Genomic DNA, 144179 nt, shown 5'->3' on the forward strand with positions numbered 1-144179 from the left:
ATTCATAAAGCATTTTGAAAATATTACTTTTGCTGCTGGGTACAACTAGGGCTGTGTTCCAACACGACACGAACTGTTCGAACAGTTTACGTCACAGTTCGGGAAAACTAGGGCTCTTTTCCATCTTTTCATCAGCCCACGACCTTGTGCCTATTCCAAGATGCTACTGCTAGCGGGTGTAAAAACTAATGTGCGCAAAGGAAAATACTGAACTCGAAAATGAAGATTTGGGCCTGTCTGACTACCCCCTGAAGCAGATCTCAGGATATCCTTATGGTGATATTATCTCCTCCTTCTTGCTCTTTCTTGGATGGGTGACCATCCAGGCCGTCATGCGCTGTTGCCATTTTTCGGGATGCACTCAGCCTCGTGATGCCAATTGAGGAGCTACTCGACCGAATAGTAGCGGCTCCGGTCAAAGAAAACCACCATAACGACTGGGAGAGCGGTGTGCTGACTACACGCCCCTTCCATCACATCCTCATTGAGGATGACACGGCGGTCGGATGGTCCCGATGGGCCACTTGTGGCCTGAAGACGGAGTGATTCTTGCTCTTTAACGTATAAATTACATAAATGAATGGTTAAGGGAACTAGTAACTACAAAATGACAAATGCTGTTTCTGCTTATACATTTCTTGTAGATTAAAAACCATTTATATATTACAAATGTTTATATATCAATGTCCAGTGGACATAAAGAGATACAAATAAAATTCCTAACTAATATTATTGATCAATTGCCCAAATCTGCCCCTTTTTATGGTCACGTGATCTAATATAAATAACGCGAGGTGACTGACATTTCAAAGATGATCTACAATGGTGTGCAACCACAGTGGAAAAAAAACTTACGTGATCACAGTTGTTTAGTCTTACAGCCCTAATAAGCCGAAGCAATTAACAGTATCATCTTATGTACTACATCTGATGTGTCGGAGTGATGGTTCTCATACACGTCTGCGACGATGGAAGAACTCGAGCCACAAAATAAACTCTTTCAAAGACTAGGACGGCAGAAGGTGGTCATCTGACTAGTATAATCTAATACTGTCTTGTCCTCTCTGTGTTCTACTGACAAGAAACGCGAACCCCCAGCCACAAGGACGGAATTCAGATAACGTCTCTTTGTGAGTATAGACAGAAGAAGTGCTCTCAATCACTGAATGCTGCATACTCAACGACGACCCCGTAACCGGAGGCGAACCCTAGAATCGTATAAGTTCGCAACAGTACAGTGCCTGACCGTTCTAACTACAAAATCTTCTGAGAGCAAAGACAGCAAGTCCGTCTGTACCAACAAAAGCTGATACTGAGCGATCGTCAGACACGGGCGCTCAGAATGGAAGACCTCATTCTCTCCACCGCTGGCTTCCCAGCAAAGCTCGGCTCCCCATCCTCGTAACTGCAGAAGGCGAATCATATTTTCGAAACCATGGAATATTCTCCCTCTCGACAGATTCTTCCGAACGCCGACCAACCATATTTTAGTCTTTTGTTGTCCGGCGCGGAAAGTTTGTTAGGAAATACCTATCTCAGTAAATTATGAATGCATACAATGGTACGCTTCTCAGAGTAAAAATCATAGGAAAAAACCCAGCCTGTGTGATTTCCGAGGTAACGGTTCCTTGTTCCTCTCTGCTGCGTCCATGATTTTCAGAGTTTTCGGTTATCCTTCCTGCCTAGCAACAACACCGGCCAGCCGCCACTCTATTGTACTTCAGCGCTCAGGTGCCCCGAACGTCCGGCAAGGGCTACTCCTCTCTTAAGCAGGACCATCACACCTGTGCGGACTTTTCGACCCAGGGCTTCAGTTACGCCTGCCGTTTCATTGCCACCATTTCATTACACCGTTTCGATAATAAAGATACACCATCATCTTTCATGCAATAAGCGTTAACAAATGTTTACAAGGTGTACGTGACAATGTCAGTCTTCTTTAAATATTCATATATACGATGTATAGACTATCAAATGATATCTAATTCCGGTTGTAAAGGGCACAGTATGTAGGTGAGTGCTTGTAAGGTGCGAGATTATAGCCACCTAACACTATTTTTGGCCACGACCAGTCTTAGCTTTCTAATGCATTGTGGGTTTTAATAGTAAAAATAACTGTGAAACACGGACTAAAATATCTAGGGTACAGATCATTCGTAACAACGGCAAATAATAAATAAATAAGAGCCAGCAATAACTATTCTGAAGCTAGTGACGTCTGCTGGATCCAAGAATGGTCTTGGCCTTGTAATTAATTCTCACGGTGTTGTCAAACTTATTAAAATGTTATAACGAATTTACCTGTTGCAATGGATCGCACAAGGTAAAGAACTTAAAAGAATCTGCGGCAAGTTATTAATGCCGAGAGTAGTATAAACTGCCTGCGAGAATTGGAAGTTCCGTGCTACGGACGCATCTCTCTGGAATAAGCAACCAAAGATGTATATTTGAGGACGTGTTGTATGTTGGAGAGATTTTGCTATTGTTGTGCGACGCCAGTAAACTCCATTTTGAATGTTTACTTAGTTGATAGCACAACAAACAAATTCAAGAAAATAATACGCATTCAAGGTGTGTATTTATCAATTTATAAAAGATTTGACAAACATTCTTCAGATATCACGAGACGTAGATCAACCGGAGGTGCAGTGTGGAATGGTGGTGCGAGCCTGCATCTTTTCACGGTCAATATTCTTCCAGAGAATATCTCAGAAGTAATAAACTTTTCGTTGATAAAAAAATTGGATACATCGTTCCATACGCATCATACAACATAGCACCTAGTTGTGCTGACCGATCCTCGTAACGAAATAAACATTTTAGAGATTTCAGGTGGAGCAGTTCCGACGAGAAGTACCAGCGAGATCGACGCTGCGGGACATATATCTAGCTCTCCTGTGGTATTTAAAACCAAAGACTTATATTCTTCAGCTTTTAAAAGACTGAAGCTAAAACCTAAATAAAACCACTGGAAATCATAACTAAAAATACCAAAAATAAATAAGAAGCAGAGAATTTTCTTAAACAAATTTCTTAAATAAATAAATTAATTAAAAAAATAATAAACTGTTACTATAATGTGTAAACAGGTATTGACATGCTACTTTGCAACCCACTTTGTAAAGCATTATTATATCATAACCTAATAAAACATTATACTAGGCGCTGTAAAATAATTTTTTTTTTTTGGAGCAAAGCATTTTCGCCTTTGCCTGTTACGTTTACTTAAATCAGCATAAATGTTGATGTATCAATACATACCGGCTCTGTATGAGCACTCTTATTACAAATGTGTTCGAATGCGGCAGCAGTTTGTGCAGTGGTAAGATTTCATGCTATTTCCTTTGGAGTTTCACGACTTTATCAGATTTTAATTAGAGCCGTAGCTCATTGCTGTGTCTGATTTATAGTTAGTTGCACATCTCTCTCACTCGAGCCACTAGGCGGATGTCACGTAAGTTTTCGAATAGGCTCGATACTGAGACGAACTTTGCGGTATATCGGGGGAAATCTCGAGCCGTTCGAATGCGACTATCGTTTGCCCAGCCCTAGACACAGCTAACCAGCTACTGCTGCATGACTAACGATATTCAGTATGCAGCAAAAGTATAGAATAAACTCATAAGATGTCAAACACAGTAAATAATATGACATGTGAGGCTTTTGGATTTTCAGCAGTTGACCTCTGCATAAGGAATCACACAGCCAACGGGTTCCAAATAACTGTATGGTACAATGACCTAGGTTTCGACACCTCCAAGGATGTCTTCATCAAAATGAAATTATAAGAAACCGTAAAATTACAATTCGAGAAGGCAATGGTCAAAGTTTAGAGCAGATATTCTCAAGTCAAACATTAAGATTAAACACTTTCCAGCCTTTTTGACTGGAGCGCATCTGCGCTGAACTTTGACCATTACTTTCTCGCAATGTAACTGTGATTCCTATGTTGAAAATTATTTACGGTTGTTGAAAGAGAACCATGATTAAAAGTGCATGTTGACCTTTGACCTGCTTTTTTTTTACATGGCGATAATCCGTATCCTAATTTTTCGTGGCTGAATTTTGAAGGAGGAGAGCGACTTATATTCGGGTCAGTACGGAATAATAAGGTGCGGGAATAAGTGGCGGTCCGCATCAAACCAGTCAGAATGCTGTTGACCTAAGGAAATAAAAGTCCACGAGAATCCTGGAATAGTATCGCTAGAACGAACTCACAACCTAGGGGTCCGCTGAGCGTGGAGAAGCGGACGGAACGGAAGAAACGTGGGAATCCACGTAGTTCTGGGGACGGGAGAATTTATGGAGTATGTCTGGATGCTGGGTGTGGGTTACAGAACAGGCCGCCCGAGCCAGCGGCCGCTGCCGGATTCTTCTAGCAGGACGTAGGCTGCGTTCCCACAGCTGTCCGTAAAAACGTGCGCCGGGGGAAGCGCTGTGAAGGAGGCAAGTACAGCTAAACTAGCAGCGCGACGTAAATGCATTTTTATATCAGCACCATAAAACGTTGTTGTCTAGGTTAAGTAGTAATGTTGATTGTTAATATGTAGGAGATAATGATATGAATATCTTGTTACTGAGGTAATGTGCTCGCCTGTATAGTGGGGGGGGGATAGACACTGGAAAACACTGACCAAACCTTATATCTCTGCTCTAAAAACTCTCAGTTTAAAAATTGATAAACTCTCTAGTCGAGATGTTGCTAGTTTGTTGAACCACTGGCTCCAGAGAAGTAACGGAAATGCAAAGACATACACTCATGCTGCATCTACGATGTGAGTCACCTCTGTGCTGCTGCAACAATATCTGTGTCTTGGATGGAGCATAAGACAATGGGGAATTTCTTCTTGCTACAATGTGATTAACAAGATAAGAAATTTAGTCTCTGACTTTTGCAACAGCGGGAAGTATTCCATACACATATGGATCGCGGGAAGAATGCCTCTTTAAATACCTCTGGCCGTCCCGTAATTAATCTGATCTTGTCCTCAACACCCCTCTGGGAGCGATACGTAGGGAGTAGTCGTATATTCCTCGATTCGTCATTCAAAATTTGTTCCCGAAACTTTGTAAGTAGCCTTTCTCGGGATAGTTTACGTCTATTTTCAAGAGTCTACCATTTCATTTCTTTCAATATCTCTGTGATACTCTCCCGCAGGTCAAACAAACATGTGACCATTCGTGCTGCCCTCCTCCATATACGTTCAATATCTCGTCAGTCCTATCTGGTACGGGTCCCAAACATTTGAGCAGTATTCTAAGACGGGTCTAACGAGTGGTTTGTAAGCAATCTCATTTATAGACTGATTGTATTTCGCTAGTATTTTACCAATAAATCTAAGTCTGCTACCTGCTTTACCCTAGACTGAGACTCTGTGATCGGTCCGTTTCTTGTCCCCACAAGTGTTACACCCAGATATTTGAGTGGGTTTATCGATTCTAGTCGTGAATCACTGATATAATTATAGGACTTTTTTTTTCATTTTGAGAAGTGCACATCTTAAATTTCTGAACACGTAAAGCGAGTTTCCGATTTTTGCATCACTTTGAATCTTATCAAGATCTGACTGAATATTTGTGCAGTTTCTTCATCGTGTTGCTACTGAACTGTGGGGCAAATATTGGAGTACCGTAAAACGAGTATATTTTCACCGCCTTGGTTACTTTGACCACCCATCCTACATGTGTTTTACAATTCTGTGCTAGCTCTCAGTTGGGTGTTTAGTATTACCGCTTTGTGGTAAAGTTCCATCAATATGCGCTAAAAAGCGACTTGTAGTGCCGCTTTTCTTGTGCAACAGTTTGCGAATCTGTTACAAGTTACAATTGTATACAGAAACACGTGTTAAAATCAGGTTGCAAAAAATGCACTGATATCGTTTCACTGCAAAGTGGTTGGTGTTTTCACAACATCATTTTTGTTACTCTATTAATTCTCAAAACAGACCACAGATCGGTTTTTTTTATTGCATTCTGTATCCTCTATATTAGGATTTCTGGGGTCATGTGCATGATTTCTCTGTTTCGAAGTGACTTTGAGCACTGCTCGTTTTCCCCAGGATTACAGATATACGATTTATTAAACAATATTGGTGTTAACGACAGTGTGGAACTGAAGAATACATACGTTAACCATCGGTATATAGACGAAGGCTCATTTGTAATTGTTAATGTGCCTACAACTAAGAAAAAGAAATGTCAATCATATATTCGTCAAATTGCAAGCTGTAATGCTTCAGGCAGTGATTCAGGTACAACAAATAATGCCAAATACCTCCGGAAACAAGGAGCGAAGTTTGTTTGGCCACAAATGCGAAAATTATTTCAATAACTGAAGACCAGATAACTTTAATTCGAACTGCAGTGAATGTTCTGAAATGAGATTTACGAGCATGTCTAAGGTGGATGAAATTGAGGGTATTACGCTCACCTAAATTTGGAGCTATCTGTGTGGTACTCCACCTCAGGACCTTTCTTTATATTTGAAAGTTTGATGATGGGTCACACTGATTTATGTGGCCTACTAGTTTTTTTTTCTTTTCTGAGGATTAATGGAGCACTTAAGAAAATTTTAGATCAATGTATTTATTTTCTGGATAGTCAACGTACCATTGCGTGTATGAAATATTGACCACAAATGGAACAGTAGCTGACAGTTATGGTAGAAGTACAGGCCGGTCAACGTATCCCCAAATCTATAGTAACTTTGACAACCTACATTTTTTTCCATTAAATCCGCAACATTTTAGGAAATAACATGTATTTACTAATTAGTATGTACACTTAGGTGACAAGTCATGGGATAGCGACATGCACGTATACAGTTGGCGATAGTATTCATAGCCCTGTGCCAGGCACTTGAATGTGATTTGTAGAGTATCCATGTAGATGTAGATGGCACAAGGTATAAAAGGGCATTGCATTGTCGGAGCTGTCAATAGTACACTGCTGATTCATGTGAAAAGGTTTCCGACGTGATTATGGCTGCACTGTGGGAATTAACAAAAAAAATGGTTCAAATGGCTCTGAGCACTATGGGACTCAACTGCTGAGGTCATTAGTCCCCTAGAACTTAGAACTAGTTAAACCTAACTAACCTAAGGACATCACACACATCCATGCCCGAGGCAGGATTCGAACCTGCGATCGTAGCGGTCTCGCGGTTCCAGACTGCAGCGCCAGAACCGCGCGGCCACTTCGGCCGGCTGGGAATTAACAGACCGTGAACGTGGAATGGTAGCTGGAGCTAGATGCAGAGATAATCTCAGTTCGGAAATCGTTAGGGAATTCAATATTTAGATATCCACAGCGTCAAGAGTGTGCCGAGAACACCACATTTCGGGCATTATCTCTCACCAAGGGCAACGCAGTGGCCGACAGCCTTAACTTAACGACCGAGAGCAATGGCGTATGGGTAAAGTTGTCAGTGCTAACAGACAAGCAACACTGCCTGAAATAACCGCAGAAATCAATGAGGGACGTACGACGAACGTATACGTTACGACAGTGTGGCGAAATTTGGTGTTAATGGGCTATGGCAGCAGGCGACCGATGCGAGTGCCGTTGCCAACACCGCGATATCGTCTGCAGCACCTCTACTGGGCTCGTGAGCATACCGGTTGGTCTAGAGCCCTGGACAATTGGAAAACCGTGCCTTGGTCAGATGCGTCCCGATTTCGTTGGTAACAGCTGATGCCAGAGTTCTAGTGCGACGCAGATCCTAAGACGAAATGGACCCAAGTTGTTAGCAACGCACTGTGGAAGCTGGTGTTGGCTTCATAATGGTGTGGACGGGGTGTTGTGTTATCCTCATCACTGGCGCGAAAGTCGCCCAATGTGGCGTCGACTTGGCGCCCGAACTTCCCCGGATGGGGCCTCCTGTCCAACGACGCCCTACGCTCATTTCATTTTATCGGTGGTAAACCTATTGTCGCCGAGCTCACTCGTATTGTGGTAATGGGTTTCGTGCTTTTGTGTCTACTTAGCTTTGTTGTAATGCTTGATTTGTTTATGAGACACAATGCAAAGGTTGCACGATAGCCTGGTAATTTTCTTACTAGCATTTTCCCACAAGAGAGACGACGTATCTGAAAACGAAAAACAATTTATATTTTACAGTATCCAGGTAAAGAAAAAGCCTACACTATGCATAAATAAGAAAGTAAGCAGTTAAACGTTTTTTCTAACGAAAGTTATTTCAATAGTGAAAAAGTCAGATCTGTTTAATGATAAAAATTATTTTCCATGCAGTCCGAAAGAACACAAGATACGACGTATGAAGGAAAAACGCCCTTTTTACTGTGCTCTAAATACTGTCTGATGTATTTGAAGTCCGGCCCCAGACAGCTGCCACGACCACAGATGGTGGACGAGCCGGGCGTGGACGTCCGTGGGAGCACCAGGGAAGGGCCAAAGCCTCAGGAGCAGCACCTGGCGGGCGCGGACCGCGAACGGAGCGCCCGACACAGGAAGGGCCTCAGAGAGCTGCCACAGATGGAGACTGTGGTGTCACCGCCAGACACCACACTTGCTAGGTGGTAGCCTTTAAATCGGCCGCGGTCCGTTAGTATACGTCGGACCCGCGTGTCGCCACTATCAGTGATTGCAGACCGAGCGCCGCCACACGGCAGGTTCTAGAGAGACGTCCTAGCACTCGCCCCAGTTGTACAGCCGACTTTGCTAGCGATGGTTCACTGACAAATTACGCTCTCATTTGCCGAGACGATAGTTAGCATTGCCTTCAGCTACGTCATTTGCTACGACCTAGCAAGGCGCCATTATCATTTGCTATTTATCTTGCGATGCATGTACCGTCAGACCGATGCTTACCAATTATGGATTAAAGTTAAGTATTCCAGAAGCTACGTACTTTTTTTACTAGACTCAACTCCTTTAACTGTTCCAGACCCCACGCCAGCCTGCGTAAGCTTAAACGCGTGCTTTCCAGCTATCTCATAGTGGCTTGGCTGTCTCGCCAAGTCACAACAGAGACCAAGTCGGGCGCGGACTAGAGAGCCTGTATACACAGAGAGTGGCCATGGGTGAAGTTGCCCGTGGTTGGTTGATTAGCTTTGGCAGAAAAATGGCGCCAAACGTCTCTCGCGCTTCTTATGTTCGCCGTGCTTTTGAGTTGAATTTCAGAGGACTTTTGGAAACGATTAAAAGGTGTTTGAATTATTGATAGACTTGTTAAGCGTTGTGCATGCATGTTAGATTTATTTGTATATCGTTTTTAGTACGTAATTAGCGTTTGCGATCTTAAATACGAGTTGAAATAATGAAGCGTTTTGTGATGAAGTCGGTAGGCCTACATGTTTGAAGTAAACACGTTAGTAATTGTACAGTATTGTTTTTCACATCTGTAATTCGTTCTGCAGACGATGCAAGGTTGTGCTGCATTTGGTTGTTCCAATAGAGGCGAGCTGGATTTCGCATGTTAACATTTCCACGCAGTGAAGAAAAACGAAAGCAGTGGGCAGTCGCAGTCAACAGGGCTGACATAAATCGAACAGGAGGCTTGTGGAAACCAAGCAAGTACTCTTATCTATGCGAAGGAAGTCGTTTTTGCTTTTTACTACGTATAAAACAACCTGCAATATACATAGTTAAATTTGAAAACAGACCTGTAAATTGTCTGTGTGAAAATTATTATAACACATTATTCTTATAAACATAGAATTAAAATGGGATTGTGTAACTAATGTGTAAGAAATTTGCTAAGCTGCAGACGTCATAATTACGTCCTTCGTGTTATAAGGTGTTTTTAACAGTACTGTATTGAAGATTTCCACGAGTGTCATTTGATTTCTAGGCCACTGTTAGAAATTCCAGGTAATCTGATTGTAGTTTCATAACTATTTCACTAATGCTGTTAGGGCAGGAAGTTTCCCAGATTTCTGTCTTCATTGTTGTCGTGGTTGGTGAAACATTATTCGTAGTAAATAATTGTAGGTACTCTTGAAGATAGTTTTTAATAGGCCTACTTACTGTGGGGTAGAAGGGATACGGTAGCTTTCTTGTTACATTTGGTCGTTATTACAGTAGCCTACATTTAACATTACCTGATTTTTGTAATCTTTTTCGTTCGTTATCTACGAGAGGTATATATATAAAGTCGTAAGCAGTTGTTTACGACTTTCATTCATCTGACGTAATACAGGTACGTTAAATCTTTAGCGTTATGCACTTCCGATACAAAACGAATGCTATACACTATATTTTTTTTATTTACGTTACTTTCATTGCAATATGTCTAGTAAACGACCTTTAAAGGAGATAAATGCAAGTAACGAATAATTTTTACAGTCACTGTATCAAATTTTCCTGTGTTGTACGTAGTACACTACTATGAGTATATTATAGCTGTAAAGAAAGGCATTTAACGAATGATTTCGCGATATTGTCTTATGCTTTTGGTTCGGTGAGTGTGTACTCCACTACTCTACTACTGGCCATTCAAAAGTCCCGCCCGCAGTTTGGCAGAAAAATGACCGCCGTATCGTCCGGTTGGCCACTCTCTCCCTATACAGGCTCTCTAGCACGGACGTCCGAGGGAGCACCGGGGAAGAGACAACAACTTACAAGCAGCGCCAGGCGGGCACGGACGGCAAACAGAGCGCCCAGCGCCCTCTCGGCATAAATACTGGACAAGATCCTCCAATACGGCAGACAACACGTAGACATGCAACTAGAAACCCTGATAAACGCCCCAACAACTGAAACTGAAGAACAGCAGGCCCTCACCAAAGACATCACAGACGTAGAAATAGAAGACGCAATCTTCTCAGGACGCAACTCCGCCTCCGGACAGAATGAAATCAGACGCATCCACCTACAAAAAGCCCCCCTCCACATCATAATCCCCGTCCTAACCCTTATCTTTAACTACTGCCTACACAATGAGACAATACCAACAAACTGGAAGACAAGCAAGACTATCATGATCCCCAAACCCGACAAACCTAGGACAGACCCAAAATCATACAGACCCATATCCCTACTGAACATGATAGGAAAAACATACGAACGAATAATAACTGACTGCATAAGGACTTACGTCGAGACCAAAAACCTACTTCCCCTCACACAAGCAGGATTCAGACACAACCACTTGACTAATGACCCCCTCCTCAAACTGACACACAGCATCACCAATGGGTTCAACCAGGGACACTGCACACTCACAGTGTTCTTGGACATAGAACGGGCCTACGACAAACTATGGTACCAGGGCCTGCTGTTCAAGCTAATCAGCATGGGCATCCCATCCAAAGTAGTAGGGCTAATCAAAACATATATCACCAACTGGACCTGCAGGGTGCACGTCGCCAATCAGGTGTCAGAAGCCTTTACCCCACAAGCTGGCGTCCCCCAAGGTGGCATCTTGTCCCCACTGCTGTACACACTTTACACTGCTGACACACCTACCGTAACGACTCCCCACGAAGAAATCGGACTATATGCAGACGACACGGCTTACTGGTGTACGGAATTACGCACAACGGCACTGCAACGAAAAACGTCCACATACCTCCACTGTCTAGAAACCTGGATGGCAAAATGGAGGATACGACCTAACCCAACCAAGACACAGACAGTCCTCTTCAGACACAGACACTTAACAAAAAAGAAACAACAGAACGAACATGACATCCGACTAACCCTCTGGAATAGCCCTCTACAACTAAACGACACAGCTAGATACCTCGGAGTATACCTAGACAAACATCTCAACTGGAAAACCCACCTGACGTACCTCCTTAACAAAACCCGACTCAGACAAAACCTAATACGACAAGTGGAAGGACGCTTCCATGGCTGCAACACCCAAACAGCAATACATACGTACAAAACCTTCATTCGTCCAGTCATGGAGTATGCAGCAACCCCCCTGGGAGGCATACATGCACCGATCGCAAAAAGACTGTTCAGCACGGAACGCAGACTCCTACGAAGTATCGCAAGGCTACCGTATATAACACCCAGCAATGAAGTATATGAGGCAACCAGAATGGAGCCACTACAAAATAGATTAGCCAAAATGAGAGCCAGATACGGAAATCACATCTTAAACAAAAGACCGGACATGGAGGACATAATCACAGTCAACCACAGAACAAACAGGAAACCTAAATTTAAATACACAACACCCTCCCACACAATCGCTCACAACACAGCAAAGACGTACCCCGATCTCGCCCCAATCCTATCACCACTAACAATAAATACCACCATCCTCCCACACCTAGGCGAAAGAACTCAAGAATAAAACACAAACACCACCAAGCACACAAGAACATGGCCCACAAAAGAACCATCAAAGCATACTTAACCCAACTCCCTCTACTCCTTCTCCCTCGGTCTGCACACTAAATAACAAATGTAAAATAAATGCATATGTATAGTAGCATAAGTAGTTACCCGTATTATAAAATATCTGTAATTATAAACTATTAATGGCAAAGAACAAATTGCATTGTAAAATTAATTGAAGGAAAAATGTTAAAATATCACTGAAACTGTTAAAATATCATTGTAATGGTTAAAATATCATTGTAATTGTTAATAACCAAAAGAAATCTTGCACTATGTAGCAAGAGAAATGTAAAAATTGTCTAAAAATAAAGTGTATAAACCCATGGCTGAAAAGGGCAAATAGCAGGCCCTAAAACAGCCCGCTCTGTCCCCTCAGGGGAAAAAAAAACTCCAATACGGCAGTCTCAGGTAGCACCTGAAGAAGGCAACGAGTTACATGGACGACATATTGTGCGAGAGCGACATAAACATCCGGCAGTAAACCCGATTATTCCACATGACAAGATCTCGCCCGAAATGCCTGAAAAGTTATTTGAAAGTATCTAGTTCCTCGAGAAAATAAAAATATAAATGAAAAGTTTCATATGGCGACCATATTCCGCAGTAGCTTTACTATATGCAAAACTGTAGTAGTTACAAGAAAAACATTTTTTGCATGCTACACATTAATTTGGTATTTTATTTATAAAGACACCTTTTGCATGCTACTTATTTAGTTTTTATTTTATTTATAAAAAATTAGTGGGCAGCATGCAAAAATTACTCATCGTGTAAGTTACGCAGTTTAAGTACAGATGTTTCGAAATGTTTGGAGGACACTCTTCGTCTTTTGTTAGTTGACAGGAGTGTGGAGAATTTGTGAAGAATTTCTACTAAGAATTTTTTGTTATTGAACTCTGTTATCGTTTCTTGTTGTTACATTTGGTATACCTCGATATTTTTTTGGAAAAGCGTTGACTCCTCATAACCTTACTTTCCTCGTTCAGGTATCAAACCACACAGTGTGCAGCTTTCATAACACGACCGTTCGTGACAGGCGACAGTAACGACGGGAATAAAACGTCAGGCCTGTTGCAGTTCCCACTTGTCAAAAGTAGTCTATTGAAAAAATAAAGTCGCTCGTGTAAAAGGGTGCTCTCCACGTAGGGTCACGTAGCCCCAACCAGTTGCTGCTGGGATGGCTTAGCAGAACCGGACAGTGAAACATGGGCACAACCATCGCGTCATGAGTAAATAGACATGTTGGGCAAGTCATCGAACTGACTCTGTGTATGCATAAACAGCTGCACCTATACACACACTAGGCTAGTCAACTGAAAAAAGAAAGTCGCTCATGTAAAAGGGTATTCACCGTGTAGGATCACGTAGCCCCAAACAAATGCTGCAGCGACGGCTTAAGCAGAACTGGACAATGAAACATGGGCACAACCATCGTGTCATGAGTAAATACACATGTCGCGCAAGTCATCGAATTTACACTGTATATGCGTAACCATGAACCATGGACTTTGCCGCTGGTGGGGAGGCTTGCGTGCCTCGGCGATACAGATTGCCGTACCGTAGGTGCAACCACAACGGAGAGTTATCTCTTGAGAGGCCAGACAAACGTGTGGTTCCTGAAGAGGGGCAGCAGCCTTTTCAGTGGTTGCAGGGGCAACAGTCTGGATGATTGACTGATCTGGCCTTGTAACACTAACCAAAACGGCCTTGCTGTGCTGGTACTGCGAACAGCTGAAAGCAAGAGGAAACTACAGCCGTAATTTTTACCGAGGGCATGCAGCCTTACTGAATGGTTAAATGATGATGGCGTCCTCTTGGGCAAAATATTCCGGTGGTAAAATAGTCCCCCATTCGCATCTCTGGGCGGGGACTACTCAAGAGGATGTCGTTATCAGGAGAAAGAAAACTGCCATTCAACGGATCGCAGCGTGGAATGTCGGATCCCTTAATCCGGCAGGTAGGTTAGAAAATTTAAAAAGGGAAAAGGATAGGTTAAATCTACATATAGTGGGAATTAGTGAAGTTCGGTGGCAGGAGGAACAAGCCTTTTGGTCAGGCGAATACAGGGTTATAAATACAAAGTCAAATAGGGGTAATGCAGGATTCGGTTTAATAATGAATAAAAGATAGGAGTGCCGGTAAGCTACTACAAACAGCATAGTGAACGCATTATTGTGGCCAAGATAGACACGAAGCCCACGCCTACTACAGTAGTACAAGTTTATATGCCTACTAGCTCTGCAGATGAGGAAGAAATTGAAGAAATGTATGATCAAATAAAAGAAATTATTCAGGTAGTGAAGGGAAACGAGAATTTAATAGTCATGGGCGACTGGAATTCGACAGTAGGAAAAGGGAGAGAAGGAAACGTAGTAGGCGAATATGGATTGGGAATAAGAAATGAAAGAGGAAGCCGTCTGGTAGAATTTTGCACAGAGCACAACTTAATCACAGCTATAACTCGGTTTAAGAATCATGAAAGAAGGTTGTATACATGTAAGAAGCCTGGAGATACTGACAGGTTTCAGATAGATTATATAATGGTAAGACAGATATTTAGGAACCAGGTTTTAAATTGTAAGACATTTCCAGGGGCAGATGTGGACTCTGACCACAATCTATTGGTTATGAACTGTAGATTAAAACTGAAGAAACTGCAAAAAGGTGGGAATTTAAGGAGATGGGACCTGGATAAACTGGAAGAACCAGAGGTTGTACAGAGTTTCAGGGAGAGCATAAGGGAACAGTTGACAGGAATGGGGGAAAGAAATACAGTAGAAGAAGAATGGGTAGCTTTGAGGGATGACGTAGTGAAGGCAGCAGAGGATCAAATAGGTAAAAAGACGAGGACTAGTATAAATCCTTGAGTAACAGAAGAAATATTGAATTTAATTGATGAAAGGAGAAAATATAAAAATTCAGTAAATGAAGCAGGCAAAAAGGAATACAAACGTCTCAAAAATGAGATGGACAGGAAGTGCAAAATGGCTAAGCAGGGATCGCTAGAGGACAAATGTAAGGATATAGAGGCTTATCTCACTAGGGGTAAGATAGATACTGCCTACAGGAAAATTAAAGGGACCTTTGGAGAAAAGAGAACCACTTGTATGAATATCAAGAGCTCAGATGGAAACCCAGCTCTAAGCAAAGAAGGGAAGGCAGAAAGGTGGAAGGAGTATATAGAGGGTCTATACAAGGGCGGTGTATTTGAGGACAATGTTGTGGAAATGGTGGGGGATGTAGATGAGGATGAAAGGGGAGATATGATACTGCGTGAAGAGTTTGACAGAGCACTGAAAGACCTGAGTCGAAACAAGGCCCCGGGAGTAGACAACATTCCAGTAGAACTATTGAAAGCCTTGGGAGAGCCAGTCCTGACGAAACTCTACCATCTGGTGAGCAAGATGTATGAGACAGGCGAGATGCCCTCAGACTTCAGGAATAATATAATAATTCCAATCCCAAAGGAAGCAGGTATTGACAGATGGTAAAATTACCAAACTATCAGTTTAATAAGTCACGGTTACAAAATACTAATGCGAATTCTTTACAGACGAATGGAAGAACTAGTAGAAGCCCACCTCGGGGAAGATCAGTTTGGATTCCGTAGAAACATCGGAACACGTTAGGCAATACTGACCCTACGACTTATCGTAGAAGCTAGATTAAGGAAAGGCAAACTTACGTTTGTAGTATTTGTAGACTTAGAGAAAGCTTTTGACAATGTTGACTGGAATACTCTCTTTCAAATTCTGAAGATGGCAGGTGTAAAATACAAGGAGCGAAAGGCTATTTGCAATTTGTACAGAAACCAGATGACAGCTATAAGGGCCGAGGAACATGAAAGGGAAGCAGTGGTTGGGAAGGGAGTGAGACAGGGTTGTAGCCTCTCCCCAATGTTATTCAATCTGTGTATTGAGCAAGCAGTAAATGAAACAAAATAAAAACTCGGAGTAGGTATTAAAATCCATGGAGAAGAAATAAAAACTTTGAGGTTCGCCGATGACGTTGTAATTCTGTCAGAGACAGCAAAGGACTTGGAAGAGCAGTTGAACGGAATGGATAGTGTCTTGAAAGGAGGATACAAGATGAACATCAACAAAAGCAAAACTAGGATAGTGGAATGTAGTTGAATTAAGTCGGGTGATGATGAGAGAATGAGATTAGGAAATGAGACACTTATAGTAGTAAAGGAGTTTTGCTATTTGGGGAGCAAAATAAATGGTGATGGTCGAAGTAGAGAGAATACAAAATGTAGACTGGCAATGGCAAGGAAAGCGTTTGTGAAGAGGAAAAATTTGTTAACATCGAGTATAGATTTAAATCTCAGGAAGTCGTTTCTGTAAGTATTTGTATGGAGTGTAGCCATGTATGAAAGTGAAACATGGACGATAAATAGTTTGGACAAGAAGAGAATAGAAGCTTTAGGAATGTGGTGGTACAGAAGAATGCTGAAGATTAGATGGGTAGATCACATAACTAATGTGGAGGTATTGAATAGGATTGGGGAGAAAAGAAGTTTGTGGCACAACTTGACTAGAAGAAGGGTTCGGTTGGTAGGACATGTTCTGAGGCATCAAGGGATCACCAATTTAGTATTGGAGGGCAGCGTGGAGGGTAACAATCGTAGAGGGAGACCAAGAGATGAATACATTAAGCAGATTCAGAAGGATGTAGGTTGCAGTATGTACTGGGAGATGAAGAAGCTTGCACAGGATAGACTAGCATGGAGAGCTGCATCAAACCAGTCTCAGGACTGAAGACTACAACAACAACAACAACAACAACAATGGGTAAACAGTTACACCTTGTAAGAGGTCCCTGACTAAGGAATTTGTTGCTAGCGCACTCGAGCAGACGTAATTTCGATGGATTGCTCACGCGCTGCCTGCGATATGTAAGCTATAAGAGAATCTCAGACCAGAGAGCAGTGTTGTATGCAGTAGGAACTGTGTAGCAGTAGAAGTAGTAGCGAACAGTCGTGTGTATGAAGTTGGATGGGCCGGTCGTGTGGAGCGATGGCGGTGCCTGAGCACAATAGTAAAAGGTAAAAGCAGCGTCGCGCGTATGTAGTATTGTTATATCAAATCACATGCAAATGTTTTTAAAAAAAAATTCTTAATAATAATCTTTCTTATAAAAATTAATTTTTTGACCATCATTCATCTCAATTTAAAGAATTTACTATTTTCTCCAATCCATGGTCATCCCGATTATTGTAAAGAAAAATTAGTTGTTTCATTTTATACATGAGAAATCTATCGGCCAGCATTGCATTGGACTGTGCCAGAAAAATTTCTTATAGGAGCAGATATATATGCGTTAACCGACGACCTTATTGAGGTAAGAATTTTCGATTTATTCAGAATGAATTTTCAGGGCCATGACGCAGCACTGCTGACGTCCAAAATTTAGCAGTTTAAATTCACAGTCATTTATTGACAGGTTATAAGTGAGCCGCTATTTTATTGAGAGATTAGTCACATTTTTATTATTCCGTTGGTAGGTTACGCTGAATGTCAATGATATAAATAATTATATTATTTTTACTGGTGGGAGGTTAGGGAATTTTTCTGTTGGGAGGTTACACTTGGCGACAACCGGCCAGGATCGTATTTTTGTGAATTTCTGAGGAGTAGTCATATATCTGCTCTTATTTACCAAATGTTAAATGTAGTTTGCATCTGGCGCAACGCATTTACTAATTTGTCACTCTTTCTTTCACAGATAATCAACAATTTATTGCTCTTTGTTGTTATTGTATTTGTTCCGTTTTGCTTTGTCTTTGATTTTGTGCCTACCTTTGACTTATGAAAATGCCGCGAAAAACTGCTAACAGTACATCGCGATGCACAATGAGTGAAAAAGTCGAATCGAATAATTTGACCGATAATACTAACGACACTCAGTGTCTTAATGATAATCCTCCAACTGCAGACAATCAGTGCGTGCCGACCACAAGTAATGATTTTATTTCAAATGATGAACAAACAAATTCAATTATGTCCACACTAAATTTAACAATTGATGGCGCGACACGTTCCGGTACAATGAACGCTGCCCAGTTGGACACATCTGATTTGCAAAATTAACATAGTGAACAAATAAATGTTCCTAACGAAGGTGAACAATGTACTCAAAATACGTCAGATTTGTTTGATTCCGATGTAGTGGCGAACAGTGCACATTCGATTAGCAAACCTTTTTGTGAATCAGACAATGACCAAATGGTTACACAAAACGTGACACATTCAGATACACCATCACACAGCACAGAAAATAGAGTCGCTAATTTTGGCATGGATCAAGTTGTGGCATTATTGCTACAACTCAATGAAAAACACGACAACAATTATAAACAACTTAATGAATCGAACAAACAACTTAATGAAAATTTCAAACAGTTGAATGAAAAATACAACCTTAATGAATCGAACAAACAACTTAATGAATCGAACAAACAGCTAAATGAAAATCTCAAACAGTCGAATGAAAAACAAGACAACAATTTTAGACAACTTAATGAATCAAACAAACAACTTAGTGAACAGATTACAGCCGTTGCCATGCAAGTGAGGAAATTAAGGCTTGTGCTAGGAACAGTAGTGAAGAAATTAGATCTGTTGCACATGAATTAAGTAATACACATGCAGCCACAACGAAATAACTTAGAGATTAGTGCAGTCGCTAAACAATGTTCTGAAAACGCAACACAGTTACGCGACGAGTTTAAATTAATGTCAGCAGAACTTTCACGCTCACTGGATGTGAAAGTCGACAAGAAATTTGAACAACAAAACAGCCAAATTGACGAACGTTTTAATCACCACCTACAAAACAGTGAAACGCGTTACCGTAAATTCATACAGGAACAGAACAAAGTAAAGAAACAAGTCATGGAAACTATTACTGCACAGAAACAGGAAGATAAGCGTAAGTTGTTTACGAAAGCAAAAACATAAGTAGACAACAACATTGCTACAGTATCAGACGAAATCAGTACCATCAAACAGATGAACACCGATCTGCATGATGAAATCTCTGATCTTAAAACAAAAACAGGCACACACACAGTAGACTTTCAGACAGTGACCAGCAGACTTGAACAATTGGAATTAATACAGGATCCCGATGCCATTAAAGCAGACGTTAAGAAATTAAACAAAACTACGCGTAAAATCCAAAAACAAATTAATGTTTGTGACACTAAAAATGACGATCAGGTAAAAGCACTGACTAAAAAATTTGATGAATTGGCCAGTCGTATTGACGTTATCGAAAATAACAATGACACCAAATCAGATGTTACGTCACCAATTTCTTTCAATCAAACACCCGAATTCCAAAATTTACAGCAGACGATCAATGAGATAGGTTCTTCTAATGATACATTACGTAGAAAATTGTCATCTTTACAGCACGAAGTGACGGAGATGAAAAATGCTTCAGCCTCTAACACGTCACAGCATATGCCACATTCTGAACATTTGTCACACTCACACAGCCAGTATAACTTAGGTAATTTACAAAGAGTACGTGACTTAGATTCCGAACAGTCACAGACAAACAGATTATCATACAATCCAGAGCCTGCTCAGACACTCAGATGCGATAATTTTGATTACAAGCACTATCTATCTGTAGGGAAATTTAAGGTATTTAAAAATGCCAGAACACAGATTCACCCTTTGAATTGGATTCAACAATTTAGCTTTGCTTTTCCACCAACTTGGCCCGTAACACACAAACTTGAATTTATTTGCAGTTTTTTGGAAGGCGAACCGGCAACTCGTATGAGACCGATCGCGAGACAATGCTAATCCGTGGAAGAATTTCAGAATGCTTTTCTGTCAGCGTATTGGTCGAAGACGACACAGCGCGGAATCAAGGATCAATTAATTAGCTTACCGAATTATGAGAACTCAAATTTTCCCACTGTCACGCAATTTTTTGAACACATGGTCCAAAAAAAACTAATACTTAAGTGAGCCATACAGTGAATCAGCACTTATCCAATAATGTATTTCAAAATTACCACGATCGTTAAGAGTATCACCTTTAACAGGACAGCAGAAAGAAAATATTTCGGCATTTCGAGATCTGTTACAGGTTTTGGAAGTTCAGCAGTCAGACTATTCCTTCATAAACAAAAATTTTTCACTTCATAACCAAGGCCAACAAGCATACGGCAATTACGATCAGCCACGGTATTTTAATAGCAAAGGTGATAGACGGTCCAGGAGTGACAACCTCCAGAGCTTTAATAACAGACAAAATTTTAATTATCAGTATCCTCATAATTATCAGCAACATCAAAGACAGTTTGGCAACAATAGAGGCTTTTCCTCACAACATCAACAAAACCAGTCGGTTAGCATACCTAACCAACAATGTAGTCTGCAAGGTCAACCAAGCTTTAATGTTTCGCCGCCTACACGTATAGCATCGGCTCCACCAAATAGTAACGCACAGCAACAAGGAAATCACTACGTACAGAAAACACATCATTTCAACTCATATCACAATGCGCCGTATAGCAATGATTATCATGACAAAGGGAAAGGAAAGAGCACAGTTTTCAGCGTACGTTTAATAACTGTAGGTCTTACCAGCAGCAGAATCAACCACAACAACAGATTATCGTGAATGAACCAGACAGTCGGTATCATCCCGAACCTAATACGTCAGGAAGAAATAACAGAACAGCACAAATAGTCGAGATGCCACAGCATCCTCCCGCAAATAAGAGCACATCAGAAAGAATTTGACTAGATACAGTACAGATTGAATCTTCCAGCAACGTAAGCAATACTTTTGACACACAGACTCTTGTTCACTAAATTGTTATTACCTTTGACGACATCCGAGACACAATTTGCATGAAAAACCAGTTATTCAAAGAACCATTTCCCACCCTGTCATTGAAGTAAAGATTGGATCATCCACATTTTCAGCAGTAATTGATTCCGGATCACCTATGTCAGTTATAAATGAAGAAACATTCAACGAATGTAACAAAGAGAACATCTATCCTACGTTACCATTAGGCAAAACTAAAGTAAAAGGTGCAGTATCTGGTACAGGAGTTGATGTAAAATTACTAACACACTTATCATTTCGTATTGCAGGTCTTACGTTCCACTCAAATTTTTTTGATTGTTCCCTTATTGACAACAGACGTTATTTTAGGTACGAGTTTTTTGGTACAACGTGATGCAATTATTGACTTTAAAAATTCCTGTTTAATGTTAAAAGATGAAAAAGTACAACTGGCATTAGAATTTCAGCACGCTTTATCTGCAGATGAACAGGTAGTTAATCGAACAGACGTAATTTCTACATCGCGTTACACAAACTGTCATTCCACATTGTTCACAGATACGTACGTACACAACTACAATACACCAGACGAAGCCGACTATGACGTTATGCAAATGATTTCTGAAAAAGTAAAACAGAGCAATGCAAATACAGACGACGAACGTACAGAGCTACGCAAAATTCTTTTACAGCAGGCTCCAGTTTTTGACAACATCCCTGGTACTATGTCCGGTTTTATGTATGAATTTCAAGTTAAACACAATGACACATTTAAAGCTAAACATTATCCTATTCGCTATACAGTTTTTACTTTCCGCTAAATTTACACATGACAGGTTAAGCAGATGGAAACCCTATTTACAGCAATTTAATTTTACAATTGTTCACATTCACAGTACACAAAATATTGTAGCAGACGCATTATCCCGTTCTCTCAGCAACAATCAGCAAGACATCGCAACCAACTTCTGCCAAGCAAATTCTAGCTTCATTTATATTCAGCAGGTTGCATTTGAAAATTTCATTTCGTTGTCATTACGAGACATAGCACGAGAGCAGAACAAAGACAACGTATGGAAAGAAATTAAACACCTTTGGCACGATAGGAATAACGTTACCATTAGAAACCATCATACTGTGCGCAAGAACATTCTGTTTCGCCGCTCTCACCTTAACAGCAATAACTGGTTATTAGATATTCCTGATGAACTTGTTAACAAATTAATTTGGTATACTCATTTAAGTTACGCACATTATGGAGCCAAAAAATGTTTTCTTATACTGAGATAGAACTGTTATTTTGCCAACATGGAGAAACGTATTCGACGAGTTTTAGCGTCATGTAAAATCTGCCAGAAAGCTAAATCAGACACGACTTCACATATTCCTCCGTTACATCCCATTGTACCCGTTAAATTGAGACACATGGCCGCTGTAGATATTTTTGGTCCGATTCCCAGTAATTACACACTGTAATAAAGGTTTTTGTTACATCTTTGTCGCTGTTGAACTCACTTCGAAATTTGTTACCTTCACTCCGTTACGCAAAGCCACTGCGAAATCTATTTCGAATGCATTTGTAAAACATTTTTTATTTCATTTCCGACAATGGACCACAATTTCGATCTGCGATATGGAAACGTATGTTACGAGCTAGAAACATTTCTCCGATCTATATATCCAGGTATCACGCTTCTTCGAACCCTTCTGAACGACTAATGAAAGAAATTGGTAAACTATGTAGAATATACTGCCATAAAAGACATATTGATTGGGATACACACATACTCTCATTCCAGGATGTAATTAGCTCCATACCAAATGAATCTACTATGCTATCTCCGACTGTTATATTGAAAAATGTTGATCCACCTAACAAAATTAAAGAATTAGTATCCTTTCCTAAATCTAGTCGACTACGCCATCATGAAATAATTGACATTGCGCTCAACAGCATCAAACGTGCCGCAGAGCGCCGGAGAAGACAGCAAAAACAGGTTTGTACACGCCGTGACTTTCACATTGGACAGAAGATATTAGTACGCGCACATTATTTATCCAACAGAGGAAAAAGTAGATGCAGTAAATTTGAGCTTCTATACGCAGGTCCATATCGAATACGAAGCATTCCTCACCCCAATGTAGTACATGTCGAAACTTTGAGAACCAGAAAAAGCAAAGGCAATCACCATATTTCCAATATTAAACCCTTTATTGAATGAACATACTTTACTATTTATCACACTGTAATGCCATTTCCAGATATTTATATGACCATTTACTGATGATGATTACTGATTCTTCCGCCTTTAGGGGCAATTTCCCACCCCTAGGACAAGAGAGTGCCCTGAACCTCTATCCGCTCCTCCGCCCTCTTTGACAAGGCCGTTGGCAGAATGAGGCTGACTTCTTATGCCGGAAGTCTTCGGCCGCCAATGCTGATTATTTATCAAAATTTTGGCAGTGGCGGGGATCGAACTCGGGACCGAAGACGTTTTGATTATGAATCAAAGACGCTACCCCCCCTCCCCCCTTTTTTTTCTAATCTCATTTTGTTCGCTTTTGATCGTTGCATCTGCTCAGGGCGGACGTCGTAAAACATCCATTGAAGTTCGTTGTTAATCGAGTAACTCAGTTTTTTTATTGCAGAGAGCACGTCACCCTCTGACCGAACACGCTGAGCTACCGTGCCGGCATCCTAGACCACGGGTACCAGGCTTGTTACTGACGTTATGATCATCGGTCAAACAGCAGCTTCCCGCCTGTCTCCGTTGCGAGACAATACGTGGCAGGGAGGGTGAGGGAAGGTCGTGTGTGGGCACAGGTAACGTATGTTGGGTCTCCCGGCTCCCCACTGGCAACTGTTTGTCTTCCCACACAGCGGGAACCCGACCTGCAGCCGCAGTACGGCAAGTGATAAATTTCTAACTTCCTGCGCTTTTCATCGCGGCGTTCTTAATGAACAGTCTGCACGGCAATAAAAAAAGGTCGTCATGTACGAGAAATACGGAGACGCTTCACAGTGTAATTACGGTGTGTGATATTTACGAGCGGCGCGGGGCAAGTACCGGATGAACTCTAGGCCTCCCCGAAATGAAATCGCTACATCTTTTCCAAATCCTGATGTTACTCCCCTTGTCAGCTAGCCAAAGTTATGTCCCAAAAAGTAACTTAGAGAATCCTTTCCATTTGTTCTACGGCAACGACATTAACGTTAGTAGTTCTGATCCTAACACGTGTGTTGGCGGTACTTCTGGTGTACAAATAAAGGATGGGGCACATAACATTTTTTGAGCTGTTGAGATTTTGCATTCAGTTCTCCTTATTCGCGCATTTTAGTGACGTCTTCTGTCGTAGTCACAGTCTTCAGTGGGAAGACTGTCTGATGCAAGCTGTCCGTACTCGTCTATCCAGTGTAAGCCTCCACAACTCTGCATAACGATTTCATACTGGATGTAAATAACTTTTTCTTTTTCAGAAAAAAATGGTCCAAATGGCTCTGAGCACTATGGGACTTAACAGCTGAGGTCATCAGTCCCCAAAAACTTAGAACTACTTAAACCTAACCTAAGGACATCACAGACATCCATGCCCGAGGCAGGATTCGAACCTGCGACCGTAGCGGTAGCGCGCGGTTCCAGACTGAAGCGCCTAGAACCGCACGGCCACAACGGCCGACCGACGCTATTTTCAGTCTGTATTTCATATCATATCTACTTCTGCCATTATCAGTTCTTAATTAATAAAACTAATCTACAACTATTGATATTAGGGTGGTGCACATGTTTGAAGTGCTTATCCATACGTTTAATAAACACAACAGATACACATTGGTTCGGTCATCAACAGTATATTCTACTTCACTATTTAAAACAGTCTGCTAACGATGGGGTAACTTTCCGACCTGGGACTGTAGAAATCACGTGGTTTTGAGGCGAAGAACTCATCGAATCATGTTCGGAGCACATTTTCATCCACAAGGAAGTTCCTTGAACGTTGTTCGATAGAAAGCGGAAAACGTGAAAATCTGAGGACGCGAGATCAGGTGAATAAGGTAGGTGCGGAATAACTTCCCAAGTCAAGTCCTGTTTTTGGCAGTCTAGCAGAATGCGGGCGGGCTTTACCGTTGAGCAGCATCACTTCAGGCAGTCTTCCTGGTCGTTGGTCTTGGACTGTGTCTGCAAGACGTCTCAGTAGTTGACAGAATCAGCATTGATGGTTACACCTCGGGAAAGCCATCCCTAGTACACCACACTGTCGCAGGTCTACCAAATGCATAGCATTATCTTTTATAGACGTGCGGAGGTCTTTGTACGAGGAACTGTTGCTTTGTTTGGTCTCGACCAGTCCCTTCTTTTCTTACGTTAGGATAAAGACACTATTTCTAGTCACCAGTATACAGGATACGAATGGTCGGTGTTGGTTACGAACCAGTTGATGACGAGCAACGAGAGACGCACATATGGCCACCTACTGATTTTTGTGATTTTGGCTTAGAGCATGCGGTACCCGTACATCGGATTGTTGAACCTTTCCCGTTGCACGCAATTGACGCACAATGGTAGAATGATCACATATCATCACACTCGCCAGTTCTCAAGTATACTTGCGAGAATCATTGTGGGTTAATGCGCTCAAACGACCTTCATCAAACATTGAAGGTCTTCCTGAACGTGAGGAGTCACTAATATCAAAACGATCCTCCTTAAAACGAGAAAACAATTTTCGTGTCATGCTCTCTACAGTGGCACTATCCCTATAAACGGCGCAAATATTCCTGGCTGCCTCAGCTGCTGTCACTCCTCTATTGAGCTGAAACAGACGAATACATTAAGGTGATAAAAGTCATAGGATACTCCCAATATTGTGTCGGGTCTCCTTTTGCCTGGCGTAGTGCCGCAACTTGACGTGGCATGGACTCAACAAGTCGTTGGAAGTCCCCTGCAGAAATACTGAGCCATGCTACCTCTATAGCCGTCAATAACTGCGAATGTATTGCCGGTGTAGGATTTTGTGCATGAAATGACATCTCGATTACGTCCCATAAATGTTCAATAGGATTCATGTCTTGTGATGTGTGTGGCCAGATCATTCCCTCGAATTATCAGAACGTCCTTCAAACCAATCGCGAACAAATGTGGCCCGGTGACAATGTGCATTGTCATCCATAAATTTCCATCGTTGTTTGGGAATGGCTGCAAATGGTCTCCAACTAGCCGAACGTAACCATTTCCAGTCAACGATCAGTTCTTTTGGATCAGATGGCCCAGCCCATTCCACGTAAACACGGCCCACTCCACTATGGAGCCTCCACCAGCTTGCACAGTGACTTGTTGGCTACCTGAGTCCATGGCTTCGTGGGGATCTGCACCACGCTCGAACTCTACCATCAGCTTTTACCAACCGAAGTCAGGACTCATCTGACCAGACCACGGTTTTCTAGTCGTCTAGGGTCCAACCGATACGGTCAGGAGGCACTCGTATCGGTTGTCTGCTGCCACAGCCCTTTAACGCCAGATTTCGCCGCACTGTCCAAACGGATACTTCTTCGTGCGTCTCACATTGATTTCTAAGGTTATTTCACCCAATTATTTCACGCAGATGTCGGTTAAGACTGCCAAGTCTGAGCAAATGCTACTGCTCTCGGTCGTTAAGTGAATGCCGCCGGTCGCTTACTGCGTTGTCCGTGGTCAGGTTTTCTTTTTCTTCTTTTCCTTTAGTCACCGATTCTGCATGGAACCTCTTCATGTCTTACCTTGTCAGTCCACCTAATTTTCAACATTCTTCTGTAACACCACATCTCAAATGCTTCGAATCTCTTCTTTTCCGGGTTTCACACAGTCCGTGGTCCTCTATCATACAGAGCTGTGCTCCATACGTACATTCTCAATTTCTTCCTCAAATTAAGGTCTATGTTTGATACTAACAGACTTCTCTTATCTAGGAATGCCCTTTTTTCCTGTGACAGTCTGCCTTTTAAGTCCTCCTTGCACCGTCGGTTATGAATTATTTTGCTGCCTAGGTAACAGAATTCCTTTTCGTCTACGTCGTGATCACCAATGCCGATGTTTAGTTTCTCACAACTTCTGCTCCTTCTCATTACTTTCGTCTTGCTTCGATTTACTCTCATTTCCTATTTTGCACTCATTAGACAATTCATTCCATTCAGCAGATCCTGTACTTCTTCTGCACTTTCACTGAGGATAGCAACGTCATGTGTGAATCTTAGCATTGATATCCCTAGCGAAGTTGGCGTCTTGTAAAGCGATCATTGAGACTACTGGAAATCAACTGCTTGGATGAATAACGGCTAATGGACGTAACCACGAGCAATATTGTATCGTTTTTTTGCAAATGTACCAGCGATGTATTAAAATGCAAAATGAAGATGGAATCGTAAGATACGTGCTAGAAGAAGACCCACGATTGGAATTATCTGATCACGCAAGTAATAAAAAGAATGCAGCCTACTTGGACCTTGTTTTCATTCTCAAAACACGTTTAGTCTGTGGACTCATACAAAAATAAAATTTGAAAATAACTGTTCATGTGACCCCAGGTCACTCTGATATCCAAGCGACGGCTGCTCATAACATGCACCGCACCATGGACACTGACCGACTGGGGTAGTATTATGCTACAGGAGACATTCACTTGGGCTTCCGTGGGACCTACACTGACCGGTTGGGGCAATTACCACAATATAATACATACAGTCACGACACTCTCTGGTGTGAAAGTCGTAACCGTTTGCCAGTTGGAGCGACACTGGCGCTCCAAGCGGTGAGAAAGCAGATAGTCACATGTGTCGTAAGAATAAAGTTTGTTTGCAGTTATTTTCTACTCAATTAACAAAACAGTTGTTACATTTTTGCGTTCCATGCGTTGGTAAATTACCAAGTGACATGAATTATCGAGAAATAGATGTAAAATCAGTCGAGTCACACTGATTCAGTAATATAAGCTGCAACATATTCATGAAGAAATACTTTCGAATATGGGTATATTCGCAGCTTATTCCGATGAAAGCAAGAGAATACAAACATATTTCATGCATGAAAAACATATATTTCTGTTATTTTCTGTTGTTATTATAATAGGCACTTTCATTGACACTTAAACATTTTTATGTGATCTAATGATTCGCCTATTCTTACATTTCATCCTCTTTCTGATACATAAATATGTTTGTAAAAGTGTGCTTCAAAGCGAGTGTGTTGAACATTCTTGCCATTTGTGGCTCATATTTAGCAACAATTGTGGAACTGGTTTTGCTGAGTTGGGAAAATGTTTTATTGCTTTTGGTGATTTATTAGCACGTCTTTGTGGTTTTCCCTTAAGCTACAGTGTGGAGGCTTATTTGGCACGTTCAATAATGTAGGTACTACATTCCATATAGATTTTCTACGTTCCACATTCAATGATTTGGCTGAAAGTGTAGCGAACAAACCTCTGCTTTGTTGGATAGATATACGATGCCTTTCTGCAAAAGGTCAGGTATTCAGGTGTTTTCTAGCAGTTTTTTGTTATTAAAGGGAAACGACATTATTCAGTAAATGTCTGTACTTTACAAGAAAATCGTAAATAAACTGTACTGTAATGTTCCGTTGCATACCTCTCGGAGTCCTCAGGAAATTAAAGAATGACAAATGTGGTGATATTTTTTAGTTATTATCGATTGTTATGACACATACAAATCTATATTACAAATCAATATTAGCATTAGTATTCGCGCTCACCCGATATCGTATTGAAAAGTGTAGCTTGCTGGCCGCTTGGGGCGCTCCCATGGCTGTGGGTAACAAAAACGAGACGGAGTGTCGCGACTGTTATGTTAGGCTGTGGCTTTATCCTAGGAGACATTCACTTGGGCTTCCATGGGACTTGGATAGTAAGGCACCGTGACATCTGTGGATTACGTGAACATTATTGCCGATTACATGAAGCATCCCTTCTTGCTTGGTATCTTCCCCAACGGTGATGGCTACTTGTTGTTGTTGTTGTTGTTGTGGTCTTCAGTCCTGAGACTGGTTTGATACATCTCTCCATGCTACCCTATCCTGTGCAAGCTCCTTCATCTCCCAGTACCTACTGCAACCTACATCCTTCTGAATCTGTTTAGTGCATTCATCTCTTGGTCTCCCTCTACGATTTTTACCCTCCACGCTGTCCTCCAATGCTAAATTTGTGATCCCTTGATGCCTCAGAACATGTCCTACCAACCGGTCACTTCTTCTCGTTAAGTTGTGCCACAAACTCCTCTTCTCACCAGTTCTGTTCAATACCTCCTCATTAGTTATGTGATCTACCCATCTAATCTTCAGCATTCTTCTGTAGCACCACATTTCGAAAGCTTCTATTCTCTTCCTGTCCAAACTATTTATCGTCCATGTTTCACTTCCATACATGGCTACACTCCATACAAATACTTTCCGAAACGACTTCCTGACACTTAAATCTATACTCGATGTTAACAAATTTCTCTTCTTCAATAACGTTTTCCTTGCCATTGCCAGTCTACATTTTATATCTTCTCTACTTCGACCATCATCAGTTATTTTGCTCCCCAAATAGCAAAACTCTTTTCCTACTTTAAGTGTCTCATTTCCTAATCTAATTCCCTCAGCATCACCCGACTTAATTCGACTACCTTCCATTATCCTCGTTTTGCTTTTGTTGATGTTCATCTTATATCCTCCTTTCAAGACACTGTCCATTCCGTTCAACCGCTCTTCTAAGTCCTTTGCTGTCTCTGACAGAATTACAATGTCATCGGCGAACCTCAAAGTTTTTATTTCTTCTCCATGGATTTTAATATCTACTCCGAATTTTTCTTTTGTTTGCTTCACTGCTTGCTCAATATACAGATTGAATAACATTGGGGAGAGGCTACAACCCTGTCTCACTCCCTTCCCCACCACTGCTTCCCTTTCATGTCCTTCGACTCTTAAAACTGCCATCTGGTTTCTGTACAAATTGTAAGTAGCCTATCGCTCCCTGTATTTTATCCCTGCTACCTTTAGAATTTGAAAGAGAGTATTACAGTCAACATTGTCAAAAGCTTTCTCTAAGTCTACAAATGCTAGAAATGTAGGTTTGCCTTTCCTTAATCTTTCTTCTCTAAGATAAGTCGTAAGGTCAGTATTGCCTCACGTGTTCCAATATTTCTACGGAATCCAAACTGATCTTCCCCGAGGTAGGCTTCTACCAGTTTCTCCATTCGTCTGTAAAGAATTCGCGTTAGTATTTTGCAGCTGTGTATTATTAAACTGATAGTTCGGTAATTTTCACATCTGTCAACACCTGCTATCTTTGGGATTGGAATTATTATATCCTTCTTGAAGTCTGAGGGTACTTCGCCTGTCTCATACATCTTACTTACAGCACGATAATTGTGCGTTTCACGAGACCGGAATCGTGCTACAGTGGTTTGAGGAGCACGAAAGTGAACTCACGTTGATATCTCTTCCACCATCTTCGCGTGATGTGAACCCGGCTGAAGACGTATAGGTCTCTGTCGGGCGTCAGCTCGGCGCCTAGATACAACTGTACGCAATTTCGTGATCTATGCATAGAGATGAAGTACCACATATGTCCGAGGACTTGAGGACTAAAAGGGACGTGGAGAAGCTGTGGTATTACGTTCCGAGGATGGAGCAGCATGCTGTTATGCAGCTGTTCATAATACTTTTTTTCATCTGTGCACTAGTACTACTATGATGGATCTTCAGTTTGTGTTTGTCTTCACTGCGATAATGTGTTGACTATGCTCTTCACAGCAGTTCACCTGCATTCCTACCTTCTTATTCATAATTAGTCGTATTCCTGTATTACCCGTAACTTGTATTGCTAAAACTAACAAACGCTGAGAAGTAAATGATGGCAAAAAGATTTTCTTAGTGATTTGCATGCCGACATGTATACTTAAGTAGGTAAGAAACAGATGATGTAACGGTGTGCGTAAGTGAGTCCCATCTCTGTAGCTGGAGAATCGACCAGTTTTCTAATCTCATGTAGAAATGTTCAAATGTGTGTGAACTCCTATGGGACCCAATTCCTGAGGTCATCGGACTTACACACTACCTAAGCTAACTTATGCTACGAACAACATACACACCCAAGCCCGAGGAAGGACTCGAACCTTCGGCGGGAGGGGCCTCGCAGTCCGTGACATGGCGCCTCAAACCACACGGCCACTCCACGCAGCTATTTCATGTAGAAATCAGTTTCTTAAATTCGTATAATTTTTAGATCATTTAACATAAGTACACACAACACGACACACTTTCTACGAATAAATCAACTGCTTTTCATTAATTTTAAATATCTGTATAAAGTATTTCACATTGCAAATTGCTTACTTTGAAAAATCTCATAGTGAATTTATTATCGCCACTTGTACCTTGTCCCGGTTAGATAGATCGTACTTGAATTATGTAATTAATCTGTGAGAGACAGAGTAGACAACAGGGGAACCAGGTACCTGAGCGGAGAGTGTGTCACAGATGTGATGCGCGAATGTGGGTGGCAGACATTAAAAAAAAAAGTAGGCTTTTTCCTTTCATTAGGATCCTCTCGTGAAATTTATATCAGCAACTTCCTCCTCAGAGCGTGAAATATTTCGTCGGCGCGCACCTACGTGGTGAGAAATGATCACCATAATAAAATAAGAGAAATCAGAGTTCTGACGGAAAGATTTAAGTGTTCGTTTTTTCCGCCCGCCGTTCGAGAGTGGCACGGTAGAGAAATAGTCTGAAGGTGGTTCGATGAACCCTCTCCCAGTAACTTAATTGTGAATTGTGGAGTAGTTACATAGATGTAAATGGGATTAGCAAAGCGTAGCAAGTAGGCAGGGTGCGGACCAGAAGTCGGACGGCAGCACTTGAATGGAGCACGTGTGTTTGGCGCTTCCAAGCGTGTCAAAATTTTCGTGACGAAACTGGTGGAGTGGCTCAGCATTTAAGCTCCTCTGATGTGCAGCGGATGGAAGGATGTTGCCGCTATAAAGTCTCATTGACATCGTCAGTTGTATCTGTGTGTGGAGCGAGGAGCAAACGTCACAAGTACACCTCAGCTTCGGAGAAACCTTTGCGATTGCCTGCGCACATCATCGCAGCCAGTGGCACTGTGACTTCATTAGGTTCGTGAAAAGACAGGACTAGAGAATCTTATATGCTAATTAAGTGAAGTTTTGCAAATAATTTTGCAAGAACCCCCCACTCTAAATAAATCTCTAGAAATACACTCCTGGAAATTGAAATAAGAACACCGTGAATTCATTGTCCCAGGAAGGGGAAACTTTATTGACACATTCCTGGGGTCAGATACATCACGTGATCACACTGACAGAACCACAGGCACATAGACACAGGCAACAGAGCATGCACAATGTCGGCACTAGTACAGTGTATATCCACCTTTCGCAGCAATGCAGGCTGCTATTCTCCCATGGAGACGATCGTAGAGATGCTGGATGTAGTCCTGTGGAACGGCTTGCCATGCCATTTCCACCTGGCGCCTCAGTTGGACCAGCGTTCGTGCTGGACGTGCAGACCGCGTGAGACGATGCTTCATCCAGTCCCAAACATGCTCAATGGGGCACAGATCCGGAGATCTTGCTGGCCAGGGTAGTTGACTTACACCTTCTAGAGCACGTTGGGTGGCACGGGATACATGCGGACGTGCATTGTCCTGTTGGAACAGCAAGTTCCCTTGCCGGTCTAGCAATGGTAGAACGATGGGTTCGATGACGGTTTGGATGTACCGTGCACTATTCAGTGTCCCCTCGACGATCACCAGTGGTGTACGGCCAGTGTAGGAGATCGCTCCCCACACCATGATGCCGGGTGTTGGCCCTGTGTGCCTCGGTCGTATGCAGTCCTGATTGTGGCGCTCACCTGCACGGCGCCAAACACGCATACGACCATCATTGGTACCAAGGCAGAAGCGACTCTCATCGCTGAAGACGACACGTCTCCATTCGTCCCTCCATTCACGCCTGTCGAGACACCACTGGAGGGGGGCTGCACGATGTTGGGGCGTGAGCGGAAGACGGCGTAACGGTGTGCGGGACCGTAGCCCAGCTTCATGGAGACGGTTGCGAATGGTCCTCGCCGATACCCCAGGAGCAACAGTGTCCCTAATTTGCTGCGAAGTGGCGGTGCGGTCCCCTACGGCACTGCGTAGGATCCTACGGTCTTGGCGTGCATCCGTGCGTCGCTGCGGTCCGGTCCCAGGTCGACGGGCACGTGCACCTTCCGCCGACCACTGGCGGCAACATCGATGTACTGTGGAGACCTCACGCCCCACGTGTTGAGCAATTCGGCGGTACGTCCACCCGGCCTCCCGCATGCCCACTATACGCCCTCGCTCAAAGTCCGTCAACTGCACATACGGTTCACGTCCACGCTGTCGCGGCATGCTACCAGTGTTAAAGACTGCGATGGAGCTCCGTATGCCACGGCAAACTGGCTGACACTGACGGCGGCGGTGCACAAATGCTGCGCAGCTAGCGCCATTCGACGGCCAACACCGCGGTTCCTGGTGTGTCCGCTGTGCCGTGCGTGTGATCATTGCTTGTACAGCCCTCTCGCAGTGTCCGGAGCAAGTATGGTGGGTCTGACACACCGGTGTCAATGTGTTCTTTTTTCCATTTCCAGGAGTGCATTTCAGTTTAGCCGGTGAGTCCGTGCTTACAGACTGTCTACGCTTTCCCTCCAGAGTTTTGAGATAGTTAAGTCAGTCCGTCCTTGAACTGACTTAGTGAGCCGCCACATGGGAATTCTTCCTACCTGTCATGTGGAGATGATCTCGTAGTTTCATGTCCCCTTGCAGAGCCGTAGCAGTGGCGTCGGATTCTGAAAATGCAAGTCTACTGTCTACGGTTTACGTAATGGAGCGCGAAGGAATTTTCTTTTCTGTGCAAATAATTTTTACAAGGGATGCCATTATGATGCGCTTATTTAAGAAATCGCCGTAAAGCGAAATTCACACTGATTACGAGCTAACTACTAACGGTACGAGAGCATTGTCTACCGCACGACTGGATCGAAAGGCATCCTATATACGACTCCCGACTAGGGCGCACAGTCTGTAACTTGGTCGTACAATCGGTATAGTTCGTATCAGATCGTACATCTTCGGTTATGCCAAAGTTATTCATTTATTTATTAATATCAACGCTTCCTGGCATTGTAAAATTATTTAAAGCTAGTATTTATGACCCATAGACTCCTCCTAATGTCAGAGGGGCAAAAGGCGATTTTTGTTAGCGAATATTTATTAATAACAATACTCGATTCGCGCCAGAAAAAATTTGTTTTCAATACGAATCTGTTTGCTGACGTCACGAGTGTTTTCTGCATCATATTGCAGATATTTCAGCGGGGTTCATTCACTTCACATATATGAAATAGCAAAACTGGGAATAAACTAAAATGTGCCCTTATCTGCAAATAATGGGTATGTTACAAGTTCTCAAGTGGAATCCTATTACGTATATGAGATTCCTTAACTGATCCATAAATGTACTGAGAATCTAGCATATTAGTGGTTACTACGAAAGATACCTGTTTTAAACAATTTAGCAACTGCAGTAATTGCTACTATGCAGTTCAACCTTCTAAGTGTATCTCTGACAAACATGTTTTTCTGGTGCGATGTGAAAAGGAATTGTATCGATATTGTTTATTGCTGATGTCACCAGAACTGAATGAAAATAGCTATTGCTGAATGTGGGTCGCACAAATGGTGGTGGTGGTAAGTTCCTGTGGGACCAAACCGCTGAGGTCATCGGTCCCTAGGCTTACACACAACTTAATCTAATTTAAACTAACTTACGCTAAGGACAACACGCACACACCCATGCCCGAGGGGGCCGGCCGAAGTGGCCGTGCGGTTAAAGGCGCTGCAGTCTGGAACCGCAAGACCGCTACGGTCGCAGGTTCGAATCCTGCCTCGGGCATGGATGTTTGTGATGTCCTTAGGTTAGTTAGGTTTAACTAGTTCTAAGTTCTAGGGGCCTAATGACCTCAGCAGTTGAGTCCCATAGTGCTCAGAGCCATTTGAACCATTTTTGAACCATGCCCGAGGGAGGACTCGAACCTCCGACGGGGGAGCCGCGCGAACCGTGGCAAGGCCCTCATAGACCGCGCGGCTACCCCACGCTCCGGTTCCTACAAAAAGGGGTCTAGCTGTCTGTAAACAGTATAGGTTACTATAAGTGTCACCTAATTCATTAGGGCGGTCCCTTATAGAATTACGCACTTATTCGAAACTGATGAAAGAAGTAAACAAAACTTCCTGAGGAAGACGATCTGAAACTGTGGCCGAAATGTCGGAGAATTTCAGGTAGTGACAGTGTGGTCACACGCCTTGAAGAATTTTATGGACAGAAGGAATATTTTGTTTATCTAAATTTTCTTCCTTTTCGTGTCAGTAACGCGGTATTGCTGTTGGTTAACGTGTATTTACGCACACCGAAGTTGGTCTTATAACATTCCTGCTTACAGAAGCACAACAATATTACCATAATTTCAGAATAGCTGTCCAACTTCATTGTCCATTACTTTGGACTGGCGACCAGCCATTTTTGCATCGAGATTGAATAAATATATGTCCGAGAGCTTATGTATTGCTCGTGCTTGACTACTCGTCTCGATCGTTATACTTGTCTATGGCAGTGGTTTACCCTAATCTTAGGTGGGTGATGAATAATAAAATGGCATGTCATATTTTACGGACAATATTACACTACTGGCCATTAAAATTGCTACACCACGAAGATAACGTGCTGCAGACGCGAAATTTAACGGACAGGAAGAAGATGCTGTGACATGCAAATGATTAGCTTTTCAGAGCATTCACACAAGGTTGGCGCCGCTGGCGACACCTACAACGTGCTGACATGAGGAAATTTTCCAGTTGATTTCTCATACACAAACAGCAGTTGACCAGCGTTGCCTGGTGAAACGTTGTTGTGATGCCTCGTGTAAGGAGGAGAAATGCGTACCATCACGTTTCCGACTTTGTTAAAGGTCGGATTGTAGCTTATCGCGATTGCGGCTTATCGTATCGCGACATTGCTGCTCGCGTTGGTCGAGATCCAATGACTGTTAGCAGAATATGGAATCAGTGGGTTCAGGAGGGTAATACGGAACGCCTACTGGATCCCAACGGCTTCATATCACTAGCAGTCGAGATGGCAGGCATCTTACCCGCATGGCTGTAACGGATCGTGCAGCCACGTCTCGATCCCCGAGTCAACAGATGAGGACGTTTGCAAGACAACAACCATCTGCACGAACAGTTCGACGACGTTTGCAGCAGCTTGGACTATCAGCTCGGAGAACATGGCTTCGGTTACCCTTGACGCTGCATCACAGACAGGAGCGGCTGCGATGGTGTACTCAGCGACGAACCTGGGTGCACGAATGGCAAAACGTCATTTTTTTCGGATGAATACAGGTTCTGTTTACAGCATCACGATGGTCGCATCCGTGTTTGGCGACATCGCGGTGAACGCACATTGCAAGCGTGTATTCGTCATCGCCTTACTGGCGTATCACCCGGCTTGATGATATGGGTTACATGTCTCGGTCACCTCTTGTTCGCATTGACAGCACTTTGAACAGTGGACGTTACATTTCAGATGTGTTACGACCCGTGGCTCTACCCTTCATTCGATCCCTGCGAAACCCTACATTTCAGCAGGATAATGCTCGACCGCATGTTGCAGGTCCTGTACAGGCCTGTCTGGATACAGAAAATGTTCGACTGCTGCGCTGGCCAGCACATTCTCCAGATCTCTCACCAGTTGAAAAGTGGTCAATGGTGGCCGAGCAACTGGCTCGTCAGAATACGCCAGTTACTACTCTTGATGAACTGTGGTATCGTGTTGAAGCTGCATGGGCAGCTGTACCTGTACACGCCATCCAAGCTCTGTTTGACTCAATGCCCAGGCGTATCAAGGCCGTTATTACGGCCAGAGGTGGTTGTTCTGGGTACTGATTTCTCAGGATCTATGCACCCAAATTGTGTGAATATGTAATCACATGTCAGTTCTAGTATAATATATTTGTCCAATGAATACCTGTTTATCATCTGCATTTTTTCTTGGTGTAGCAATTTTAATGGCCAGTAGTGTAGTATTAATAAGGTTTTTCTTTCAGAAGTATGAACTCTGTCTTTAGTCTTACGACTTTTGAAATTTCTGTAGAACGCCACTCTCCTTTCCCAGAATATCAGACGACGTTCAAGTTTCCCTTTACGATTATTGCCGCAGATTCCTCGCGTTGCTTACATGACGCCGTGCGAAGCAAGGGAAGAAGAGCAGAGATCGTTAGATACAGCGGCAATGGCTACGACGAGTAATACCTGTGTAAAGGACTTGCTGAAATGAGAACATCTTTTCTAAAAATGATTCTTTTTTATTAAGCAGTACACGATTTTCTCAAAACAGAAAATATTTGTATTCATTCTTAATTATGTAGAGCCATTTGCTTAGCAAATACAGAGGTCTCTTATGAATAATTATTTACAAAATCCATAAGGCATTTCGCCACTTTAATGTCATTAAATATGCACCTTAAGAAATTAGAACACAGTGGCAGCGTACAATTTTCAAAAATAGTGAGAAGAAAAAAAAACTCGGTTAAAGAACAACGTTGGACGATTGTCAGTAACTTTACGACTGGTGCAACATCTGTAACTCTAGTCACTGAAATGGGTTAGAAATAATATGCTACACATATCGAAAACTGGAGCGTAATAGATCTTCCTGATGAGGTGGCCTAATTATTACAGCCATGGACTCGTTTTTTTATTTTAGCGGCGTTTGTCAGTAAATCGCCCTGATAGAGTCCTGTATGGTATTTGTGAAAATTAGAGGAATGCAGGTAGATTATTCATGTGAGCTTCCTCTTCTGTGTCTATCAAGTGAAATTTTCCTCTATAGTGATCATTTTGTCCAGGAGATATTACATTCTCCCTCTGAGCGAATACTGAGAATCAGATAACTCGCTGTGCACTAGAACGTCATATACCATCCAGATGGACCACACAAATGGTCAGTACTTGCTCATTACGTAATCTCCTCTTATCTTTACTGCATCACACAGAGTAGTTATATTTTCAGTGAAGTTCATGATATACCGGTAAAATCCTCCAAACCCTAAAACGATGAGGGAGCTGGTGGTGTGGTTCAAGTGGCATTCTCACAGATTGCACAGTTTTCGCAGCAGCGCATTGTTTAGCTGTGGCATATACAGTGGATAGTCAAAATAATGTGAACAGTGGTAGTTATGAGATGGTTGTGTTTAACAGTCAACAGTGCAGGTAAGGCACGTGTCGCGCTGGAGTGTGCGTGTTCAGTACGTACTAGGCGCCAGTGCAGGTTCTTTACGAATAGTGCACACTTCGTATTGCATTCAGAGGCCAAAGTCGACGGGCAATGAAAGACGTAACAGAGTTCCAAAGAGGGCAGATTGTGGCGGCCCGATTAGCTGGAGCAACCGTAACCAAGACAGCCAACTTCTTGAGCGTTTCAAGAGCAACTACTTCAACACTCTTGACATCCTACACAAAACATGGAAAGACATCATCGTGTAAATTTAATAGTGGGTGCAAATCGAAATTAAATGGCACAGATCGTCATACGCTAACACGAATTGTGTCAAAACAATGCAAAACTATGGCGGCTAAAGTGACTGCAGAGCTCAATAGCCATCTTCGAGACCCTGTATCTATCAACATATAGCGAACATTCATGGACAAGTTGCTGTACCGAAGCCATTAGTGTCGACAACCAACCCAAAGATGCGTAAAACATTGTGTCAGGAGCATAAATCCTGGACGGCTGATCAGTGGAAACACGTCGTTTGGTCCGACGAGTCAACGTTTTCGTTATTTCCAACATCGGGCCGGGTTTAGTCTGGAGAACGCCAGAAGAAACCTACAATCCTGATTGCTTGATTCCAACGGTTAAGCATGGAGGTGGGAGAGTGATGGTGTGGGAAGCCATATCATGGTATTCTACTGGTCCCATTATTACTCTCAAAGGCCGTGTTACAACCAACGATTATGTGAACATTTTAGGTGATCAGGTGCACCCTATGATTCAAATGTTGTTCCCCAACAACGATGCCATATCTCAGTACTTGCTCATTACGTAATCTCCTCTTATCTTTACTGCATCACACAGAGTAGTTATATTTTCAGTGAAGTCCCTCACTTTTACATTCAGTAGATTTCGTTCCAAAAGTGCGATTGTGGAACGTGCTCGAAATACACATATTCGACGGCCATATCCTCTTCATCGGAGGCAATATATTCACATAGCCAGGACAGTACAATAGTGGTGTGAGGGACATGCAACTGAACTGCAGCGGCTTCCCCGACCAGTACAGCCCCCGGATTCGAACAGTATCGATCCCTTGTGGGCGGTATTGGAGCGCGGACTCTGGGGCAGATTTCCTCCTCCCTCGCCACTACAGGAGTTAGAAGAGGTTCTGATCGAAGAGTGACACAACATACCACTGGAGACTATTCAATCATTATATGCCCTTATTCCAAGAAGAATCGCAACTGTATTACGTGCAAATAGGGGTCCACCCCCTATTAATAAACCATTCCCAAGTAAGTGCAGGTGTTTACATTATTTTGCCTATCATCCGTAAGTTTACAAGCATAACGTGCTCTATGAATATCACTAAAAATGATTCATATTAACACATACAAAATGATTCTGAAAATTTATGAGTAGTTTTTGTGTGACTTACAGAAACTGGTGACCTCAGTTTTCACCCTCTCAGAAGTCTAAATATTCTGCAAGAATATGGCACCGTACGTTTCATGTGGATTCCATGGTTATGTATATCGATACATACGTCCGTACGTACAATCTACGAACCACAAGGCTATTTGATATGCGTTTTAGCAAAGGCTGGGTCAAATGCCTTCCGAAAGACGTTGCCTTTTAAGTAAAAAAAAAAAAAGCGCACACACCTTTTAATCTACGCAGCCCAATTTATAAGAACAATTTTCGTCCCTCACTTTTACATTCAGTAGATTTCGTTCCAAAAGTGCGATTGTGGAACGTGCTCGAAATACACATATTCGACGGCCATATCCTCTTCATCGGAGGCAATATATTCTCCAGCTACAAAGTCCTTCAGTTATGGGAGCAGTTTTTGAAAGCAATAAGTCTCCTGCATTGCGCATTTCTTTCAAAAGTTTATCGTGGTTGTGAACCCTGTTGCAACTAAATTATCTGGGAGTAGTCACGAGGGCAACAAAACGCTCGTTAATCCTGTAAGTTTCAAACTGAGAAAGTACCGTCCGCAACCGATACATTCTCCTTGATGGTAGATGATTCTTTTGTTTTCTTTTGTAACTCATTTATCTTTTCAAGTATTTCATTACTCAGTTGCCCCAGCAGACTTACACACTACTCTCCAGTTATGGATTTACCTTTGAAAAGCAATAAATGACAAGAATCCCTTCTACACCCCAGAAAAATATAACAATAATCTTCCTGGCAGATGCAATCGACTTCTTTTTTTCTCTGTAGATCCACCGGCTTCCGCCCACTGTCTTGATTTTCGTCTCGTGTTCAGTGTGACTTGATGGACCAACGTCTCACGGTATTAAATCAGCGTACGAAGTTAGAAACCTTTTAATTGTTGGCGCACACATCGCTCACCGATCCGTTTTCACATTTGCCGTTCTTTACTCAAATTTTGACAAATTCGGCAGCCAACTCGCACAAAACTTTCACATAGTAAATTCACGTAGACTGAAGCGTGCTCTTTTTTTATGTGTGTCGGTGGTGTCAGCTATTTCATACATCTTTAAAAGCAGATTCGCCAAAACAACGTTGTACGCGTTAACGGTGTTTTCATCTGTGGTTGTAGTTCTTCCAAATTAATGAACGTCAAGTACGGCCACACTGAAATTCCCTCACTGAAAATGAAGAAATATACTTCTTATAAAACTTCACCGACTTTGACTGGATTACCACTGGGAATAAAACGCCGGAGAAAAACTAATTTTTGCCTGCGCTGTATTTCTGTATATTCATTTGATCGAAACACGCAAATCTGACTACTACAATCAGTCGTATAAACAATACTATATCGGAGTTCAAGGGGGACACTAGATTTATAATATTGTACAACGCGTCCCAAGAGCATAAAAACGATGTTTCATGCATGCGTCTGAAATTTCATCATTTTTTCACATACTAATGGCAGCATTTGTTGCTATAGGTACACTTTTCTTCATAAGTAAGAGAGATTCATCGATGAATTTTGCACAGCATACAAACCATGCTCAAAGGTGTATGAAACTCTAGAATTTTACAAATCTATTAAAAACTGTGGTAAAAATTGAGGTAATTAACTAGAAAATTTGTGTTTTTTCTAAACCTGAAGTTTAAAATATAACAGCTCATTCGTTATTACACAAATTAAATAAATTCTAGAGTATCATACACCTGTAAGTATGGTTTGTATGCTGTGCAAAATTCATCGAAGAATCTCTAACTTAGTGTACCTATAGCAACAAATGCAGTAAGTGAAAGAATGATGAAATTTCACACGTAAAAAAATTTTATTTGTTATGTTTTCATTCTTCCACTGCAATGAGTGTGAATCCTGAATCCTTCCTGGTGATGCTGACAAAGTTTTATGAATTTATTTGTAAAAGTATAGACAGTGGAAATTAAAATGTCCTGTGATGCCTCTCCTGCTCCAAGTCGTCCCGTTTGACGTCCTACCCCACTTAAGAAAGAATTAATGAGTGATTGAAGGAAAATTTTTGTCCGAATTTTCATACCCAAACGAAGAGTGGAAAATAGAAAAATAAGGAATCAAATTGAACAGCGTGTGGTCTAGTTTGGCAAAAAAAAAAAAAAATATTTAATTGCTTTAAAGTACTCAGGGTAATTAAGCAAAAGTGAGGGAAAAGTGAAATATTTGACGAACGCTGCCAGCTAGCTACGTGAATAACACATCAAGAAATTCATTTCTTCAAAGCCTTAGTGATTGTGTGCATAAAAAGTTACGTTGGTGTGATATTCAGCTGTCAAAAAGGCTTCCTTCGAACCAAATTCTAAATTAAGGACATTTCAAGAACAATAGGCACTAAGAAGGCAAATTATAGGTCAAAAATTTCATCTGTTCAAGGTGTAGCTATGTTGCGTAAAAAAGTTGCTTTGGAGTGATATTTGATTTTTAAAATGACTTCCTTCGAATCAAATACTAAATACAAGACAATTTGAGAACGATAGACTCTAGGAAGACAAATGAGATGTCAAAACGTTTTCATTTTTAAGACCTAGCTATTTTGCACATACAAAGTTGCATTGCTGTAATATTTAACCATCAAAGTGGTTTCCTTAGAAACAAGCACGAAATTCAGCACATTTAGAGAACAGAAGACGCTAGGAAGGAAAATGATGTGTCAGTAGTATCATGCGTTTTGAACAAAAAGTTGGAAATTAAAAAAATGAAAAGGCGATCTGTCAAATTTTTCGCTAAATAATTTGTCTAAGAGTAAGAAACAAAATAGATTAGAGAAATATTTTTCGCGCTTTTGAATACCGCTCGAAATCATTACATTCGTCAAATGTTTCCTTGATCTGTTTTAGTTCTTACTTTTATACAAATCACTTCACGAAACATTTGACTGACCTATTTTTTATTTTTTATTTTTTTGCTATTGAGGGGTGGCAAGGGTTCCAGCCAGTGTAGCAATAGTCAAAAGTGGTGTAAACGAGTTGCACACTACGTCTTTCGCCAATATACTACCCCCACTCAGAATCATCCCAATGAATGGTATGCCTTTGCCAGCCTCAGAGACACATGATTATATCACGTGTTTCCGAGCGTAATAATTCCAAAATACGCGAAAGATGTTAAGAGTGACTGGATGGTTTTATCTGTCTGCATACACATTAGCTTGCACTTAGCATTAATTTTCTGCAAATTTTCCTCGATATCACAAACGCTGTTAAAGTCTACAAGATTGCTGATACGTCCGCAAAACAGTACAGTACTGGTTTGTCCATTACGTATGTGCAACTGCGCGAACTGATGTGAGAGACTGTCGAGCATCGGCAGTTATGAGTAAATCAGTTGCTGTGTGGCATCCGATAATGTGGGTTGTCTGGCTGTGGTGTACTAAGCTTAAAATAGAGAAGATGGGGACTAATCATACACTGCATCCCCAGGTGCTTTTCAGGCAACGCATCACATATATGCAACAGATTTACGGCCCTCTTCTTTACATGCAGAGGAACGGCAATGACGTGTCTTCTGCTGGCTACCAGGGCATATAAAAATTCGGGGCAATGAAGCAGCTAAGCATGCCTATATGGAACATACAAGTTCCCATTGTTCTTTTCCCATACATGAAACATGATCATGCGTTTGTGGGACGAGTTGTAGTTGAGGAACAACAAACTGCGACAAGCGAAACAAACGTGACGTTTCTCTTTCCGGCCGCTGATGTGTGAGGGAATACTTTTAACATGTCCTCTTATAGGGCTCACCGGTGTGCAGAGCTTTCGGTGTACAGATCCCTGTACACGGCATTCAAACAGAATGTGTTTCATATGAAGACATAAGAGAGCTGTAACCGGCCTACCAGCTGGTCTCCCCTCTACTTCAGGTGACGATGAAACGAATGTGATTTGCTATCTAAGATTCTGTGTAGGCTCTGACCTACTTATGTTATTAGATATAAGATTTTAATGCCTTTTCAGAAAGGCTGCTTCATCTGTTTTCCTAGTGATCAGCAAGTCACAACTCCTCGTTGTATTATTTTAGCTATTTTGTAGTTTTAGTCTGGGTATTTCAATAATGGATTTTACCAACTGCCAGTAGATTGAGAGTGTAAGAGGAGAGCAGAGTTATCAAATTGCTGTTTCGTATTTCATCTTTTCAAACAAAATTTTAACATTTTAGTAACATTCCTCTCAAATTAGCTTGGTAATTACGCTCTTGATCTGACTGAGAGACCAACCAAGAAACCAATCATATGCGAATACATGTTGTCACTTCCTTCCTCAATGACGAAACACATGCGGCCATTTGACATTCATTGGCACCTTGTAGAAATGAATGGAGGTCATTGGATAGTGTGGTGTTTGTGAACCAGGCCCACTTATAGGTCTGGGATACTCTCACAGTGCATCCATCGCTGCCATTACTACCTAGAAAGATAATGCAATAATTAAAACACTGGACTCTCATTTTTGAGGACTGAAATTCAAATGATTGTCCAATTATCCAGATTTAGGTTTTCTTAAGCAGCTGTGGGAAAATGCTGGAATGGTTCCTATAGGTGGCGAACCCAGTATGTGCTAGTGTTGGTGGTGAGCTTGTAAAGTTCGGCACCCTGCGTCCTCCGAGCTGTAAAAGGCTGCATGTGTTCAGGATTTGAAAACATCCTGCAAGATGGCATGTTTCAGTTTTCTCCTAATGGTGCGTTGGAACGTGAGGTCAGCAGTCCCACTGGAGTAGGGAAGGATGGGGGAGGAAGTCGGCCGTGCCCTTTCAAAGGAACCACCCCGGCATTTGCCTGAAGCGATTTAGTGAAATCACGGAAAACCTAAATCAGGATGGCCGGATGCGGGTTTGAACCGTCGTCCTCCTGAACACGAGTCCAGTGTGCTAACCACTGCGCCATCTCACTCGGTCTTCAGCTTGTGACGAGCCTTTAACATGCGTGAGAGTGACCATAGCTGAAGCAGCTCTTGGTAGAGAATAGCGTGAAACAACCTCTCAAAAGCACTTCACAGCCTGGAGTGCCCCTGTGTAATGGAAGGCGTCACCTGGTACTCGTCTGTGAGTTCTGGTGAGAGACACTATGGGGCTTCTGTGACGTGGAGTTAATGACTAGAGCAGAGAGGAGAGGGCGTGTTGCAACGTCCTCCTGATGGCTTTTTGGAGCCTGGGCTGCTATAATGCAAGGATAGATATCATCCTGTGCTCTGCTTCGGTGACTGCAACATGGATAAATACCATTTGGTGCTGGTGGAGAACAGCACTTTGAAGTCTCTCAGACTTTCATCTTACTGGCTGGAATCAGGCGTGGACAAAGTCTTGGAAGAAGTAGATGCTGCTGTGTCCTGGCTATAGTACTTTGAAGCCTGGGCTGCAAGTGAGCGAGACTAAGTTCTAGGGCTGACTCAGTGATGAGCGACACTCTGGAAGCTCTAAGACATGCATCACCATTAACTGTGATGAAGGCTGGAGCATGTCCTGAGAAATTACTTGCTGCAGTATTCTACTAATGGGTCATCAGTGCCTGGTCTGCCAACAAGTGCGGCTTGTTGTCAAGCCTTCGAAGGAAGCACTGTAATAACGAATTCACAGTATCCAGATACTGATGATTGAGTATGCTAATATCGATGTATCTGCATGTCTATACATGAATTGCATTTGAAGCCTGAAGATGTCGTACTGAAATACTGAAGCTGGGTGTCAAAATAAAATAAACTAACTTCTCAAAATATATGGTAAAGTGAGGCTTGGTGTCAGCTAGTTCTGAAGGTGAATGGAACCCATCAGACCTTCATACCATAACTTGAAGTTGCAATAGGTGAATTTGGATGCCAGATAGCTTGTGAAAGAGGTTGAGAGTTACTGTAAGAGCAACATTCTGAGTCCTCTGAGACCCACACTTTACTGGCTATGAGCAGGGCTGGAACAATGATGTTTTCTGATTCTGGAGTGGAGGGTGAGGTGAGCGATACTCTGGAGCCTCTGATACCCTTACGACACTGGCTGTGCTTAGGGATGGAGCAGGTCTCGGGGAAAGTGCATACTGCAACGTTCTCCCACCACCACACAACAGCAACCTGGGCTGCCAGCAAGTGATTGAGGATGGACGTGATGTTATGCTCGAGTTGGGCGATACCCTGAGGCCTGGACCTTAACTGGTTGCCATAAGGACTGAGACGTTACATGCTGCAACGTTCTCCTGTTGGTACATCGGAACTCAGTCTGCCAGCAAGCGAAACTGGTTTCATCTAATGTGGAATTTAGGAATGAGATGAGCTACACTCTTATCTTTGTCTCACTGTTTGTGTTCAGGGATGCATTAGGTTTTGAGGAAAGAAAATGGTGCAGCGTTCCCCTGTAAGTGCATCAGTGCCTGGCCTACCAGCAAGTGAAACTGGACATCAGCAGATTCTGAAGTTGAGTATGCGGTGAGTGATGCTCTGTGAAATCTGAGACCTTTCGTTCAGGTTTGGATCAGGTCGAGGGGAAATACATGCTGTAGTGTTCTCCTAACGGCGCGACGGAGTCTGGGCTGCCAGCGAGAGAGGCTGGGTGTCAGGGGTTGCTGTAGCTGCGCTGGTGGTGATCGACACTCCGGAGCCTCCTGTTGGGGGCAGGCGGCGCGGAAGTGCGCGAGTGCGGCGCGGTGCGGGGGCAGCAGCAGTCTGGAGGCGGGCCTGGAGGCGGCGTGGTGCGCCACGGCCAGCGCGGCGGCGGTGCGCACCAGGCTCTTGGCGGCCGCCGCCCCCGCAGACCAGAAGGCGCCGCCTCCCACCAGGTAGACGTTGCGCGCCGACAGCGACGCGTGGCGCACCAGCACTTCCCTCTGTTCGGACACCAGTTGGGCCAGCAGTCCGCGCCACGACCAGCTGCGTGTCGGCAACCATACCTGCTGGCATCAACATTCGCCACCTCATGTAAGAGTGCAGGATTTCGTGAGCATTGTCATTGAAGGTAACATCCCCCTCTGGTGTGGGATCTTCTTTAGGAGTCACCTGGAGTCCCGAGTTAAGCCAGCAGGGGACCCCTGAAGATTTTAGAAGAAGATCCTATCAGGGCAGTGGATATGTGGAATGTTGAAGAAGTAGTTTGACAAGAAGCGTGGCTCAGCCAAATCACCCAGTAGTGTTTATCTTCAATTCGTCATTTAAGGTTCTTCCTGGATGATTCAGTCACTGACGAAGAGAATGAAGAACGTTGGTATCTTTTATTAGGATAACCAGTTTCGACTTTAGATAAAGGTCATCGTCGTTTATGTATATCGCTTTACTGTGAGACACAGCTTGTGAGCAGGTTGGAGGTTGTGAAAACCACACAACTTCCATAATTTTAACTGAATCTTCATCCTACTGATAAGCTGGGTATCACAGTAATTAGGTGTACATTTATCTATGAATGCTTGGGTGTCTGTTCTTTCGGACAGCCGACAGCAATGATCCCTTTCCTATCCTTTCTCCCCCTCTTATCATCAGTTTACATAGATGTACGTAATTGAGGATAACCTGTACCGAAAGTCCAATTCGCTTTCCCAATAAAACGTAATAAGCAACCCAGACGGTGTCATCCTACATTATAAGTGGTTACAGTTTTCTGAGACGTCTTGTCTTGACTTGGAGGATAATAGTCTATTTCCTCTAATGAACCCATAATGGTTTCATGTGGCAATAGCGGTCAGTGCAAAATACGAAATTCACGAAGAAAAGTTCTTCGACTTATACTGAGTGCAAATTTTGGCCAAGTATTTCTGATTTTCATACGACCATCCAGTGATGATGTTTTGCTGTCGATGACAATATTGTCGGTGAAGAATCTTATACTGGTGCCGATTCTATATGATAAATCGTATGTGTATTAGGGTCTTTCAAATAAAAACGAACCGGAAGCTGTAGAATGAAAACCGCTAAACGGATCGTAATGCCGTTATTTACGGAAGAAATGTAGTTCGTTTAAGAGAGAAGTGGCTCCTGAATCACCGCTCGTGGGACGCGGATGCACATGCCCGTGACGATAGAGCGAGCTCGCGCACGCGCCGTCTGCCCACTGCTCTTAGTCGTGCTGGAAACAGGGAACTGAAGGCTTCAAAAGAACGCCAAAAGAATGTAGTGCGTTTCCTTACAGCAGAGAGAGTGCGGGGAACGGAAATTCTTCGAAGAATAGCAGAAATGTAGGGAGAGTTGCGGAGACAGCCATTGCCTCAAAGGTCGGACTGAGCATCGGAATTACAACCAACATTCAGTGCTTTCGGTATAGTTGTGTCATTCTTAGACGAATTTCCGTTCCCCGCGCTCGTTCCGCTGTAATATAAAGCACAACATCCATTTTCTCTTCTTTTGAAGCCTCCATTTCTCTGTGAGACCCGAGTTTCTCCTGGTGTATACAATTTTCAAACAACTTAGGGGAATCCAGCCAGGTACTATATTTACAGCGACCGCCGATATTTCGGCAGGAGTACGCCCCGTCATTTTCAAGGGACAAACTGCAACGGACAGGTGATGTACAGGCAAATTTAAAACCTCGGTTCTTGCAGTAATTCAGGAAAGATAACACACTCACACTGAACACTAGTGCCACCAAAGATGCCCGAAGTCAGAGGTATCGATAGTGAAAGACTACGAACTAGCCAAGTGAGGTAACATTGACTCTGTCCCTCTGTTTTTTGACAAAGGAGAGAGCAGGATTCCATCCCTGTTTACAAGATTGCTCTCCTAATTTAATTTCGACAGACTCCTTAATAACATTGTCAAAAGCTGGACGTGCATGCCAATATCAGCAGGAGTTGCGATGGGTAGCCCGTTGTCTCCTGTGTTTGCAAATTTGTTTATGGAAGATTTAGAGGAGCGTGCATTGGAGTCGGCGCCTTTGGAACCCGCCTGTTTCTTCAGATATGTTGATGATACTTCTGTTGTTTGACCTCATGGTAGGGAGAATTTGAATGCCTTTTTAGAACATCTGAACTCAAACCACCCGAACATTCGTTTTACGATGGAGGTGGAAGAGGATGGTTGCCCTCCCTTTCTTGAGGTTTTGGTGGGAGGAAGGTTGATGGATCATTGGGACGTGCAGTACTCACGTACTCACACTGACTTTTATTTGCAGGCTGATAGTTGTCACCATCCGGCTCAGCGTGAAGGGTTACTTCGTATCTTGGTGCACAGGGCACATGTCATTTCCGACACAAAGACTTTGCCAGCTCAGCCGACCCAAAGCTACATTTCGTCAAAATGGTTATCGTGGAAAACAGATTGAACGTTCGTTGCGCTATCGACCAACTGTGCATCGGGTGACTGATGATGATACTGAGGCAACACCTAAGTCTACTGCCTTTTTAACTTTACGCAGGAAGCACTTCCAACAAGATCGATCGTGTATTACGGAATTACGATGTGAAATGTGTTTTCCGACCTCCATCTAAAATTAGAGTGCTTTTGGGTTCTGTTAAGGATGATCTTGGTTTGCGTAAGGCGAGTGTATATCGCATTACTTGTAGCTGTGGCATGGCATACATTGGACACACCTTCAGGACCGTGGAGGACCGATGCACTGAGCATGAACGGCACACACGATTACATCAGCCAAGTAGATCTGCCATTGCCGAACATTGTTTGGATACTGGTTCAAAAATGGCTCTGAGCACTGTGGGACTTAACATCTGTGGTCATCAGTCCCCTAGAACTTAGAACTACTTAAGCATAACTAACCTAAGGACATCACACACATCCATGCCCGAGGCAGGATTCGAACCTGCGACCGTAGTAGTCGCGCGGTTCCGGACTGAGCGCCTAGAACCGCTAGACCACCGCGGCCGGCTTGGATACTGGTCACCCTACGTTATGTAACAATACCAAGATATTGGTATGGACGTCCAGCTATTGGGACAGAGTTATTAAGGAGGCTGTTGAGATTAAATTACCGAGCAATCTTGTAAACAGGGATGGAGGTTTTTGTTTAAACTCTGCTTGGAATCCTGCTCTCTCCCTTGTCAAAAAACAGAGGGACAAAGGCGATGTTACCTCATTTTCTAGTTCGTAGTCTTTCACTATCGATACCTCTGACTTTGGGCATCTTTGGTGGCACTAGTGTTCAGTGTGAGTGTGAGTGCGTTATCTTTCCTTGAAAACGGCGGGTTGTACTCCCGCCGAAATATCGGTGGTCGCTGTAAATATTATCTGGCTGAATCCCGTAAGCTGCTCCAGTTCTGTGTTTTCAGCACAGATCAGTGCTGTGGACTGTCGACGACTGAACGTTGCACCTGCTCACCCTCTGATCGCGTCCGAGTGCCCTTTAGCGCCTAGTTTGGGACTTCAGCGCTCTCGTAGGGACTACACCTTCTTCCTCAGAAAAATGGCATTACCATCTCTTCAACAGTTTTCATTTTACAGCCTCGGGCTCGTTTCTTGCCAAATGACCCTAACATACAGAAGAACAGAAAAGAAAATTGAGGATATGTTACATGACGATCAGTTTGGCTTTAGGAAAGGTAAAGGCACCAGACCAGAGAGGCAATTCTACATCTACATCGTTACTCTGGCAGACGGTTCAGCGAACCATTTTCATTCTACTTCTCTACAATTACACTCTCGAATGGCGTGTGGGAGGAAGGAACACCTAAATCTTTCCGTTCCAGCTCTGATTTCTCTTATTTTATTATGCTGATCATTTCTCCTTACGTAAATGGGTGTCAACAAAATATTTTCGCATTCGGAAGAGAAAGTTGGTGACTGAAATTTTGTAAATAGATCTCGCCGCAAAGAAAACCGCCTTTGTTTCAGTGACTGCCACCCCAACTCGCGTATCATATCAGTGGCTCTCTCACCCCTATTGCGCGATAACACGAAACGAGCTGCCCTTCTTCACACTTTTTCGATGTCCTACCTCAGTCCTACCTGGTTTGCGGCTGATTATGGAAGCAAAACTAAAAAATTCAAGACAAGTTCATAGGATTTGTCGACCTGGAAAAACCGTTAGACGATGTGAAATAACGCAAGATGCTCTAAATTCTAAAAAACTAGGGTAAGAAATAGGAGGAGATGGGAAATATACAATATACATATATGAGACAAGAGGGAATAATAAGGGTGAACGACGGAGAATGAAGCGCTCGGATTAAAAAGGGTGTAAGACAGGGATGTAGTCTTTCGCCCGTATTGTTCAATCTGTACATCGAAGAAGTAATGATGGAAATACAAGAAAGGTTCAGGAATGGAATTAAAATTTAAGGTGAAAGGCTGTCAATGTTACATCGCTATCCTGAGTGGAATAAACAGTCTAATGAGTACAGAATATGCATTGAGAGTAAATCGAAGAAACACGAAGGTAATGAGATGTAGCAGAAATGAGAATAACGAGAAACGTAACATCAGGATTGCTGGTCACGAAGTAAATGGAGTTAAAGAATTTAGCTACCTAGGCAGTAAAATAACCTATGGCGGACGGAGCAAGGTGGACATCAAAAGCAGGCTAGCAATAGCAAAAAGAGCAATCTTGGCCAAGAGAAGAGTACTAGTGTCAAACATAGGCCTTAATTTGAGGAAGAAATTTCTGAGAATGCACATTTGGAGTTCAGCATTCACAGACTGTCGGAAAACAGGAGCGGAAGAGAGTTGACGCACTGGAGACATGGTGGTACAGACGAATGTTGAAAATTAGGTGGACTGATATGGTAAGGAATGAAAAAGCTCTACGCAGAATCGGGGAGGAAAGGAATATGTCGAAAACACAGATAAGGAGAAGGGACAGTATGAGAGGACATCTGTTACGACATCAGGGAACGACTTCCATGGTACTAGAAAGAGAGCTGTAGAGGACGAAAACTGTAGAGGATGACACAGATTGGAATAAAGCCAGCAAATAATTGAGGACGTAGGCTGCAAGCGCTACTTTGAGATGGAGAGGTTTGGCGCAGGAGAGTAATTCGTGTCGGGCCGCATCAAACCAGCCAGAAGACTGTTGACAAAAAGAAAGAAAAATATATACCAAAAACATTACGGGTCTTATTACACGCTCTTAGAATAAACGTGACGTTCCTTTCGGTTCTGTCGAATACTCCCTGTACACTGTGGTTTAGCGGGTTCTGTTAGCCATTCAACGAGCCAATGCCAAGATATTCTGTATATCAGTATCTGGTATCAGTTTTAAATATGAGTAATGTGAATGTTAAAACTGAAGCAACTGCAAAAAGGTGGGAATTTAAGGAGATGGGACGTGGATAAACAAAGAACCAGAGGTTGTACATAGTTTCAGGGAGAGCATAAAGAAACAATTGACAGGAATGGGGAAAGAAATACAGTAGAAGAAGAATGGGTAACTCTCAGGGATGAAGTAATGAAAGCAGCAGAGGATCAAGTAGGTAATAAGACGAGGGCTAGTCGAAATCCTTGGGTAACAGAACAGATAATGAATTTAATTTACGAAAGGAGAAAATACAAAAATGAAGTAAATGAAGCAGGCATAAAGGAATACAAATGTCTCAAAAATGAGATCGACAAGAAGTGCAAAATGGCTAAGCAGGGATGGCTAGAGAACAAATGTAAGGATGTAGAGGCCTATCTCACCAGGGGTAAGATAGATACTGCCTACAGGAAAATTAAAGAGACCTTCGGAGAAAAGAGAACCACTTGTATGAATATCAAGAGCTCAGATGGAAACTCAGTTCTAAGCAAAGAAGGGAAAGCAGGAAGGTGGAAGGAGTATATAGAGGGTATATACAAGGGCGATGTACTTGACGACAATATTATTGAAATGGAAGAGGGTGTAGATGAAGATGAAATGGGAGATATGATGCTGCGTGAAGAGTTTGACAGAGCACTGAAAGACCTGAGTCGAAACAAGGCCCCGGGAGTAGACAACATTCCATTAGAACTACTGACAGCCTTTGGATAGCCAGTCGTGACAAAACTCTACCATCTAGTGAGCAAGATGTATGAGACAGGCGAAATTCCCTCAGACTTCAAGAAGAATATAATAATTCCAATCCCAAAGAAAGCAGGTGTTGACAGATGTGAAAATTACCGAACTATCAGTTTAATAAGTCACAGTTACAAAATACTAACGCGAATACTTTACAGACGAATGGAAAAACTGGTAGAAGCCGACCTCGGGGAAGATCAGAAAATGTTGGAACACGTGAGGCAATACTGACCCCTCGATTTTTCTAAGAACAAAGATTAAGGAAAGGCGAACCTACGTTTCTAGCATTTGTAGACTTACAGAAAGCTTTTGACAATGTTGACTGGAATACTCTCAAATTCTGAAGGAGGCAAGGGTAAAATACAGGGAGCGAAAGGCTATTTACAATTTGTACAGAAAGCAGATGGCAGTTATAAGAGTCGAGGGGCATGAAAGGGAAGCAGTGGTTGGGAAGGGAGTGAGACAGGGTTGTAACCTCTCCCCGATTCTATTCAATCTGTATATTGAGCAAGCAGTAAAGGAAACAAAAGAAAAGTTTGGAGTAGGTATTAAAATCCATGGAGAAGAAATAAAAACTTTGAGGTTCGCCGATGACATTTTAATTCTGTCAGAGACAGCAAAGGACTCGGAAGAGCAGTTGAACGGAATCGACAGTGTCTTGTAAGGAGGGTATAAGATGAACATCAGCAAAAGCATAACTAGGATAATGGAATGTAGTCGAATTAAGTCGGGTGATGCTGAGAGAATTAGATTGGGAAATGAGACACTTAAAGTAGTAAAGGAGTTTTGCTATTTGGGGAGCTAAATAACTGATGATGGTTGAAGTAGAGAGGATATAAAATGTAGACTGGCAATGGAAAGGAAAGCGTTTGTCAAGAGGAAAAATTTGTTCACATCGAGTATAGATTTAAATGTCAGGAAGTCGTTTCTGAAAGTATTTGTATGGATTGTAGCCATGTATGGAAGTGAAACATGGATGATAAATAGTTTGGACAAGAAGAGAATAGAAGTTTTCGAAATGTGGTGCTACAGAAGAATGCTGAAGATTAGATGGGTAGGTCACATAACTAATGAGGAGGTATTTAATAAAATTGGATAGGATAGAGTAGCATGGAGAGCTGCATCAAACCAGTCTCAGGACTGAAGACCACAACAACAATGTGAATGTTAATAAGATACTGTGCTGTTACTTGGCGTGACGTACTTCATCGATGTCGAGCGGCAGGATGAACCGGAAGCGCTCGAGGTTGGAGTAGAGGCAGTGGTTGTAAGCGAGGACCTCCATGCGGCGCTTGCGCAGTAGCGGCGCCGTGGGGGAGGTGGCGCCCCTGGCGTCGCCGGGCATAACGAGGCGCTGCGCTGTCAGTAGACCGCGAGCCTGGTAGTGGCGCAGCACGCGCTGCGCGGCCACGCCCACTGCCGACACGTGCGCGAACACGTGCTGCGCGCCCAGCAGACGCAGCACCTCCACCCACCACACCAGCCGGCCCGACACCTCCCTGTCTGCGCAGCGAGGGCAGAAGTACATGAAGGCGGAAAGGCATAGCCAGCTGAACGAGAGTATATGACGTATTGCTATATCTGGGTCAGAATGGCAAAGTAATTGACAGCTATCTGTTTTGTTTGCCATTGTCATATCGCTCGGCAGGCGAAAATTACGGCCACTAACATAGCTGTTGTGGTTCGTTTTCGCTATATACTTTAAGTAAATTAAAATATTATGGCATCACTGGTAGTGCCGGAAAGTGGTTTCAGTCGTATCTTACTAATAGAAAACAAAGGGTGTCATTACGTAACACTTCAGCAGCAGGCAATCAGACATCATCTGACTGGGAAGAAATTACATGTGGTGTTCCTCAAGATTCCATACTAGGCCCACTACTTTTTCTTGTGTATATTAATGACCTGTCATCTGTTACATTACCAGATGTCAAGTTTGTCTTATTTGTAGATGATACAGACATTGCAATAAATGGTAAATCAAATATAAATTGAGAAAGGGCAGCTATTGAAATGTTTACTGACATTAATAAGTGGTTCATAGCCAATTCACTGTCATTAAACTTCGAGAAGACCCACTATATGCAGTTCAGAACGTCTAAGAGATTTCCTTCTAGTGTGTGTATAAAATATGATGATATGGAAATAGGAGAAGGTGAGAGTGTAAAATTCTTGGGATTATAAAAAATTCAGTTGGGAGCGACATTCTAACGAACTCTTAAAGCGCCTAAAGAAGTCTGTGTTTGCAATGCGAATGATGTCAGACATAGGAGGTATAAATATAAAAAACTGGCATATTTTGCTTATTTTCACTCCATTATATGGTATCATATATTGGGGTAACTCCACAAACCGAGAAAAATTTTTTAGAGTACAGAAGCGTATAATAAGAGTAATGTGTAATGTAAATCCAAGAAGATCATGTCGAAACCTATTCAAAGAATTGGACATACTAACCACAGCTTCTCAGTATATTTATTCCTTAACGAATTTTGTTGTAAATAATACATCTCTTTTTCCAACTAACTGCTTAGTACACACTATAAATATTAGGAATAAGAACAATATACATAAAGATTTAAAATCACTTACTCTTGCCCAGAAAGGAGTCCACTAGTCAGCAACGCATATTTTCAGTATGTTACCAGCAACCATTAAGAGTCTAGTTTCAGACAAGGCACAGTTTAATCATAATTTAAAAGAAATTTTGGTGGCGAACTCCTATTCCATCCATGAATTTCTCAACAAGTGCAGTAGACCATTTTAATGAAAATTTATTATACTTTAATTTTTGGCAATACTTGGTTGTAACAGCCAAGTGACTACCTACTGTGTGAATGATGAAGGTATGGAAAGCAGATAAAAGTCTTAAGTCTGTAAATAGTGGAAGTTTAATTTTAAATCTTGCACATGATTTGACTGCTCTTAAGTAAGGATCATTGAAATGAATAATTCAGTTTAATTTTTGACAATACTTGGTTGTAATAGCCAAGTAACTAGTTACTGTGTGAAAAAATGGATTTAATGAAAGCTGATGTAAGTATTACACCTGTAAATATTAGAAGTTTAATTTTAATTCATGAACATAATTTTACTGTTTATTGGCTGAGGGTCATTAAAATCAATGAAACTCAAATTTTTCTAGTTAAATTTTTGTAATGTGTTGTCTGACATGTTCCACACCCAGGAGGATCCCCTCCTTCGTGGGTCTATCAAATGAATAATTAATCTAATGATACACAAAAGAATGTCTGCAGCTGACAGTGATCTGAGTTCTGTAATTTGCTGGGAATTGTACTGTTACGGCAGCACTCTCATTACAGACTTCCCAACTTATTAAGAAACCGTCAGGCGAGCTGCCTATGGAATTCTTCTGCCAGGTATCAGAGTACCGCTGGCACAACGCGGTGCAAGACCCCATCCATCGCAGTGCAGAGCTAAATTTTCACATGTTGTGGTCCAATATTGCACTGCGCATTGTGTTAGCAGCAGTGGCCTGACATTCATTGTCCGGAAAGGAAAATGAAGCACATGTTGCACCTATCGTGGCATCAGCGATCGTTATTCCAATGTCTGAATGCAGCAGGATTAGCAATACGTGTGCCACTCATCACGCTACCCCTGACACCACACCGCCAAATATAGCTATTCTGGTATCGTGAAAGAGCAGACTGGAATGGAGAGTGGAATGGCGCTCTGATGTCTTCAGTGACGAGAGTAGGTTCTGTCATGCGTGTTGCATAGACCTGGTGAGCTGCCTCTTCCAGAGTGCTTTCGCCAATTACGCACAGGTCCCCCTGCAACCTTCATTGTGTGGGAGGGGGTGGGGCGGCATCAGTAACAACTCGTGGTCATTTTTAGTGTTACTGCAGGGTAAAGTAACCAGTGCATACTACACTACTGGCCATTAAAATTGCTACACTAAGAAGAAATGCAGATGATAAACGTGTATTCATTGGACAAATATATTATACTAGAACTGACATGTGATTACATTTTCACGCAATTTGGGTGCATAGATCCTGCGCCTCTGGCCGTAATAACGGCCTTGATACGCCTAGGCATTGAGTCAAATAGAGCTTGGATGCCGTATACAGGTACAGATGCCCATGCAGCTTCAACACGACACCACAGTTCATCAAGAGCAGTGACTGGCGTATTGTGACGAGCCATTTGCTCGGCCACCATTGACCGGACGTTTTCAATTGGTGAGAGATCTAGAGAATGTGCTGGCCAGGGCAGGAGTCGAGCATTTTCTATATCCAGAAAGGCCCGTACAGAACCTGCAACATGCGGTCGTGCATTATCCTGCGGAAATGTAGGGTTTCGCAGGGATCGAATGAAGGGTAGAGCCACGGGTCGTACCACATCTGAAATGTAACGTCCACTGTTCAAAGTGCCGTCAATGCGAACAAGAGGTGACCGAGACGTGTAAGCAATGGCACCCCATACCATCACGCCGGGTGATATGCCAGTATGGCGATGACGAATACACGCTTACAATGTGCGTTCACCGCAATGTCGCCAAACACGGATGCGACCATCATGATGCTGTAAACAGAACCTGGATTCATCCGAAAAAATGACGTTTTGCCATTCGTGCATCCAGGTTCGTCCTTGAGTACACCTTCGCAGGCGCTCCTGTCTGTGATGCAGCGTCAAGGGTAACTGCAGCTGTGGTCTCCGAGCTGATAGTCCATGCTGCTGCAAACGTCATCGAATTGTTCGACAGATGGTTGTTGTCTTACAAACGTCCCCATATGTTGACTCAGGGATCAAGACGTGGCTGCACGATCCGTTACAGCCACGTGGATAAGATGCCTGTGATCTCGACTGCTAGTGATACGAGACCGTTGGGATCCAGCACGGCGTTCCGTTTTACCCTCCTGAACCCACCGATTCCATATTCTGCTAACAGTCATTGGATCTCGACCAACGCGAGCAGCAATGTCGCGATACGATAAACCGCAATCACGATAGATTACAATCCGACCTTTATCAAAGTCGGAAACGTGATGGTACGCATTTCTCCTCCTTACACGAGGCATCACAACATTTCACCAGGCAGCGCCGGTCAACTGCTGTTTGTGTGTATGAGAAATCGGTTGGAAACTTTCCTCATGTCAGCACGTTGTAGGTGTCGCCAGCGGCGCGAACCTTGTGTGAATGCTCTGAAAAGCTAATCATTCGCATATCACAGCATTTTCTTCCTTTCGGTTAAGTTTCGCGTCTGTAGCACGTCATCTTCGTGGTGTAGCAATTTTAATGGCCAGTAGTGTATATAGTACATGTTATGTGAGCTGCAGTGTTTGGATGTCTCCATTCGTTTTTCGCATAGGGGCCTTAAGATGACGCCAATGATGCATCGAAACTGGCTGCTTAAATAATAAATATTTTAGGAAGAATTACGGCTGTTGGTATCCTTTTTCTTCGAGTCACTGATCAGCCACAGTAAGGCATCCACATCTGTATGATGGATTTTTTTTTTTTTTCGAGTTGTTAATCTTCTGACTGGTTTGATGCCGCCCGCCACGAAGTCCTCTCCTGTGCCAACCTCTTCATCTCAGAATAGCACTTGCAATCTGCGTTCTCAATTATTTGCTGGATTTATTTTAATTTCTGTCTTCCTCTACAGTATTGCCCTCTGCAGCTCCCTCTAGTACCATGGAAGTCGTTCCCTGGTGTCCTAACAGTTGTCCTATCATCTCGTCCCTTCTCCTTATCTGTGTTTCCCACATATTCCTTTCCTCTCCGATTCTGTGCAGAACTCCCCCATTCCTTCCCTTATCAGTCCACCTAATTTTCAACATTCGTCTGTAGCACCACATCTTAAATGCTTCGATTCTCTTCTGTTCTGGTTTTCCCACAGCCCATGTTTGACTACCATACAATGTTGTGCTCCAAATGTACATTCTGAGAAATTTCTTTCTTAAATTAAGGCCTATATTTGATCCTAATAGACTTCCCTTGGCCAGGAATGCCGCTTTTGCCAGTGCTAGTCTGATTTTGATGTCCTCCCTGCTCTCTTCGTCACTGGTTATTTTAGTGCCTAAGTAACAGAGTTCCTTAACTTCATCTACTTCGTCGCTATCAATCCTGATCTTAAGTTTTTCGCTGTTCTCATTTCTGCTACTTCTCATTACTTTCGTCTTTCTTTGATTTACTTTCAATACATATTCTCTACTCATTAGACCATTCAATTCGGGAGATCATGTAATCTTCTTCACTTTGACTCAGGATAGCAATGTCATCAGCGAATCTTGTCATTGATATTCTATCATCTTGAATTTTAATTCCACTCGTGAATCATTTTTTTACTTCCATCATTAATTCTTCGATGTACGGACTGAACAGTAGGGGTGAAAGACTACATCCCTGTCTTACTTCTGAGCACTTCATTCTTGGTTGTCCACTCTTATTATTCCCTACTGACTCTAATACATATTGTATATTACCCAACTCTCCCTATAGCTTACTCCTATTTTTCTCAGAATTTCGAACATCTTGCACCATTTTATATTTTCGAACGCTTTTTACATGTCGATAAAGCCCATGAACCTGCTTGATTTTTCTTCCATCATCAACCGCAGAATTTGTTTACAGCTTCTGTTATTGCTACTGAGTTATTCCTTATTGCTGTATCTATAGCCTAAAAGAACTTCAAGCGTATCTCGTCATTACTTAATACTTCCGTATCACAATTCATTGCTTATTGATTCTTCTTGACTAAGCTCTTAAACTTCAGCGTGCTCTTCATCATTTCTACATCTGAGACTATATCCGCTCCTGGGTACGCCTTTTAATCCAGTATCTCATTTCGGAATCTCTGTCTGACCATAACGTAATCTAACTGAAATCGTCCCGTATCACCCGGCCTTTTCCATGTATACCTTCTCCTATTGTGATTCTTGAACAGAGTATTCTCTATTACCAGCTGAAATTTATTACAGAACTCAATTAGTCTTTCTCGTCTCTCATTCCTCGTCCCAAGCCCATATTCTCCAGTAAGCTTTTCTTTTACTATATCCCCTACAACTACAAGGTGTACAACTTTGCTTCCACCGTTTGCCGATAGTTGGCGACAACGGTAAGTAGCGGTCGAAAGAAACAGATCGCAGACGTCAGGCAGTTAGCTTGGACCTCGGTCAACAAAACCTTATTCAAACATCAGTCGATTTGTCTCTGCATCATAAAGTTGTTCTTGATTGAAAATGTCAGTTTACGAGACTAATTCTCGTCATTTGCGGGAGGTGTTACTGTTTTGTTCCAGTATGAAGAAAACAGCGGCTGAGTCTCATCGAATGCTATCAAGTACGTAAGGTAAGGACGCTGTTAGTGAAAGAACGTGTCGTGAGTGGTTTCAACGCTTCAAGAACGGTGATTTTAAAGTCGTAGACCGGCATAGTGATGGAAGAGAGATTTTTTCGAAAATGCAGAATTGGTGACATTTTCTGAGTGAAAACTCGCGTCAGAGTCAAGAAGAATTGGTAAGATTAGTGGGAGTGACACAGCAAGCCTTTTCAAAACGTCTCAAGGCTATAGGCGTAATTCAGAAAGGAGGAACTTGGGTCCCTTGTGAGCTGAAACCAAGAGACGTTGAACGACGTTTGTGTGTTTGTGAACAGTTGCTTCAGAGGCAAAAACGGAAGGGATTTCTGCGTCGCATTGTGACCGGGGACAAAAATGGGTTCATTACGGTAACCCTAAACGCAAAAAATCATGGGGATATCCAGGCCATGCTTCCACGTCGACTGCCAAACCGAATATTCACGGCTCCAAGATAATGCTCTGCATTTGGTGGGACCAACCCGGTGTCGTGTACGATGAGGTGTTAAAACCAAGTGAAACAATAACAGGTGCTCGTTATCGAACGCAGTTAATGAGTTTGAGCAGAGCATTAAAAGACAAACAGCTGCAATACAGCGAGAGGCACGATAAAGTGATTTTGCACAACGACAACGCTCGACCCCACTCTGCAAAAGAGGTCAAAACGAATTTGGAAACGTTAAAACGGGAAGTCCTACCCAACCCGCCGTGTTGTCCAAGCATTACTCCTTCTGACTATCACCTGTTTAGATCAATGCCGCATGGCCTGGCTGACCAACACTTCCGATCTCATGAAGCAGTCACAAACTGGATTGATTAGTGGATCGCTTCAAAAGATGAACTATTTTTTCGACGTGGGGTTCGTTCACTGCCCGAAAGATGGGAGAAAGTAGTGGCCAGCGATGGAAAATACTTTGAATGATACATGTGTAACCAATTTGTTTCATTGAAGCCTCAAATGTTGGGGAAAAAAGGGGAGAAGCAAAGTTGTATACCTTGTACATTCCAGTCCTCCATGACTATTAGATTTTCATCTCCTTTTGCATACTGTATTACGCTTTCAATATCCTCATAAACTTTCTCCATCTCTTCATCTTCAGCTTGCGACGTCAGCATGTATAACTATTGTTGTTGGTGTTGGTTTGCTGTTGATTGTGATAAGAACAACCCTGTCACTGAACTGTTCACAGTAACACACTCTTTTCCTTACCTTCCCATTCATAACAAATCCAATTCCCGTTCTACAATTTTCTGCTGCTGTTGATATTACCCTATTCTCGTCTGACCAGAAATCCTTGTCTTCTTTCCATTTCAATTCACTGACCCCTACTATATCTATATTGAGCCTTTGCAATCCCCTTTTCAGATTTCTTAGCTTCCCTAGCACGTAAGAGCTTCTAGCATTCCACGCCTCGATTCTAGGACGTTATCATTTCGTTGGTGATTCAATCTATTTCTCATTGTCACCTCTCCCTTGGCAGTCCTCTCCTGAAGATCCGAATGGGGGACAATTTCGGAATCTTTGGTCAATGGAGAGATCATCATGACACTTTTTTTTCAATTACAGGTCTCATGTCCTGTGAATGCACGCTATGTGTCTTTAATGCAGTAGTTTCCATTGCTTTCTGCATCCTCATGCCGTCTTCCGACTTTAGGGGCAGTTTCCCACCCTAAGGACAAGAGATTGTTCTGAAACTCTGTCCGATCCTCTGCCCTCTTTGACAAGGCCGTTCGCTGGGTGAGAATGACTTCTTATGCTGGAAGTCTTCGGCTGCCAATGCCGATCATTAATGAAAATTTAATCAGCGGGAGGTTTCGAACATGGGACCGAGGGAATTTTGATTAGTAATCAAAGACGCTACCTTTTTTAAAAAAAAAATCTCATTTTGTCCGCTTTTGTTCGTTGTATCTGCTCGGGGCGGACGTTGTAAGACATCTGTTTTAAGTTCGTCATTGATCGATTAACTCAGTTTTTATTTTTTTTATTTTTTTTTAATTACAGAGGGCACCGAGCACGCTGTGCTAACATGCCGGCTCATTGATGATTCTTTCGACTTTAGGGGAGGGTGTCTTCATATGCCCGTCTGGGCGACTCCATGAGGTCCTTGGTTCGACGCCTGGACGTCCGTGCATCTGTCCACCTACTGAGAGCGTCCAACCATTCAACGTAGGCCGTCGCCTGCCGGGCACCTGCAAACTGCTTTGCATCTGCAAGGTTACACCAGCTGCTGCTAGTACTTCACACAGCCAGCTCACAGCCACACAGCCACCGCTGTGAAATCGCACTGCCAGATCCAAAGGCACTGCTGTATGCTGTGTTGACGTAACAATCGCTGGCTAGGAGACTACACAGGCTGACAAGCCGCTGCCGTTGCAACCATTGCCTCACTTAAATGGCGTCACCGAAGATGCGGGTGGAGAGTTCCAAATTCCTGAGGCACCACACGACAGAGGTCACTTTAAGACATGCCACAATAGTTGAAAACGCTTTAACTTTGTAATGCAACTTTCCCTCTCCCACCACAAATTATCATCAGAAGGAAGCGTTATCTTTGAGGCTAACATGGCGTATTTGATAGTTTTCATATTTAAACTTGTATATTACGGAAATATGTTCTTTCCGTGATACACTACATTACATTAATACTTGTTCCGTAGATCATGAATACGACATTTTATAATGATGTGGATCATGTCATTTTAACATAAGGGTTTTTTATTTTTATTTTTTTACAGTTACCACTTCATATCTAAAAATTCATCTCTTGAGTAGATGGAGTTATTATTCAGAAATTCTGTTAATTTGTTTTTAGATGTTGGTTGGCTATCTGTCAGACTTTTAATGCTGTCGACAAATGACCAAAGATTTTTGTTGCAACATATTTCACCCCTTTCTGTGCCAAAGTCAGATTTAACTCAGAATAGTGGAGATCATCCTTTTTTCCAGTGTTGTAGCTACGCACTTTCGTTATTTTTAAATTGGGATTGGTTATTAATAACAAATTTCACAAGTGAATATATGTACTGCGAAGGTACTATGAATATCCCGAGTTCCTTAAATAAATATCTGAAAGGTGACCTTGGATAGGCTCCAGCTATTATTCTCATTACACGCTTTTGTGCAACGAATACTTTCTCTCTTAATGATGAATTACCCCAAAATATGATGCCATATGAAAGCAGTGGATGAAAATAGGCATAGTAGGCTAATTTATTAGTATGTTTATCACCAAAATTTGCAATAACCGTAACAGCATAAGTAGCTGACCCAAACTGTTTCAGCAGATTATCAATGTGTTTCTTCCAGTTCAATTTCTCATCAATGCACACACCCACAAATTTTGAATATTCTGCCTTAGCAACAGACTTCTGTTCAGAGACCATATTTATCAATCGTGTCATGCCATTTACTGTGCAGAATTGTATATACTGTGTTTTCTCAAACTTTAGTGAGAGTTCATTTGCCGAGAACCTCTTTATAATTTTCTGAAAGACATTATTTAGAATTTCATCAGCTAATTCTTGTTTGATGGGTGTGACTACTATACTTGTATCATTAGCAAAAATAGTCAGCTTTACCACTTCATGAATATAGAGTGGCAAGTCATTAATATATATGAAAGCAATAAGGGACTCAAGACTGAATCCTATCGGACATCATTCCCAAATAGAGGACTCTGCTGATTTTTGCAGACTATCTGCACTGTTAATTTCAACCTTCTACATTCTTCCAGTTAAATATGAATCAAAACATTTGTGCACTGTCCCACTCATAGCACAATACTTAAGCTGCATTGAAGTTCTCTCCAAATTGAATCGTTCTGAATATGTTTTATTAAGCCCACAATGGTAGGATGTGCAACTTTTGTATATAAGTGTTTATGCCATTATAGTTATGAGCACGTAATGGCTGATTTACGTGGTGAAAGTATATGAAGTTTATATTGTATGGTACATGGATAAAATTAGTGGGTGAGTAATCAAGTATTGTTTAATTACTGGAAGGTGATTTGTGCTTTCACAGTAGCTCACTTTATTTTAAAAATGTTGAAAATTAATTCAGTGCTGGCAGTATATTCAGACAATCAGATTCTAGTACTGGAAACTGTAACGATGTTTAAACTCTTGAGCAGCATATTTGAGAAAGGAAGTAACAAGATTTCTGATGGAAGTATTATTTCAGATTGAGTGTAACTTTTAATAAAGGAAATCAATTATATTACATTGTCTTTTAGTGCATTTACATGAAGTGTGGCTCCAAAATTGGGTGTAAAGTTAATAATTCGTCATACTTAACTGATATGTGGTGCAAGAGTTAATACACTCCTGGAAATGGAAAAAAGAACACATTGACACCGGTGTGTCAGACCCACCATACTTGCTCCGGACACTGCGAGAGGGCTGTACAAGCAATGATCACACGCACGGCACAGCGGACACACCAGGAACCGCGGTGTTGGCCGTCGAATGGCGCTAGCTGCGCAGCATTTGTGCACCGCCGCCGTCAGTGTCAACCAGTTTGCCGTGGCATACAGAGCTCCATCGCAGTCTTTAACACTGGTAGCATGCCGCGACAGCGTGGACGTGAACCGTATGTGCAGTTGACGGACTTTGAGCGAGGGCGTATAGTGGGCATGCGGGAGGCCGGGTGGACGTACCGCCGAATTGCTCAACACGTGGGGCGTGAGGTCTCCACAGTACATCGATGTTGTCGCCAGTGGTCGGCGGAAGGTGCACGTGCCCGTCGACCTGGGACCGGACCGCAGCGACGCACGGATGCACGCCAAGACCGTAGGATCCTACGCAGTGCCGTAGGGGACCGCACCGCCACTTCCCAGCAAATTAGGGACACTGTTGCTCCTGGGGTATCGGCGAGGACCATTCGCAACCGTCTCCATGAAGCTGGGCTACGGTCCCGCACACCGTTAGGCCGTCTTCCGCTCACGCCCCAACATCGTGTCGCGACAGGCGTGAATGGAGGGACAAATGGAGACGTGTCGTCTTCAGCGATGAGAGTCGCTTCTGCCTTGGTGCCAATGATGGTCGTATGCGTGTTTGGCGCCGTGAAGGTGAGCGCCACAATCAGGACTGCATACGACCGAGGCACACAGGGCCAACACCCGGCATCATGGTGTGGGGAGCGATCTCCTACACTGGCCGTACACCACTGGTGATCGTCGAGGGGACACTGAATAGTGCACGGTACATCCAAACCGTCATCGAACCCATCGTTCTACCATTCCTAGACCGGCAAGGGAACTTGCTGTTCCAACAGGACAATGCACGTCCGCATGTATCCCGTGCCACCCAACGTGCTCTAGAAGGTGTAAGTCAACTACCCTGGCCAGCAAGATCTCCGGATCTGTCCCCCATTGAGCATGTGTGGGACTGGATGAAGCGTCGTCTCACGCGGTCTGCACGTCCAGCACGAACGCTGGTCCAACTGAGGCGCCAGGTGGAAATGGCATGGCAAGCCGTTCCACAGGACTACATCCAGCATCTCTACGATCGTCTCCATGGGAGAATAGCAGCCTGCATTGCTGCGAAAGGTGGATATACACTGTACTAGTGCCGACATTGTGCATGCTCTGTTGCCTGTGTCTATGTGCCTGTGGTTCTGTCAGTGTGATCATGTGATGTATCTGACCCCAGGAATGTGTCAATAAAGTTTCCCCTTCCTGGGACAATGAATTCACGGTGTTCTTATTTCAATTTCCAGGAGTGTATATTAGCTTTTAAATGAGTCTTAAGGGCACCATAAATAGCATTCAGAATACCACACAAAATTTTTAAAATTGTAGTTTTGAGAACGTGTTATAGGAATAAATATTTGAAAGATGTAATCGCCAGATGTCAAATATCGGTCACTTCTACTTTCGCTTGTGTCAGGACTTCATCTTTAACCCATTCAGACACGAAATATTAACAATGAAATTTTTTGAATTTTCTTGTTGTTACTGGGTTCTTAGACATACACTGAGACAGAACAATGTGAAAAACAAGTTTTCATACATAAACTGAACACATACAGCTTGAATTAAAACCGAGCCACTGAGCATGAAAACCCGTTACTTTTGGTGGTAAGCAAAAACGCAGTTGCTTTCTGGAATTAGTCCTAGGACTGCTTGACAGGGTGCTCTTCCATTTGCTTCTGTTCCTTCTTTACACCACAGGCTACACGCTGCCTTGACGTGCCACATACTGGTAGATGTTTTGCTTGTGTTGTATGTTTTTCAATTGAAAAAACAATTTTTTATTTTATTTTATTTTTATTTTATTTTATTTTATTTTATTTTATTTTATTTTATTTTTGCTTATGGTTCTTTGCTCTCACTCTCTGAAATAATGCAAGACAACAATGATTGTTTCGTTCGAAAACCGAGGTCACCGTCTTCAGGTAACACCTCATCTTCATTTTCAATGCTAGTGTCATATGTATCGACAACAAAAGAGAGCCCTTCCGAAAGGCACGCCAGAATTTCCTCTTCCGTTATTCCGCTGGAGTACATCGTGTGAAACTGAAAGTACAATAACCTGTCACAGCTACACCTGCTGTCCTTAGAGCCACAGCGGTTTCGAAAGGAACCACCAAAATAATCACGAAAATAACTACATGAATTTAATTATTATTGCAATACACAGTGCATAAATTTGAACAGGACAGTTTTCTGTACCTAATCCATGCGAAAAACATGCCTTATACTCATAAATTCAATCACGATTTAAAAACTAAGACGATCATGCACAGCATACAAAAATGGCTCCTACATTTGCTCCTCTAATTGCTAAGCTTCGAAACATATGAAGTCATTCAATCTGGAACCACTATGGGTAGCATCTATTGGAGAGGTGAACGGTACATATACCAGGAAATGAGCAAATCCTAGGTGGCATCAAATGAAACCACTTCATCTAGAAAGGTTAGTGTTATTATCAAATTTTTTAATAGAGATCGAATCACAGATTTACGAGTACTCGAAGTTAGCTTTCGTTACAAAAAAGTGTTTCATATATGGGTCTTCGTTTATGAGTGCTACGTCCATTACTTTCATGCCACTGTGTTATCTGTGCGTAAATTCCATTTCCAAATCCAACATTGGTGGTCCTTTCTCTTCTTATTGGATTCTTGCTCAGTTCTGATATCATAACCCGAATGACAACACCAATGCCTGTGTGAATTATCCTTGCTGTCGACATACTGAAAACAGTGTCACGACAATTTGACAGCAGTGTGTGGAAACAGCGGCACATGGCGCCACCACCGTATTAGTCGTCATGCCACAGACCCTCCACCGGCTTGAACAGTCCCCTGCTGACATGCAGGGTCCATCGATTCAAGAGGTTGTCCCGGAACCAAGCTTAAAACTGTCATTGCGCAGGACAAGTTAGCTAACGTTATTGTGGCGATATACGAGTTTTGTAACGTCATTTCCTGCTACTTCACGTGGAGGAGCCATTTCGTCCAGCGAAACACAAAATAAGTTCTTCGATATTTCGGCACAACAATAAGGAGCAAGAACGCTCTTTACGTCACATGCGGAACTTGCAAGACGCCATACTGTATTTGTCGTGTTAAGCTGAAACCAATATTTGTTGAATTTCATAACTTACACTCCATGAAATTACTATGATTCTAAGCACCAGCTCATTGAATGCCTGGTGAAAGCGTTGTTATTGGTACGGTTGGTTGTAATAAAATGACGGGAAACGTCATATTGATGTTTAATGAGTTTTCGTCTTTAGTTACTTTCTTTTATAACTCGCGTGTTATGAAAGTATGCTGTTTTAAGACAACAGCACATTGAATATTAATCAAAAACGTGCTCCTTTTAGGATTTGTTACAATTAAATGTTAGTTAATAAAGTATCGGCAATTAGACCCTTCAGAATACCTTAAGGCAAAATACAAAGTCACTCAAAGCAGGACTTCAGTGTAGAAGCTCCACGTTGCTAAACAATGGGTAACGGGATCGTGTTGCGCTCTATCTAATTTTTTTTATCTTAGCGTTTTTTAGGTTGTTGAACTTTCTTATTATACCAACAGAAATAATTTCTGAAATATTTGATGTTATGTAAATATATGCGTGCTCTGTGTCAGGCGTGAGTGTTCGATTTTGTGAACTTTTATAAGCTGATGTATTTACTCACTCGAAGTGTATCTTTCCTTTCTGACTTACTACACGTTCATGCATACTGAAGTTTTTGTTTATGTGTACTACAGATAGAACAACATGACTAGCATATGGAGAAGGAGGAAATGTGCGTTTTGTGGTGTCACCGCCAGACACCACACTTGCTAGGTGGTAGCCTTTAAATCGGCCGCGGTCCATTAGTGTACGTCGGACCCGCGTGTCGCCACTGTCAGTGATAGCAGACCGAGCGCCACCACACGGCAGGTCTAGAGAGACGTACTGGCACTCGCCCAGTTGTACAGCCGACGTTGCTAGGAAAGGTTCACTGACAAATACGCTCTCATTTGCCGAGACGATAGTTAGCACAGCCTTCAGCTACATTTGCTACGACCTAGCAAGGCGCCGTATTCAATTGATAATTAAATTATGAAGCATGTACCGTAACGAGAGTTGTTCTACAATTGTGGATTAAAGTTAAGTATTACATCATCTACGTACTTTATTTGCAATTCTGTTCCAGACCTCACGCCAGTCAGCGTGTAATTAAACGCGTGCATTTCGGCCTCCTCTAGAAAAACAGTGTTGGCTCTTCTGCCAAAACTACACGTTTTAATAGAGCTAATGTAGGAAATCACGTTTTAATAGAGCTAATGTAGGAACTTTCATGTGCGTCCATTTTCGTGAACAAACTGTGTGGTTAGCGAGCCAAACAAAGCCGACAACTGCCGCTGGAGAGCGCCGAGAGCGCAGTATCACGTTAACCAGCTCGTCCAGTGTACCGACAGCACTGTATATCGTAACGTGGGATGTCCCATCCACGCCAACGTTAGCTGCCTCGTGCCGTGTGATGACAGCTTAACCTTTATACGAGCGTCTTATGGAACAAAGAATGTTATTCCCAGTTCTCCTGATTCCATGCCCAATGTTACTCTGATAGTACACAACCCATCATCCTGCACGCCATCCTGGGAAAGAGACGACCATCCTAACATGAATGGTGACCACAACCCTGACATGATTACAGTATGAAGGAATTCAGTACTGAATTGTATAGCTGCTGCTGCTGAGGCAATATTGGGCATCTGGGTAACAGTGAACTGGTAACATTCCCCCTTTACAAGTATAACTACAATCACTTTGTTATTCTGATACAGTTATTCACTGAAGAGCCGAAGAAACTGGAACACCTACCTAATATCGTGTATCGCCTTCGCGAGCACGCAGAAGTGGCACAACACTACGTGGCATGGACTAGACTAATGTCTGAAGTAGTGCTGACACCATGGATCCTGCAGGGCTATCTATAAATCAGTAAGAGTACGATGGGTTGGAGATCTCTTCTGAACAGCACGTTGCAAGACATCTCAGATATGTCCAATAATGTTCATGTCTGGGGAGTTTGATGGCCAGCGGAAGTGTCTAAACTTAGAGGAGTGTTCCCGGAGCCTCTCTGTAGCAATTGTAGAAGTGTGAGTTGTCGCATTGTCCTGCTGGAGTTGCTCAAGTCCGTCGAAATGCACAATGGACGTGAATGGATGCAGGTGATCAGACAGGATGCTTATGTACGTGTTATCTGTCAGAGTCGTATCTAGACGTATCAGGGGTGCCACATCACTCCAACTGCACACGCCCCACACCACTACAGACCGTCCACCGGCTTGAACAGTCCCCTGCTGACATGCAGGGTCCATCGATTCAAGAGGTTGTCTCCATATCCGTCCGTACACGTCCATCCGCTCGATACAATTTCAAACGAGACTCGTCCGACCAGGCAACATGTTTCCTGTCATCAGCAGTCCAATGTCGGTGTTGATGGGTCCAAGCGAGGCGTAAATCTTTGTGTTGTGCAGTCATCAAGGGTGCTCTAGTGGGCCTTCGGCTCCGAAAGCCCATATCGATGATGTTTCGTTGAATGGTTCGCAGGCTGACACTTGTTGATGGCCCAGCACTTAAATCTGCAGTAACTTGCGGACGTCTGTCATGATGAACGATTCTCTTCACTCGTCATTGGTCCATTTCCTGCAGTATCTTTTCCCAGCTGCAGCAATGTCGGAGATTCCATGTTTTGCAAGATTCCTGATATTCACGGCGCACTTGTGAAATGGTCGTACGGGAAAATCCCACTTCATCGCTACCTCGGAGATGCTGTGTGAAATGCTGTGTCCCCTCGCTGCCATTGTAGCAGCAGACTCTTGTTGTCTTACATTGGCGTTGCCGGCCGCAGCGACGTATTCTGCCTGTTACATACCTCTGTATTTGAATAAGCATGCCTGTACCAGTTTCTTTGGTGCTTCAGTGTACTTCTTATCTTCCAGAGACTATATTTATAGACTAAAATAAGCAAATTAATATGTTTTGAAAGGATTTTGCCTCGAGTAAACACAAAATTTCCTTTTTTCACCCATACATATTCTGGTATGTTTCACAATATTAGTGGGTTCCTTTTATTTTTCTATCAAACAACAAATACCATGTTACATGAGAAGACTCATAGTTTTGGGATTATGGTCCTCTTATTCAAATTGTTTTAACAAAATATATACCTTAGTAGCACGTCCTTTCATAACACACTTACTTGTTGAGGCAACTTGGACACAGAAAGTTAGCTTTTATCTCAGTGTGAAATAAACAATATTTCATGGCAGAACAATCCACAACTTTTTTTTTGAAAACACATGCAGCTGTTATCTGTTAATGTATTACTCTGTGGAGCAGGAGAAATTCTCGAGTAAATTTTTCAAGTTCTTCCATCTTCTTCTCCCTTTATTGGTTAATGTGTCTACATTAGATGTACCGGTTTCAGTATATAATGTAACCAGAAATACATATCCTAAGAACAATTAAGTATTATTGGAGCTATGAATAAATCGAGTAAAACGGTATCAGTTGCCAATTACTGGTGGGTGTATGAATGTAGTTTCAGAGATTCAATGTTTTAAACGTAGTACAAAAATTAAATCAACTTTCCTTCTTTCACTTTGATAGAAACCACTAACAACATTTTAGCATTACTGTAGAAAGAAATGAAACAGAAACAACAATAGCAGACTTTCCTTCATGAGCCCATGTTCAGCTTCTCGAAAACCAGTTACTACTGGTTACTCCCGACAGATAATGACATAATGATCATTCTAAGAATGAAGTAATCAGACTGTAGCAAATAAGATACAGTCGGTGTTCATACAAAATATAGTGGACTTAATGGGCGAACGTAACGTCAAATAATGTACTATATGTGACCCAAGGGATCCCTTGGAGTTATTTGGTTCATTACTTTTACTGTTACCCATATTTACAATCTGTTACGACTTGTCAATATATCTGATGCATCTTTCCCGTGCATCTACGACTACATATTGGCCATTCAAACAGATGGAGTTAGACCTCGTTATGCTATTATTATGTTCAACTAAATCAAAATTTAGGATTTGCGAGTATATTGTAAGAAAACACATGGTCGCGCGGGATTAGCGGAGCGTTCTGGGGCGCTGCAGTCATGGGCTGTGCCGCTGATCCCGGCGGAGGTTCGAGTCCTCCCTGGGGCATTTGTCTGTGTGTTTTTGATTAGGATAATTTAGGTTAAGTAGTGTTTAAGCTTAGGGACTGATGACCTTAGCAGTTAAGTCCCATAAGATTTCACACACACATTTGAACTTTTTTTTTTAAAACACAAGCAGCTATTAGTTATCTGTTAATGTATTACTCTGTGGAGCAGGAGAAATTCTCGAGTAAATTTTTCATGTTCTTCCATCTTCTTCTCCCTTTATTGGTTAATGTGCTTACATTAGATGTACCGGTTTCAGTATATATCTTTCTAGGTTTTTTCGGATTTTGTGTTTACTTTAGGCCAGTAATGAAATGCTGCACATGGTAGCCAGTCCTTAATTGTAGCAGCGCACTTTGTGGCCACTTCTTTCGATACTTATTTATCAGGTTATTTACTGGATCATTTAATTCTCTTCAGGTTGAATCAGATTACATATACTTTTTAAACATAGATCTACAGCGGGGAGATTCTCAGGCATGTAGAACGTGTCATGAAACAAGAATAAATAAAACACATTTAAAAAAAAAGAGGGATGCTAATGTCGCAACCTCAGGTGCTAAGCGAAACGGCTCTGATGGATGTGGAACAAGTGAAAATAAATCTTAAACATATTTAATGTAACAAAAAACGTGTCACAAACTCTGTAAAATGAATAATGCACTGAGGTGCTTATAATGACTTCTGCGATGTTGTCGTTATCATTAAACAGAAAATAAATCCATAACACTTATTTACGTTGATAACATTTCTGCACTGATAATAAATTTTTAATAGCATTCATGTTATTTCATATTATTTATAATATGCATGTCAACTGATTCGGCGTAGAACTTCAACAATGGACTAGAATGAATCGGTTACCAAAAAATCTTTTAGGCTCCTCTTAAGCTGAACTTTACTAATAAACTTTTTACAGCTTTGGGAAAGTTATTGAAGAAGCACGCTGCTCAGTAACGGGAATCTTCCTGGATCAAAGTAATTTTAAATTTTTGGAAGGTTATACTTATTTCTAGTATATTGGTTCTATGAATTGAGCTGTTGGTTTCAAAAAGAAATACACTATTTATGACAAATTTTAATTTAGGAATACACAGGCTGGGAATCAGTAGTTAATACCTCTATCCCGCTGAACAAGCTCCAGCGGACGTTCCTTGCTTAGCACCACAAATATTTCGTATTACTCGCTACTGACTAGAAAACCTTAGTTTTGATTGATGACTTCGTCCAAAAAATGATCCCATACATCATTATGGACTGGAACTAAGCAAAGTAAACCATTTTTTTAAATTTTTAGTTCCTTATGGCTGACAATATGTATGTGACAAAGATGTTTACGAGCCTCATTAGTTCTACCGTATGTTCCTCCAAATTGATTTTATTATAAAATCGTAATCCAAAGAATTTAACGTTATCAGCTCCTCTATCCGTTTATCGTTATGTTTTAAGCTTGTAGTGGGAGGAAACCTGTTCGGCTGTCTGCACCTAATGTGGCTTTACGAAGTTCAGTGACAAATAATTGGCAAGGAATTATTTAACAATGTCCCCAACAATTTCAATCTTCCGAGCACCCATCTTTCGCTACTGTACAATAAAACTGGTAAAGCCGTAACCTCATAGAAAATCAGCAGTCTACGTCTACATCTACGTGATTACTCTGCTATTCACAATAAAGTGCCTGGCAGAGGGTTCAATGAACCAACTTCAAGCTGTCTCTCTACCTTTCCACTCTCGAACGGTGCGCGGGAAAAACGAGCACATACATTTTTCTGTGCGAGCCCTGATTTCTCTTATTTTATCGTGATGATTATTTCTCCCTATGTAGGTGGGTGCCAACAGAATGTTTTCTCAATTGTAGGAGAAAACTGGTGATTGAAATTTCATGAGAAGATCCCGTCACAACGAAAAACACCTTTGTTTTAATGATTGCCACTCCAATTCATATATCATGTCTTTGGCACTATCTCCCCTATCTTGCAATAATACAAAACGAACTGCCCTTCTTTGAACTTTTTCGATGTCATCCAGCAGTCCTATCTGACGCGGATCCCACACCATACAGCAATACTCCAGAATTGGGCAGACAAGTGTGGTGTAACCAGTCTCTTTAGTAGAGCTGTTGTACATTCTAAGTGTTCTGCCAATGAATCGCAGTCTTTGGTTTGCTCTACCCTCAACATTAGCTACGTGATCATTCCAATTTAGGTGCTTTGTAATTGTAATCCCTGAGTATTTAGTTGAATTTACAGCCTTCAAATTTGTGTGACTTATCGCGTAATCGAAAGTTAGCAGACTTTTTTTATTACTCATGTGAATAACTTCACACTTTTCTTTATTCAGGGTCAATTGCCACTTTTCGCACCATTTTTCAATTTGTTTTGGTCAAAAATCAAATGGCTCAAAGCACTATGGGACTTAACAAATGGCTCTGAACACTAGGGGACTTAACTTCTAAGGTCATCAGTCCCCTAGAACTTAGAACTACTTAAACCTAACTAACCTAAGGACATCACACACATCCATGCCCGAGGCAGGATTCGAACCTGCGACCGTAGCGGTCGCGCGGTTCCAGACTGTAGCGCTTATAATCGCTCGGCCACTCTGTCCGGCTGGGACTTAACATCTGGGGTCATCAGTCCCCTAGACTTAGAATTACTTAAACCTAACTAACCTAAGGACATCAGACACATCCATGCCCGAGGCAGGATTCGAACCTGCAACCGTAGCAGCAGCACGCATCCGGACTGAAGCGCCTAGAACCGCTCGGCCACTGCGAACGGCTCGTTTTGGTCATCTGATGACTTTACAAGATGGTAAATGATAGCATCATCTGCATACAATCTAAGAGGGGACTGAGATTGTCTCCTACGTTGTTAATATAGACCTGGAACAATAGAGAGCCATAACACTTCCTTGGGGAACGCCGGATATTACTTCTGTTTTACTCGATGACTTTCCGTCTATCACTATGAACTGTGGCCTTTCTGACAGGAAATCACAAACCCAGTCGCACAACTGAGGTGACATTCCATAGGCATACAGTTTGGTTGGAAGACGCTTGTGAGGAACGGTGTCGAAAGCCTTCTGGAAATCTAAAAATATGGAATGAATTTGACATCCCCTGTCGATGGCACTCATTACTTCATGAGTATAAACAGCTAGTTGTGTTTCACAAGAACAATATTTTCTGAATAATTTTTATCGAGGTAATTTATAATGTACGAACACAGTATATGTTCCAAAACCCTACTGCAAATCGATGTTAGTGATATGGGCCTGTAATTCAGCTGATTACTCCTAATTCCCTTTTTGAGTATTGGTGTGACTTGAGCAATTTTCCAGTCTTTAGGTAAGGGTATTTCTGCTAGCGTGCGGTTGCATATAATGGATAAAGATGGGGCTATTGTATCAGCAGAAAGGATCCTGACTGGTATACGATCTGGACTGGAGGCCTTGCCTTTATTAAGTGATTTAAGCTGCTCTGCTACACCAAGGATATATACTTCTATGTTTCTCATCTTGGCAGTTGTTCTTCATTGGAATTCAGGGATATTTGCTTCATCTTCTTTGGTGAAGGAGTTTCGGAATATAATATAATATAATGATGGTGCTTTTGAAGAATGTATCATAATGGATGTTGAAGTAGGGTCTTTCTGAGATGTTATATACTTCCTAGTTACTGTTATTACATCCCCATTTTTTCCTTGAAATATCTGGGGTGTTTCTCTATCCCCCTGTAATGTTACACGTATGGAGGCGAGCTATTCGGCAGCCTAGAATTTGTAGGAGGTGAGGAAAATTCGTTTTGTACGGCTGAACGCTAATCGTCAGTCCACGGTCGCTCCAGCAAAGCCAGCGTTACGGTCCCGTCCGCCCAGATACAAAGGCGAGCAGCATCCAACAGGCAACGGGTAAAATCCAGCGCAGGGAAACTAAACAACGGTAGTTTGTGTAGTTATTTGAGGAACAGCTTGCCATTTTGCCAATAACTTTATTTAAATGTAATCTAAAAGTGGTCTGTCACACGTGTCAGCTGACACCAGAACCGAAAAGAGTACCAAAGTTGCTCCTATCAGGCACACATAAATAATTGTTTAAACAATATTTAACAAAAATATGTTGTGGTAACATGTGTTATTCAGTCGTGTGAGCGATAGAGTCTGTGCGGTGAACGGCTGCTAAAATACTTTATTTTTTTGATGGGACTAACTATAACGAGGTCTGAATGAACTCCAGTGCAAAACTTTTAACTTTTCCGTTTGCGTGTTGGAACTAAGTATAGACAGAGTATAAGTTTCTTGTCATCATCTCTCATGTATTACGTGTAATTCATTATACCAAGCCCCGAATTATTTTAACTTGGTGAATATTTCGTGAATTGTTGTGACGAAAAGGACTTGTTTTATCGCGTGACTGTGATGACTATTTAGTTGGGGATTTTGCTACCATTTTCAGACAAGGCAACTTTACTGTATTTAATAAGATTATCGTTCTGTCTGTAATATAAATCGGTTGTCGGAGGACTACTTTCCTTTAAGCTGAAATTTTACTTTTTGAATAAACTTTATTCAAAAGAATTCTCTGATGTCGTGTACATCAGCTAAGAAGTCAGAATAGAACACTTTTTATTAATTACGCATATATCTTGTGTTTAATATTTCTGTATATTTTATTAATTCGTAAGGCTATCCAGTGGTTAGACTATCTGAGTGCAGGATCACAGTTACAGGTTATTATTTGCAGCGAGTGAGCTGTTGGGTATGAAAGCGGACGTGTGTGGATCGACCCTACGACATCATAGACCTTTTCTTTTTAAAGCAGGGCCGTGCACATCCCAGTTACCAACGATGCGAGGAGCATTAGGTAAAGTCGCAGTTGGTTTTGTCGTATGGGGTGCTGGTTAGAGAGTAGCTACTCAGCATTCATTAAGGTACGTCACATCCTGTTGTATCATTCTGCATCCCAAATAATTGAAATGTGTGACTTGGTCTTACGTTTTATTTTGCCCTATGGTCTTTGTCCTGTGTTTTTTCCCTGTAGGCTAGGAATCATTTGATAATTTCCATAAAAAATAATTCTTCCAATAACCAAAGTTTCACTACAGTGCAGTGAAACTTGAAAAGCCATAACCTCATAGAAAATCAGTAATGTATGCTTTGTAACTTTTCTTATTACCCTCCCTCATTTTTCCTGAATTTTTTGAGTGTATTTTTCTGTCCCATGTAGTATCTCATCATACCCCAAATACATAAAATGTGTGACTTGGTTTTATGTTTGGTTTTTGAGTATCATATTTGCCCAATGTTTTTTTGCCTCTAAAAGGCATGACTCCAGTAACTTGGGCTGAAGGTTCTTCATCATATTTCAAAAATAACATCTGCAGTCTACAAACAGATCTTTGATCAATATCTGTTTATGAGGTATTACACCTTCATCATCAGTATGTACCAGAATGTTGAAGTAATTGCACTTGGGAACTTCATTTTTTGTAACTAGTCCGCCAGAGATAATATATTTTGAATTTATTACGGCGACCTGTATCTTGCCGTATGCCCGTCCACAGCGGATCACTGCAAGTATCGTTAGGTCATGTGAACCATTATTGAGATATATACCAACAAACGACAGTATACATGTGTTGCATTATGTGCTTCAAGTTGTCAAAAACAAACGGTCGCGAACAACAGAAACGTTTACAGAATAACTGTGGCCAGATAGATGTTTCGGCCAGCAGGCTTAAAACGAAACATCAGACTTTTACAGTGCTGATTTTGGCAGTCGTAAGCAGTGATTATCATGTTTAACAATTAAAATTAACTTTCTTATAATACAGATACAATACTCTAATACGCTCAATGTATCCAGGAGAGCGATGCATATCTATAAGAGGCGAATTTACATATGACGCGTATGCTTGAGGCCTGTCTGCTTTGCGCATATGTAGTAACAGTGAGTGTTCTTTACACAACGGCAAGATGTAATTCTGTGAGTAGGAAAATGAGAATTTTAGGAAAGTAAAATGTCGTGTGACTAGGGCCTCCCGTCGGGAGACCGTTCGCCTAGTGCAAATCTTTCGATTTGACGTCACTTCGGCGAGTTGCCTGTCGATGGGGATGCAATGATGATGATTAGAATAACACAACACCCAGTCCCTGAGCGGAGGAAATCTCCGACCCAGCCGGGAATCGAACCGGGGCCCTCGATATTCTGTCGCGCTGACCACTCAGCTACCGGGAGCGGACAGAATTTTAGGTAAGACCATAGGAAAGGTAATGGACGCGAGACTGCACCAACTCTCGTTCCCAGGCAGAAGGCAGCAAGGAGTCTAATCGTTGCTGTTGTTCCTTATTACATTGTTGAGATACGATCCGTCTCACGGAAAACGGAGGATGAGGGCAGACGAGGATTTGTTCCTATGTCTGACCTCAAAGAATGTACGCATGTCGAAGACGATACGACACCTCTTAGCATCACGTGGAGGGTTACTTCACTGGCGGTTTGTTGAGGGTCTGTTAGGGACGTTCAGTTTGTCTTGAGCACGAGCGAGGCAATTCTGGCGTTGAGCTTGTTGTATTACTGAACCCTTACAGTACCACATTGTTGTCCGTCAGTCCATCTGTCTGTCTGTCCGTCTATTAAGACCTCGTTTTCTCAGGAACGGGTATAGGTATCAAGTTGAAATTTATGTCAAATACTAAGGTCTATGGTCCCTTGGTAGCGTAAAAACTTTCAATTTCTAAGTCAGAAAAATAAAGAATACGGCCATTTATGTAACATATTTTGATACTCGCAAACTTACTCATCAAAACCTGCAGATACGCTATCTATATTTATAGTTAAGTTTCTACAGAATCCTCTGAGCAAAAGTCCTACTTGCACGTGTGTGGGTTTTTGGTATTATTTATGCTCCAATTTTTGGGTGGCATTTATATACACTTATTAACACCCACATTTAATCCGCTTGCTTTATCCGAACATAATCCTTGAAATATTTATATTACGGTTAATGAGGGTGTTTAGTTGACCTTGCAGTGTGCTGTGAAAATAAATGAAGAAACCTTCATACACTATATGATCAAAAGTATGCGGACACCCTCCACAACATATGTTTTTCATATTAGGTGCATTGTGCTGCCGGCCTACTGCTAGATACTCCATATCAGCGACCTCAGTAGTCGTTAGACATCGCGAGAGACCGGAATGGAGCGCTCTGTGGAACTCACGGACTTCGAACATGGTCAGGTGATTGCGTGTCACATGTGTCAAACGTCTGTACGCGAGATTTACACGCTCCTAAACATCCCTAGGTCCACTGTTTCCGATGTGATAGTGAAGTGGAAACGTACAGCACAAAAGCGTACAGGCTGACCTCATCTGTTGACTGAGACCGCCGACAGTTGAAGAGGATCGTAATGTGTAATAGGCAGACATCTATCCAGACCATCACACAGGAATTCCAAACTGCATCAGGATCCACTGCAAGTATTATGACAGTTAGGCTGTAGGTGAGACAACTTGGATTTCATGGTCGAGCGGCTGCTCAAAAGCCACACATCACGCCGGTAAATGCTAAACGACGCCTCGCTTGGTGTAAGGAGCGTAAACATTGGACGATTGAACGGTGGAAAAACGTTGTTTGCAGTGACGAATCACGGTACACAATGTGACGATCCGATGGCAGGGTGTGGGTATGTCGAATGCCCGGTGAACGTCATCTTCCAACGTGTGTAGTGTCAACAGCAAAATTCGGAGGCGGTGGTGTTATGGTGTGGTCGTGTTTCTCATGGAGGGGTCTTTCACACCTTGTTGTTTTGCGTGGCTCTATCATAGCACAGGCCTACATTGATGTTTTAAGCACCTTCTTGCTTCCCATTGTTGAAGAGCAATTCGGGGATGGCGATTGCATTTTTCAACACGATCGAGTACCTGTTCATAATGCACGGCCTGTGGCGGAGTGGTTACACGATAATAACATCCCTGCAATGGATTGGCCTACGCAGAGTCCTGACCTGAATCCTATAGAACACCTTTGGGATTTTTGGAACACCGACTTTGCGCCAGGCCTCATCGACCGACATCGATACCTTTCCTTAGTGCAGCACTGCGTGAAGAATCGGCTACCATTCCCCAAGAAACTTTCCCACACCTGATTGAACGTATGCCTGCGAGAGTGGAAGTTGTCATAATGGGTGTGGGCCAATGCCACACTGAATTCTAGCATTACCGATGGAGGGCGCCACGAACTTGTAAGTCATTTTCAGCCAGGTGTCCGGATACTTTTGATCACATAGTGTATAAAGTAAAAATTTACTTCAAGCGGAAATTTACCTGCATCATTTTAAGCAATCCAGGTCTTTATGTATTCGATACCTGACATCCTGAATGACATGAACTGCAGCGAACAAACGTAAGAGATAAATATTAACTTTTACATGAGGATCTCAGACTCACATAAAGTGTACCGGAATATGTACTTGGAATTTTTTTCAAATATGACGATACTGGAAGCAGTCACAGTGGTTGGAATTTATATGCTATCGCTCGCCAGTCGAGAAAATGAATGTTTCAAATTGTGCATCCTTATCGGGAAGTGGGCATCTGATACCGCATAGCCGTACGGAATCACACAGCAAGTGCGCGCGCCGCACGCACACAGGCAGACACACACACACACACACACACACACACACACACACACACACACACAAGGACAGTGGAAAGAGAGTGAGGGAGAGAAGAGAGCACGAGACACAGATCATGCACAATCAGTTCACCTGCAGTGATTAACGGATATCATCACGCAAGTCGCTTATTAAGCTTCTGCTACATGTAAAATCATACACTTGATTAAGGAGCTATACAATGCGATACCAGGCTTCGTAGAACAATAAACATTTAAGAAGATCTTTACGGCCGCTTTCTTCTACTAATAATGTACATCACCGACTGTAATGCTATCTGAGCGCTGAGAAACATTATTAGCAACAATTTTGTTGGAAGAATAAATTATCCGCATCTGCAGCCCATGGTTATTTTCCTAATTTTTCCGGTGTGAATATTACACGCCGCATTTGCCGTCAGGTGAAAATTGCTGCACGAGTTATTATATACGGTAGGTAAAAGACACGCCATAGGAAGCCGTTGATTGTACCCCGACTGTACTCGACTGCTTCTACAAACGAGCAGGTGATGCTGTGGCCACGTGTTACACGGTGTTTCATCGCTTCTCGCAGGTATCACTTATCTAAATTGGAGGTTGGCAGCCAATGGTTACATTCAACTGGAATTTACTGCAGGTAAAGGGAGAGTGTTTATACGTGATGGTTACCCGAGTGAGCGTCTAAGGTACATCCTTGTAGCATTCCTGACTAATCGTACATATTTGTTGTGCGATAATTTACACGATTATCGTCTACAGCAGCTTTTACTGAACGACAAACAATGAAGATTCATCGTGTTTCAGATATTTTGTCGAAATATAGGTTGCCTTTTATGTGCGTAGCTGATTCAGTTGACATTCCGGAGGAACGAGTTTGCACTTGTGATTTGTACCGACAACATTGACGAAATACTTTCTGTCAGTCTGTTTCACGCCGTTTTGAACATGGCCAGTGGCTGAAACCGCAACCGGAAATTAACAAAATATTTGTGGTCAAGGAAAACATACAATTAAATTGTGTAGTTACAACTGTGTCCTTTGGATCTTAGTTTGCGTTTCTGCAATATATTTCCATTTCTGGAGAAAGTTAAAAAGCACATAATTTTCAAGAGGCCCACGACTAACGAAGAAATAAGATGTTGAACCCCTCCTCGCGTTGATGAAGGCGTTAATTTCTTAATAAGACGAGTGTGACCCACTCATAGGATCCCGATCACCTCATCGCTATGCAGCTGTATCTGATTTGAGTCTGGACAGTATGTTACGAACTACAATTTGCCGTGGAGTAGAAGAGCTTATCACACAATTCGTGACCTCTACTGGCTTAATCTAAAATCTTTCCAATCCGTCTTACTGTAAACTAGCCAATTAATACTGAAGCTAGTTTACTCCCCTTCCAATGTTACTTTACTGTTCATCATTCCGCCGGCAGGAGTGGCCGAGCAGTTCTAGGCGCTACAGTCTGGAACCGCGAGACCGCTCCGGTCGCAGGTTCGAATCCTGCCTCGGGCATGGATGTGTGTGATGTCCTTAGGTTAGTTAGGTTTAAGTAGTTCTAAGTTCTAAGGGAGTGATGACCTCAGAAGTTAAGTCTCATAGTGCTGAGAGCCGCCGGCCGAAGTGTCCGTGCGGTTAAAGGCGCTGCAGTCTGGAACCGCAAGACCGCTACGGTCGCAGGTTCGAATCCTGCCTCGGTCATGGATGTTTGTGATGTCCTTAGGTTAGTTAGGTTTAACTAGTTCTAAGTTCTAGGGGACTAATGACCTCAGCAGTTGAGTCCCATAGTGCTCAGAGCCATTTGAACCATTTTTTTTGCTGAGAGCCATTTTTTGTTCATCATTCCCTCTGCACTCGACATGAAATTGAATTATCAAGCCCAATTTTTGAATTCGACTCAAGTTCTCTATTGTTTACCAGTCGCCAAACAGAATTTCACACCACAAACAGCAACTGTCACACCAGCTTAGAACAATATTCATTTCCGACAGTCCTTGCTGTGTGCAAATCTCAACTTCTCTCTCTCTCTCTCTCTCTCTCTCTCGGAACATCTAAACCACTAACTACAAAAATGTTTAAGCGCTGAAGGCGTGGGAAATCGAAGATACTCTCTAAACCCATCGACTAGCTACAGAAATTTTACAAAACCACACAAAAGACACAGTAATATTACACGAAAAACTCCTATTGGGAGCGGCCACTCGCGGTGTTTCCCTGTAGGATGAGGGCATGAACCACTGTTGCTGACTGAGAACCTATCATCTTCTTTGTATCATGGTTGAAAAACATTTAAACTGTTGTGATGCACTAAATTTTCAGTATATTGTAAAAGTTATACTTGTCTCTAGCTCTCCTAGATGGCAGTTCATGTTGTCCAGGATGTCCGGAACGAATTCAAGTAGACTGGTGGCAGGAAGCTGTTGTTTGATATCAAACTGCACTTTAGATATCAGTGAGTTATGATGATAGGGGTTAACGTTTCATTATGTTGTCAAATAAAGACCTTCATTATGGTGCGGTCAGTTGTTGTCAACGTACCTGCGAACACTTAGGTTATGATTGTTACACAGTCTGTCACTGGTTGCTCTTCTTCAACATTTGATAGCAAAAAACGGTGATATAAAAATAAATTATAATTACACTGTCTGACAAGAAGACTGAAGCACCTATCGGTTGTTCCTCAGAAATCTGTACTTGATATTGTTTTTATATCAATGTGACATCTTTTTACTTCCATTCTGCAGAGGGTAAAAACTGTAGGAAAAGACAGAGATTGGAATACATCGAGTAAATAATTGAGGACGAAGGATGCATGTGCTATTCCGAGATGATGTGGTTGTCACAAGAGAGGAATTTGTAGCGGGCCACAGAGAATCAGTCAGAAGATTAGTGACTCAAAAAAACTAATGACTGAAAAAAAACTGGCAAGTGTGAATAGGACTCGTGCTCCAAGGATTCCGTACAAACGGATATATTTGCAGGGTGAACATTAGTAAAACGGACAACAGCTGGGACGGATTCCTGGCTGCAAATGGAGTAAAAAAGGTCCTTTGAACATGAGTGTGAAAATGGACAGTGTTCATTCATCGACAACAAATGGCCCCGCAACACAACACAGAGCTGCATCGCATCCACATCACAACAAATATTCGAAGTGGCGTCCATGGGATTATAGGTGATAGGGACAGTAGCGGTTATCATGCAGCACACACATAATCCTACACCATGTTGGCGGCCCTCTTGCCTGCAGCTGGTACTACAGTTGGTCTCAATATCCTGAAGAACCCGGATCTCCAAATCTGATGTACTCACAGTCCACCGCCTCCATGCTCGTTCGTCTGTCTTAAAGGAACCAGGACCACACAAATGCCCAAAGATGGCAGAGAAAATCTTCAGCTCGGCCAGGAATCGAACTTGGGATCCCGTGATCCAGTGGCAGCAACGCTAGTGTATTCTCTTGATGGGGTAATATACTCGTGCTTATTGTGTTGTGTGGAGTCAGTATTGAGGAGTGTTAGTCGCAATACACGAACGTTGTTTGTTGATTCGTGTATCGGCCAAGGACTGTTCGTTTCCTCTATTTCGCAGTTGTTTATCGGTTTGGTTGCCACGATTCTGATAGGCGATCGGTTTTCAAACGATATTCAAGGTCCTCAGTAGGGGCAAGCTCGTGAAATTAGTTTCTTGGTAGTCGTTCTCTTTCCGCGTAGTTCGTTTGATTCACTCGTGTACTGTTGCAATTAGAAGTATCATAATCAACGCTGTTGGTCCGTGTTATTTAATGAATTTTTCATTCTGTGACCAGTTCCAGTTCACTGGCAGTGTATTTTCATGTATCGATATCGATACGGACAAGATGTCAGACCCGGGAATTAAGACTTATGAATCTTTTAAGTTCATTTTTTTCTGTAATATCGCATTCGGTCTTGTAATTTTGCATTTATTTTTATTAAATTTGGTGCTATTTCAACATGCTATGCCGACTGGCAATTGCAGACGCGTTGACCTTGTCTGCTCTTCTCCTTATTTCCCTGTAGTTATTACTGGTAAGATTTGTCGGAAGTCTCCGGAGAAGAAAACGGCTATCCTTATTACACAGATGGCAAAACGGATATTTCGTGGGATATCAGAACCTCATCCGAAACAAATGAAGTGCAATCCTGCACCAATTACCAGTATTACTTTACTGTGAATCGTTACAGGTGCTGTCCGTGTTGTAGGCTTAGACTGTCAGGGAGTGTCCGTATGCAGAACGAGTAGTTCGTAAAAGACCTAGCGACGGCGCGGGTCTGCCTTAACGCCCGTTACCGTTAGATGGCAAAGGCATCGTTTCCACAGCGGCAGGGGACTCCACTTTACCATTGCTGAGCCAACTAGCACGAAATATTTGTTAACTGTATACACAAACCCGCCTCGCAAATCACTCTACCTTTTACTGAAAACCGGAACAAAATTCCTATCGTACTTTCCGACATTTTTGACGGATTACGCATGTAATGTACGCCTGTAATGGCAGAATATTTTTTATGATATAATTACAAATTAACGCATTTAAGATTTTTTTCTTTACTTGCACTGTGAAATCTTACTTCTTGCCAAATTTCATGATACTAGGTCAACTGGAAGTACCTTATAGGCTTTGATGAATGAGTTTGCGAGTATCAAAAAATGGCTGTACTTTTTGATTACATTGACTTACAAGCTTGAATTTTGTACGCCGCCAAGATGTCAATATGTGACATACGAAGGTAACCCCAAAAGTAAGGTCTCCTATTTTTTATAAGTACATAGACCTGTTTATTTCTACAATGGTTTACATCAGTTTACAGCTTGAACATTTAGCTATTTTTCGACATAATCACAATTTCTGTCGATGCATTTTTGTAGACGCTGTGGCAGTTTCTGTATGCCCATGTCATTCCAGCTCGCTGCCATGCTGTTCAGAAAACTATGAACTGGCGTGATTGTTACTTGGTCTCAGGTGCATGCCCAGGTTTCGCCACCCGTGACAATTGAGTGCAGAAAGTTGTCTTGTTCGGCTGCAAGGTGGTGAAGAAATGCGCGGGAATCATCAACTCATTGCCGCATGTGGTCCTCAGTCAGCATACGTGGTACCCATCTTGCGCACACCTTCCGGTAGTTCAATGTTTCCGTTAAAATTTTGTGAGCGGTGCTTCGGGAAAACTCAGGAACTAACGTGCATAGATCATCCAGGGTGAGCCGGCCGGGGTGGCCGAGCGGTTCTAGGGGTTACAGTCTGGAACCGCGCGACCGCTACGGTCGCAGGTTCGAATCCTGCCTCGGGCATGGATGTGTGTGATGTTCTTAGGTTAGTTAGGTTTAATTAGTTGTAAGTTCTAGGGGACTGATGACCTCAGAAGTTAAGTCCCATAGTGCTCAGAGCCATTTGAACCATTCCATCCAGGGTGATCCACCGATTTCAACACTGTCTCCTCAGAAATTGACGGTCTCCCGCTCCCTTGTTCGTGGTGAATTTCGGTCCGACCAGCTGCAAACTCTCTACACCACTTACGAACATTTTTGACATCCATGCATGACTCACCATACACTCCCGCCAATTGGCGATGGAGTTCAATCGGCGCAGTGCCCTTTGCGTTCAAAAACCGAATAACTGCGCGCAATTCGCACTTGGCGGTAAGATCCAACGAGAGCTCCATTCTCAACGGCTGCCAAGCCAAGACTAGGCGCCTCAGCGCGGCGTGTGCTTGTTTACACACAGCGCGTGAAGCACTCTTCACAACAGTGTGACCAACTGCCACACAAACAGAGATCTGTACTTATAAAAAAATAGGAGACCTTACTTTTGGGATTACCCTCGTGAATTTTAACTCGACCCTCTATCCATTCTTGAGAAAAAGCGGTCTTAAGGCACAAAGTAATTATAGAGATTAGCTGTCTATGTGCATTGATCTATATTAATGGGGCAAGTTGGAAACTTGTGGAGGACCAGGATTCGAAACCGGGTCTCCTGCTTACCAGGCAGACGCGCGGACCACTGCGGCATCTGCACACAGTGGTCACCACAGCTGCACGGACTACCACAGAACGCCTTCCGTCAGACCGATACCACACACTACTGATTTAGTGCTCCTGCTCATTAACACTTAGAATGCAACATTCATCTGAGAGGCGGATAAGTTTGTTCCGCTGGAGACATTGAAAATCGTCCTAAGGTTCTAGTCAGTTGCGGGAGCCGTATTTGGTATTTTGTTGTAGTGTGGTGTCGATTTACCCACGAAAACTTGCTTTCATTCCAGGTCTATACCGCCTCACAGACGGATGTTCCAGGTAAGGGGATAACCTCATTATTCGCGGAATCTCACCGATTCTCGTAAGAGTTCAAGCTTGATGTGCATCTGGAATGAAGGGATCATTGGACGACATTATACATGGTGTCTGCTCTTTTGGACATGTCCGAAAGAACAGACATCAATCACACTACAAAGATTCCATTTTTATCGACTGCGGTCGGAACCCTAAAAATGAGCAGAGAAGGAAGTGTGGCCCCTAACGGAAACATCACACAGTGTTCATCTCACCTGGGAAGTGCAGAGCCTTGAGGCAGACGGCGAAGTCCCTCCTGTTGGCTCCTGGGAGGTCTTCTGGGACGAGTGGTGGCTCCAGAGGAAGCTCTTGGCTGGGGGGTGCGCAGGGTTGGTCAGCAGTCACTGAAACTGACGCCACCTGCACCAGAATACCAAAACCAACTCACTCAGATAGAAAAGGCAGCCAAATACATGGCTTACATTATGAAACCATCTCTACATATGTTTGGATATTTGAGCCTTCGTCATTAAATAAAATTATGAAAGAATGAGCAGCACAGTCCTCGAAGGCTGGAAAGAAATCCCGTATAGGAACATTGCAAGCTAGATGAGTACGTAGCGTTTATTCCAATACCAGATGTAACACTTCTCCCACTCTTGCTCTAAATGATGAGCCAGAACATTATAACCGTCCGTGTAATAGCATCTTGGTCTTCCTTTCGGGCGTAATATAGCAGAGATTCAGTGCGGCATGGATTGGTAGATTTCTGGAGGATTGTGGACCCACACTACCTACGCAAAGATCACGTAATTCCCGTAAATTTGAGCTGGCGGTATGTGGGTGCGAGATGGCATCTGGTAGAGTGCAAGACGTTTTCCATCGGTTCATATCAGACAAATTTGATAGGCAAGACATCACAAATAGTTCACTACCATTCTCTCCGAAACACTGTAGCACGATTTGGCTTTGTAACATAGACAGTTAGCATACTGGAAAATGTCATCGCAGTTACAGAAGACATCAAGCGTACAAGGATGCAGGTGCTGCGCAGTGATGTTGACTTTAGTGTACTGCGGTCATGGTGCCGTCGATTACTACCTCAGGTCCCACGGAAACAGAAGTGAATGGCCCCATATCATAATACTGCTTTCACCATTCTACGTTCGTGGAATAGTGCATCTTTCGAGAAGCAGTCCGACTGGTTGATGGCTTCCCCCGAGACGACCATCGGCTTGGTAGGACAAGAAACGTAATTCATCGGACAGGATGATACGGTTTCATCGATTCACGGACCAATGTTATTGATCTCGTGCGCCTTGGAATAATGATTTACTGTGTCATTGTGCGAACGTGGAAAGACATGGAAGTCGTCTGCTTTGAAGCCCCCCGCTGAATGATGTACTCCTAAACACTTAGAGCCTGCACCAATATTCTATTTTGTCGTCAGATCTGCCAGAGATCGCCGCCTATCGTGCTTGGTGTCGAATCTCGCTGTGGACGGCACTCATAATGTTTTGGCTCGTTAGTGTGTTTAATTACGTTTATTTAGCAGTCGAAGGTAAATCAAGGTCATCAGATATTATTGTTGTGGATGACGAAGTTACGTACAAGTGAACAAAGGAAGATTAAAAGCTGTTACTTTGTGTCTGTTGCCAATCCTATATCTAGCTTTCGACCTTGGTGTTCCAAAAAGAATATACGTATTTCGAATGCATATATTTATTAAACTTAAAGGCATACGAATTTGAAACTTTTCACACATATTTACGAACCTCTCAAGCTCAGATTACAAACATTCAATATGTCCTCCATCAGCGACACGAACTGTATCACATCGATACTCAAATTTCTCCCATACACGGGCAAGCATGTCCGTCGTCACTGATGTTATGGCAGTACGGATCCGGTTCTTCAACTTCTCCAGGTTCTGTGGGAGTGGTGGTACATAAACGAAACCCCACAGGAAGAAGTCAGAGGGTGTCAAATCCGGTGACCGTGGAGCCCAGCTGAGAAATCCTATGTCGCCAGCTCCTTGACGACAAATCCAGCGGTTCGGTAGAGTTTCTCATTCAGGTATTCACGCACTTAGCGACTCCAGTGAGGGATGCCCCGTCTTGTTGAAAAACGAAGTTGTCTTCGTGCAGTCACGGAAACAACCAGTTTTGTGACATAGCGAAATACTGCTGACCGTTAACCGTGTTTCCATCAAAGAGGAATAATCCGTAAACAGATGATCGGGATATCACACAAAACACATTGACTATGGGCGAATCTCGTACACGTTCAATGGCTGCCTGTGGGTTCTGTGCGCCCCAAATTCGAACATCGTTTTTGTTTACCATGTGGAAAGTCGCTTCATCGCAGAACTCGATGCGTTGTGCGAACGTGTTATCGTTGTCAATAGCATCAAGATTCTCGTTACAAAATGCCACACGTTAGCGTTTGTCAGGAGGACGCAGAGCTTTTAACAGCTGTAACTTGTACGGCCTCATAATCAATCGCCGTCTCAAAACGCGCCAAATTATTGTTGTAGGCAGTGGTAACTCCCGACTGTCACGACGAGTTAATTTTGAAGGACTACGTTGGAAAGCAGTTTGAATTCGTGCAACAATTTCTTCAGGAACACGAGGGCGGCCAGGAATCTTTCCTTACATACACATCCTGTATCTAGAAACTCTTGATACCATCTGCGAATGTTCCACCTATTCGGAAGATCAATTTGGTACCTCAACCTGAAATGCCTTTGCACTGTAATCACCGAATTGCACTTCGCAATCTCGAGAACACAAAATGATTTCTGTTGCGGAGTAGCCATTTTAAACAAGTGACGGTTACCAAGCGAAACGAAGACAGCTGACATCTATCGGCTATTAATATAAACTAGACTATGTATTCGTTTCTCCAATAGCCGAGCCGAGCCGCAGCGATCGATAGTTTGGACGAAATAATACTTTGTAATACGTATATTCTTTTTGAAACACCCTGAATTTTGCAGCGTTAATTCCTACACTGCTGCAAAAAAATTAGTACATCTGCAAAGGCAGCTTGGATTTTGATCCGATGACGGCATTTGGCGTATGGGTAGCAGATGTACTGATAATGGTTTTAACGCCGTCCGCCAAGGGATAGCATAGTGGCACAGTTACCAGAGCGCGATCTGTATCTACCCTTTAACAGGGAAAGCTCACAGCCAGAAGGCCATGGAGGTGCACTCGCGATTCCTACGGCCAACATAGCGAGTTTGAAACGGGTCAAATTGTGGCCTTTCGAGTGGCGGGTTGGTCCTTCCGGAGAATTGCCAGAAGAGTTGGATCCACTGCATCAGTTGTGCAACGCCAGTATCTGTGGTCACGTGAGCGATCTTGCATGTTGTAACGTGAGAACTGGCCGCCTAGAACTGGTAGAAGGTAAGGTGAATTTGTCTGCGTATCGCGGCCGGCGGGTCGCCGTGGCTGCTCCAGGAGAGCTACGTGCCCCAGCAAAGGGCCGGATGTGGGCAGAGCCCAGTATGGGGAATTTTGGCGACAGACGGTCACTTTGGACAGACAATGTTCGAAGAAAAGGCGGAGTGTCACATAGTCTTAAAGACGGCTAAATTACAACTCTGTGAACTTCGACAGGAAATAAGTTGCACATTAAAGTGAATCTGAATTCATCTGCAGTCTCAGAAAAATGAGTACGTCCGATGGCACAACAGTATTTTAATACCTTTGAAGCTACAGAATTTAACATTTCACAGCGAATAAACATTTTCACAGTGAACCTCTGAATTAACAACTTTTAAACGCTGCAAGCGATTTCAACATACGATATCTCAGATGATAGCCTTGCGCTATAGCTATCATCCCTGAAAGCTATTTATCTGTATCTACTTTATTTGTTGATTACGACGTCTTTTATATCATTTCCGCTATGCAAATGTTTGTCAGAAGATCATATCCTCCACAATTACGCAGCAAATGAACACTGAATGAATACTCCATACTTTGTCATGCTTGTGTATTTATTTAACGTAAAGTTTACTATTTTGCCAGTAGCCTCATTCAAATGTTGATGGCAAGTGCTGTTAAAAAACTACTATGAGTTAAATTGGTCAGTCGCATGTTTTAGCGGCCACCACTACTGAAAAGAGAACCAAAAGACGTTTCTATTAAGAAGGCATAAATAATTGAAATAAATGGTTGTAGCTCCATCATAAGTAGCATTGATAGGTATCTTTTTGTATTTCTTGGTGGTGACTAGTTTTGGACACCTGTGTCCGTTTTCAAAGCATCCATCTGACGAATACAACCAATAGCCTATTTAGAAAAACTGCCCCTACAGTGATGATCAAAGTGACACTATGGCCAACTCAACAACAGTAAATACACCACATAGGATAGACACCAGAGAACTGATTTTGCTGCGTAGGATATCGCCTGTATTTGTCACACATACGATACGGATGTTTTGAAAATGAGTGCAGGTGTCCGAAACTAGTCACCACCAAGAAATGATGGTTCAAATGGTTCAAATGGCTCTGAGCACTATGGGACTTAACATCTATGGTCATCAGTCCCCTAGAACTACTTAAACCTAACTAACCTAAGGACATGACACACCACCCAGTCATCACGAAGCAGAGAAAATCCCTGACCCCGCCGGGACTCGAACCCGGGAACCCAGACGTGGGAAGGGAGAACGCTACCGCACGACCACGAGCTGCGGACCAAGAAATGAAGACAGATCCTTATCAATGCAACTTAAGTCACAGCTACAGACATTTATACCAATCATAAAAAAAGTTTCAGACCTATTTCTCACCTGCAGCATGCTGCTAGTTTTTGCATAAATAATTGTTTAAATAAAATTTAGCTATAATCTGTATTCATTTAATGTGAGTGCACTTGTGCAAGAATACTGGCTTATTTATCTGTGAACCAACTATACTTGCATTTATTGTAAATGGTCTGAATGTAATCGAAAGTGTACAACATTTCATTATATAAATATGGTTGCAATATATTAGTTTAATCTGGAAAGGAGGAGTCAAATCATGTCTGTAGCATGTAAGATCGATATATTTTTGGTGGGGATAACCCTCAGCGATTGGAAAAGCAGACAGTAGTGGAACACCCTAGGGAGTTTGTTGGAGACTGGGACTTTTAGAGTGAAGTGCTCATGGAAGCGATTCCGGAACTTTTACGTTTGTGCTGGAAGAAGACAGACCTGCCTGTGGTAATGCACGTGGTTCAGACGTGTAGGTGATAGACTGTGGGTGGTGAACAGCCGTTGTGAGATTTTGACTTTTGACGACACTTTCAGTTAGACCCTCAATGTTCGTTCTGGAAGAAGGCAGACCTGCCTGTGGTATCGTGTGGTTTTTTATGGAGTGGGTGATACATTCTGGGTGGTGGACATCAGCTAACATACTTTAATTTATATTTCAAGAGGTCTGAATGTGCTCATTAGTACGATTCTAACTTTTGCTGTTTGATTTACGGAACTGGGTATAGACAGAGTATGAGTTACTATTATTTGTATTGCAAGTGATAATTTGCAAATTATCATGTTGAAACCTCAACTGTTTTGAGCTGGTGAACATTTAGTGTATCGAAATTACGCAATGCACGTAATTTTCGTGTATCTACGACTACAATTTACTTTGAGGATTTTGCTACCATTCTCATCATACTACCAACGTAACTTTACTGCATTTGGTAAGGGTATTTTCTGTCTGTATTTTAACATATCGTAAGACCACTTCTCTATTATTTGAGATGTCCTTCCTTGAATAACCATTATTCAACATAATTCTCAGCCGTCTGCATCAATCACAGACGTTAGAATTTCATCAATTATAGGCATTAGAACAGAGCCCTTGTTTTTAAATTATTCATTTAACATTTGTTTTGTATTTATGTGTATTTTAGCAACTCGCAAGTCTAGCCTATGCATAGACTGACTGCAAGATCACAGCTATCGGTTATTATTTACAGCGAATTAGCTGCAGGATATGTAAGCTTGACCCTATGACTACATCGAGGAATTCGTTTTTAAACAGAGCCGTGCATAGCCCATGTACCGAAAGTATGAGCAATATCAAGCAAAGGAGGAACTCATTTGCTCGTATGGGATTCTGTTCGGAAGAGCAACTACTCGGGAGTAACTTTTAGTTACAATCGCAACCTGCAGACAAGGTTCTGGACTTCCACGCAGCACAGACGCCAGCCAGGATCGTCGTATTGTAAGGACAGCAATGGCAGATCGTACAGCTACCACAGCACAGATAAGAGGGCTTGTGAGCTCAGGTGTGTCAACAGGAACTGTTGTGAACCGGTTTTTAGCAGTGGGACTGCGGGCACGCACACTTTTAGCCCGACTTCCCACAGCAATGACGTGCACTGCTTGACTGGTGTTGTCAGAGGATCATTTGGAAGATGGAATGGCACGCCATGGTCTGTTTTGATTCTGACTGTAGGTAAATGACGGTCGTTTGCACATACAACATAGCCCTGGTGAGTACTGTCCCGTAGAGCTCATTCGTCCAAATATACTGGCCCCACACCAGGCCTTATGATCTCATTTACCTTCGGTGTGTCTGGAGGGGACGTTACCCAGCATTCGGTTGATGCAGAATGTTGTTATAAGCGTTCTTTTGCCGCCTACGCACTACTTGTGAAACAACATGCTCTGTAGGACGTGCAACAACTTCCCTGGCCAGCACGATATATGGACTTGTCTCTAGTCGAGCACGTGTATCGAAATTACGAAATGCACGTAATTTTCGTGTATCTACGACTACAATTTACTTTGAGGATTTTGCTACCATTCTCATGATACTACCAACGTAACTTTACTGCATTTGGTAAGGGTATTTTCTGTCTGTATTTTAACATATCGTAGGACCCCGTTCATTACCTTTTTTTTTTTAATCGCACTTCCACTTCTTTTCATTTGAAATTCTGTGTACCGCCTTCGCGCCACATTACCATATTCGACCTTCGGCTCCTAATTTCTGACTCATAATGACTACTTTAACATGCGCAGTTGCTCAGCTCCAAAAAAATTCGCATTTCTGAGATGACAATGGCGCGAGAAATGACTCGTATCAACCATTAAATCTTACAGAACTACATGAACGGGTGGAGCAGACGTGGCATAGCGTAACGCAGGACAGTATCTGCCATCGATCTATTGGATGCCAGAGGCAGCGCCTCACTGCCACCCGTGGAGGCTACACCACGTACTGGTAGAGTGTTTCAGCATAGGCCGATACCTGGTATCTCAGAACCCTTTTGCTATTGATCTGTAAATGTAATCATTTCATGTATTCCATATGCACTATTGCAACAGCAAATCTTGAGTGAATTGGAAAGCTCTAATAGGGTGCGCAAATTTTTTGCGGCAGTGTATAATGTGCTTAGTTATAGCTAACAGTTGATAAGTACGAGTAATATTTACAATTAAAGCCACTATCATGCAGTTTCAGCTTAACAATATTTGAATTCACACTCATATTCGTCATCGTCTTTGTAACACTAGTTTCATTCTGCTTATCGTCGCTCTAGAACATTTACTTAATCTTAAATCACAGGCTATTTCAGACAAGTACCATTTCTCATAACGTGCTTGCGATTGTTAATGTTAAACAAAGGAGGCACTAACCTTCCCATACGGGACGGCCGTTGGTGGCCGAGCGGTTCTAGGCGCTTCAGTCTGGAACCGCACGACCGCTACGGTCGCAGGGTCGAATCCTGCCTCGGGCATGGATGTGTGTGATGTCCTTAGGTTAGTTAGGTTTAAGTAGTTCTGAGTTCTAGGTTGACGACCTGAGATGTTAAGTCCCATGGTGCTCAGAGCCATTTGAACCAACCTTCCCACACGTTTCATTCATAACGCATTACGTTACTGTTACTTACCCCTGTTCATTACCTTTTTTTTAATCGCACTTCCACTTCTTAGCTTCCAATGGCTTTTATATCACGTTCAATAATCACTATATTCAGTATAAGTCGTTTCATTTGAGATTCTGTGTACCGCCTGTCGCGCCACATTACCATACTCGACCTTCGGCTCCTAATTTCTGACTCATAATGACTACTTTAACAGGCGCAGTTGCTCAGCTCCAAAAATACTCGCATTTCTGAGATGACAATGCCTGCTTAACCTACGTTTCCTCGAAGAACATTGCACCCTCATACAGAGTACCGAAGAAACGAGAAGCCTGGAGCGTTGTGAAAGTGAATAAGTGTTGGAATCTGGATCAGATCGTTCACCTGTGTGGTGTCACCGCCAGACACCACACTTGCTAGGTGGTAGCCTTTAAATCGGCCGCGGTCCATTAGTATACGCCGGACCCGCGTGTCGCCACTGTCAGTGATTGCAGACCGAGTGGCACCACACGGCCAGGTCTAGAGAGATTGACTAGCACTCGCCCCAGTTGTACAGCCGACATAGCCAGAGATGGATCACTGACAACTACGCTCTCATTTGCCGAGACGATAGTTAGCATAGCCTTCAGCTACGTCATTTGCTACGACCTAGCAAGGCGCCATAGCATTTGATAATTAATATTGTGAAGCATGTGCCGTAACGAGAGATGTTCTACGATTGTGGATTAAAAAAAAATGGCTCTGAGCACTATGGGACTCAACATCTTAGGTCATAAGTCCCCTAGAACTTAGAACTACTTAAACCTAACTAACCTAAGGACATCACACACACCCATGCCCGAGGCAGGATTCGAACCTGCGACCGTAGCAGTCCCGCAGTTCCGGACTGCAGCGCCAGAACCGCACGGCCACCGCGGCCGGCTGTGGATTAAAGTTAAGTATTATATCAACTACGTACTTTATTTGCTACTATTAATTCCCTTAACTGTTCCAGACTTCACGTCAGTCAGCGTGTAATTAAACGCGTGCATTTCGGCCTCCTCTAGCAACACAGTGTTGGCTCTTCTGCCAACACTACAACCTGTATGCTGGATTGTGATTATCCAAACCTTTCGGACCACATTTTGTTCCAGTCCGCGCCGACCACGCCTCTCCGCTGACTTTGTTATTATTTGCATACTTGATGTGTTCTTTTAGTGCCCGACAGTAGCTCGGATCCCCTGCCCCGCCTGAATATTGATTTGGAGTATAAGTCATACTCAGGCTTCGTAGGACGCCTGTATCTCGCTGCCACGGAGATAATCGAACTCAGTTGCATAAGATGATGATGAGGTCCCATACTCCGTGGAGCGTAGGGGACGATGCGGGAGACCCGCACCGCCGTAGTAGGTAAGGTCTTAGCGGAGATGGTTTGCCATTGCCTTCCTCCGACCGTAATGGGGATGAATGATGATGATGAAGATGACACAACAACACGCAGTCATCTCGAGCCAGGAAAAATTCCTGACCCCGCACGCGGAAAGCGAGAACGCTACCACAAGACCACGAGTTGCGGACCAGTTACATAAAATGGCACGAGAACAACAATGGCAGCAAGTATACGTAACAGAAAAGCACATACAGCAAAAAGACGGTTGGTTCGATCGTCGAAATACTGTCCTTAAAATGGAAGCAACAACTCAGCAGAACACCTGACGACAGTCCATTGATGAACCTATTGGAACTTACAAACGAAGGGAAGGTAAGGCGTGCGAGAACTGAACTATCCCTCCGAGCCGCCAGTTTCCCTGCTCCCTAATATACACTGCTCAAAAGAATTGAACATCAGTCTGAGCATCTGCCATACACCATTGCCCAATAACTGACGACTGGGTACGTTACCAAATTATATCTCTATCTTTCGCAAGTTAAGTACGCAAATAAACATCATTATAAAAACTTCTTAGCCATCTTTGCATCTTCGATGTACTTAACAAGAACTGAAATATCCGACAGGCGTGTAAAACAAAGGGGAAACAGTCATTTATCCCATCAACCTGGGTGCTTTTCATTGGACTTTGAGAGCGTCAGTATCGTGTAGGCTCTCCGTGAGCGTCTATCACCGCCCGGCACCTACGTAGCACGCTCCGTAAAAGCTTACGGAGGTCACGCTGTGATGTACGTTCCCATTCTTCAACGGGAGACAATGAGAATTCTTGGTGAGTTCGTGGTGGAACAGCACGACGACAAACACGTCTGTCAGGCATGTACCACATACATACGGTGAGGTTTAAGTAGGGACTCACCGCCAGCCCTTCCATTACTTCAATGTCCAGGCTTGGGAAGACGTCCGTGGTGACGCTCGCAACATGGGCTCTAGCAATGTAATGCATGAGAAGGAATTCAGGGCCTGCCGGCCGGAGGGGTCGAGCGGTTCTAGGCGCTACAGTCTGGAACCGCGTGACCGCTACGGTCACAGGTTCGAATCGTGCCTCGGGCATGGATGTGTGTGATGTTCTTAGGTTAGTTAGGTTCAAGCAGTTCTAAGTTCTAGGGGACTGATGACCTCAGAAGTTAAGTCCCATAGTGCTCAGAGCCATTTGAACCAATTCAGGGCCACTACGACATGCAGCAGACACCGGGTGGTTTAACAAGTTCTATGTACTGCCTGATGGTAAGGCGACCATGACAAAGGCAAGATCCGTACGACTGTCAAATCTGTTACCTCCCCGAGGAGCGTTACCGAATCTACTTGACTAACGAAAACAAAAGCAGCGCCTGTATTTGAAGCTAACGTCGTTTATTCTTTTCATCACATGATTATCTTCAGGCCCCGAACGTAACCTGTCATCCACAAACGTTTGCATGTGCAATGAACAGCGGGCATACGAAAACCGTGATCTGGTCGGATGAGTCCCGATTTCAGTTGGTAAAAGATAATCGTAGGGTTCTAGTGGGGCGGAGACCCACGAAGACATGAATAAAAGTTGTCGACAAGGCACTGTGCAAGCTGGTAGTGACTCTACAATGGTGTGCGCTATGTTTACATGGAATGGACTGCGTCCTCTGTCCAACTGTATCGATTATTGACAGGAAATGTTTACGTTCGGCTACTTGGAGATCACTTACAGCCATTCATGGACTCCATGTTCCCAAACGACGACGGAATTTTTGTGGATGATTCGAATGGTTCAAATGGCTCTGAGCACTACGGGACTGAACATCGGAGGTTATCAGTCCCCTAGAACTTAGAACTACTTAAACCTAACTAACCAAAGGACATTACATACATCCATGCCCGAGGCAGGATTCGAAACAGCGACCCGTAGCAGTCGCGCGGTTCCGGACTGAAGTACCTAGAACCGCTCGGCCACCGCGGCCGGCTTTTATGGATGACAATGTGTCATGTCACTGGGCTTCGTTTGAAGATGTTCTGAACAACTCTAGCGGATGATTTGGCCAACCAGATCGTCTGACACGAATCCCATGGAACATTTACAGGACATAATCAAGAGATCAGTTCGTGCACAACATCCTGCACCGGTAACGCTTTCGCAGTTGTGGACGGCTGTAGAGGCAGCATGGCTGAGTATTTCTGCAGGGGATATGTAATGACTTGTTGTGTCCATGCCACGTCTAGTTGCTGCATAACGCCAGGCAAAAGGAGGTCCGAAACGATATTAAGCAGGTATCCCATGACTTTCCTCACCTCGGTGTACGTGTCCTCTAATTATTTTGAGCAGTGTAGCTACGTTAAGCGGCTAACTACGGTTATTGGGTGGTGCGTCTTTACTTTAAATGCTGAAAGTCCGATATTTCGATGTAAACCTGGGCTCACAAAGCAGCAAGTCAAAAACAACAAAAAACGGACTCCCCCAAGGATCTGTATTCGCTCCACTGCTTTTTGATGATTACATCAGTGACATGATAGACACTGAGAAAAGTAAGTTTTGCTACGCTGATGACATGGCTATAGTTACTCAAAGCAAATGGCTAGAAGATGGTGGAAGGACTCCAACTGCTGACCTAGAAGTACTAAACCAGTGCTACAAACAATGGAGACTGTGCCCAAACCCAAATAAAACAGAGACCCGCGCCTTCCATTTTAATAACAGACTAGCGGACAGAGAACTAAATATTACTTTCCGCGGAAAACGAATTAAACATAACAAATTTCCCAAATATTTAGGCATAACTCTTGACAGGTCACGTATCTTGAAGAAACACGTGGAACTAACTAGCCAGAAACTGAAAACCCAAAATATCATCCGGAGATTAGCAGGTACTACATGGGGAGCGGATGCAAATACACTACGTGTTGCAGCAATATCACACGTCTATTCCGGGGCAGAGTACTGTGCCCCTGTGTGGAGTAGGAGTGCCCATGTAAAGAAGATTGACTCCCAGATCAATGAAGCCATGAGGACAATAACAGGGACACTAAAGCCAACACCTCCAGAATGGCTTCATGTCCTCTCAAACATCACTCCGCCTGAAATCCGTAGACAGCAAGCAACAATTCAGGAATGGCAAAAAATAAATCATGCAGATAAGGCAAAAGTACTACCGATACACCAAGTACTAGATGACCGCTGTCGATATCGCCTTAAATCAAGAGCGCCTATATGGGAAGACAGAACACTTGCCCAAGGAAATACCTATGACTGCCACAAATTCTGGAAAACCAAGTGGAACAATAGTGGCATTAACCGACACAATATAGAGGACCCCAGCCAACAACTCCCAGGAGTGCAGCTTCCTCGCAAAATCTGGTGCCAGCTTAACCGTGTGAGAACTGGACACGCGAGAGCTAAATCCATGGTGTACAAATGGGGCGCCAATGATAACCCAATGTGTGACTGTGAAACTGATGAACAAACATTACAACATCTAGTGCAAGATTGCCCACTGCGAAGATTCTGTGGTGACTGGAGAGAGACTTCGTGGAGACCAGCCCTGCTGCCATTAAATGGCTGTCACATTTGGACATAACTTTTTGACGAATTGTAGCTGTGATTATATTTCAACTTTGCTCAGGTTTAATAATGACTGGTGTTTGTTCTGTTTATATTATTATGTAGGTGTGTATATGTATATTTGTATTTATACGAGGGCTATCCACAAAGTACATTACGTTTTGGAATTAAAAATAAATAAAGTATTGGAAATTTTTTTTATATACAGATGAAAGCCACACTTAAATACTACTTTTCTACATAGTTGCCATTTAAATCAAGGCACTTATCGTAGCGATGGACGAGTTTGGAAATTACATCGTCGTAAAATTCGGCCGCCTGCGCCTTCAACGACGTGGTTACCTCTTCTTGAAGCTGTGCGACGTCATCAAAACGCTGCATAGCCAACCACTTCTTCATTGCTAGGAATAAGTGGAGGTCGCTCGGTGCCAGGTCGGGACTGTACGGCGGATGAGGAAACAACTCCCACTTAAAAGATTCGAGAACTTCACGAGTGGCATTTGCCGTGTGGGCCCGGGCGTTGTCGTGAATCAGCAAGATCTTTGAGCCCAACTTTCCCCTGCGGTTGTTTTGTATTGCACTTCTGAGGTTGTGCAGAGTTTGGCAATACCTTTGAGAGTTTATTGTAGTGCCTCTTTCCAGGAAATCCACAAAAATCACACCTTTTCTGTCCCAAAAGACAGTCGCCATCACTTTCCTTGCCGACATTGTCTGCATGCATTTCTTGGGTTTTGGGGGGGAATTTGTGTGCCCCCACTGCATTGACTGCAATTTTGTCTCGCAGTTCACATGCTTAAGCCATGTTTCGTCACCAGTAACGACGCGATCGAGTAATGAGTCGCCATCTTTCTCGTAAGCGTCCAAAAACGTTAACGCTGCAGCTATTCGCTGATTCTTGTGATTCTCTGTCAAAATTTTTGGTATCCATCTTGCAGAAAACTTGTGGTAACCAAGCTTTTCGGTAATGATTTCGTGCAACAAACTTCGTGAAATTTGTGGAAAACTCATAGAGAGTTTCGTTATTGTGAAATTACGGTTTTCACGGACCGCGGCATCGACTTTTTCGACAAGTTCGGCAGTCACTATGTTGGGTCTTCCACTTCGCTCTTCGTCGTGAACGTTAGTTCGCCCATTTTTAAATTTTATGACCCATTGACGCACTCCACCTTCAGTGATTATCTTGTCCCCATACACTTCACAAAGCTGCCGATAGATTTCTATCGGTGTACAGTTTTTTGCAGTCAGAAACCTTATTACAGCACGTACTTCACACTTCGCGACATTTTCAATTAACGCTGACATTTCAAACTGTCACAGTAACTCAACGGAGTACAGCACGAACCTCTCACTAGCACGGCAGGATGCCGACTGAGCGGCGGAATGCCATGACACCAAGATGGCCGCGCTAGCCCCGCCCCTAACGGACACAAACGAAAACGTAATGTACTTCGTGGATAGCCCTCGTATGTTATGTTATGTAAATTTACGATGTCAATACCGCACTTGCCCTGGTAAAACCATACGATAAATAATAATAGAACTTTAAATGTAAAGTTAACTCGCAGACGCACCTGGTCGACGGTGAGGTTTGCAGGCAGCGAGCAGGAGAGCAAGTAGGGCTGGGAGTCGGGGTCGCCGTCGCCCCACTGTGCGGGCCAGAGCGCCGTGGGCTGCGCCTGCAGCAGCACGGTGGCCGAGTCCCCGGTCAGCCGCAGCCGGCAGAAGAGGCGCTGCTGCGGGCGGCCGCCCACCGCCAGCAGCCGCAGGTACTGGAAGTCGCGCAGCCGGCGGTCGCCGTGTGCAGACAGCAGCCACGCCCCGCTGCCCGGCACCCTGGCCCACTGGCGAGCCACCGGCCACACAGCTGTCCCCACGTCAGGCGGCAGCCAACCTGGAGCACCACATCTTTCGTCTACAGTAATTCCTTCTAATCGTATATTAATTGCTGTCGTAATGAAATTTACTGCCCCAACAATACATGAAACTTCTGCTAAGTTTAATGAGAAAATAGCTAAATCTAGTGATTAGGGTCTAGTGACGCATAGACGATGCTGTCATTAGGGGACACCTGGCTAAAGATGACTTACAAGTTCGAGGCGTCCTCCATCGGTAATGCTGGAATTCAGTAGGATGTTAGCCCACACTTGGCCTTGATGACAGCTTCCACTCTCGTAGGCATACGTTCAATCAGGTGCTGGAAGATTTCTGGGGGAATGGCAGCCCATTCTTCACGGAGTGCTGCACTGAGGAGAGGTATCGATGTCTGCCGGTGAGGCCTGGCACGAAGTCGGTGTTCCCAAACATCCCAAAGGTGTTCTATAGGATTCAGGTCAGGACTCTGTGCAAGCCAGTCCGTTACAGGGATGTTATTCAAAAATGGTTCGAATGGCTCTGAGCGCTATGGGACTTTACATCTGAGGTCATCAGTCCCCTAGAACTTAGAACTACGTAAACCTAACTAACCTAAGGACATCACACACATCCATGCCCGAGGCAGGATTCGAAACTGCGACCGTAGCGGTCGCGCGGCTCCAGACTGAAGCGCCTAGAACCGCTCGGCCACAACGGCCGGCGGGGATGTTTTTGTCGTGTAACCACTCCGCCACAGGGCGTCCATTATGAACAGGTGGCCAATGGTGTTGAAACATGCAATCGCCATTCCCGAATTCTCTTCAACAGTGAGAAGCAAGAAGGTATTTAAAACATCATTGTAGGCCGGTGCTGTGATAGTGCCACGCAAAACAAGAAGGGGTGCAAGACCCCTCCATGAAAAACACGAGCACACCATAACATCACCGCCTCCGAATTTTACTGTTGGCACTACACACGCTGGCAGATGACGTTCACCGTGGATTCGCCATACCCACACCCTGCCAACGGATCGCCACATTGTGTACCGTGATTCGTCACTCCAAACAACGTTTCTCCATTGTTCAATCGCCCAATGTTTACGCTCCTTACACCAAGCGAGGCGTCGTTTGGTATTTATCGGCGTCATGTGTGGATTATGAGCAGCCGCTCGACCATGAAATCCAAGTTGTCTCACCTCCCGCCTAACTGTCATAGACTTGCAGTGGATCCTGATGCAGTTTGGAATACCTGTGTGATGGTCTGGATAGACGTCTGCCTGTTACACATTACGACCCTCTTTAACTGTCGGCGGTCTCTTTCAGTCAACAGACGAAGTCGGCCTGTACGCTTTTGTGCTGTACATGTCCTTTCAAGTTTCCACTTCACTATCACATCGGAAACAGTGGACCTAAGGATGTTTAGGAGTGTGGAAATCTCGCGTACAGACGTGTGACACAAGTGGCACCCAATCACCTGACCACGTTCGGAGTCCGTGAGTTCCGCGGAGCGCCTCATTCTGCTCTGTCAGGATGTCTAATGACTACTGATGTCGCTGATATGGAGTACCTAGCAGTAGGTGGAAGCACAATGCCCCTAATAAGAAAACGTATGTTTTTGGGTGTGTCTGGATGCATTCGATCACATAGTGCATTACGTTGGTGCACAAGTTCGTAGCGTTTTTGTTTTTTATGTTCGTATTCTGTTTGCAATGGGTTTATTTGTCACCTGTCAATTTTTATCTGTAGTTCACTTTCGCTATTTGAAATTACATAGTACGTAATGGATAATTGCTACTCACCATACAGCGGAGATGCTGAGTCGCAGATAGGCACATCAAAACGACCAAGTGAGCTTTCGGTCAGCAAGGCCTTTGCCGAAAATGGACAACATAAACACCACACACATACACATACACACACAAACGCAACGCTCCAGCTGCCACAGTCTGTAGTCATGGGTGTGTGAGTTGGTCTGTGTGTGTGTGTGTGTGTGAGTGTGTGTGTGTGTGTGTGTGTGTGTGTGTGTGTGTGTGTGTGTGTGTGTGTGTGTGTGTTTTGTCTATTTTCGACAAAGACCTTGTTGGCCGGCAGCTCAGTTTCCGACAGTCATTTTCTGCGCCTATCTGCGACTCAGCACCTCCGCTGTATGGTGAATAGCAACTACCTTTTTCGTGATATTAATACATTCCATCATGGATTTTCCAATGTTTGAGTTCTCATATTGCCATTTTCTTATTTGGAGATAGTGAGTGGAGCTGTGGACGATAGAAAATGGAGTGCCAAGTGGAGAATTCGGAACATTCGACATAGTCTTCTGAGTTCAATAGAGGCGTAACAGCAGCAGAGGCGGCTAGAAACGTTTGCGCCGTGTATGGGCATAGTGCCATTGGAAAGAGAACGGCAAAATAATGGTTTCCTTATTTTAAGCAGGATCGTTTTGACGTTAGTGACTCCATGTTCTGGGAGAACTTCGGGGTTTGAGAAAGATCGTTTAAACGCATTAATCCACAATGAACCAAGCCAGCTTACTCGAGAACTGGCAAATGTGATGAACTGTGATCATTCCCTCATCGAGTGACAATTCCGTGTAAAGGGGGACATTCAAAAATCAGATATAATGGTACTGTATGCTCTAAGCCAAATTCACACAAATCAGCGGGTGGCCATACGTGCATCTCTGCTTATTCGTCATCAATTGGCTCGTGAACAACACCGACCATTCCTATCCTGAATCCTCACTGCTGACGAGAAACAATGTCTCTATGCTAACGTAAGGAAAAGAAAGGAATGGTTGAGCCCAAGCAAAGCAGCAGCTCCCCGTAAGATCTGCGCACATTGACAGTAGATAATATTATTCATCTGGTGGAACAGCGACGTTTTTTTGTACTAGAATTGCTTCACGGATGTGTAACCATCACTGCTGAGATCTGTTGTCTACAAACGAGGCGTCTTACAGACGCAGTCCCAAAAGAACGACCAGGAAGACTGCGTGAAGTGATGCTACTCCATGATAAAGCCCGCTCGCATAGTACTAGTCTGACAAAAACCACTGTACAGGAGTTGGGTTGGAAAATCATTCCGCATCCATTTTATTTACCTATTCTAGCGCCCTGAGACCTTTTTCAGTCTCTATCGAGCAACCTTCTAGGAAACTTGTAAGGTTACAGGTATGCTTAGTCCTTGAGTATCTATATCTGTACCTTACACTTAGTGCCTAGGGCAACGGCACTGCCACCATGGCAACCCCCACTGATCGAGAAGCTCGGTTTGGCACCAACAGTTACGGGTGGCGCGGAAAGCAAATAGTAGTGGGGAGTCGTAACGTGGTTGGACGATACATGGCCGGGTTGCGTGACAGGTGCGATAAACCCATTAAACGTTGTGGTGTTCGGGGATGGGATTGAGAACTCATCAGTATTAGAAGCGAGTCGTTAGCAAAGATCGGTAGAAGCTGTGGGTACCTCATGAAAGAAATAAAAAGCCGAAGTAAGAGGGAACGTCAGTACGTGTGCGTAGAAGCGTTAAGAACGTGTACCATGCATTGTACTAGAGACAGTAAACCTTTCAGTTCTATGCAGTCAGTGTCTCCTCTCGAATACTTTTCATATCTGTTAGGAATAACTGTCTGGAAAGATTTTTAACGGCAAGTGTGTTGCTTTTGATAGGGCATGTACCGATAGGCACATGGTCCCATTTTTAGTCTTCAGCTGCATGTTCCTTGGGAGTAAGACGCCCAAGCTAAGCTGTGCCGCATAAACATTGGTCTGAATCGCCGTGGTTAATCAAAACAGCTGGTTTTAGAGATAAACTTGGCCATGGTAGATACGAAAAAGCGAGTAGGCATCTTAAAAGTTACTTTCAGGACCAGAATGCTCGCCGAACATGGCTCGACGTGTTCATCGCCTCAAAACACGCGATTTCTACAGTCACCGAATCGAAAAGTTACACCAGCGTTGGTAGACTGTTGTAAATAGTGAAGGAGAGTATAATATTGATGACGAATGTCTCTGTTTTGTGTATCTGTTGTGTTTATGAAACTTATGAGAAAACACTGCGAACTTATGCAGTAACCCGATACCTTTTTTACAAGGTCCGATCGGTCACTAAATTAAAACCAAAGTGAAAAATCCGATGCAGCTTTGTGCAGATGTGTTGCGCAGTATGCCCGTCAATTGCGTCACGCCAAACTTTTCAGTTCTGAGCGCACAGTGACTGCGTAGAGATGCCTAAAACAATACTGTCTCTCGACAAGTGCGAAGTGCGTGATAAAGGAATTATCCCGATTTCATGCAGCTCACATAACAGTGTTGCATGCCCATCTTCATGATAATTCTCAGAATCACACTGCAGATGCAACAAAGACGCTCCTGCAGCGTTTTCGACGGGAAGTGTTTGATCACCCACCATTCAGCCCGGACATGGATGACTCCAATTTTCATCTCTCCGCTCACATGAACCACTAGCTATGTGGACAGCATTTTGGAACAGACAACGAGCTGTAAGCCAGGGTAGGAAATTGTCAGAAAGCAGCCTTCTGTGACAAGGATACTGGGAAGTTGGTACCGCACTAGGGAAAATGTATGTTGGAGCAGAGACTACCTAGAGAAATAGCTAGAAGGTATAGATGTATGTTGCGAAAAAAGTCAATTTCACTATGGTTTACATTCCGCGACAAATCTAATTTTGGAGGAAAAAAAAATAATCCTCGTAAAGGGAATTTCGATGCTGCTATATTCCAAGGGGCACAGTGGCCCGATGCGGTACAGCAGTGTTATCTGTGTTGCCTGCGTAGCAGGCGTTAAGCGGCGAGCCAGCGTACAGTATGGCTAAAGCCATAGTTCTGGCCTGACTCAGAATGCACGAGACATTTGCCTCCTTACTTTGCGTCTCCTGTCACGTGGCAGAAATTAAGTCTTGGTCGGGAACATTACTCCTGTCGGGTATTTTATGTGGGCTGGATAACCAGATTCAACTATAGAGCCAAGCTGCAGGTTTACTTTCAGAGCTTGCAACCAGTCTTCGACGGCAGCCGCTCTTCCGCCCGTTCATCTCTTCGCTATTGGACGTATGACATATTTTTGGAAGTGACAGCCAACTGAAGGAGGTCTGCAGTTCTTGGTGATACTTGGCAATTGTTGTACCTGGCGTCCGACCTCTTGCAAAGGAGAGTTAGCCCTCTTTTGACCGTGATATATCATAGATCCTCAAATAACCGCGCCTAGTGATTCGAAGAGAGCATAAGTACACTCCTCTAGTAGACGTGATCCACAAAACTACCTTGACATCCATTTGTTGCGGAAACTTAGAACATATTTTGTGATGTATATCGAAAACATTGACCTTCTCTATGCCGACGACCTTCGATTCCGAAAACATCGATCATCTCAAACCCAACACGCGATTGTTTCATATGACTTCCTGAAAGTCGTGGATCAACACAGTCAGGCAGAAGCAGATTTCTTGACTTGTGAAAAGAATTTTGCTCAGTGGCACACTTATTATCGAAATCATGGTCGTAACATCAAGCGAGATTTGTGGCAGGAGTAACGATTTCTTGGTAGGGGGAACGGAGATTGTTGTCTTGGATGGAGAGCCATCGATAGATATAAACGTACCCGAAAAACAATACCAATCGCCGTTATTTGGGTTTTATTTTTAGGCTACCAGTTTCGACGATACACTACGTCATCTTCAGGCCTGCTTCAAAGGAGTAACCTTCGTGTTACAAAATACTGCAGCACTTTTAACTGGTCTCGTAAGGGTTATGGGCATGCGTGCTCCTTGCACAACTTGAGTCGCTGACAGTTGTCCAAGGAGCACGCATGCTCGCAATAATCGTATATTGTAACACGAAGGTTACTCCTTTGAAGCAGGCGTGAAGATGACGTAGTGTATCGTCGAAACTGGTAGCCTAAAAATAAAATCTAAATAACGGCGATTGGTATTGTTTTATCGGTTACTGATCAGCCGTAGTCCAATACTTCAGACAGAAGATGGAGTTACATTCATTGGATATAAACGTAGGTTCAGGAATGTCACAGAGAAGGGTGTTGGGTGCCAAGGTGTTCATGCTATACATTAAATAATTTGTGGGATGTGTCAGTGATAATTCATTTCTCAGACCATGCCCATTACCGACTGTAATATTACGCAATAATGTAAGCACATTTAAAGAGTGAGTTATGTTGATAATACGCATTGGAAATTTTCCAAGTCATTGATAAAATCCATATAGAAATCGCAACTATAGTTTGATATCAATTAGTTTTGAAGCAATATTCAAAGTCGAACAAATTTGCCATTTTTGATATTACTCCAGAGGGCGTAAGGAAAAATAGCCATATAAACAACGGTAAGCTGGTGTATGTGGTAGCTGTATCACGTGGAGGTTCCAGCGTGACTTCTCGAACCTTCTAGATGGTTCACACGTACAGTCTACCCCACCCCCATCCCTCTCCCCCCAAAAAATACCGACAAGCTTTAGTGATACGTGCCTTAACCAAAACAAGGAAAGAAAATCTAATAAATTTGGGCTCTGAAATGCGTTCTTTAAACGCTGTGAGCTTCGATACTATGAAACAGACCTCTTCTACGGCAAGAACGTTGCTTTACGTATTTTGGGAGAAGGCAGTATGGGGCAAAAAAAGAAAAAAATGTCCAGTAAACATGGGATTTAAAATGCATATCTTAGGAGCTATGAGTTGTTCACCTTCTCTAGTGTCTTCTTCTGAACAAGTACTCACAGCTCTTATGGTATGCTTTTAGAGCCCATGTTTACTAAGAGTCTTTTTCTTGTTTTGGTTCATACTGCGTCCTCTCAAAATATGGAAAGGGAAGTCCTTGTCGTAGAAGAGATCTGTTTCATTGTATCGAATATGAACAAGGGCTCACAGTTCTTAAGGTACGCATTTTAGAGCCCTTTTTTATTAGAGTTTTTTCGTATTTTGGTGTAAGTAGCCTGTCTCTAAAGACTGACTATCTTTTTTGGGACGCCCTGTAGACACAGTTCTGGTGAAAAGAAAAGAGGCAATTTGAGTGAAGGGATACCCGTCTGGTCTGCAGGAATGGACTAGTGTATATCCCTGAAGAAAGGGAGACGCAAAATAGTTTGTCAATAGTTGTACTGTTTCCAAGATAAATGTACGTAGTAAAATTCTCGTGACTGCTGAACAGAGTGGGAATAAGCATTTGCTACATTCTCCACTGATAAAAGTATTTTGATATCGTTAATTAATAAAACTGACGAATGTGACGTCACAGACCGGAAAGCGAGGCCCACGAGGAAGACAGACCGCGGCGTGTTCGTCACGAAGGTAAGTCTGAAGTCAATCGCTCGCTTAAGAAGCTTGTTAACTCACAACTGGGAGTGTACGTACTAACGAGAATTGCATCTTCTACTGGAATCTAGTATTATGAAGTCTTACCTAAGATCAATTCTCGACATAAATGGTATATAGGCTTGTTTATAGCGTTTAGTCTCTTCTGCGTAACAGTACTCATTTCATACAAGATGTGGTGCCTTATGCAACTGATAATCATTTTGACATGATTTTCATTTTATTGTACCCTAGTACAGCAATAACAAATTGTTAGCAGGCCAATGCACGTTCTATCATTGCAGGACTAAGAACAGTAAGATTCCATTATAATGGATTCCAAAGATGCAATTCTCGGTTGTACATACGCACCCAGTTACGAGTTAACAGGTGTAGAAACGCAGTTTTTCTGCTGAGTTGAGCTAGAGAACGAGGGAGCTGGGCCTAGCTTCGTGACGTACGCGCCGCGGCCTGTCTTTCTCGTAGGCCTCGCCGGGCAGAGTTTACGTACAGGCGTCGATGTCCATTGTTTAAAGACGATCGTGGCCGAGCACAAGCCATGTCGCCGATGGAGGTCGAATCTCAGAGGCGCAACAGGGGTAAATAGTACTTTAATTGGTATTGTCAACTGAAATAGGTAAAATCACCTAGGATGTGAATTTTGAATGGTGAAAAAATGTTTGATTTTACGATAAAATACATACAGGCTTAGTCGTAATTAGACAATGATGAACAAAGCTTTCGCTGCTCCACTTTGTCACTGCTCTCCACTGTACACTGCTGCGCGATATTCTCAGTGCTGTTCAGATAACCACTGATGGCCGGCCCGATTGAGTGTGTAAATGTGACATAAGTGGAGAATCGTTATTTGTACGGTTCTAAACAGTATCTAAATACCCTGTCATCTAATGAGTAAGGCACAGGGTGGCAGAATATTTTAACAGGCTTCGTTAAATGTTTGTGATTAGCGGTCGCCTCCCATGGGCTTCGCGAGATCGTAGAGAGTACGTTGGAAAGGTGATGACTCCCGTGAAGGCTCCTTGAACTCTAAAGTTATGGACATAACACTTTGACCGAAACGGTAGCCGTGCTCACCATTGGAGTGTGGAATAGTGATGCAATGGAGTGGCGAAATCTTTATTCGTCGTCGTATAACCACGTCCGAGCCTCGAAGTACTGTCATCATAAAAATCAAACATCTGTTCACCATTCAAAATTCACAACCTCTGATATTTTATCTATTGACAATACAAATTAAGGTACTGTTCAACCTTATGTAAAAGAATCTAATTAGAGGTTACAAGGTCTCAACAAGATATCTCTTTTTACCAGACGAGTTTGGTACTTACTTACTGACCAACCAAACTCCTCCCTGGTTTGTTATTTAAGTCGAAGCATGCGGATCTGACCCAAGCGGAAGCGCAATGTCGGAGGAGAACGTGCAGGGAAAGATACACTTGTCAGTTTTGCAGGTTACAGGTCGCTAAGCTCCAACAAAGCAGACGGTTATTGTGCCTAATTGTAGCTGTGGGGAGCACAACTGCGGAGAGCCCTCCCAAATAGAGTCTTTGCACGATAGTCACACCAAATGAAATTCACAACATTTTTTTTTCAAAAATTCGAATTTTTGTTCTATATCAATGCCACTCACGGATATCACAGAAACAACCTGTTACCACAAGTCCAGGACACAACACTTCGTCAACATGGCTGCTACACTTGATGTTCACCTGAAGCAACGTGCTGTTGTGGAGTTCTGTCTTATGAGAACGAGGCAGTGACAAATCGACAGAAGAGATTGAAGGAGGTATATGGGGTTTTGTAAGACACGTGATCTAGAGCACTGTTTATAAAGGCACGGCTCAGCGTGTTGGGTCAGAGGCTGACTGCAACCTTTAATTACAAAATTGAGTGAAATATTCATCGATGACTTTGAAGAGATGTCACATGACGTCCTTCCAGACCAAATGACGAGAAAAAACACTGACAAAAGAAAGTAAATGTGTAGAGTCTTTGACTGATAATCAAAACGTCCTTACATTTTGAATTAAAATCATCAGCGATGACGACCGGAAACTTCCGGCATAAGAAGTCCCATCATTCTGTCAATGCCCGTGTCAAAGAGGGCGGAGGGGCGAACAGAGGTTCAGGGCATTCTCTTGTCCTTGGGGTAGGAAGCTGCCTCTAAAAGGCCGTAGCAATGATCAACTCCACGAGGATGCAGACGGCAATTGAAACATCTGCATTAAAGAAACATAATGTGTATCCGTACGGCATGCGGCATGTAATTGAAAAGCGTCATGTGAGCTCTCCATTGGCAAAAGATTCCGGAATAGTCCCTCATTCGGATCTCCGGGAGGGGACTGCCAAGGGGGAGACGACAAAAAGATTGACTATCCAACGAAAGGATAACGTTCTAAGAGTTGGGGGGTAAAATGTCACAAATTTGAACGTAGCAGGGAAGCTATAAAATCCGAAGACGGAAATGGTAAGGCTCAGTCTAGATATAATGGGGGGTCAGTGAAGTGAAATGGAAATAAGACAAGGATTACCTGTTAAATGAGTACAGGGTAATATCAACAGCAGCAGAAAGCAGTGTAACGGGAGAAGGATTCGTTATGGGACAGAAAGGGAGTTACTATGAACTGTTTAGAGAAGGGTTGCTCTCGTCAGATTCGACAGCAAACAAACACCGACAACAAAAGTTCAGATATGCATGACGACGTCGCAAGCAGAAGATTAAGAGATAAAGAAAGTATGAGGGTGATGAACGGGTAATACTATAAGTAAAGAGAGATGAAAATTTACACTGAAGCGCCAAAGAAACTGGCATAGGCAAGCGTATTCAAAAACAGGCAGAATACGGCGCTGCGATCGGCAACGCCTATACAGGGTGTTACAAAAAGGTACGGCCAAACTTTCAGGAAACATTCCTCACACACAAATAAGGAAAAGATATTATGTGGACATGTGTCCGGAAACGCTTAATTTCCATGTTAGAGCTCATTTCAGTTTCGTCAGTATGTACCGTACTTCCTCGATTCACCGCCATGATTTCATACGGGATACTCCACGTGTGCTGCTAGAACATGTGCCTTTACACGTACGACACAACATGTGGTTCATGCACGATGGAGCTACTGCACATTTCAGTCGAAGTGTTCGTACGCTTCTCAACAACAGATTCGGTGACCGATGGATTCGTAGAGGCGGACCAATTCCATGGCCTCCACGCTCTCCTGACCTCAACCCTCTTGACTTTCATTTATGGGGGCATTTGAAAGCTCTTGTCTACGCAACCCCGGTACCAAACGTAGAGACTCTTCGTGCTCGTATTGTGGACGGCTGTGATACAATACGCCATTCTCCAGGACTGCATCAGCGCATCAGGGATTCAATGCGACGGAGGGTGGATGCATATATCCTCGCTAACGGAGGACATTTTGAACATTTCCTGTAACAAAGTGTTTGAAGTCACGCTGGTACGTTCTGTTGCTGTGTGTTTCCATTCCATGATTAATGTGATTTGAAGAGAAGTAATAAAATGAGCTCTAACGTGGAAAGTAAGCGTTTCCGCTATCCCATGACTTTTGTCACCTCGGTGTACATTTATATTATTGCTTTTAGCCCGCCCCGTTTGCCGTGGGGTCTAACGCACGGCTTTCCGGATTGGGAAGGAGCGCCTGGTCCCCGGCACGAATCCGCCCGGCCGACTTGTGTCGAGGTCCGGTGAGCCGGCCAGTCTGTGGATGGGTTTTAGGCGGTTTTCCATTTGCCTCGGCGAATGCGGGATGGTTCCCCTTGTTCCATCTCAGCTACACTATGTCGGCGATTGCTGCTCAAACAAGTTCTCCATGTACGCATACACCACCATTACACTACCACGCAAACATAAGGGTTACACTCGTCTGGTGTGAGACATTCCCTGGAGGGGGCGGGGGGGGGGGGGGGGGGGCGAACCGCACAGTAACCTTGAAAGAGTGGTTCGGTTCGGTGTGGGGCGGCGGAGGGGTGAAGTGGACCGTGGTAGTCGTCGTGGGTTGTGGACCACTGCGGCTGCAGCGGGGATGGAGCCTCTCCGTCGTTTCTAGGCCCCTGGTTAACATACAATATAATACAATACAATTACTGCTTTTGATTACGTTTCACTCAAAAAATGGCAGGAAAAATCTTCTTCGATTTTGAGACTGAAAATAGATAGACCTACGAGACTTATTAGTTATACTTCGTGCCTGTGAGTCACGAAACGAGATGGAGGAGTCTTTTATTAAAACCTACGGTGACCTCTTTCCCTGGCGGAACAGGTTTATTCTGAAACGGGAAACCACTGTCCAGCAGAAGAATTTTCATGCTCGCCTTTTGAATGACCTGTGAGTGAAAGGAAAGTGCTACGACTGAATTTTCGACAGGGGGAAATAAACAATTTTACGACAGCATTCTGACTGCCTAACATTTTCTGTAATAACTGATCACACTGCACAGCTCGACATACAACATACGACCGCTATTCGGAAAGTAAGGTCCGATGGGTCACGAAGTGGAAACCACAGTGAAAATCAAAAATGTTTTATTTCCAACAGTTTGTTACACTTTGCTGCTACTTCTCTATATAGTCGCCGCTCCGACTTACACATTTGTGGTAGTGTAGTACCAACTTTCCAATACCCTCGCCATAGAAGGCAGTCAACTGTACTTTTCGCCACGTCTCTACGCTGGTCTGCAGTTCGTTGTCTGTGCCAAAATGTCGTATGCATATCCAGTGGTTCATTTGTGCAGAGATTAGCGTCAGAGGGAACCACTTCCCACCGAAAACGTTGGAGGGGCGTCTTCATTGCCCATGCATTGAGCGGCCTAACTGTCACGAAGAAAGAAATGCATGACAGGTACGTCATGTGGGGTTGCATGGAATCAGGCGAAATCTCACAGCAGGGACACACACTATACCTTTTTCTTACCATTTTTGCGTGCTCAGAACTGAAAAGATCGACGTGACGCGATCGACAGGCACCCTAGAGACACTCCCCAAAACGTCTGTGCAAAGCTTCATCGTATTTTCACTGTTGTCTCTATTTCACAACCTATCGCACCTTACTTTCCGAATAGCCCTCGTAGATATTTACGGAGTTCAAAAATTGGAAAAAAATTCTCTCTAAACTGTTTTTCTCAAATGTGTTTCTATATACGTAAATATTCGTCGTGTTCAACATTTTAAAAAAGAATAAATAAAAAACTGTTTTAATTCTTAGAGCCACATACTTTTTTTCACTCTTCTGGAAAAAAACTGTTTTTGGCCTTATAACAATTGGCTTTTGAACTCCAGCTTTTGCAGTGTGCAAACCTTTTCTCATCACTTTATTTGTTCGCTAATAACAACAGTCCACGTATTGTTAAAATGTTTGTTTGTTTACACGTTTCGGGCATACTCCATCATCAGAACATAATTTAATAGGATTGCACAATAATACAAACTTAGCTTTGAGTGTTAGTTTGTACGCATGTGACACAATACCATGTACTATGTCCTTAACTTCTGATGTGAGCTATGCGGAAAATCGGAAAAAACAGATATCTTCAATGACAAGTGACCTGTTGTCATCAGCGACGAAATAAAGCGCTTAAACAAAGGATTGCTTATTTTTCACATAATAGACGCAGGCCTCCTGCGCGACTCAATCCCTCAAGTTTATATAAAGTCCATTTCTTTACATCCAACAGTTAGAACGATAGTGCTTGAATTCAAATTCCATTAAAGACGATCCACTTGAAAGACGACCCAAAACTGCAACCGCAGGTGAAAACATCTCGAAAATGCTCAATATGGTACACACGCTTGAAATAGCTGACGTATAGTTGTATCAGAAAAAAAGTATGCTGTATAAACTATGATAAAGTTTGTAAAAAAATTCAGTTTGTATTTTTCGTTGTACTCAGTGCTGGATACGATTATTTGCAAGGAAATTAGATGAAGTTTCTTCTAGGAGCAGGAATCATTTCGTTAAAAAATTTATACTTACCTTGTCCAATTGGATGTATCCTTCGTTGTCGTTTGACCTATGATCGCTGACTTTGGCTTATAGCTTCTTTGATCAACTATTGTGTGATAGCCCACTCAGTCTTACTGTGCCTGAGCAACGGTGCTTACCGCTCTTACAGGTATTCATGTTGTGAGCCTTAAGACTGTATTATGGCGTCAAGTATAAATTTTCTTCCGTTTTCAGGTTAGCAATTACGTCTTCTTTCCTAGTTAAATAGCATGCATGCCGTGTGAAGTTGTTACACTAGACATTTTTCGTAAGAATAGTTAATTTTCTCCGACGAATAACTCTCATGAAAATCTAATGTTTTGAGATTCACAGATTTCAGTTTATTTCCGTTTTTGTGCTGGTTCTGTGATCATCGTTCATAATCGAAACGGCAACCAATAAATTTATTGTAATTTATGTTTCTGGACTGGAGCGGCGAGTGAAAATTTGTATCAAGGCCGGGAATCGAACCTGAGTCTCTTGCTCACTAGGCATGTGCGTTAGCCACTACGCCACCTTCGCGCAGCCGTTCACATAACGGCACGGATTACTCTGGCACGCCTCCCTCCTCGATCCAGTCTAGTGTCGCACCAGTCTACTTTAAATTCCCCCTTACACACGAACAGAATTGTCGACGCTCTCCATGTTCTGGAATAGCACCTCAGCATCGAACGTAAATGGGGGATCACAAACATCCATGCCCGAGGCAGGATTCGAACCTGCGACCGTAGTGGTCGCGCGGTTCCAGACTGCAGCGCCTAGAACCGCTCGGCCATCCCGGCCGGTTCGACATTTTATGCTTTTTCAGTTTCGCAAGCGCAGTAAGGCAACAGTTGCTAATAAAAACATTTGCGATGTTCATCCAAGAACATTAGAAATTCGTAAATGCCAAAGAAATAATAGTTTTATAAGCTACAATCCGTTAATTTTGGTCTTTCCGACTTACATCGATCAGGAAGGTCAACAACTTTAGGGAAAGACTTGCTAAGGGTGGAAGTGGAAGCAAATCCCTGTCAGACAATCGATGAACTGTCAAACACTCTCTATGAACCTCTGTCGACCATCCAAGAACATTTGCAGCAGATTGGTAAAGCAAGCAGAGCAGGTGTTTGGGTGCCTCATAATCTTTCCGAAAAAAGCAAAGCACTTGTTGATTGCTTGGTCAGTGGAGATGACAAATGGGTCCTTTATGATAATTCAAGGCACAAAAGACAGTGGCTCTCTCCGAAGGCGTCGCCAAGAATTACAGCTAAGACAGATTTACACCCCAAAAAGGTGCCCTTGTGTGTTTGGTGGAATATTCGCGGAGTCGTTCATTTTGAAGCGTTGAAACCTGGACAGACTGTGAATGCAAACCTTTACTGTGAGCAATTGGATCGAATAAATCAATCTTCAATTGAAAAGTGCCCAGCGACATTCAACAGAAAAGCCTTTATTGTGCAACGGACAATGCAAGACCGCACTGCGCAAGACGAACCCTGTAACAAAAAGTGATAAATTGGGGTGGGAAGTATCGTTTCACCTTCCATACTCGGCCGATATAGGTCCATTTCCATTTATTTCCGACACTACAACATTTTCTAAGTGGCAAAAACTTCGAACATCCGATGATGTCCAAAATGCTATCTACACATATAGCACTCAAATACAAGCTGATTTTTATCGATTAAGCGTTTAAAATTTGCTCACTCGATGGCAAAAGTGGGGTGATTAAATAACTGATTAGAAATAAAAACTTGATAAAAATATACCTGCCTGAGTTTAATGTAAAAAAATTACATTAGTTTCCGGTCCCCTAATACTTATGAATAACCCTGTATTGTATTGCAGTTCAATTACAGCACCAAGAGTATAAATCAGAAATAAAATATCCCTCTCAAAGTCAAGTCGATCCTCTTGCGGTTACAGACTCGCACCGCGCGTTCATCTAATGGGCAGCTCCGAGGATTGTCTGTGATTTGGATCGGATGGACATCGGTCGGCTGCGTAGTTCGGTGAGGCGTGAAACATAGAAAACCACAAAGCGAGAAATCCGTTCTTCCGCTATGAAAATTAATAATTATGCAAATAAACAGTGTTCACTGTCGTTACATACTGTACACTCATTTGTTCTCCTCTATGAATTCCTCAGGAATAAATTACTTTGTTTCGGAGCACGCAAATACACAGAGCAGCTCCATCCAAGTCAACGTACAAATAGACAACGATGCGCATCTGAAGACTGGAAAGTTGAACAAGTCACACTAATACACATGAAAGTAAATAGAAGCAATGCATTGAATTACACAGCCACATCAGCTGACATCGTTTTTCAGTACGATTTTGGAACATACACTATGCTCGGCCATTATGAAATACCTCGAAGAAAACGATCCAGTGTCAGAAAGCCAACACCGATTCAATAAACATCGTTCGTGTGAAACACAACTAGAGCTTGAATGAGATTTTCACTCTGCAGCGGAGTGTGCGCTGATATGAAACTTCCTGGCAGATTAAAACTGTGTGCCCGACCGAGACTCGAACTCGGGACCTTTGCCTTTCGCGGGCAAGTGCTCTACCAACTGAGCTACCGAAGCACGACTCACGCCCCGTACTCACAGCTGTACTTCTGCCAGTACAGTAGAGCACTTGCCCGCGAAAGGCAAAGGTCCCGAGTTCGAGTCTCGGTCGGGCGCACAGTTTTAATCTGCCAGGAAGTTTCACAACTAGATCTTCATTCGCACGAAGTAAAGTGTGCAATCGACAGTATAAGTCATACTTATTCCATATTTATAGATTTCGAGGAGAATTTTGACATCGTTTCTCACAAGTGTCTCCTGATCAAAACGCGTGCGATGGTATTCATGATATTCCATCAGAAAAGGTACAGTTTGTAGTAAATGATGGGAAGTCATTTGAGAAAACGGAAGTGATATCTATGGTTTCCCAAGATCCTCTGATAAGCCCTTTTCTGTTCTTAATCTGTATAAACCATGTAGGAGAAAATCTGAACAGCCCTCTTAGATTATTTGAAGTTGATACTGTAGTAGGGGAGCAATCAGAAGATTGAAAAGAATCTTAAAGTTACTGAGACAAGATATCTGCATGGTACGAAATGGGACGATTGACCTTAAATAATAGAGACTTTGAGGTCCTCCTAATCAGTTTTTTTAAAAAAAACATTAAATTTCACTTACAAGAAAAGTCGCATAAATTTAAAGGATTCGTATAAATATCAAGGGATTAATTACGAACAACTTAAAATGGGACCACTACAATAAAAATGTTGTGAGGAAGGCGAACCGAAGACTGCGTTTTATCGGCAGCAAATCTAATGAAGAGGCTGCCTGCACTATGCTTGTCCGTCCTGTTCTTCAGTGTTGCTACGCAGTATGGGATCCCTACAAGATGCGACTGAAATTTCTCATGTTGAGAAATGCGAAGAGGTGATCTGTTTTACTTGGTAAAAAAACTTTCTGTAGCCAAGATCGAAAAAATACTTATTTATTTTGGACAACCATTTTCGACAGGCTTTGCTATCATCTTCTGGTCTTCAAAAGTATTTTTTACAATACGTGTTCATGGAGAGTTGGAACCTCGTGCCAAGCTGTCATATTAGGGCAGGGCCGGCCAAACGCTGCACAGTGTGCAGACGTGCGGAAGTGCTGCACATGTGCGCACGTGTGCGACAGCGAGCGACAGCGACATCTGTTATTAGACATGCGTCCCAAACGAACGGCGGCGGCTCCACTTCCCTGTTTATGTGGTACAAGCAAGAGCGTAACATACCCAGTCTCGTTAATCCCTGGTAACCGTAAACTTATCAGAGAAGTACTGAGAAATGGCAGGTACTGTGAAAAAGCAAAGGACGGGAGATCTATGTTCTCAGTCGTTTAAAAATGACTGGGAACTGCAATTCTTTTTTATAGCCATTGGTGAAAACTCACAGTGTTTGCTGTGCCGCCGAATAATAGGCGGCCAGCGTAAGTTTTCTATTGAAAAACACTACAATACATATCACAAAGACGAGTGTAGTGTACTCAACAGTGAAGAACGGCAAGCAAAATTAAATGTCCTTAAGAAAATGGATGAGACACATCAACTCGATTATCATTTCTCATGACGAGTGATAAACGTGTTTGGATTTATTCCTTTCATAATTAAAAATTATTGTTTACTAACTGTGCATTATTGCCTCATTCTGCTCCATGTTACATTATTATCAGGAAAGTTGGTCATTAAACCGATTGTTCCAATGTATACTTACATTTAGGGTGTTTTTTTTGTTTTTTTTATGTGTGAAGGGCTACGCTCAGCTGAAGTCGATAAAACATAACATTCATCTAATTGTCGGTTATTATGCAGATTACTGATGAAAGATATAGCAATAATGGTTTTGAAATAACAGGTGATCATCGAGAGGTCTGCGGTTATGATTCTGTTCAGAGGTCAGTGAGACAGAAATGATGTGGGTGTAACTGAGGGCACCGAGAATTAGTTATAGGAAACCTTGCATTAGTTTAATGTTATTTGAAATCATGAATAAGGTTCGTTGGAAGTCGCTAAGTGCTCTCTTTCTTAAATAATAGATCAAAAACATTACGCGTATTTACGTGCCGTCAGTCAAGCTGCCAAACCCACGTTTGTTAGCAGTTTTACTTGTCTTACTGGGTTAAACTGTTACCATAAAAGTAGACGTCTCAATGAGTAGACTGTGACAGTATTTTAAATCTTTAATACGCGAAATACCTTCCCATGGTTGGCTTGCAAGCTGTGGAAAGAGCACTAGAATTCGCCGGTACAGAGTATCCCAACAAGTGGATAAAGCGACATCTGTGCGTAGAAACACGCACTACATGAACGCTGACGGCTGCGGCGTGCACGCTGTGACCCGGAAGTCGCACATGTGCAGGAGCACCGCACGCGTGCAGAATTTCTGGCCGGCCCTGTATTAGGGGATAAAATGTAGCACAGTATGCAAAAGTTTGTCTGAAATAGAACATTTACAATCAAAAAGCCCCTTGTGAATATGGCGATGTCCGCGCATGTTGTACTCACATATGATTGTTTAGTCTTAAAAACACAATATACTGGCAATATACCATCCAGTTGTACCCTATATGCCGTCTAAGGTGGTTCATCAGTGAATGGAACATGTCAGGTTAACGTAAACATATGTGCTGTTGTACATTTTACTATATATTGTGTTTTTTATATTTACCAATCATCTTTGAGCACTACACATACGAATATGGCCATTTGCACAAGGTGCTTTCTGATTGTAAACGTATATTTCTGACAATTCTTTGCACAATGTGCTACACTATATCCACGAATGTGACAACTTGGCATGAGGTTCCAACTCACAATTAACATGTTTTGTAACAAATTTCTAACAAATATCTTAGAAGACCAGAATATGACAGAAAAGCCTGTCGAATCTGGTTGTCGAAAATGAATTTGCATTTATGGGATTTTGGCTGTGGAATCTTTTTTGCTTACCAGATACGATTGACGGAGGACACTGGAAAAGTACAAAGAAGGAAGATCACTACGTATAATAGTGAAGCATGAGAGATAGCGTCACGGTTTGCGCCAGTGCTTGCTATCCTTCAAAACGAAGTCATCATCTCCAAATCTCGTTCCGCGAAGGGATCAGTTCAGGTGGTAATCACACAGTTCCACATCAGGACTGTGGGATGGCTGCTTCAAAGTTGTCCTCCAAGCTTACTGGTCTCGGAAAACATCAAGCGAAAATCTTTTTCTCCTTTGACTGTCTCAATATTCTGCACACACCCGCTTCTCCTTTTCTCAGTCGGACTGACAGTTCATTGACTGTTACAGCCAAAATGAGGCTGTGAATAAGCTTCACGTAGTCAGGAGTTCGATCGACCGCTGTGATGGAGGTCCTGAGTATTGGTGCGCCCATTCTCACCACACAGTCTGCTTGTCCGACGGCTAGCTGTACTGCGAGCAACAGTGACTTCCCTGAGTCATCAGTCTTCTGACTTGCCTGTTGCGTCCCGCCACGAACTGCTCTTCTCCACCAACCTCTTCGTCTCTGAGCAGCACTTCCAACCTCCGTCCTCAATTATTTGCTGGATGTATTCAAATATTTGTCTTTCCCTACAGTTTTCACCCTCTACAGCTCCCTCTAGTACCACGGAAATTATTCCCTTATGTCTTAGCACATGTCCTACTATCCTCTTCTTGCCAACGTTTTCCACATGTTCGTTTCTTCTTGCCAATGTGTTCCAATGTTCCTGTCTTCACCGATTCTACGGAGAACCTCCTCATTCCTTATCTCATCAGTCCACATAATCTTCAAATTTCTGCTACAGCACCCTATTTCAAACGCTTCGATTCTTTCTGATCGGGTTTTCCAACTATCGATGATTCACAACCATGCAATGCTGTGTTCCAAACGTACATTCTTAGAAATTTCTTCCTCAAACTAAGGCCTATGTTTGATACTAGTATACTTCTTTTAAAGGTTCAAATGGCTCTGAGCACTATGCGACTTAACTTCTGAGGTCATCAGTCGCCTAGAACTTAGAACTACTTAAACCCAACTAACCTAAGGACATCACACACATCCATGCCCGAGACAGGATTCGAACCTGCGACCGTAGCGGTCGCTCGGTTCCAGACTGTAGCGCCTAGAACCGCACGGCCACTCCGGCTGGCTATACTTCTTTTAGAGTAACCTCATTGCCAATGCTGTTCTGCTTTTTATATCTTTCTTGCTTCGTCCGTCATAGGTTATTTATCTTATAAGGTAGTCAAATTCCTTAACTTCGTGTACTTGGGCATCACCAATTTTGACGTTACGTTTCTCGATACTCTCATGTCTGCTGCTTCTGGTTCACTCTCAATCCATATTCAGTACTCCTTAGACTGTTCGTTCTATTCAACAGACCCTGTAGCTCTGCTTCACCTTCACAGAGGTTAGCAACGATATCGATAGCCTTTCATCCTGAGTTTTCATCCCACCTTATTTTCGTTATTGTTTCTTCGATGTATAGATTGACAGCATCCCTGTCTTCCATCCTTTTTAATCTGAGGAATTCATTCCTGGCCATCAGCTTTCTTTTTTCTTTTAACTCTTGTACGCGTGTTCCCTATAGCTTACTCTCATTTTTCTCAGAATTTCGAACATCTTGCACCATTATATGTCGTCGAACGCTTTTTCTTCAGGCTTGCTTCTGTCATCAATTGCAACGTCAGAACCACCCCTCTGGTGCCTTTACCTTTCCTATGCCCAAAGAAACCTAGCAGAGCCTCAATTTTCTTTTATTTTTTGTATGCTATTCTCATCAGATGCTTGGATGCCTGATGTGTTAAGCTCATGGTGCGATATTTTTCTCAGTTGTCGGCTCTTGCCATCTTCTGAATTGTGTGGATGATGATTTTTTGAAAGTCTGATGGTACGTCCCTTGCCTCATATATTCTACACGACTTGAATAGTTGTTTGGTTGACACGTCCCCCAATGATTTCAGGAATTCCAATGGAATGTTATCTATGCCTTCCGCTTTATTTCATCTCAAGTCTTCCAGAGCTCTTTTGAATACTGATTCTAATAATGGACGCCCTAACTCTTCCATATCGACTCCAATTTCTTCTTCCGTCACGTCATTAGACAAGTCCTCCTCCACATAGAGGCCTTCACTGTAGCCTTTTCACCTATACGCTCTCTCCTCATCGTTTAAAGTGGAGTTTATATTCCACTCTTAATGTTAGCACCCTTGACGTAAATTTTACCGAAGGTTATTCTGACTTTTCTGTTTGATGACTCGGTCCTTGCGACGGTCATTTCATTTTCGATTTCTTCTCATTTTTCCTGAGGTCATTTAGCTTTCGCTTCCCTGCATTTACTTCATTCCTAAGGATAGTATGTTGCTGTATTCCTGCTTTTCCCTCAGCATTTCTGTGCTTCCTTTTTTCGTCGATGAACTGAAGTATTTCTTCAATCTACTCTCATCATTACTAAATAGTGATCTGCGCCTATATTTGCTCCTACGTATGCCTTAAAATGCATTATCTGGTTTCAAAATATCTGTCTGACCGTGATGTAATCCAACGGAAAATTTCCCGTGTCTCCGGGTCCTTTACAGGTCTACCTCCTCCTTTTTATTACAGAACTTAATTAGTTTTTCCCTTGCCTCATCCCTTCGGTGTCAAGCCCATATTCTTCCGTAATCCTTTCTGCTACTGCCTGCTCTACAACCGCGTTCCATTCCCCGCCCCCCTCCCCCAAGGCCCGCCTACTACACTGAAGAGCCAAAGAAACTGATACACCTGCCTAATAACGTTTAGAGCCCCCACGAACACGCACAAGTGCCGCAACACGAGATGGCATGGACTCGACTAACGTCTGAAGTAGTGCTGGAAGGAAATTACCCCATTAATCCTGCTGGGCTATCCATATACCCGTAATACTACGAGAGGGTGGAGATCTCTTCTGAACAGCGTGTTGCAAGGCGTCCCAGATATGCCCAATAGTGTTCATGGCTGGGGAGTTTGGTGGCCAGCGGAAGTGTTCCTGGAACTGCTTCGTAGCAATTCTGGAAGTGTGGGTGTCGCATTGTCCTGCTGGAAATGTCCAACTCCGTCGGAATGTGCAATGAACATGAATGGATGCAGGTGATCAGACAGGATGCTGAAGTATGTGTCACCTGTCATTGTCGCATCTAGACGTATCAGGGGTTCCATATCACTCCTACTGCACACGCCCCACACCATTACAGAATCTCCACCAGCTGTAACAGTCCCCTGCTCACATGCAGGATCCATTCATTCATGAGGTTGTCTCCAGAACCGTACACATCCATCCGCTCGATACAATTTGACTCGTCCGACCAGGCAACATATTTCCAGTCATCAACAGCCCAATGTCGATGTTGACGGACCAGGCGAGGCGGAAAGCTTTGTCTCTTGCAGTCGGCTCCGAAAGCCCATATCGATGACGTTTCGTTGAATGGTTTGCACGCTGACACTTGTTGATGGCCAGCATTGAAATCTGCAGCATTTCTCTTTTGTCACGCTGAACGATTCTCTTCAGTCGTCGTTGTTCCCTTTCTTGCAGGATATTTTCCGGCCGCACCGATGTCGGAGATATGATGTTTTATGTCCAGACACTCTGTGACCGATATGGTACTGAAACAGAGGATGACAGACCAAAGACCGAAATACTAAATGTCTTTTTCCAAAGCTGTTTCACAGAGGAAGACTGCACTGTAGTTCCTTCTCTAGATTGTCGCACAGATGACAAAATGGTAGGTATTGAAATAGATGACAGAGGGAAGAAAAACAATTAAAATTGCTCAAAAGAGGAAACGCCGCTGGACCTGATGGGATACCATTTCGATTTTACACAGAATACGCGAAGGAACTTGGCCCACTTCTTGCAGCGGTGTACCGTAGGTCTCTAGAAGAGCGTAGTGTTCCAAAAGATTGGAAAAGGGCACACGTCATCCCCCTTTCCAAGAAGGGACATCGAACATATGTGCAGAACTATAGACCTATATCTCTAACGTCGATCAGTTGTAGAATTTTGGAACACGTATTATGTTCGAGTAGAATGACTTTTCTGGAGACTAGAAATCTACTCTGTAGGAATCAGCATGGGTTTCGAAAAAGACGATCGTGTGAAACCCAGCTCGCGCTATTCGTCCATGAGACTCAGAGGGTCATAGACACGGGTTCCCAGATAAATGCCGTGTTTCTTGACTTCCGCAAGGCGTTTGATACAGTTCCCCACAGTCGTTTAATGAACAAAGTAAGAGCATATGGACTATCAGACCAATTGTGTGATTGGATTGTAGAGTTCCTAGATAACAGAACGCTGCATATCATTCTCAATGGAGAGAAGTCTTCCGAAGTAAGAGTGATTTCAGGTGTGCCGCAGGGGAGTGTCGTAGCACCGTTGCCATTCACAATATATATAAATGACCTTGTGGATAACATCGGAAGTTCACTGAGGCATTTTGCGGATGATGCTGTAGTATATCGAGAGGTTGTAACAATGGAAAATTGCACTGAAATGCAGGAGGATCTGCAACGAATTGACGCATGGTGCAGGGAATGGCAAATGAATCTCAATGTAGACAAGTGTAATGTGCTGCGAATACATAGAAAGAAAGATTCTTTCTCATTTCCCCTCCAGGGAATGTCTCACACCAGACGAGTGTAACCCTTATGTTTGCGTGGTAGTGTAATGGTGGTGTACGCGTACGTGGAGAACTTGTTTGAGCAGCAATCGCCGACATAGTGTAGCTGAGATGGAACAAGGGGAACCATCCCGCATTCACCGAGGCAAATGGAAAACCGCCTAAAACCCATCCACAGACTGGCCGGCTCACCGGACCTCGACACAAGTCGGCCGGGCGGATTCGTGCCGGGGACCAGGCGCTCCTTCCCAATCCGGAAAGCCGTGCGTTAGACCGCACGGCAAACGGGGCGGGCTAAAAGCAATAATATAAATGTACACTGAGGTGACAAAAGCCATGGGATAGCGCTATGCACATATACAGACGGCGTTAGTATCGCCCACACAATATAAAACGGTGGTGCATTGGCGGAGCTGTCAATAATACCGAGGTGCTTCATGTGGAAAGCTGTCCGACATGATTAAGGCCGCTTGACGGGAATAAACAGACTTTGAACAAGGAATAGTAGTCAAAGACAGACGGATGGGACATTCCAATTCGGAAATCGTTGGGGAAGTAAGTATTCCGCGACACACAGTATCAAGAGTGTGCTGAGAACACCACATTTCAGGCCTTACCTTTCACTACGGACGAGGCAGTGACCGGCGACCTTCACTTAACGACCAAGAGCAGCAGCGTTTGGGTAGAATTTTCAGTTCTAACAGACAAGCAATACAACCTGAAATAACCACAGAAATGAATGTAGGACGTACGACGAAAATAGGATGTACGACGCGGCGAAAATCGGCGTTAATGGGCTATGGCAGCAGAGATCGACGCGAGTGGCTTTGCTAAGAGCACGACACCGCCTCAAGCGCCTCTTCTGGACTCGTGAACATATCGGATGGACTCTAGACGACTGCAAAACCATTGTCAGCTCAGAGGAGTCCGGGTATCTGCTCGAAAGAGCTGATGGCAGGTTTTCAGTGTGGCGCAGACCTCAAAACGCCATGGTTCCAGGTTGTCAAGAAGGCACTGTGGAAGGTGGTGGTGGCTCATAACGATGTGGGATGTGTTTACGTGGAATGCACTGGCTCCTACGGTCCATCTAAACTGACTGAAAATGGTTATGTTCGGCGATTGGTTTGAAGAACATTCTGGACAGTTCGGGCGAATGATTTGGCCAACCAGATGGCTGGACATGAATCCCATCGGACATTTATGAAATATAATCGAGAGGTCATTTCATGCACAATATGCTGGACCGGCAACACTTTCACAATTGTGGACGGCTAGAGAGGCAACATGGCTCAGTATTTCTGCAGGAGACTTTCAATGACTTGTTCAGTCCATGTTACGTCGAGTTGGTGCAGTACGCCGGGGAAGAGGAGACTTGTCCCCTCAGTGTATGTAACTTCGTTTGCCGACGCTTATTCTACTGCTTTCGTATTGTTGGCTATTTATTTCGTGCGAAAGTTCCCACAGACATTTAACTTCCGATCCAGTTACTTACTCTGCTTCTCCTTCCCATTTTATGATAAGCTGACAGCTTGGACAGCAGTTACAGAAAACAAAGAAAATCTGAGTGAAACAGTAAACTGAAAGAGCAGCAGACTGTACTGCACTGAATCACGTATTTCACACAAAGGCTAGCAGTACTGATGCGACACCATCTATTTGGTGTAGAGTTTCTTCCGGACATAGCGGCACAAATCTATTGACGCGACAGGGATTGCAAAGAACATGAGTTTCCACTTCAATCATATACATCTACATCCACATTTATACTCCGCAAGCCACCCAACGGTGTGTGACGGAGGGCACTTTACGTGCCACTGTCATTACCTCCCTTTCCTGTTCCATTCTCGTATGGTTCGGGGGAAGAACGACTGCCGGAAAACCTCCGTGCGTGCTCGAATCTCTCTAATTTTACATTCGTGATCTCCTCGGGAGGTAGAAGTAGGGGGAAGCAATATATTCGATACCTCATCCAGAAACGCACCCTCTCGAAACCTGGACAGCAAGCTACACCGCGATGCAGAGGCCTCTCTTGAAGAGTCTGCCACTTGAGTTTGCTAAACATCTCCGTAACGCTATCACGCTTACCAAATAACCCTGTGACGAAACGCGCCGCTCTTCTTTGGATCTTCTCTATCTTGTCTGTCAATCTGACCTGGTACGGATACCATACTGATGAGCAATACTCAAGTATAGGCCGAACGAGTGTTTTGTAAGCCACCTCCTTTATTGATGGACTACATTTTCTAAGGACTCTCCCAATGAATCTCAACCTGGCACCCGCCTTACCAACAATTAATTTTATATGATCATTCCACTTCAAATCATTCCGTACGCATACTCCCAGATATTTTACAGAAGTAACTGCTACCAGTGTTTGTTCTGCTATCATGTAATCATACAATAAAGGATCCTTCCTGCTATGTATTCGCAGTACATTACATTTGTCTATGTTAAGGGTCAATTGCCACTCCATGCACCAAGTGCCTATCCGCTGCAGATCTTCCTGCAATTTTCTAATGCTGCAACTTCTCTGTATACTACAGCTTCATCCGCGAAAAACCGCATGGAACTTCCGACACTATCTACTAGGTCATTTATATATATTGTGAAAAGCAATGGTCCCATAATACTTCACTGTGGCACGCCAGAGGTTACTTTAACGTCTGAAGACGCCTCTCCATTGAGAACTACATGCTGTGTTCTGTTTGCTAAAAACTCTTCAATCCAGCCACACAGCTGGTCTTATATTCCGTAGGCTCTTACTTTGTTTATCAGGCGACAGTGTGGAACTGTATCGAACGCCTTCCGGAAGTCAAGGAAAATGGCATCTACCTGTGAGCCTGTATCTAATATTTTCTGGGTCTCATGAACAAATAAAGCGAGTTGGGTCTCACACGATCGCTGTTTCCGGAATCCATGTTGATTCCTACAGAGTAGATTCTGGGTTTCCAGAAATGACATGATACTCGAGCAAAAAACATGTTCTAAATTTCTACAACAGATCGATGTCGGAGATACAGGCCTACAGTTTTGCGCGTCTGTTCGACGACCCTTCTTGAAGACTGGAACTACCTGTGCTCTTTTCCAATCATTTGGAACCTTCCGTTCCTCTAGAGGCTTGCGGTACACGGCTGTTAGAAGGGGGGCAAGTTCTTTCGCGTACTCTGTATAGAATCGAATTGGTATCCCGTCAGGTCCAGTGGACTTTCCTCTATTGAGTGATTTCAGTTGCTTTTCTATTCCTAGGACACTTATTTCGATGTCAGCCATTTTTTCGTTCGTGCGAGAATTTAGAGAACGAACTGCAGTGCGGTTTTCCTCTGTGAAACAGCTTTGGAAAAAGGTGTTTAGTATTTCAGCTTTACGCGTGTCATCCTCTGTTTCAATGCCATCATCATCCCAGAGTGTCTGGATATGCTGTTTCGATCCACTTACTGATTTAACGTAAGACCAGAACTTCCTAGGATTTTCTGCCATGTCGGTAGATAGAATTTTACTTTCGAATTCACTGAACGCTTCACGCATAGCCCTCCTTACGCTAACTTTGACATCGTTTAGTTTCTGAGAGGTTTTGGCTGAGAGGTTTTGGCTGCGTTTAAACTTGCAGTGAAGCTCTCATTGCTTTCGCAGTAGTTTCCTAACTTTGTTGTTGAACCACGGTGGGTTTTTCCCGTCCCTCACAGTTTTACTCGGCACGTACCTGTCTAAAACGCATTTTACGATTGCCTTGAACTTTTTCCATAAACACTCAACATTGTCAGTGTCGGAACAGAATTTTCGTTTTGATCTGTTAGGTAGTCTGAAATCTGCCTCCTATTACTCTTGCTAAACCGATAAACCTACCTCCCTTTTTTTTATATTCCTATTAACTTCCATATTCAGGGATGCTGCAACGGCCTTATGATCACTGATTCCCTGTTCTGCGCTTACAGAGTCGAAAAATTCGTATCTGTTTATTATCAGTAGGTCCAAGATGTTATCTCCACGAGTCAGTTCTCTGTTAAATTGTTCGAGGTAATTTTCGGATAGCGCACTCAGTATAATGTCACTCGATGCTCTGTCCCTATCACGCGTTCTAAACATCTGAGTGTCCCAGTCTATAGCCGGTAAATTGAAATCTCCCCCTAAGACTATAACATGCTGAGAAAATTTATGTGAAATATATTCCAGATTTTCTCTCAGTTGTTCTGCCACTAATGATGCTCAGTCGGGAGGTCGGTAAAAGGAGCCAATTATTAACCTAGCTCGGTTTTTGAGTATAACCTCCACCCATAATAGTTCACAGGAACTATCCACTTCTATTTCACTACAGGATAAACTACTACTAACAGCGACAAACACGCCACCACCGGTTGCATGCAATCTATCCTTTCTAAACACCGTCTGTGCCTTTGTAAAAACTTCGGCAGAATTTATCTCTGGCTTCAGCCAGCTTTCCGTACCTATAACGATGTCAGATTCGGTGTTTTCTATCAGCGCTTGAAGTTCCGGTACTTCACCAACGCAGCTTCGACAGTTTACAATTACAATACCGATTGCTGCTTGGTCCCCGCATGTCGTGACTTTGCCCCGCACCCTTTGAGGCTGTTGCCCTTTCTGTACTTGCCCGAGGCCATTTAACCAAAAAAAAAAAAAAAAACCGCCCAGTCCACGCCACACAACCCCTGCTACCCATGTAGCCGCCTGCTGTGTGTAGTGGACTCCTGACCTATCCAGCGGAACCCGAAACCCCACCACCCTATGGCGCAAGTCGAGGAATCTGCAGCCCACACGGTCGCAGAACCGTCTCAGCCTCTGATTCAGACCCTCCACTAGGCTCTGTACCAAAGGTCCGCAATCTGTCCTGTCGACGATGCTGCAGATGGTGAGCTCTGCTTTCATCCCGCTAGCGAGACTGGCAGTCTTCACGAAATCTGATAGACGCCGGAAGCCAGAGAGGATTTCCTCCGATCCATAGCGACACACGTCTTTGGTGCCGACATGAGCGACCACCTGCAGATGGGTGCACCCTGTACCCTTCATGGCATCCAGAAGTACCCTTTCCACATCTGGAATGACTCCCCCCGGTATGTACACGGTGTGCACATTGGTTTTCTTCCCCTGCCTTGCAGCCATATCCCTAAGGGGCCCCATTATGCGTCTGACGTTGGAGCTCCCAACTACCAGTAAGCCCACCCTCTGCGACCGCCTGGATCTTGCAGACTGAGGGGCAACCTCTGGAACAGGACAAGCAGCCATGTCCGGCCTAGGATCAGTATCAGCCGGAGACAGAACCTGAAACCGGTTCGTCAGACAAATTGGAGAGGCCTTCCGTTCAGCCCTCTGGAATGTCTTTCGCCCCTGCCACACCTCGAGACGACCTCCCACTCTACCACAGGTGAGGGGTCAGCCTCAAAGTGGGCAGTATCCCAAGCAGCCACAGTCGTAGTCCGATCGGGGGATGCGTGGGACGAGCTGGCCGTCCCCGACAAACCCCCATCCGGACCCCCACAGTGATGTCCATTGGCAACAGCCTCAAGCTGTGTGACCGAAGCTAACACTGCCTGAAGCTGGGAGCGAAGAAATGCCAACTCAGCCCTCATCCGAGCACAGCAGTCGCAGTACATATCCATGCTAAATACTGTTGTGCAGAGAACGTCTGAACTAATCTACACCGAGCGAGGTGGCGCAGTGGTTAGACACTGGACTCGCATTCGGGAGGACGACGGTTCAATCCCGCGTCCGGCCATGCTGATTTAGGTTTTCCGTGATTTCCCTAAATCATTCCAGGCAAATGCTGGGATGGTTCCTCTGAAAGGGCACGGCCGACTTCCTTCCCTAATCCGATGAGACCGATGACCACGCTGTCTGGTCTCCTTCCCCAAAAAAAACAACAAACAACTAATCTACAGAGAGCACAAACAATTCTACACAAAATTTAAACGGTTGTTAAAATACAAGACTGCCTAGTAAATGCAGTAATGCTGCTACTTGCGCACTGCTGACACACTGCTCGGCGGCAGAAGGAGACTATGCGATTTTACACTATTCAGGTACTAAAACGCGATGCTACAACTCTCAAATACTATAATACGCCCGAAATTTATGAATTAAACAGCGCAAGTACCCAAAAACACGCGAAGAAATTAAGAATTAAACTATGTAACAAATAAGTCAGCTAAGGGTATACGACTTGCTGCTGGCAGCTGCTTATCCAACGGCGGCAGGGAGCAGCTCTGCATTGGCTCAGTGCGCATGTCACTATATAGAAGAAATTCCAATTGCCCAATTTTAGCACGTAAATCGCTTCCATGATTTATACATATATCGTCTTTGGATGAATTTCCGTCGGTGATCAACAAACGGAAACACAGAATTTTAGGACTGCCTAGTTTTCGACTTAATTCATAAAAACAGACACTTTAAAAATCGGCAGTTCTTTTCCCCACAGATTAAACTTTCAATTGGCTCACGTCGTTGTGCCTCAGGTACCACTATAACAAAAATCATATATCACTACAACCAACGCCAGCTCTATGTCAGATAAAAGTATTGAGCTTTCGCTCGTACAATACAAAATGTAAATGTCGTGTGACTAGGGCCTCCCGTCAGGCAGACCGTCCCCTGGGTGCAAGTCTTTCGAGTTGACGCCACTTCGGCGACTTGTGCGTCGATGGGGATGAAATGATGATGATTAGGACAACAGAGTCCAAAGCCGGAGAAAATCTCCGCCCCAGCCGGGAAGCAAACCCGGCCGTTAGGTATGACATTACGTCGCTCTGACCACTCAGCTGCCAGGGGCGGACGCTCGTACAATCTCTGCCGGGCATCTGTTAGGCGCAGTATGTGCGTCCACGTTACGCAGGTGGCTGCTGGGTTGCATAGTGACACGGAGTTCCGAACAATCTGAGGAAGCTTTATCAAGATCATTCTCAAACGTTGACAGAGAGCCAAACCTTTGCGTTTCCTGCTATCCTGCATGACTTATTAAGCGTTCTTGATGTTTACATACTTTCTGTATAATCCGCTTCGTTTCTTCGGACACTCTTCGAGAACAGCACTGAAGATCCTGAATCTATCCAAGAATTAACAAGCAAATGTGGTTCAACGAAATCTGTATTAGGGTAGCACGTTATTGTTTACAATTTATATGCACTGTACATTCACATTAATGTGATCACCTGTCGAAACCTGAATAAGCAGCTTTTACCGGAAGGACCGCTGCGAAACGTGCAGGAAGACAGTCAGTGATGTTCTGGGAGGTAGCCACAGGGATGCGGAGCCACGCCCCATCCAGCGCTGTGGCCGGCTGCTCCAGGTTTCTCGAACGAGGATGTGCTGCGAGTACAGATCGATCGAGGTGGTTCCACAGCTTCTCGATTGAGTACAAATCCGGTGAGTTTGGTGGCCGGAGGACTAAGTAAACTCCTTCTGGTGCTCTTGTGACGTATATAATACAGAGTGCCACCTACACTACTGGCCATTAAAATTGCCACACCAAGAAGAAATGTAGATGATAAACGGGTATTCATTGGACAAATATATTATACTGGAACTGACATGTGATTACATTTTCATTCAATTTGGGTGCATAGATCCTGAGAAATCAGTACCTAGTACAACCACCTCTGGCCGTAATAACGGCCTTGATACGCCTGGGCATTGAGTCAAACAGAGCTTGGATGGAGTGTACAGGTACAGCTGCCCATGCACCTGCAACATGATACCACAGTTCATCAAGAGAAGTGACTGACGTATTGTGACGAGCCAGTTGCTCGGCCACCATTGACGAGAAGTTTTCAATTGGTGATAGATCTGGAGAATGTGCTGGCCAGGGCAGCAGTCGAACATTTTCTCTATCCAGAAAGGCAAGTACAGGACCTGCAACATGCGGTCGTGCATTATCCTGCTGAAATGTAGGGTTTCGCAGGGATCGAATGAAGGGTAGAGCCACGGGTCGTAACACATCTGAAATGTAACGTCCACTATTCAAAGTGCCGTCAATGCGAACAATGGGTCACCGAGACGTGTAACCAATGGCACCCCATACAATCACGCCGGGTGATACGCCAGTATGGCGATGACGAATACACGCTTCCAATGTGATTTCACCGCGAAGTCGCCAAACACGGATGCGACCATCATGATGCTGTAAACAGAACCTGGATTCATCCGAAAAAAATGACGTTTTGCCATTCGTGCACTCAGGTTCGTCGTTGAGTACACCATCGCAGGCGCTTCTGTCTGTGATGCAGCGTCTAGGGTAACCACAGCCATGGTCTCCGAGCTGATAGTCGAAGCTGCTGCAAACGTCGTCGAACTGTTCGTGCAGATGGTTGTTGTCTTGCGAACGTCCGCATCTGTTGACTCAGGGATCGAGACGTGCCTGCACGATTCGTTACAGCCATGCGGATAAGATTCCTGTCATCTCGACTGCTAGTGATACGAGGCCGTTGGGATCCAGCACGGCGTTCCGTATTACCCTCCTGAACCCACCGATTCCATATTCTGCTAACAGTCATTGGATCTCGACCAACGCGAACAGCAATGTCGCGATACGATAAACCGCAATCACGATGGGCTACAATCCGACCTTTATCAAAGTCGGAAACGTGATGGTACGCATTTCTCCTCCTTACACGAGGCATCACAACAACGTTTCACCAGGCAACGCCGGTCAACTGCTGTTTGTGTATGAGAAATCGGTTGGAAACTTTCCTCATGTGAGCACGTTGTGGGTGTCGCCACCGACGCCAACCTTGTGTGAATGCTCTGAAAAACTAATCATTTGCATATCACAGGATATTCTTCCTGTCAGTTAAATTTCGCGTGTGTAGCACGTCATCTTCGTGCTGTAGCAATTGTAATGGCCAGTAGCGTAATTTTTTCGCCAGTACTGTGTAATCGATATTATATGAAATTGTACAAATTTTTATTTATTTGTAATTTAAATACGTCAAATGTTGTGTTACCTAGTGTAGAATTAATAACGTGAAACCTTGTAATGATACTGGGTAATCGCCAACGATAAAAGAGTAACACCTAGGTAGAGATTATACTCTCTGGTCAGTGGAACGTGACGTAAGAGAGTGAGCGAGGTAGGAGATCTTCACTGTGTGATTGAAGTGGTTGGACCAGCAAGCAGCGCGCACTGTGTGGGCGTGTTTGTGTCACACTACTTAATATACACATATTGGGAGGCACTGTTCCATCGTAAGTATGGGCAGATGAAGGAAACACCTATTACATCTAGATCCGGCCCCTGAATCTGCTGTGAATAAAGTAAGTGCGCTAGCCACAGCTGGAGTTGTTGGAGCACTATTGCCTACGCCAACATTGCAGAATCTAGATGACTACAAAAAACTGTAAGATAGTATAAAATCACACACTTTGCGTAGAAACTGTGCGGCATTACCCAGTGGCTTGAATTTGATCTTTTTTTTTTCAAATAATACGTGAGACAATAACATCTTCCTACAATGTTCTTTAACCTAAGTCATTTTAACCTAGACAGGGCCCCAACCTTTCCTGTGTGTGCTAATGCGAGTGCCATGTGTGAAAGCAAAGAACTGAACAAGTACAATAACAGTGTGATAGAATGTTTTGCTATTTATAAATTAATTAAATGCACTATTAGAAACGCTTCATACAGTTTGTCTTGCGTAGCAATCAGAGCCAGTATTCATATTGAGTTTGAGAATAAAGGTAAATGTAAATTATTGGCCAATATATTTAATTAGCAGTTATACATAACATTGCTGAATTACATTATGCTTGAAGATATTGGCTTGATTCAATGTTCATTGTCGGCAATGTGTTGCAGCTCGCATAATGAAGCACATGACTAATTTCCAGTCAAATAAACTTTCAAAATTGCTTCACCACACATCAATTAATCTGTGACTGTTTAGTTGTCACGTGCGTCGCCTTACTTGTATTTGCACAAAGTGGTTAACAGATGCTACAAGCCTTTGAGTGAATTATTTTCTCGTGTTGCCTTCTTGCGTCGTCATTTAAGACGATAAACATTGACAAGAATTAATAAGTTTCTCGCCTGCAGTGCAATTCTCAGCTATTAAAATTGCTAAACAAACTGTTCCTTCCCGAGGCTTAAGTTAATTATTAATGCCGTGATCTTACATTTTGGGTGCATGTGGCGCCGATCTTTAAATTCTTTTTTTGCCTTTATCATTTGCGAGTGTTACGTTAATTCTGTCATTGTGGTGTCCCGTAATGTTTAGAGTCGAAGCCTTATCGCCGGCCGAAGGGGCCGTGCGGTTAAAGGCGCTGCAGTCTGGAACCGCAAGACCGCTACGGTCGCAGGTTCGAATCCTGCCTCGGGCGTGGATGTTTGTGATGTCCTTAGGTTAGTTAGGTTTAACTAGTTCTAAGTTCTAGGGGACTAATGACCTCAGCAGTTGAGTCCCATAGTGCTCAGAGCCATTTGAACCATTCGAAGCCTTATCGTTATAAATATCTTCGACATATTTAATCAGGTCGGAACTAATTGTTTTGTTCCCGTCTGGAGATTAAGAAAAGTCGCTGACCATTGGGCTTTCATTACGTGTTGTCGATTAAACCTAATTGGATCTCGGGGCGGGTGCACCGGCGGCGGTGGTCGAGCGGTTCTAGGCGCTTCAGTCCGGAACCGTGCGACTGCCACGGTCGCAGGTTCGAATCCTGCCTCGGGCAGGGAGGTGTGTGATGTCATTAGGTTAGTTAGGTTTAAGTAGTGCTAAGTTCTAGGGGACTGGTGACCTCAGATGTTAAGTCCCATAGTGCTCAGAGCCATTTGAACCATTTTTTCGGGTCGGATGCCGCAGTGGCTGTAAATGTTGATGTATGTGATCCGTTGGTGTTTATGTTTTAGAGAGGCGGAGCCTGTGTTCTGGCGGCGACCGTTTTGTGAGGCGACCCGAAAGTTTGGGCAAGATTTGGTCATCTTATTAGCCACTGAGTGGCTTACTTGCAGGCAGAGTTTACTTATGTACATATTTTTCTGTTCTTGCTACGTCCTTCACTAAGTTTGATAACTTGTTTTGACCAGTAACTTTTTCAGTGATTTTCTTCAAGCAAATGTCAAGAACACTAGTTGCTCAAGCACGTGTTAACCTTTTGAATAACGTTCTTTGTTAATTGTTTTAAATCAAAGCATTGGTTTTGTGATTTGATGTGAAACACTCTTTCATTACTCTATATTTGAGATCCATATTGTGTCAGTCCTTCTAATCAATGTAGAGGAAGCCTAGTGTTTTAACTGATTTGATTGATGTATGTTTAATAAATGTATTTTAAAACTTGTTGGTCCCACGGGTGATGTTCAATTCCCCTTTGGTCCAATCCATCCAAGGCAACAGGGCACGGAAAACCGTATATCATTCATGTCCCTTTGGACGTCATAAATCGCTCCGCTTCCGCATTACGACAACGGCTGCACTGTTCTCCACCACCTTCCGACACACTTTATATACCGTCCACTGTTTTTGCTGCCAGCTGCCGTCTGTGAGTAGTTATTGCATGTTGACGTCGAACATAGGCGGTGATCACGTTAATGTGACTGGACCGGGTAAGTGAACTAGCGGATAAAGTGAGGGACACCATGAGGCTGCTCACAAATGATGCGGTTGCTATAAGAAGGCAGCCACGCTATAAAAATGCAGCCGGCCGTTGTGGCCAAGCGGTTAAAGGCGCTACAGTCTGGAACCGCGTGACCGCTACGGTCGCAGGTTCGAATCCTGCCTCGGGCATGGATGTGTGTGATGTCCTTAGGTTAGTTAGGTTTAAGTAGTTCTAAGTTCTAGGGGACTGATGACCTTAGAAGTTAAGTCCCATAGTGCTCAGAGCCATTTGAACCATTTATAAAAATGCAGTGAATTGAAGGAAGACCTGCAGAGAGTCAATGATTGTTGCAGGGAGTGGAAGTTAACCTTGAACATGAATAAGCATAACCTATGGCGCATAAATAGCCGAAGAAATCCACTACATTACGACTACATTATCGGTGTGTGTGTGTGTGTGTGTGTGTGTGTGTGTGTGTGTGTGTGTGTGTGTGTGTGTGTGTGTGTGTGTGTGTCTGTGTGTGTGTGTGTGTGTGAAATCTTATGGGACTTAACTGCTAAGGTCATCAGTCCCTAAGCTTATGCACTACTTAAGCTAAATTATCCTAAGGACAAACACACACACCCATGCCCGAGGGAGGACTCGAACCTCCGCCGGGACCAGCCGCACAGTCCATGACTGCAGCGCCTAAGACCGCTCGGTTAATCCCGTGCGGCCACATTATTGGTGACAAATCACTGAATAGGGTAACTGCAGTGAAATGCCTACGTGTAGCTAACCATCTGGCGTCACCCAAAGTGGAATGAGCACAGGAGAAAAATGTAGGAAAAGCAGATCCCAATACATTGGAAGAATCTCGCGAAAACGTAATTCATTAACCAAAGAAGTGGCTTACGATCCACTTGCTCGAACAAGTCTCGAATAGTTCTCATGTCTGCAACGATTATCAGACTGGGTTAATAGAAGAGATGGACAAGATGCAACGAAGAGCGGCGTGTCTTTTTCACGGAGAGCATTACGGAGACGGTCAACCAACTCCATGGGCAGACGCTGCAAGGGAAGGATTGACCATCAGGGATGGGTTTACTGTTGAAATTGCGAGAGAATACATCGAGGGAAGAGTCGGGGAGCGTATTACTTTAGAAATCAGTTAATGTGTTCAATATATGATGTTAAGAGTGAAGCCGGCCGCTGTGACCGAGCGGTTCTAGGCACTTCGGTCTGGAACCACGCTGCTGCTACGGTCGTAGGTTCGAATCCTGCCTCAGGCACGGATGTGTGTGATGTCCTTAGGTTAGTTAGGTTTAAGTAGTTCTAAGTCTAGGGGACTGAAGACCTCAGATGTTAAGTCACATAGCGCTCAGAGCCATTTGAACCATTTTAAGAGTGAAAAACTAATATGATTGGAGATGCAAAACCCTAACTGTGTTGATTTCATTACTGTAGGATTATTCACCCACAGCTTAACGAAAAAGTCAAAACCAAAACTGGTTACCCAAACTCGTAATAAGCGCTTTACAAGTTCATCTAACACCTCCTTGGCATATAGTGCACTGTGTAGCACCGTTTATTTTAGCTTTCGTCCTTTTATGAGTATAATCTGGGTAATTTTTGCTCCGTTTTAAGAAAAGCTAGTTTTCCAAGCATATCATTGTTTGTGACGTCATACCGTCTGAACTATGTGTCGTATCATATAATTTTGCAGTTACATCCATTGGAATATGTGGATACTGTCGGCGGAATGTGTTGCAAATAGTGCTAATAGCAAAGAAGTAATCCATTAAAACGTCATTCCTGATGCTGAAGGACATGAACAGTGAAAGTGCAATAAGAAATAAACTTCTTCGATTCTTTGCTTTGTGGAGGGGATGTTGGCGAGAAAAAGTCTCGAAAACGATCGACATTATGTGTGTGGCTTGTTGGAAGTCGCTAGTGCATTCATTCTCAAATACTGGATGAAATGCACGATGAACAATAATAAAACTGACAAACTGCAGATACGGATTCCTGACTAGGAATGGAGCAAAAAAAGCCTATGAACTTGTGTCCGGCAATAGATCCGAAGTGCGTGCAACGACAACAAATCATCCCAGAAAACAGTACAGAGCTGCATCGCATCCACGTCACAACAGACGGGAACCAATGTCATGTAAGACACGCGTAATCCTACTTTGGTTTACACCATGTTGGCGGGAGACTTGCCTCGTGCTTGTACTGCGGTTCGTCTCAGTATCCTGCAGGAGCCGGTCCTCCAAGTCTGATCCTGTTATGATGACGACGAACGAAATCGTGGCCAATGTGAATGACTGGTGGCCAATGCTAAATAGAAGCATACAAATCTGTTCTCTGTATATACAGCAGGTTTGTCAGTGAAGTCAACAAGGAGCTGGCTGAATGGTCTGCGTCTACAACGAGTAAAATAATTAGAAGTCGTTGGTAAAAAATAATATATTGTACTTACCTGGTGGTACAGGAGTCTTCATAGTCAGGAGGAATACAATTACAAACAGAGAGCTATAGAGGCATCACATAGGCCATACTTTAACTAAGCGCCTTGTTAGAGGTTGCTTCCTATCAGCTGATAGCTGCAGAATGGTACTTTCCCACTTGACGCCCCAAGCAAGAGTGCCCGAGCGCGCGCTAGAGACTTGTTGCAAGCGGCGCTAGTCTCGTCTCGCGGGTCCAGCGATACTAGTACGGACCGCGGCCGATAAATGCAACCCCTAACAAGTGTGGTATCGAACGTTGATACCACAGATCTAACCACAGTCCGCCGCCTCCCTGCACGTTCGTCTATGTGAAAGGATTCACACAAACGCCCAAAAAGAACTTAAAATGTTACGTGATGTGGTTGGTGTCTATAGTTATTTGTTTTGGTACAGCCGTGCTGCCTCTGGGCCGTTTTGATCTGCTTAGCCGTACATAGACACCATCTCGGCTTATTCCCGTCATAAATACGGGACCATTCTGCAGCTTGTCGTACACTGCGTGAATCACACAGCCTGCTACACAATAGGAACACACGGCACCTGGCCAGAGGAACTTTCATTCGTCAGCGCCATCCACCGTGGCAACGATGCATTTCCGGAAACATGTTCGTAGGACCTCTTTCTCTCCATTTAAAGTGAAGAATCCGTACCTGCAATTCGTCGTTAATGTTCACCCTATACAGTCAGGGTAATCTGTTAACGCTGCCTCAAGACATGTACACAGTTATAGCTTTGATACTTGGCTTGCTGTGTTAAGCCTTCAACTTAAGGTTATAGTTCTTTAAAAATGGTTCAAATGGCACTGAGCACTATGGGACTTAACATCTGAGGTCCTCAGTCCCCTAGACTTAGAACTAATTAAACCTAACTAACCTAAGGACACCACACACATCCATGCCCGAGGCTGGATTCGAACCTGCGTCCGTAGCAGCAGCGCGGTTCCAGACTGAAGCACCTAGAACCGCTCGGCCACAGGGGCCGGCTTATAGTTCTTACTAAGCAGATTATGACAACATTTAAAATTACTGAGTGAGATCAATAGTTATACGAAAAGATGCGCAACAATCTTTTTTTGGTCCTGGTAGCCCTTAGATTGGCAACCTATGTATAGCTGAGGCTTTGTGACAGTTTCCAGCCACTTAAAAAAAAAGACAACAACAAAAACAAAAAAGATTTTTTTTTTTTTTTTTTTTTTTTTTTTGGAGAACGCAGAAATTAAAGCCACGTTCGCAAGTCGTACCCGATGTGAGATTAGAACGGCAGTTATAGCCGCACGTCCTCATTGATATTGTATGGGACTCATACGAGGTCGGACTAAGACTAACAGCGGTTCTATCACGTACACAGATATCTTTGGGTGCACCAGAAACCCTGAAGAAACTTTAACTGGCAGACACTCGAAGAAATACGCTATGCATCGCGCGTCAACTTCCTTAAAAAACTTCAGTTACTGAATTTCAGCGCAGAAATAAGGAATATTCTTCAACCTCACGCATATCGCGGCCCAGCTGGTGCTATTCGCAAATGTTGCCTATGTGCCGGCACCGGATTTCACCACCTCCTTTCTGTCACTATCAGCACAGACAAAACATCACACTATACACGGGTACAATACACTCACCTACATTTCACAAATTCGCGTAAAGCACCTCCCTCGCATATCTGCAAGAAAAGGAGTCATTGATCTTTCCTTCGTGGGGGACTACATTCATATAGAATTTTTTCAAAGAAATTTCCTCCATTTGACTGCTAATTGTCCATTTATTTTACACAATCCTGATCTCGGGCTTAAAACAGTTATTCTCAAGCGCATATAGAAATGTTAAATAATGTCTGACCCGTCTGTGACATGTAATCGACAAAAAAATAAATTTCTGGTCTTATAGACCAGTTGCCATATGACAGGATACGAGTACATAATTTCGCTGCCATTGTCAACAGCGAAAAACCATTAACGCACAGTATGGCGTATCTAATAGCTAATATATTCCTGTGACCAGCATTCGTCACTTCTGTTCATCAAATGACATATGTTAAAGTCAGTCGATGAACAGAAGTGACGAATACTGGTCACAGGAATATATTAGCTATTAGATACGTCATACTGTGCGTTAATGGCTTTTCACTGTGCACAATGTCAGCCATATTATTATGTATCTCATATGTACTGCTATCCTGTAATGTGCCAACTGGTCTATGAGACCGGGAATATATTTTTTCGACGACGACATATCACAGATAGGTCAGACATATTTTAACATTTCGACATGCACTTGAGAATGGGTATAAAGCCGAAATCATGATTGTGTAAAATAAATGAACAGTTAGCAATCAAGAGGAGGAAATTTGTCATACAAAAAAAAGCCATTGTGCGTGACAGGAAGAATACCTTTCCGATTCGGCAGTCGAAACTTTGGTAACTTCCGGCCAACAGTGCCATATGACTTTATTTCTTTTAATATCACTGTATGTAATTTATCGACAATCTCGATCACAACGATGGTTATCATAATTACTAATTTCGGCTAATCACTTGAGATTGAAATCCACATTTGTTGCAGATGTAAGATAAACGAAGACATTCCTAACACGCTCTATTGGAAGGCGAGCTTTTAGATTATACAGCTGGCATTGAACAAAATGCCCGCCCCCGGTAGCTGAGTGGTCAGCGCTACAGAATGTCAATCCTAAGGGCGCGCTTTCGATTCCCGGCTGGATGGGAGCTTTTCTCCGCTCAGGAACTGGGTGTTGTCCTAATCATCATCGTTTCATCCCCATTGACACGCAAGTCGCCGAAGTGGTGTCAAATCGAAAGACTTGCACCCGGCGAACGGTCTACCTGACGGGTTGCCCTAGTCACACGACATTTATTATTTATTGAACAAAATTTTGTTTTTTAATGGTACTTACCACCATAGTCGGCGAGGCCACCCTTGTCGTCAAGGCTGTCTCTTCTGAGCAGCTGCTGACGTACCTCGAAGTCGGCATCCGCTGTGGACAGATTACCGCTATCTTTGGTTGGAAAACCACTGTAACCGTACACAGTGCCCTGCAGCACTTCTCCCAGCTCCACTGTTCGTTCCACCCGTTCGATGACATTTTCAGCGACTGCGGATGTAGCTGTGTCATAGACGCGCCCTTCGGTGACGGTGGAGCGTCCGCCAGCGCCGGAGAGTGGCTGAGCAGCCGCAGAGAGGCCGAACGCCTCTGGTGGCCACCCGGCGTCGCTGAACCCGGGCGCCAGGAGCTCTTCCCACCCGTCCGCGCTGTACGCATCGCCGACTCGATCGACTGGGGGCGGCGCCCCTATGTCGGAGTCGCAGGTGAGGGGCGGCCGGCGAGCCAGCTCGTGGAGACGGCGCTGCGAGTACGCCACGATGGTGCGCACCGGCGGCGGCGGTGGCGTCGGCTTCGGGGGCGGCAGCGGAGACGGTGTCGCGGCGCGCAACGCCAGCAGCCAGGAGGCGGCAGCGGCGGACAGCAGCGCCAGCGCCAGGCAGAGCAGCGCCGCGGGCGGCGCGCGCCCGCCGCGCATGCGCATCGCGGACTGGCGCCTCCGCGCAGCCACGGCGCATGCGCGACGCTGCAGGCGGGATAGGTACAAACCCGGCGCATGCGCGACACAGACTGACGACGAAAGACGCCGGTCGGCTCGGTGCAGCTCCCGCTAGGCGGCCCCAGCCGTGCGCGCGCATCGCGTCCCGCGGAAATGGGGACACGCCTTTCGTCTGGGATGGACGTCCCCCATTAGCTGACCACCGCTTCCCTCCGTAATATCCTGTAGTGCCCTCGAGAGGTCTCTTCCTAGTGCCGTAGGCCGTCGGGGACACCGAGAAGAGACGCTGGAAAAACCAAACTTTTCACATCTTTGTATATCTAATATAACAGACATTCTCCCTTACTGTCTTGCTAAGGGCAGACACCCTCATGCGCGCATTTACACTAGCAAGGGAAATGCGCGACTTAGAACGCACGAAGATGAGCTTAGAATATCAACCTCTCGGGTAACGTGAAGAAACAAAATATCCATATAGTAGGCCGAAAAAATCGAAGACAACAAAATATTGCTAGCCTCTTTATGTATACTTCTTTATGCATTACATAAACTGTACATGAGAAAGGTCTAAGATCGCCGGCCTCTGTAGACGAGCGGTTCTAGGCGCTTCAGTCTGGAACCGCGCGACCGCTACGGTCGCATGCTCGAATCCTGCCTCGGACATGGATGTGTGTGATGTCCTTAGGTTATTTGGGTTTAAGTAGTTCTAAGTTCTAGGGGACTGATGGCCTCATATGTTAAGTCCCATAGTGCTCAGAACCATTTGAACCATTTGAGAAAGGTCTAAGATTTCTAAGACTTTATCTTCTTCTTACTGGTTAATGGATGCTGGCGATCATACCATGCATCTCTATTTTGTGAACCTCAGTACGTAGTAGATGGTTTGTACTTTGGAATCATGCCCACAGATTTACGTTATCTAATCACGATATTCTTCTTACCCCTTTTTCTTCTTTTACCCTCAATCTTCTCTTGTATTATCCGCTGTTCAGTTACATGCTCATATTTGGGGTTGCGTAAGACATGTCCTAGGTATGAAGTTTTTCTTCTTTCAAACGTTGTTAGCAGCTCGCACTGTTCGTGTATTCTTCACAAAAGTACACTGTTACTTATTCTTGCTGTCTAAGTATTCTGCGATAACTCTAAAATTCTAAGGCTTGATCTTGCTTCCTGTTGCCATATTCAGTGCCCATTTTCCAGAAGCATGCTGAAGTGCAGAACAGATGTAGCACCTTACCAGTCTAACTCTAACGTTTAGGTTTGTACTTGTGAGATTTTTCTTGAATTTCTACAAAAAAATGGTTCAAATGGCTCTGAGCACTATGAGACTTAACTGTTGAGGTCATCAGTCCCCTAGAACTTAGAACTACTTAAACCTACCTAACCTAAGGACATCACACACATCCATGCCCGAGGCAGAATTCGAACCTGCGACCGTAGCGGTCGCGTGGTTCCAGACCATAGCGCCTAGAATCGCTGAATTTCTCCATGCAACATTTTACGAGGTGTGTGAGAAAAGTAATAAATCTGATTTTTATCTACGATTTTTTTAAAGACAACAGTATTGCCGTCTTGAAAATAGTCCTCATCGGCAGCTATACATAGGTGGAGCCGTTGTTCCCAGTCTTAAGTTGAAATATTGAAATGTCGTCCTTTT

At 43.4% G+C, this 144179-nt stretch overlaps 1 protein-coding gene across 1 annotated transcript; it reads right to left on the minus strand.

Moving 5' to 3' along the window:
- Positions 1-46383: 46383 nt before the first annotated feature.
- Positions 46384-101307, minus strand: LOC124593903 (the record flags this gene model as incomplete). The annotated part of the gene is made up of 4 exons (XM_047132252.1): positions 46384-46809; positions 54031-54329; positions 87045-87189; positions 101173-101307. Coding segments are annotated over 4 exons (1005 nt in total), but the record flags the coding sequence as incomplete, so codon positions are not given.
- Positions 101308-144179: the final 42872 nt, after the last annotated feature.

This window comes from Schistocerca americana, chromosome 2 (assembly GCF_021461395.2).
Source record: "Schistocerca americana isolate TAMUIC-IGC-003095 chromosome 2, iqSchAmer2.1, whole genome shotgun sequence".
In the NCBI taxonomy this organism is placed as follows: domain Eukaryota; kingdom Metazoa; phylum Arthropoda; class Insecta; order Orthoptera; family Acrididae; genus Schistocerca; species Schistocerca americana.